At 43.6% G+C, this 118,200-nt stretch overlaps 2 protein-coding genes and 1 long non-coding RNA gene across 4 annotated transcripts; 2 read left to right on the plus strand and 1 right to left on the minus strand.

Moving 5' to 3' along the window:
• Positions 1-2,934: 2,934 nt before the first annotated feature.
• On the plus strand, positions 2,935-41,305 carry fbxo28 (F-box protein 28). Its single transcript, XM_043687397.2, has 5 exons — positions 2,935-3,180; positions 5,860-5,969; positions 29,363-29,501; positions 31,444-31,639; positions 37,873-41,305. The coding sequence occupies exons 1-5, from the start codon at positions 2,950-2,952 to the stop codon at positions 38,325-38,327; spliced, it is 1,131 nt and encodes a 376-aa protein (XP_043543332.1). The 5' UTR covers positions 2,935-2,949; the 3' UTR covers positions 38,328-41,305.
• LOC148151791 (uncharacterized) lies at positions 41,064-59,644 on the minus strand. Its single transcript, XR_015755015.1, has 2 exons — positions 59,516-59,644; positions 41,064-42,351 (listed from the first exon to the last, which is right to left on the minus strand). It is a non-coding gene; the product is annotated as an uncharacterized LOC148151791 (long non-coding RNA).
• An 8,191-nt stretch (positions 59,645-67,835) lies between these two features.
• Positions 67,836-111,794, plus strand: degs1 (delta(4)-desaturase, sphingolipid 1). 2 transcript variants are annotated; one of them, XM_043687398.2, is made up of 3 exons: positions 67,836-68,010; positions 105,294-106,036; positions 110,936-111,794. In XM_043687398.2, exons 1-3 carry the CDS (start codon positions 67,929-67,931, stop codon positions 111,077-111,079), a joined length of 969 nt encoding a protein of 322 aa, XP_043543333.2. In that variant the 5' UTR covers positions 67,836-67,928; the 3' UTR covers positions 111,080-111,794. The 2 variants fall into 2 exon arrangements, with proteins under 2 accessions (XP_043543333.2, XP_087840642.1); XM_087984516.1 differs by lacking the exon at positions 67,836-68,010 and adding an exon at positions 68,383-68,724.
• Positions 111,795-118,200: the final 6,406 nt, after the last annotated feature.

The following is a 118,200-nucleotide window of genomic DNA, read 5'->3' on the forward strand; positions in this document are numbered from 1 at the left end:
GAACGCGATGAGAAATTAGAAAGACCTATTGGTTATTTTTCCAGGAAATTGAATATTCATTAGCAGAAATATTCAATAGTTGAGAAGGCAACCTTGAGCTTGGTTTGGCGTTACACCATTTCAATGTTTATGTTACCAGTAATGTATCTGAGACATTCAAATACACTGATTATAACCCATTGAAGTTTGTGGAGTAATTTAAGGACAGAAATGCCAGACTGGTTAGATGAAACTTGTTGTTACAGCCATTCAATTTGAAAATTGTGTATGTGGCAGGACGAGAAAATGTGATTGCTGACACATTGTCAAGACTGGAAAGAGAAACAGAGGCATTAGGTGGCTGGAGTAAAAGAGACTGAACCAAAATATAGCAGTGCATGTTTTTAGTCAATGTAATGTATGTGAGTGTTATAGAGTATTAACAGTTTAAGATTAAAGGGTTTAAAAATGAAGTCATCTTTGGATATTGATTTTTTTTAAGAGGGAGATGTAATGATGCTGCTCTTTTAACAAGGTTATGTTGTCCTTCGCTTTTTTTCAGACAGGTTGTAAAATTAATTCTGAAAAGTCTGGCTTTCAATGGGTTTTACTGCCTATTTGATTATACCTAACAGATACTGCCTCACACATTTATGTTTTAAAAAAACTTGCAAAACAAAAGGGGAGTGGCCAGTTCTCCAAGCTCAGCCTTTCTCTGATTTGATCTGGTTTTCACTGAAAGCAGTCAGGCAGTTGAAAAGCTGTTAGACCCAAAGAAGGAGGTCCACACTGATCCTTCTCTCTCTCGGACATCTCTCCTATAAGACCCTGTTGTGATTTTACCTTTTGTGCCAAGGGGTGTTTATGAGGATTGTTACAAGTATTTGGAACAGCATCATTAAGTTGGGATAATCTGTTGGGGTTTCAGATCGGGTAAGTTATTTGGTATTCTGTTCTCTTTTGTTTGTCTTTCATTCAGTAATCTTGTAAATAAATTCTGATTTATTTAAAGCCAAGTGGTTTGACCAGAACATCCCTCCTGGAACACTTGCTTAAAACAACCAGGTAAGTTAGGGTCCAGGCTACTTTCTTGAAATGTTTTGAGGGGGTTTGGCCTGGTCCATAACAAATGCTAACTCTGATTTCTCGTCCTGGTTGCTGATAGGCCTGTTAAGCCTTTCCAGCAATTTCTATTTTTGTGTCTGATTTACAACATCTACAGTTTTTATTTTCCCAATTTCCTGGGTCTCTAAATTAATAGGCCAGCAAACGTAGCACTGGGCTATCACTCCCCCCCCTTGTTTTGGTGGATTATCCTTGCCCTAGAGGATTTTGGTTATTCTAGAAGGATGTCCCTGTACTAGAAGGCTGTCCCTATCTTGGAAACATCTTCCTGTTCTGGCAGGATCTCCCTAGTCTAGAAAGATCTCCCTATTCTATAAGGATCTCCCTGTCTCGGAAGGATTTCCCTGTTCTAAAAAGATGGCCCTGTTCTAGAAGGATCTCCATGTTCGAGAAAGGCCCCCATGTTCTAGAAGGATTGCCCCATTCTCCAAAGATCTCCCTGGTTGTAGAGGGATCTCTCTGTTCTAGAAGGATCTCCCTGTTCTAGATGGAGCGCCCTATTCTAGAAAGATCTCCCTGTTGTAGAAGGATCTCTCTGCTCAAAGATACCCCCCTGTTCTTGATGAATCTCCCTGTTATAGATGGAGCGCCCTATTCTAGAAAAATCTCCCTGTTGTAGAAGTATCCCTCTGTTCTAGAAATATCCCCTGTTCTAGATAGATCTCCCTGTTATAGATGGAGCGTCCTATTCTAGAAAGATCTCCCTGTTGTAGAAGTTTCTCTCTGTTCTAGAAATGCCCCCGTTCTCGATGGATCTCCCTGTTCTAAATGGAGTGCCCTATTCTAGAAAAATCTCCCTGTTGTAGAAGTATCCCTCTGTTCTAGAAATATCCCCTGTTCTAGATAGATCTCCCTGTTATAGATGGAGCGTCGTATTCTAGAAAGATCTCCCTGTTGTAGAAGTATCTCTCTGTTCTACAAATGCCCCCGTTCTCGATGGATCTCCCTGTTCTAGATGAAGTGCCCTATTCTAGAAAGACCTCCCTGTTGTAGAAGGATCTCTCTGTTCTAGAAATGCCCCCATTCTCGATGGATCTCCCTGTTCTAGATGGAGTGCCCTATTCTAGAAAGAAATCCCTGTTGTAGAAGGATCTCTCTGTTCTAGAAATGCCCCCGTTCTCAATGGATCTCCCTGTTCTAGATGGAGCGCCCTATTCTAGAAAGATCTCCCTGTTGTAGAAGGATCTCTCTGTTCTAGAAATGCCCCCGATCTCGATGGATCTCCCTGTTCTAGATGGAGCGCCCTATTCTAGAAAGATCTCCCTGTTGTAGAAGGATCTCTCTGTTCTAGAAATTCCCCCGTTCTTGATGGATCACCCTGTTCTAGATGGAGCGCCCTATTCTAGAAAGATCTTCCTGTTGTAGAAGGATCTCTCTGATCTAGAAATAACCCCATTCTCAATGGATCTCCCTGTTCTAGATGGAGCGCCCTATTCTAGAAAGATCTCCCTGTTGTAGAAGGATCTCTCTGTTCTAGAAATGCCCCCGTTCTCGATGGATCGCCCTGTTCTAGATGGAGCGCCTTATTCTAGAAAGATCTTCCTGTTGTAGAAGGATCTCTCTGATCTAGAAATAACCCCCACCCCCCCGTTCTAGAAAGATCTCCCTGTTCTAAATGGATCTCACTTCTGTAAGGATCTCTCAGTTCTAGAAGGATCGCCCTATTGCAGAAAGATCTCCCTGGTGTAGGAGGATCTCTGTTCCAGAAGAATTACTGTTCTCGCACCATCTCCCTGTTCTAGAAGGTTCCAATCGATCTCCCATTGGTCAATGTTCCCGTCGATCACGTGCGCAAGCGCTGCCGTTCGCACACGCGCGGACGTGTAAACGTCAGAGGGCGCGTGGATGCGTCACGTCCGGCCGGTTAAGATGGCGGATATGAGCGGAGCAGCCGCTGGGGCTGAAGCTGGGCCCGCCGCAGATCCTGGGCCCGAGCCTCTCACCGGCACAGAATTCAGCACAAATTCCGGGATAGAGCAACTGCATCAGAATAATCCCCTCCTTAACCTCCCGATCGTCGCCATCGACTCCATCCTCGGGTTAATGTCGTACGATGAGATCAGCGGCCTGAGAATGGTGAGCACAGACATCGAGCAAAATAACAGGGAAATAATGTCGGTCATTCCCGTATCAGGAAACTATCACGCAACTCCTTCCTGTCAAACAGCACCAGCAAAATAATACCGTTCAACTAACATCAGGCAAACAAATACACTCAATTATCATCAGTCAACTAAAGTCAGTCAGATAACTTCAACCAAATAACATCAGTCCACTATCATTAGTTAAATGCATCACCTGATCAAACATTGCTTCATGAAATGGGAATTATGCCAGGCAAATTTGCTGGAATTCATTGAAGAGGTAACAAGGATAAATAAAGGGGCAGCAGAGGATGTAATGAAATTTGGATTTTCAGAAAGTATTTGATATGCTACAATACATTAGGCCACTTAATATGATGAGCCCATAGTGTTGGGTGTAGTTATTAGGCCGGATAGAGGATTGGCAAAACTAATACACAGAGAATTGTAACAAGGAGTGCATTTTCATAATGACACACTGTAACTAGTGGAGTGCTATAATGACCAGTCCTGGAGCCATAATTGTTTACAACTTATATTAAAGACTTGGATGAGGACAGTGTATGTACTATAGAAATGCTTGTGGATGACACAAATAGGTGGAAAAGCAAGTTGTGAGAATGACAAAGACTCTGGAGATGATATAGACAGGTTAAGCAAGTGGGTAAAAATTTGACAGATGGAATATAATGTGGGATTATGTATTTGGCAGGTATGATAATTATTATTTAAATGGAGAAAGACTGCTGAAAGCTACAGAACAGAGGAATTTGAGAGTCCTCATTCATAAATCTCAAAACACTCGACCCAAGATCAATAGGCAAGGCAAATAGAATGTTGGCATTTATTTTAAAGGAAATAGTGTATAAAGGTAGGAAAGTTTTGCTAAAATTATACAAGGCACTAGTCAAACCACAGCTGGATTAGTGTAAACAGTTTTGGGTCTCCTATCTAATTAAAGAAAAATTGGTATTGAAGGCCATCCAGAGAAAGTTCACAGAGCTGATACTGGGAGGTACTTTCTTATCAGGAGAGGATGAGTAGGTTAGGCCTATACTTATTGGAATTTAGAAGCATGAGAGGTGACCTTTATTGAAACGTAGAAGATATTTATGGGATTTGACAAGATAGATATGGACAGATTGTTTTACCTTGCTGGGACAGTCAGGGACCAGAGACCAGAGTCTAAGAATAAGGCCTGTCTGTTTGAAACAGGTGAGGAGAAATTTCGTCTTTTCAAATGGTAGTGAATCTGTGGGATTCTTGACCACAGGGAATCCAGTGTTATGGCAGAAAAGTGGAGTTGAGAATGATCAGATAAACTATGGTCTCGTGGTTGGTGAAGGAGACCTGATGGCCTGAATGGCTTTACTTCTACTCTACACCTGTGGCCTTAAAGAGCATCAGTCAAACTATGTCAGTCAACTCCTATCAATCAAAAGCATCTGTCCACTTACATCAGTCAAACAGCATCAGTCATGTAATGAGTTAAACAATAAAAGTCAGATAACTTCAGTCAACTCATGTCAGTCATCTAAAGTCAGTCTACCAACTGGAGTCCACTAATCTCTTTCAAATAACATCAATCCGATAATGTCAGTCAGATAATGTCAGGTAACTCATATCAGCCACGTAACATCAGGCCTCCACTGGCTATCAAATAATATTAGCGAACTCCGAGTCATGCAGCACAGATGAGACCTAATCATATTTTTCCAGCACTTGGCACACACCCTTGAATGTTATTACACTTCGAGCGCTTTTCCAACTACTTTTTAAAGGAGTGAGATTTCCCACCTCTACTCTTAGGCAGTGCATTCTATATTCCCATCCAGTTCTGGGTGAAAAACATTTTCTCCAAGTCAGCTGTAAACATTCTGCTGTTTACCTTAAAATTATGTCTCCTCATTATTGACTCTTCAGTTAAGGGGAATAGCTGCTTCAAATCCACCCCGTGCCCATCATAATCTATATGCCTCAGTTAAGTCCTTTCTCGACCTTTCTTGTTCTGAAGAAAACAATCCAAGTCAATCCAGCATCTCTTCAAAGCTAAAATGCTCTATCCTAGGCACCATTCTCCGGTGGAATCAAATCTTTACTATAGTGATCTCGTAGAATGGCAGAGGAGACTTAAAGGGCTGAATGGTCTGGACCTGCTCCATATGTTCTGAACTAGCTTCAGTAAAGTAAGGTCAATCAATGAAATTTGCAATTGAATATCCATCAATCAATTAATATGAATTAATTAAAACTAAAAAACTAATAGCAATCACTTCAATTAATGTGTCATGAAATATCATTGTCAGTTAATGTCAATAAATTTCAAACAATGTCAGTCAATTCATGTTAAGCAATTATTATCAATCAATTAATACCAATATCAATCCATGAATATTAAACAATTAATGTCAATCCATGAACATCAGTGATGCTGAGGATCGGCAATGGGGCAGCAAGAAAGGGAAAAACACTCTGGAATGACACAAAGAGATTGGACTAATATGCTGGGAATCACAGAGAGCTGCCAATAAGTGACATTCCATGCATTTTGGGAGTGAAGATCATACCCTGAGATTTGGGCAAGCGTGGGGTATCTACTGCCTGTGTATTTTTTTAAAACTATCTGATGATGTTATCGGGAATCTGTCAGTTCCGTGCATCTTTTCTGCAGGTATGCAAACGGATGGATGCAGTTTGTCAGCGGATGCTGAACCAGGGCTTTCTGAAAGTCGAGCGGTATCACAGTTTGTGTCAGAAACAGGTTAAAGCGCAGCTACCACGGTGAGTAACTGGCAGTAAGAGTGGCATGGTGGTATAGTATTGTCTTCACAGCTTCTTAGTGTATTTGACTTCAGATTGTCATCTGGCATTAAATGTGAAAGGGAAGATGATCTCTGCTGATTATTGAAGTTTGTAGTGTAGGTTCACTCAGCTTGACCCTTGCATTTGTGGATTGTGCTATAATGGAGATTGCAAAAATTGGGTCTATATATTCTGGCATTTAGAAGAAATGTACAGAATTCTGGAGGGATTGCATGGTAGACATTGAATGGTTGTTCCTCCTGACTGGGAAATATAGAATACAGATGCACAGTCTCAAGCTAAACAACTGATCAATTACAGATAAGACTGAAGAATTTGTGAAGATCTTCAGTCAGAAGAGTCTTGTAAATGATCCATTTCAGCTTCCTCCTGAGGTCCCCAACATCATTCAGTCAGTTTGGTTCACTCTGTGAGATATGAAGAAAAGCTGAGAGCACTAGATACTGCAAAAGCTATGGCCATGACAGTATTCTGGGAATAGCACTGACTAAATGTGCTCCACAACTTGTTGCCTGTCAAGCTATTCCAATACAGCTATAACATTGGCATTTACCCAACAATGTGAAAAATTGCTCAGGTTATGTTAAGCTGCACATGCAATAACCTGCTCATTGTTGCTTGGTTCAAACACCAAGCAAAGCATTGAGTTCCAGAGGTGAGCGTGCTCGACATCATGACAGCATTTATCTGAGTGTGGCGTCAAGTAGCTCTAGCAAATCTAGAGGGAAAAAGGTTTCTGGTTGGGGTCAGATCTAGCACAAAAGAAAATGGTTGTAATTATTGGAGATCAGTCATGTCAGCTTTAGGACATCTCAGTTCCTAAGGGTAATGTCCTAGGTCCAACCAACTTCAGCGATTTCATCAATGACCTTCCTTCCATCATAAGGACGGAGGTGGGGATATTTGCAGATGATTGCATGATGTTCAGCATCATTCATGACTCCTCAGTTACTGAAGAAGTCCATGGACAAATGAAGCAAGATCTGGACGATATCCAGGCTTGGACTGACCAGTGGCATGTGACATTTGTATCACACAAGTGCCAGACAATGACGATCTCCAACAAAACTGAGTCTAATCATTGCCCCTTGGCGTTCGATGGCATTACCATTTCTGAATCTTCCACAATCATATCCTGTGAATTACTGTTGACCAGAAATGAAATTGGACCAATCATTTAAATTTTGAAACTACAAGAAGTTGAAGGCTAGGAACCCTGCAGTGAATAGTCTCCTCCTGTCTCACCAAAGGCTGTCCAGCATTTACATTGCACAAGTCAGAGGTATGATGAAAGTGAATCTTGAAGACTGTGTTGTCTGCCTTCTGCAAGAGTCAAGGGGCTGTTTGGGGCTGGGAGGAACTTTGTGTTGGAGGGGAGGGTTTCAATTGCCATCTTCCACGTCGGTACTAACCACATTGATGGAACTGGAAAGGAGGTTGTGCTGAAAGATTTTAAGCAGTTAGGAGCTAAACTAAAAAGCAAAATCTCCAAGATAATCTCAGGATTGCTACCTCAGCCAAGGACAAACTGACATCAAGGGTAAATAAAGTCAAGGAGTTAAATGAGTGGTGTGGCAGAAATGTGTTGTAGTTCATGGGGCGCTGACTGTAGTATCGGGATAGAATGGAGCTGGTCCACTGAGGCAGGCTTCACTTACACAATGCTTTGACCAGCATCTGAGCAAATTTGTGCGGCAGAGAAGGATTTAAACTAATTAGAAAGGGAAGGGTTGGGAATTGGGATTACTTAAGCTTACAAAGCAATAGACTATTGTGGTATTGCAAGATGACTATTTTGACAGTGATACCCAGAATGGGAAAGGGTGTACAAGTGCAAATGGAGTCAAAGGGAGAAAATGGTAAAAGAAAAAGGGAAATTTAAAGACTATCAAATGTGTGCAGGATTCAGAACAAAATAAATGAATTAATAGCACAGATCGTGATTAATGAGTATGCTCTCACAGCCATTTTGGTAACATGATTACAAGGAGATTGAAGATGGGAGCAAAGTATTCAGGATTTTGCAACTTTTTGGACAGGCAAGAAAGAAAGGGTGTTGGGTAGCATTGCTGGTGTGGGTTGGAAAATATGAAAGCAAGAAATGACCTAGGATTGGTTGATGAAGGTTTTAAAAGAAAACAAGCGGAAGAAGACACTGGTAGCAGTAGTTTATATGCTTCGTAACAGTTGGACAGAATAAATCAGAAGGTAATAAGGGCATGTAAAAGGTAATATGCTAATCATAGGTGACTTTAATCTTCACCTAAATTGGGAAAATCAAAATGTCATCAAGGAAGAATTGGGAGAGTGCATGCATGTCATTATAGAACGTAGAACATTACAGCGCAGTACAGGCCCTTCGGCCCTCAATGTTGCGCCGACCTGTCATACCAATCTGAAGCCCATCTACACTATTCCATGTACGTCCATATGCTTGTCCAATGACGACTTAAATGTACTTAAAGTTGGTGAATCTACTACCGTTGCAGGCAAAGCATTCAATACCCTTACTACTCTCTGAGTAAAGAAACTACCTCTGACATCTGTCCCACATCTATCACCCCTCACTTTAAAGCTATGCCCCCTCGTGCTCGCCATCACCATACTTGGAAAAAGGCTCTCCCTGTCCACCCTAGCTAACCCTCTGATTATCTTATATGTCTCTATTAAGTCACCTCTCAACCTTCTTCTCTCTACCGAAAACAGCCTCAAGTCCCTCAGCCTTTCCTCGTAAGACCTTCCCTCCATACCAGGCAACATCCTAGTAAATTTCCTCTGCACCCTTTCCAAAGCTTCCACATCCTCCTTATAATGCGGTGACAAGAACTGTACACAATACTCCAAGTATTGCGGTCGCACCAGAGTTTTGTACAGCTGTAGCATAACCTCATGGATCCGGAACTCAATTCCTCTATGAATAAAAGCTAAAACACTGTGTGCCTTCTTAACAACCCTGTCAACCTGGGTGGCAGCTTTCAAGGATCTGTGTACCTGGACACCGAGATCTCTCTGGTCATCTACACTACCAAGAATCTTACCATTAGCCCATTACTTTGCATTCCGGTTACTCCGACCAAAGTGAATCACTTCACACTTGTCCACATTAAACTCCATTTGCCACCTCTCAGCCCAGCTCTGCAGCTTATCTATGTCTCTCTGTAACCTACAACATCCTTCATCACTATCCACAACTCCACCGACCTTAGTGTCGTCTGCAAATTTACTAACCCACCCTTCTACGCCCTCATCCAGGTCGTTTATAAAAATGACGAACAGCAGTGTACCCAACACCAACCCTTGTGGTACACCACTAGTAACTGGACTCCAGGATGAACATTTCCCATCAACCACCACTCTCTGTTTCCTTTCAGCAAGCCAATTACTGATCCAAACTGCTATATCTCCCACAATCCCATTCTTCCGCATTTTGTACAATAGCCTACTGTGGGGAACCTTATCGAACGCCTTGTGTTTGGATCCAATCAGGGATCAGTCTATTTTGGATCAGGCAATGTGTATTGAGGCATATTTATTAAATTAAGTCAGAGGAAAAGAACTCCCAGAAAACAGTGTTCATAATATAGTAACGTTTAACATTTAGTTTGAGATGAGCAACTTGGGTTGGAAATGACGGTGCTTAACTTTAATGAAGGTGAGTTCATAAGGATGAGGACAGAGTTGCACTGGGAAAGAAGTTCAGCACTAAAGACGGTTTAGAAACAATGGCAAACATTTAAGTAAATAGTTCATTACTCACAGCAAAGATACACCTCCAGGTGAGAGAGAAGATTCTGAGAAGAGAATAAACTAACTATGGTTAATCAGGGAAATTATACATATTATGAAATAAAGAGAAAAAACATGCAACATGGCAGAGATTAAGGTAAACCAGAGGATTGGCAAAGGTTTAAAAGCTAACAAAAGATTATCAAGAGTAATGAAGGAGAAAATAAACAATGAGGGTAAACTGACAAGTAATTTAAGAACAAACAGTAAGAGCTTCTTCAAATATATAAAAGATAAGAGAGGCTATAGTGAACATAGTCACCTTAGAAATTGAGGCTGGGGAAATAAAGTGGGAATCCAGGAAATGGCAGAAGAGTTGAACAAATCCTTTGCATCAGTTGTCACAGTAAAGGACACAGCATTGCAAAAATGCTAAATAATTGAGGGGTCTGTCTTGTGGGTGGAAGAAAAAATAAATACAATAACTAACATCAGAGAGAAACTACTAGGGAAACTAAAGGGGCTAAAGGCCAATGAGACTTAAGACATAATGGATTGCATCTTAAGATTTTAAAGAAAATTGCTACTGAATTAGTGGATGTACTAGCAGTGATCTTACAAGAATCCTTAAAATCTGAAAAAGGTCTAGAGGATTGGAAAACATCCAATGTAACACACTCATTCAAAAAAAAGAGGGAGACAAAAAAAAACAACAGCAGACCAATTCGCTTAACATCTGATATTTGGAAAGGTTAATAAGGTGAGATCCCATGGGGTTTGTTAGCATGGATTGAGAATTGGCTACCTAGTAGAAGACAGAGTTAGTATAAAGGGGGCATTTTCAGGATAACTAGTGGAGTGCCATAGCGATTCGCGCCATAGCGATTAGTAATTATTTACCATGTGTATCAGTGATATGGATGATGGAATAGATGTACATGACACACAAATAGATGTGAAGGCAAGTATTGGTGATGACAGAGTTTACAGAGAGATATAGAGTTGACAATAACTTGGCAGATGGAAATTAATGTTCCTAACAGGATAGATGTGGAGAGCTTGTCTCCCATGTGGGAGAGTCTAGGACCAGAGAGCATGATGTCAAAGTAAGAAGTCCGCAATTGAAGACTGAAGAGGAATTTCTTATCTCAGAGAGTGGCGAGTTTGTGTTATACTTTACTACAGAGGGCTGTTGAGGCTGGCTCATTATGTATCTTCAAGTAAATTTAAGGCTGAAGCAGACATACTTTTGAGGACTGTGATGCGGTCAGCAGCTGAGTGCTCCTGGTGGAATCCAAACTGGGTGTCACTGAGCAGGTTATTGCTGAGCAGGTGCTGCTTGATACCACTGTTAATGACACCTTCTATCACTTCACTGATGATAGAGAGTAGGCTGTTGGGGTGATAATTGGCTTAGTTGGATTTGTTCTGCTTTTTGCGTACAGGACATACCTGGGCAACTTGCCACATTGTCAGGTAAATGCTAGAATTATAGCTGAACTTGAACAACTTGGCTAGGGGAGCGGCAAATCCTAGAGCAAAAGTCTTTGGTACTATTGTTGGAATGTTGTTAGGGCCCATAGCCTTTGCAGTGTCAGTATCTCCAAATGTTTGTTGATGTCAGTGAATGAAAATGACTGAAGACCCCTATGATGCTGGAGACCACTGGATGAGGCCAAGATGAATTATCCAATCAGTGCTTCTGGCTGACGATTGTTGCAAATCCTTCAGCCTTATCTTTCGCACTGATGTGCCAGGCTCTTCCATCATTGAGGATGGGATATGTGTGGAGTCGCCTTCTCCAGTGAGTTATTGAATTGTCCACTACCATTCACAGCTGAATGTGGCAAGACTGCGGAGTTTAGATCTGATTTGTTTGTTGTGGGATCACTTAGATCTGTCTGTCACTTTTGCTTATGTTGTTTGATGGCTTTACCTACCTCATTTTCAGTATGTATGGTACTGCTCTCAGGTTAAACCACCACCTGTCATCTCTCTGTAACAGAACAGCAGCCCTGTGGTCTGGTAGGACTATGGTGACTTTACCGTTTTGCTATAACCTATGTGTATTAACACACAGCACCTGTACTTTGCAGACAAAAGGAAAATACATGCACACAGCATCTGTTTCAAGTCAATGAAATAAATAACACCTATTCGCTGACTGTTTTCTCAGTGCAATGCCTTGACGAGTCACAATTCACCTGCCTGGTTTAACAAAATGTTTGTTATCTGTCAATCATAATTAACTGGTGCACTTTACATCGCAGCGCCTCTACCAGTTAGTCCACTGATTGGTCCCAATCAGTCAGCCTCTTCTATCATTCAGAATAAATATTGATTTTCCCTTAAATTAGTATTTTTGCAAATTACATTGATATGCAAGATGAAAAGTTTTAACAAGATGTTTCAGCAATACTTAGCTTCTGGGTTATCACACAGTTATTAGACTCTCAGATTGGAGATGATCTTTGCCTGGCACTTCTGTGGTGCAAATGTTACTTACCACACACCAGTCCAAGCCTGGATGTTGCTACATATGGAGTTGGGCAGCTTCAATATCTTAGAAATTGCAAATGGTGCTGAGCGTCCCCATCTCGTGGCCAGTACGGTGGCACAGTGGTTAGCACTGCTGCCTCACAGCGCCAGGGACCCGGGTTCAATTCCCGCCTCAGGCGACTGTCTATGTGGAGTTTGCACATTCTCCCCGTGTCTGCGTGGGTTTCCTCCGGGTGCTCCGGTTTCCTCCCACAGTCCAAAAATGTGCAGGTCAGGTGAATTGGCCATGCTAAATTGCCCGTAGTGTTAGGTGCAGGGGTAAATGTAGGGGAATGGGTCTGGGTGGGTTGCGCTTCGGCAGGTCGGTGTGGACTTGTTGGGCCAAAGGGCCTGTTTCCACACTGTAAATAATCTAATCTAAATTAGGTTTGTACAAATTGAAGATGTAGACACTTTCTTACCCAGTAAATGCATGCATTCACTCCAGGCAAGAGGATAGCTACCCAACAGGAAGAGGAGGTTAGGTATAAATGGATCATTTTCAAGTTGAGTGCAACTGGTGGAGAACCACAAAGATCAGTGCTGGGTCCTCAGTTACTTACAGTTTCTATCAATAACTTGTAAGAAAGGGCTGAATATATGGTAACTAGATTTGCAGATTTGCCAGTAAGTAAGTTAGCAAGAGGAGGTAAGCTGTTTAAGCATATAGACAGGTTAAGTGTGTTGGCAAAAATTTGTCAGATGAAGTATAAAGTTGGAAATTGTGAACATATCCACTTTGGCAGGGTGTCCTGGTATGTGAATCACATAAAGTCAATACGCCCGTACAGTACATAATTAGGAAGACAAATAAATATTGACGAGGGGAATGGAATAAAAAAGTAGGCATTTGCTGCATTTATAGAGGGTGTTGGTGAAACCATAGCTGGATCATAGTTTCTCTCCCTTTATTGAAAAAATATTTAATTACAGTCATTCAGAGCAAGTTTAAACCACTCATTCTTGGGGTGAGGTTAAACAGTTACAAACAAAAGCAAAATATAGTTGGAAATCTGAAAACAGAAAATTCTGAAGAAACTCAGCAGGTTTGGCAGCGTTTACAGCAGGAAAAAGAGAGCTGATATTTTGAGTCCAATATGACGATGTCAGAACTGGAAGGGGTTGGAGTCATTCCTGGCACGTAGGAAGTTGGTTATGTTTGTTGGAGGTCACTCACCTCTGCTCCAGGATATGTCTGCTGGAGTTCCTCAGGGCGGTGCCTTGGCCTAACCATCTTCAGCTGTTTCATAAATGACCTTCCCTTCATCATATGTTCTGAAGTGGCAATGTTCTCCAATGATTGCACACTGTTCAGCATCATTTGCAACTCTTCAGGTACTGAAGCATTGCATGTCTAAAGGCAACAAGATCTGGACAATCTCAAATAAGAGACAATCTCAACACAGCTCCTTGATATTCAGTGACACTGCCAATATTGAATTCTTACCATCATTGGGATTACTATTGACCAGAAACTCAACTGGACTTGCCATAAAATGCAGTGACTACAAGAACAGGCCAGAGACTAGGAATCTAGCAGGGAGTAACTCCCCTCCTGACTTCTCAAAGCCTGTCCACCATCAACCAGGCACATGTCAGACTGTGATAGAATACTGCTACTTTTTGATTTTATTTGATTTTATTGTCACATTTTACCTAAGCACAGTGAAAAGTTTTGATTTGTGTGCAGTACAGGTAGATCATACCATGCAAAGTGCATAAGGATAATAGAACAGAGCAAGGAATACAATGTTACAGCTGCAGAGAAGGCGCACAAACAGCAAGGTCAACATTAAATTTGAAATTTGAGAGGTCTGTTCAGAAGTCTAATAACAGGGAGGAAGTTGTTCTTGAATCTGCTGGTACTTGTGTTTAAACATTTGTATCTTCTGCCTGATGGGAGAGACTATAACTGGGGTGGAAGGGGTTGTTGATTATGTTGGCTGCCTTTCATTGTGAAATGAAATCCAATCCCGATAAATGAGAGATGATGCACTGGAATAGGACAAACAAATCCAAGGAATATATAATAAACTGTAGGACACTGGGAAGCACCAAGATTAGAGAGACCTTGGTGTGCATGTCCACCAGTCCCATAAGATAATGGGATGGTTTGATCAAAGTGGCTAAGAAGGCATATTGGTGAGGTATAGAGTATAAGAACAGGGAGGTTTTGCTGGAATTGTACAAAACTTTGGATCAGTAACAGCTAGAGTATTGTGTGTTTCTCTGGAATACATATTACAAGAGAGCTATGATAGCACTGGAGAGAGTGCAGAGGACATTTACCAGGATGTTGCCTGGGCTAGAGATCTTTAGTTATGAAGTGAGATTGGATAGATTGGCAATCTGAGTACTTACATCCATTGAAATCCTTTTCGTGTGTAATCATTATTATGTTGGAAGCAGGGAAGCCAATATGTTGCACAGCAGACTCTTTCAAACAATAATGCAATAATAAAAACCAAAAGAACTACGGATGCTAGAAATCGAAAGCAAAAACAGAAATTGCTGAAAAATCTCAGCAGGTCTGGCAGTATCTGTGGTGCGAAATCAGAGTTAACGTTTTAGGTCCAGTGACCTTTCCTCAGAACAGTGCAATGATGGTAGATAATTTCTTATTTTGTGTTGACTACCAGCGATAACTCCCCTACTCTTCTTTGAACAGTGTAACTCCTGCTGTCAATTGGAGAGGCCTCAGGCATACCCAGTCCATGCAGCAGCCAGTGGTACATGTGTAATCAATACCTTTCCACTTGGTGATGGGAGTTCAGATAGATATTGATTTCTGTTTCATGCATTTGGGAAAACATAATTTGCCCGCAATCATTTATTTCTAGTTCTGCATCTGTGATAGAATCTCAGTGGGATTTCATGAGTGCTATCTCCTTAAAATAGATCCAGTGTGTTAATCCTAGTTCACTAGGTAAATAATCCCACTGTCATTGTTTAGAGTTCTGCATTAGGTAACTCAATTTTTATCAATTTTTATCCAACCTCTTAGTCCGGGAACTCCGCACTGCCCGGTTCTACCTCCTTCCCAAGATCCACAAGTCTGACCACCACGGCTGACCCATTGTCTCAGCCTGCTCCTGCCCCACTGAATTCATCTCCACCTACCTTGATGCTGTCCTATCCCCCCTAGTCCAGGAACTCCCCACATACGTTCGAGACTCCATCCATGCCCTCCATCTCCTGCAAGACTTCAGTTTCCCTGGCCCCCAACGCCTCATCTTCACCATGGACATCCAATCCCTCTACACCTCCATCCGCCATGACCACAGCCTCCAAGCCGTTTTTTCCTTTCCCGACGTCCACTTCCACTGACACTCTCATTCGTTTGGCCAAATTGGTCCTCACCCTTAACAATTTCTCCTTCGAATCCTCCCACTTCTTCCAGACCAAAGGGATAGCCATGGGCACCCATATGGGCCCCAGCTATGCCTGTCTCTTTGTCGGCTATGTAGAACAGTCCATCTTCCGTAATTACACCGGCACCACTCCCCACCTCTTCCTCCGCTACAGTGATGACTGCATCAGCTCCACCTCGTGCTCCCGGAAGGAGGTTGAGCAGTTCATCAACTTCACAACACATTCCACCCCGACATTAAATTCACCGTGCCTTGGCAGCAGCTGCCCCAAGCTTCAGCGCATCCCTCAACACGTAGTCCTGGACCTCGGAATGAGCCAGTCTGCAACACTCAGTCGGGGTCAACTCCTTCAGCTGGAAGATCAACAGGTTTCGGACCACCCAGAGAGCGTCCTTCACCGAGTTGATGATCCTCCAGGCACAGTTGATGTTCGTCTCGGTGTGCGTCCCGGGGAACAGACCGTAGAGCATGGAGTCCTGCGTCACGGCGCTGCTCGGGATGAACCTCGGCAAACACCACTGCATTCCTGTCCAGACTTCTTCTGCGTAGGCACATTCCAGAAGGAGGTGTGTGACAGTCTCGTACCCCCCACAGCCGCTTTGAGGGCAGCGTGTGGTGTGGCTGAGAGTCCGGGCATACATAAAGGATCTCACAGGCAGAGCCCTTCTCACCACCAGCCAAGGCATGTCTTGGTGCTTGTTGGAAAGTTCTGGCGATGAGGCATTCTGCCAAATGGCTTTGACAGTCTGCTCAGGGAACTGCTCAATAGGATCCGCCCTCTCCTTTTCCCAAAGGGTCTCAAGGACACTACGTGCTGACCACTTCCTGATGGACTTGACAGATACAATTGTTTTACAAAATGGTTTCTTAGCAAGGAGGGCAAACTTTTGACCATAAAATGGTTTCCTGACACATTGTGCCAAAATCTCTTCAATGTTAGGCCTAGAATAATCTCCAAGCTAGGACCAGACTCCTGCTTTTTAAGCACTAAATCATTCTGTACCTGAGGCTGAGATGTTACTGTAAGGTTGCATTTAAACCAATTCATTAGTCTTTGAATTAAACATGCTCTCTTTTCAGGGTTGTGATTCAAATTCAAATAAGACGTAAGATCTGATTAGTTAGAGTTGACAGTGGGGCAGTCTGTAAGGTCTGTAGAGTAGTCTGCAGAAAAGCTTCATCAATATTACCTTTTACAGAGTTTGTATTTAATAACCGGTAATGGCTACTCAATATCATCATAAAGTCCCAAAATGCAATTAAATCCAATCCATAGCAGGTAAGCAGTAAGAGTTAATTTTCTACTGGCTTCAACAGTCTCAGCACTGAAAATGGCCTCTCTCTCTAGTGTCCTTTTGAACTCTCAAGTCAGGGTCTTGTAACAGCAAAGGTCTTTTTCTCTGTGCCTGTCCGGCTTGCAAGGGGTAATAAGATTCCACTGCAATCGACAGGATCTGACCGTCAATTACAAGACTTTTGATAGTACCAAGTTTCGCTTCAGGGTCAAAATCAAATACTGTCATTAATTTCATAAGGGAACAGCCGTGAATGTTATCACTTGGTATCCTGTTCACACAGATTCACTGATGTTAAGGCAAATGTTCTTAATTGCCTGAGGGCATCCTGTTTTCACTTGGTGAGCACAGATGTCCCTATCTTCTGCATTCTTTGTGCTCCCCCCAACTTTTTCTGAGCTTTCCTGTCTGTCTATTTTCTAGCACAGCAAATGTGTTCTATAATTCAGCATTACATTTTAGCCTAAATGTTAAAAGACAAGTTTTAAGGCTATAGGCTTTCTCATGACTATCCCTTATCAGACCTTGCCTTTCCAAATACATGTAAATCCTGTCCCTCAAGATTCCCTCCAACAACCTCAGAGAGAAATAAGGAAGAAGAGGATCAAATATGAAGGTAAGCTAGCCAGTAATATTAGAAATGATAGCAAAAGTTTCTTTCAATACTTAAGAAACAAATGAGAGGCAAAAGTAGAAATTGGGCCGCTCCAAATTGATGCAAGAAGACTAGTGATGGGAGATAAAAAATAACTGAAGAACTTAATAAATACTTTGTGTCAGTCTTCACAGGTGGAAGGCATGAGTAATATCCCAACAATTAAGGAGAGTCAAGGGGCAGAGTTGAGTATGGTAGCCATTACAAAAGAGAAAGTGCTAGAAAAGCTAAAAGGTCTAAAGCTTGATAAATCTCCTGACCCCGATGAGCTACATCCTAGTGTCCTGAGGGAGGTGACTGAAGAAATAGCAGAGGCGTTGGTTGTAATCTTTCAAAAATCACTGGAGTCAGGGAAAGTCCCAGATGATTGGAAAATCGCAGTTGTAACCCCTTTGTTCAAGAAAGGATCAAGACAAAAGATGGAAAACTATAGGCCGATTAGCCTAACTTCTGTTGTAGGTAAAATTCTAGAATCCATCGTTAAGAATGAGATTTCTAAATTCTTGGAAGTGCAGGGTCGCATTAAAACAAGTTAGCATGTATGTAGTAATGGGAGGTTGTGCCTGACAAGCCTGTTAGAGTTCTTTGAAGAGGTATCCAATAGGTTAGACCAGGGAAACCCAGTGGATGATATCTACCTAGACTTCCAAAAGGCCTTAGATAAAGTGCCTCACGGGAGGCTGCTGAGTAAGGTGAGGGCCCATGGTGTTCGAGGTGAGCTATTGGTATGGATTGAGGATTGGCTGTCTGACAGAAGGCAGAAAGTTGGGATGAAAGGTTCCTGTTTGGAATGGCAGCTAGTGACAAGTGGTGTCCCACAGGGTTCAGTGTTGAGGCTGCAGCAGTTCACTTTATCTATTAATGATCTGGATGAAGGGACTAGAGGCATTCTGGTGAAGTTAGCTGATGATACGAAGTTAGGCGGACAGGCAAGTAGTTCTGAGGAGGTGGGGAGGCTGCAGAAAGATTTAGATAGTTTATTAGAGTGGTTCAAGAAATGGCTGATGAAACTCAATGTGAGCAAGTATGAGGTCTTGCACTTTGGGAAAAAAAATACAGGCATGGATTATTTTCTAAATGGTGAGAAAATTCATAAAGCCAAAGTACAAAGGGATTTGGGAGTGCTAGTCCAGTATTTTCTAAGGTTGACTTGCAGGTTGAGTCCGTGGTTAAGAAAGCAAATGTAATGTTGTCATTTATCTCAAGGTTGGAATGTGAAAACAGCGATGTGCTACTGAGACTTTATAAAGTGCTGGTTAGGTCCCGTTAAGAATACTGTGTCCAGTTTTGGACTCCACACCTCAGGAAGAACATACTGGCACTGGAGCATGTCCAGTGGAGATTCACACAGATGATCCTTGGAATGGCAGGCCTAACATATGATGAATGGCTGAGGATCCTGGGATTATATTCATTAGAATTTAGAAAGTTGAGGAGAGAGCTAATAGAAACTTACAGGATAATGCATGGCTTAGAAAGGACGCTGGGGATTTGTTTCCGTCAGGCGGGGATACTAGGACCCGTGGGCACAGCCTTAGAATTAGAGGGGGTCAATTCAAAACTGAAATGAGGAGACATTTCTTCAGCCAGAGAGTGGTGGTCCTGTCGGATTCATTGCCACGGAGTGCAGTGGAGGCCGGGATGTTAAATGTCTTCATGGCAGAGGTTGATAAATTCTTAATCTCACAAGGAATTAAGGGCTACGGGGAGAGTTCAGGTAAGTGGCACTGAAATGCCCATCAGCCATGATTGAATGGCGGAGTGGACTTGATGGGCTAAATGGCCTTACTTCCACACCTCCATCTTATGATCTAATGAACCTGCCCACCACCGATGTCAGACTCACTGCTGAAAAGTTTCCTGGCTTTTCCTTACCACTTTTCTTTAAATAGTATGCTGAATATACATATATGTTCTGGAGCATTTTTCCCTGCCCTAGATGAACACAAAATATTTCATGAACTCTTCCTTTTCTTATTTTTATTTTTTTATTAGATTCCCTATAGTTTGGCAACAGGCCCTTCTGCCCAACCAGTCCACACCGACCCTCCAATGAGTAACCCACCCAGATCCATTTCCCTCTGACTAATGCACCGAGCACTATGGGCAATTTAGCATGGCCAATTCACCTGACCTGCACATCTTTGGATTGTGGGAGGAAACCGGAGCAGCCGGGGGAAACCCACGCAGACACTGGGAGAATGTGCAAACTCCACACAGACAGTCGCCTGAGGCTGGAATCGAACCTGGGATCTTGGCGCTGTGCGGCAGCAGTGGTAACCACTGAGTCACCATGCCGCCCCGTCTACTGAACAGGATGGTAAATGGGGAGAAGGATAAGTTGCATGAGGATATCAGACTCGTTAGCTAGGCAGAGCAGTGGTAAATGGAAATCAGCCCACAAAAGTGTGAGATAGTGCACTTGGGGGTACTAATAAGGCAAAGGATGACACTGAATAATAGGCCCCTGTAAGCTACAGAAGGTAGACTGTGGTCAAGAAGTCACAAGGGATACTTGTCTTTATTAACTAAGGCATAGAAAGCAGGTACAGGACAGTTATGTTGGAATAGTAGAAGATGCTGGTCAAGCCACAACTGGAGTAACTCTGGCCACACCACATTATGGGAAGGACTGCACTGGAGAGAGTGCTGAGGAGATGATGCTTCCTGGGCTAGAAAGTCTGAACCATGATGAAAGAATGGACGGGCTGGGGTGCCCCCGCCCAGCAAAGTTTGACAGGAGATCCAATAGAGGATGTAAGATTGAGGTGGAGAAGCAGGCATATTCTTCATTTGTAGAGGATTCAATATCCAGAGGGCATAATTTTAAGATGAGGTAGAGACTTAGAGGAGAGTTGAGAATTTTTCAACTTGGAAGTGGGTGAAGAGTCATAAATTCTCATAATAGCTAAATATTTAGAAATTTATTTGTGTCACCATAGCATCCAGAGCTGCAGGCCAAATGCCAGAAAAAGTGAATTGTGTAATCAGATTTTGAGCCAGTGTGGAGCTAACTGGCCAAATGACCTTTCTGTGTAAATATCAATGAGTCTACTTCTGTAACCTCTTCCAGTCCTACAAGCCTGAGATTTCCACACTCCTCCAGTTCTAGCCTCTTGTGAATCTCCAATTAAAGTCACTCAATCATTGACAGCCATGACTTAAGTAATTGAGTCCTCAGCCTTGAAATCACCTTGCTAAAATTCCTCCATCTTACTACCCTCTTCCTAACAACACTCCTTAAAGCCAGGGTCATGGCATGCCTGAGTATTACATCATGTAGCTTGGCATTAGACTGTGTCTGATGAAGCTTTTGAAGAGTCTTGGATCACTTTGCTAGGTTAAAATTACTAAGTGAGGAAAAGTTGTTGCTGATGACTCTGACCATCCCTGAATACAGGTCTGACTGACTTTTCAATGACTGTTTAATAATGTAAAACTTTCTTGATGAAAAAGATCCAAACTAAGTTAAAAAAGCATTAGTAATCAAGAGATGGCAGTGGAAAATAGATCTAGTTTTGAAAGCGTCTTTGGTGTCTGAAATTCCCAGCCAGAACTGTCTAGTCCCACTGGTGTCATGTGTATCAAGCTGCCTTGTGTCAAATATAATATTCGAGGCTGAACCATAACAGCATTTCCAGCATTTCTCAACACAAAGCATATTGCCACTCTCTGTGCTTTGTGAAAGAGTTGGAATAATTAAAATTTTGTTTGGCTTTATCAACAGCAAAATCGTAAGAAAATTAAAACCACTACTTAGTTTTGTAGCCCAAACTATCCAAAGCATCTGCATCATGGGGTTGCAGATATGGCGGGGAGGGAAGGGTTATGGGTGGGGAGAGGAGCAAAGTGGCGAGGTGGTGATAGGTAAACACAGGTAGGAGGTGCAATTTAGTAGGTCGATGGTAGCTGGAAGGGGGGTTTGGTCGGTGGAATGGAAGGGAGGAGGTGGGGCTGGAAAGGCAGCTGGGGAATGGGTGGAAAGGTTATTTGAAATTGGAGAACTCAATGTTGAGTTCTGAGGTGGTGGGCCAACAGGTTTTGCATGTTTTATGGTTGCAGGAGAAGATACCAGGGAGTTCGGGGGAGTGAAGGGGATGGAGAAGAGGGGTGTTGGTTAGAAGGGTGAAGCGAACCAAGGAGTGGTAAAGGTAATGGTCCTTGTGGAAGGTGGAGAGGGGAAGGAGATCTGGATGGTAGGGTCTCATGGAAGTTGGCAAAAGTGTTTGAGGATGATAATATTGGATATTATCTGGTGGGGTGGAAAGTGAGGACAAGGGGTCCCTGTCTTCATTATGTTTGGATGGGGCAGGGTTTAGAACTATGGAGCATGGAACATGGAGGGCGGTCTGGATAACGGGGGGGGGGGGGGGGGGGGGGGGGGGGGTAAGCACATTGTTTAAAATAGGTGGACATCTGGGATGCTTGGGAGTAGAATGCCTCCTCGTCCGAGCAGATGAGACTGAGAAATCTGGAAAATGGGATGGAGCTTTTGCCAGATATGAGCTAGGAGGAGGTGTCGTCCAGGTAGTTATAGGAATCTGTGGGTTTGTAGTAAATGTCAGTTCATAAACTCACCGGAGATGGAAATGGAGATGTCAAGTAAGGAGAGGGGGTTGTCTGAGATAGACCAAGTAAATGTAAGGGCAGGGTGGAAATTGTTGCCAAAGTTGATGAACTGCTCCAGTTCAGACTGGGTGCAGGATGCAGCACTAACGCAGTCATCGATGTAAAAGTGGAAGAGTTGGAGAACAATGCCTGTGTATGGACTGGAGAAAGTGAGGACTGCAGATGCTGGAGATCAGAGCCCTTCTTCAGGAATGGGCTTCAGGAAGGGTTTATGCCCGAAACGTCGATTCTCCTGTTCCTTGGATGCTGCCTGACCTGCTGCGCTTTTCCAGCAACACATTTTCAGCTCTGTGTATGGACTGAACAGGGACTGTTCGATGTAGCCTACAAAGAGGCAGGCATAGCTAGGGCCCCTGTGCGTGCCCATGGCCACCCCCTGGATTTGGAGAAAATGGGAAGAGTTGAAGAAAAAGTTATGGGTGAGGACTAATTCAGTAAGGCAGAGGAAAGTATTGGTGGAGGGGAACTGGATGGGCCTGTTGGAGAGGAAGAAACTGAACTGAAAATGTGTTGCTGGAAAAGCGCAGCAGGTCAGGCAGCATCCAAGGAGCAGGAGAATTGACGTTTTGGGCATGAACCCTTCTTCTCCAGCATCTGCAGTCCTCACTTTCTCCGAGGAAGAAACCGAAGTCTTGTAGGCTGTCCTTGTGGGAATAGATGTGTATAGGGCTGGGGAACTGGAAGTTTCCGAAGAGGTGGAGGGTGTGGTTGGTGTCCCAGATGTAGGTGGGAAGTGCCTGGACTAAGGGGAGAGAATGAAGTAGAGGTAGGAAGAATTTGGAGGAGCTCCTGCAGAGATATCTGGGGGCTGAGATAAATGGCCTCCAACAATCACACCAATCTTCCATTGTGCCAAATATGACTGCACCCTGTGGAGAGTTTTCCCTCTGTTGCCCATGATTCCAGTTTTGCTCAGGTTCCTTGATGTCAAGGGCAGTCACTGGAGTTTAGCTCTTTTAACCATAAACAGAACAACCTCGGGTATCTGAACATTGATTATCCAAATTTCAGATTATCCAAACAGGAACTCAAGGTCCCAATGCTTGTGCAAACCGTGTTATCCAAACAATCAATTATCCAAATATTTAATTATCTGAACAAAATCCTCCCCACCCATGTCATTCAGATAATCGAGGTTGCTCTGTAGTGTCAAAGGCTGAATGGAAATCAGAAGCCAATTCACCTTGAAGGAACCCAAACTGAGCATCAGTGACTAGGGTGTTGCTGAGTAATTGCCACTTGATAATGCTGTTGGTGATCCTTTTGACCGACTCCAATTTGTCTATTGGACCAACAGACCTACGTCAGATGCCATATCACTTGCCCTTCGCTCCTCCCTAGAACATCTCGACACCAAAAACAGCTGTGTAAGAATCCTACTCATTGACTACAGTTCAGCTTTCTTCACTATCATCCTCTCGAGACCGATTACAAAATATAGTAATCTCGGACTAAGCCCCACTCTCTGCGACTGGATCCTCAGTTTCCTGACCCACAGGCCACAATCAGTGAAGACTGGGGACAATATTTCATCCTTGCGTAACATTCACCACTGGAGCCGCCCAGGGTTGTGTACTCAGCCCCCTACTGTACACACTGTATACCCATGACTGCATCACCAAATACTAGACTAATGCCATTTACAAGTTCACTGATGACACCACTACAGTCGGTCGAATCTCAGAAGGCGATGAAACAGACTACAGACGGGAGGTGGAAGACTTGGAAACACGGTGCACTGAGAATAACCTAGCTCTCAATGCCAGCAAGATCAAGGAACTCATTATTGACTTTCAGCGGGATGTTACTCATGCCCCCTACACATTAACAGCACAGAAATGGACGAGTGGAGAATATCAAGCTCCTGGGAGTGGTCATCAACAACAAGCTTTCTTGGACTCTTCATGTGGACCCACTGGTAACAAAGGTCCAACAATGTCTCTTCTTCCTCAGGCAGCTGAGAAAAATTTGGCATGATGGCGAATACCCTTGCCAATTTTTATAGGTGTGCCATCAAGAGCATTCTGTCAGGATGTATCACTACCTGGAGAAAGTGAGATCTGCAGATGCTGGAGATCAGAGCTGAAAATGTGTTGCTGGAAAAGCGCAGCATGTCAGGCAGCATCCTAACCTGCAATCTTCTTCCTGACCTCTCCGCCCCCACCCCAGTCTGACCTATCACCCTCACCTTGACCTCTTTCCACCTATCGCATTTCCGACGCCCCTCCCCCAAGTCCCTCCTCCCTACCTTTTATCTTAGCCTGCTGGACACACTTTCCTCATTCCTGAAGAAGGGCTTATGCCCGAAACGTCGATTTTCCTGTTCCCTGGATGCTGCCTGACCGGCTGTGCTTTTCCAGCAACACATTTTCAGCTGTATCACTACCTGGTATGGCAATTGTACTAGTCAAGATCAGAGACAGTTACAGAGAGTGGTGAACTCGGTCCAGACAATCACAAAGGCCAACCTCCCATCTATAGAATCATCTACCAGGCCCGTTGTCCAGGAAAGGTCACCAGCATTCTCAGGAATTATCCCACCCTGGCAATGTTTTTCTACAACCTCTACCATCAGGGAGAAGGTACAGAAGTCTGAACACGTGCACTAGCTGGTTCCGTAACAGTTTCTACCCTACTGTTGTTAGAATACTGAATGGACTCTCAAACTCTGAGTATTCACCTATACCTGTGTTTTGGTTTTTGCCGCTGTTTACCTATTATTTACTTATCTACGCTATTTAACCAGGTGATCTGCCTGCATTGCTTACAAGACAAAGCTTTTCACTGTGCCTCTGTACACGTGACAATCAATTCAATTCTATTACTTTGCTGACGATCAAACAAGCTGATGGGCAGTAAATGACTTGTTGAATTTGTCCTGCTTTTTGTGCACATGCCTAAGAAATTTTCCACATTGTCAGGTTAATGCCAGCTGTACTGGAACAGCTTAGCTAGGAATGCGGCTAGTTCTGGAGTTCAAGTGTTCACTAGTTTTGTAGGAGTGTTGCAGTATCCATGACTTCAGCTATTTCTTGATATCACATGGAGTGAATCAAATTGACTGACTGAAACTGGGGGCATCCAGAGGGGGCTAAGATTGATCATCCACTTCAGTGCTTTTGGCTGAAGATTGTTGCTGCAAGTGCTTATGTCTTGTCTTTCACACAGATGTGTTACTCCCCCATAGTTGAGGGTAGGGATATGTGAGGAGCCTCTATCTGTTAGTTATTTAATTATCCACCACCATTCATGTCTGGAAATGATAGGACCACAGATTTCTGACCTGTTATTGAGAGTCACTTTGCCCTATTTTTTGCATGCTGATTCCACTGTTCTGCATGCAGGGAGTCCTGATTTATAGCTTCACTAGGTTGACACCTCATGGTGCTGTTTCTGACATACTCTCCTGTACTCATTGAATTAGGATTGACCAGCTGCCCTGTTGGTAATGGTGGAGTGGAGGCATATATTGGGCCAAACAGTTACAGCTTGTGATTGAATACAATTTTGCTATAGTCCCCATGGATGCCCGTAAGGACTGTGCGGTGGTCTCACCTACTATTAACTCATGTGTAGACATATCTGCAACAGGCAGATTGGTGAAGACAGTGTAAAATAAATTATTTCCCCCCCCCCCCCCCTTGTTCTTTCTCTTACCACCCACCACAGACTCTCTCTTGCAGCTGTGGCAAGCTCAGTCAACGTTACCAGGCCACTCAGAATACATTCTGTGCCCTCGATATGCACAGTACTTCCTCCAAGTATTGTTCAACAAGTTAGAGAGGGAAAGTTGGTAATCAGTCAGAGGTTCCCTTGCCCCTTGTTGATCTGATACCACGAGATTTCATTGCGTTTGCAATTAATGTTGAGAATGCAGGACCAATTCCTTCCCATATTTATACCACTTTATCTGTCCTGTCCAATACAATGGTAATGGTGGTGTCTGGGACTTGTGACCTACAGTATTTGTAGGACTAGTCCAGTTCCATTTCTGTTTAGTGGTAGCTCCCAGGAGCAAAAATAAAGTGCAGGAGAAATTCAGCAGATCTGGGAGCATCTGTAGGGAGAAACAGAGTCAACATGTTTGTGGTTACAGGTAAATGCTTTGTCAGAACTGAAAAGATGGTATGCTGATGACAGGGGTCTGGGCTGGCTTAGAGAGGTGGGAGGAATGCGTCTAACACATATATTGAGATGGTGGCCAGAGAGAGTGAAAGGTAAGGAAAGCAGACAACAGAAATGCTGATCGTAAACTGGGGAAGAGGTAAATACTAAATAAGTGATAACTGGAACTGTGAGTAGTTGAGAATGGGTTCACTGCGCTGGGAGCAATCAGTACAGAACAGAACCTGAGAGTAGGTAATGAACATGAAACTTGATATTCACACTCTGAAACTGTTAAACTCAGTGTTGACTCCTGAAGGCTCTGGGGTACCTAAGTAGAAGGTGAGGTATTGTTCTTCCAGTTTGATTTGAGCTTTGCTGGAGCATTGTACAAATGGTTGGAATGGGAGCACCATGGCTTGTTGAAGTGGCAGGCAGCTGAAAAATTAGGGTTATTTTTACAGATAGCGTGGAGGTGTTCAACAAAGCATTTACCTGTAACCACCAGTATGTTGATCATGGAGGATTCAGCAAAGGTAATGCATCAAATATCGAGAGCCAATATTTAGATTATCTTTGGAGTTGATCTTTGCCTGACACTTGTGTGATGCAAATGTCATTTGCCTCAACAGCCCAAACCTGTTGCATTTGGACATGGATTGCATCAGTATCTGAAAAGCTGGGAATGGTGATGTACATTGTGAAGTCCTCCGTGAACATTCCTGATTCTGACCTTCTATCTGGGGGAAGATCATTGATGAAGCAGCCAAAAATAGTTGGGTCCAGGACATGACCCTGAGGAATTCCTGCAGAGAGATCCTGGAGTTTAGTAAGGTGGACTTTGTAGTGTTGACAGGACTGTCTTGGTCCATATTATTTCCTGTGCCTAGGTCAATGCCAAGTGGTCCATCCTTATTTAATTCTTTGTTTAGACTTTATAATAGTATGATGGATCTAAGTGGCATTTTCAGGCCTTTTCAGAAGGCAATTAAGACTCAAACAAACATTTTGTGTCTAGAGTTACATTTAGGCTATACCAGATAAGGATAGCAGATCTCTTCCCTAAAGGACATGAAGGACATGGAAAGGAAAAATAGACAAAGTCTTTTCCCTGGGGTCGATGAGTCCAGAACTAGAGGGCATAGGTTTAGGGTGAGAGGGGAAAGATATAAAAGAGACCTAAGGGGCAACCTTTTCACGCAGAGGGTGGTACGTGTATGGAATGAGCTGCCAGAGGATGTGGTGGAGGCTGGTACAATTGCAACATTTAAGACACATTTGGATGGGTATATGAATAGGAAGGGTTTGGAGGGATATGGGCCAGGTGCTGGCAGATGGGACTAGATTGGGTTGGGATATCTGGTCGGCATGGACGGGTTGGACCAAAGGGTCTGTTTCCATGCTGTACATCTCTATGACATTATTGAACCAGCTGAGTTTTTATAGCTGTTGTCAATAGTTTCATGGTTGCCAGGAGGCTAACCTTTTCTCATTTCAGCATTTGTTGAATTCAAATTCACCATCTTCTATGGTGGGGCCTAACCAATGTCCTGAGAATGTTGGGCTGGGACTCTTTGGATTACCAGTCCAATGACATTATGCCACTGACTCTTCCCCACACAGTGAACATTGCACAATGTACACCATCATTCTCAGGTGATGAAGCAGCCCAGGCAAGATCCAGACTTGGGATGGAAGTGGCAAGTAACAGTCATGCTAGACAATAGAGAAAAAGAGAAACTAACTGACATCCCTTGACATTCAATGGCATTACCACTACTGAATCCTCCACTATCAACATACATGGCTTGGAAAGGGTGGACGCTAGGAAATTGTTTCCATTAGGCGAGGAGACTAGGACCCGTGGACACAGCCTTAGAATTAGAGGGGGTAAATTCAGAACAGAAATGCGGAGACATTTCTTCAACCAGAGAGTGGTGGGCCTGTGGAATTTATTGCCACAGAGTGCAGTGGAGGCCAGGACGCGAAATGTCTTCAAGGCAGAGATTGATAAATTCTTGATGTCACAAGGAATTAAGGGCTACGGGGAGAATGCGGGTAAGTGGAGTTGAAATGCCCATCAGCCATGATTGAATGGTGGAGTGGACTCGATGGGTTGAATAGCCTTACTTCCACTCCTATGTCTTATGGCCTTATGGGGTTACTGTTGACCAGGAGCTTAACTAGACCAGCCATATAAATACTGTGGCAACAAGAGCAGCTCCAAGACTGGCAATTTTACAGTGAGTAACTCTTCTCCTGACTGTTCGCAAGACATAATTTAGTGTAATTGAATAGTCCCCACTTGCTTGAATGAGTGTAACTCCCATTCAAGATGCATAATTCCATGCAGGACAAAGCAGCATCTAATTGATACCCCATCCATTACCTTCAATATTCCCTCCCTTTACCACCATCATTCAATGGCAACAGTGTATATCATTTATAAGATGTACTGCAGTAACTCATCAAAGCTGTTTTGACAGTACCTCCTAAACCCATAACATCTACCATCCAGAAGAATAAAAGCAGCAAATACACAGGTACCATCTGGAGTTTCTCCACCCAACCCCACACCATCCAGATTTGGAAATATATTGCTATTCTTTCAGTGTCACTTGGTCAAAATCCGGAAACACTCATGGGTGTATATACCCTGAGACCTGCAACAGTTCAAGGCGGCAGTTCACCACCACCTCTCAAGAGCAATTAGGAATGGGCAATGAATATGATCCCAGCCATCAATACCCACGTTCCACGAATAAATGTTTTTAATTTAACACAATGATGTAGTGGACATTATGTCAAGGTCAAATGCAACACCAAGGTTGCCAATGGCGTGGCTAAATCTTTGTTTTGGTAGGTGAGCTAGAGCTCAACAGCTAGAGGGAAAATAGTTGGGAGAACCTTTATCACAGCAAAGTGGGTGAAAAGCAGACTGTAATGATTAAGAATGCTGAGAATCTGGGCTCCCCACTGCATTGGAACTTAGGAAAACACTGCACGGTAAGGGTTAATTCTCTGTTCTTACAGGCGGGAGTCGGAGCGTAGGAATCATTCACTGGCACGTCATGCAGATATCCTGGCAGCAGTGGAGACCAGACTGTCCCTGCTCAACATGACCTTCATGAAATATGTGGACACCAATCTCTGCTGCTTCATCCCTGGCAAGGTGGGTCTGCGGAGATTTCTGGGAAGTAGGTGATTGAGATAACTTTCTGATCTGGGTGGTTTTGGAATCCAGCACTGTGTAGTGCACTGAGAATTTTGTGTTTTTGGTGGTTAAAAATTCAGGACGGATGGAAAAAAAATTACACTTATGGCACCTTGCACAGCCTCAGGATCATTTAAAGGCTTTTACAACCAATATCATATATCTGAATGTGGCCACTGTTATGATGTACACTTGACTATATTCATGTCATAATGCAGTCAAAACATCTCTATGTAACCTTGTGCAGTACCTGCCCTTGAGACTTTTAGATGTAGCAGTATAGAGAGAGCTCTATACTGTATCTAAACCCATGCTGTGCCTGTCTTGGGACTGTTTGTTAGGACTGTGTAGATGCATCTTTACTCTATATCCAACAGTGCTGTACTTGGGAACAGTGTCAAGGGAGCTTTACTTCCAGTTTACTTCAAGTTTAAATGAGTAAAGGAAGCTTTAATTTCAGTTTAAAAGTGGAGAGAGAGCTGTTCCATATTGTCCCTAAGCAGGGAGTCTTTGATGGAGACAGTACTGAGGGACAGTGAGAGCGGTATGGTGGCTCAGTGATTAGCACTGCTGCCTCACAGCGCCAGGGACCTGGGTTCGCTTCCAGCCTCAGGCGACTGTTTGTGTGAGTTTGCACATTCTCCTCGTGTCTGCATGGGTTTTCTCCGGGTGCTCCGGTTTCCTCTCACAATCCAAAGATGTGCAAGCCAGGTAAATTGGCCATACTAAATTGCCCATTGTGTTAGGTGCATTAGTCAGGGGTAAATATAAGGAAGGGGAATGGGTCTGGGTGGATTTCTGTTCAGAGGGTCGGTGTGGACTTGTTAGGCCGAAGAGTCTGTTTCCATACTGTAGAGTATTTATTTACTTTCTGTTTAAAACAGTAACGAGAGCTTTAATCTGTGTACCTAACACTGATTGTCCCTGTCCCAGGGATGTTTGATTGGGCTGCGTCGAGGTAACTTTACTTTCCATTTGCTTCTAGTTTAAAAGAGTAGACAAAGTTTTTAATCTGTTTCTAACTCTGTGCTACCCTTGTCATGGAAGTTTTTGATGGGGACAATGTCAAGGGAGACTTGCTTTCAGTTTAAAAGAGTAGAGGCATATTTACTGTGTGTAGTCCCATACTGTTCCTGTGCTTGGGGTGGGGGGGGGGGAGGGGGGGGGTTAGTAAGAGATTTGGGGACAGTGGCAAGGAGTCTTTACTTTCGCTTTTGAACTGTAGAGAGAGCTTTACTTTCTGTTGACATTTTTGTTTCAAAGAGTAGAGGAAGCTTTATTCTATGTCTAACTCTGTTCCTGTCCTGGGAGTTTTTGATGTGGCAGCATAGAGATGATTTGGAGATGCTGGTGTTGGACTGGTGTATACAAAGTTAAAAATCACACAACACCAGGTTATAGTCCAACAGGTTTACTTGGAAGCACTAGCTGTCACAACCACCTGATGAAGGAGCATCGCTCCGAAAGCTAGTGCTTCCAAATAAACCTGTTGGACTATAACCTGGTGTTGTGGTTTTTAACGCAGTATAGAGACAGCTTTACTCTGAATCTAATCTTGTGCTGTAACTGTCATGCAAGTGTTTGATCGGAACTTTATAGATGGATCTTTATTTATAATGTAATGTTCTCTATGTCCTCTGGAAATGTTTGATGGGACAGTATAGAAGGAATTTGACTCTTGTCACTAATCCATATTGTACTTTCCCTGGGAGTTCTGTAAGTGACCCTGTGCTGTACCTGTCATAGAGTCCTGGGAATGTTTGATGGGGATAGTGCAGAGGAAAGTTCCATATTGAACCCTGTCCTGGAGTCTTTGATGGCCTTGACAGTCTCTCTGTTGTTCACTTCCTTGCTGTTTGCTATTACCCTTATGCCTACTTTGTTGTTATCTGTTATACAGGTAATCGATGAGATTTATCGGGTTCTGAGGTATGTAAACTCCACCCGGTCACCTCAGAGAGCCCACGAGGTTCTGCAGGAGCTAAGGGACATCTCTTCCATGGCAATGGAGTACTTTGATGAGAAGATTGTGCCCATCCTGAAGAAGAAGCTCAGCATTTCAGACATGTCTGGTCGCCTGCTCGGAGTCCCACCAGGTACTTGCCCAAATGTTTACAAATGCTTCATTGTATAGGCTTGGAGCACTGGAAATCTGCCTTAGACAATGTTGAAAAATGTCCCCAGGATATGTGGTGTGCATAGTTGACTTGCAATGTTATACAAGTGTGAATATAGGCTATGTACATATGTACTTGCTACCTCCCTGAAGTCCCCATTATCATGGATGCCAGTCTTCAACGAATTTGATTCATTCTATGTGTTGTCAGTAAATGGCATTGGATTCAGAAAAGTCTAGGGGACATTCCAACAACAGTACTGAAAACTTGAGTGCCAGAATTAGCTGCATCCCTAACCAAGCTGTTCCAGTACAGCTACAACACTGGTATCTACACAATAAGCAGAAGATTGCACAGGTTTGTCTTGTATACACAATGTAGGACAAATGCAACCTGGTCATTACCACCCATTCAGTCTACTCTCGATCATCAGCAAAGTGATGAAAGGGGTTGTCAACAACCACGAATCCAGAAGCTCCTCGGATGCTGCCTGAACTGCTGTGCTCTTCCAGCACCACTAATCCAGATTCTGGTTTCCAGCATCTGCAGTCATTGTTTTTACCTCGTTGATTTTAACCCTACTGCGAATCCTCTTGCAAGGATACCTGCCTTGAAGAAGTTTTCCTCCTCTCTCTACAAGAATCTCAGGGAGTCCCTCTCCCACTGCAACTCCCAGGTCATTTCCTCTGCCCTGAAGCTCTTACTCTATGCTACTTTCTCCCCACCCCCACCCTCCTCTAGCTTATCTTTCCACGCTTCAGGCTCACTGCCTTTATTCCTGATGAAGGGCTTTTGCCCGAAACGTCGATTTCAAAGCTCCTTGGATGCTGCCTGAACTGCTGTGCTCTTCCAGCACCATTATTCCAGAATCTGGTTTCCAGCATCTGCAGTCATTGTTTTTACCTAGTGCTCTCAGCAACAGCCTGTTCAGTTTATGTTTTGCCAAGGCCACTCAGTTCCTTATGTCGTGTTCTTCGTTCAAATGTGGGTAAAAGCTGAACTCGAGAAGGCAGGTGAGGTCACAGTCACATTTGACTGAGACAGATGTCAAGGACCCCATAGCAAAACTGGAGTCAATGGAATTCATGGGGAAAATTCTCTTCTGGGTCACGTCTGACATGTAGTAAAATGGTTGTGGTTGCTGGAAGTCAGCCATCTCTGCTGTAGAACACCACTGCTGGAATTTCTGAGTGTTGTCCTAGGCTAACCATCTTCAGCTGCTTCATCAATGACCTTCCCTCCATCATAACATCAGAAGTGAGGATGTTCCCTGATGATTGTGCAATTGCTGGGGAAACTCTGCAGTCTGGCAGCTTCTTTCCAGAGTAAGCAGAGTCAATGTTTTGGATCCACTGACGATTCTTCAGAACTGAGTGTAGCTAAGACAAGGTGGTAAAAACAATGACTGCAGATGCTGGAAACCAGATTCTGGATCAGTGGTGCTGGAAGAGCAGCATCCGAGGACAGGCAAAATCGACGTTTCGGGCAAAAGCCCTTCATCAGGAATAAAGGCAGAGAGCCTGAAGCGTGGAGAGATAAGCTAGAGGAGGGTGGGGGTGGGGAGAGAGTGGCATAGAGTACAATAGGTCAGTGGGGAAGGAGATGAAGGTGATAGGTCAGGGAGGAGAGGGTGGAGTGGATAGGTGGAAAAGGAGCTGGGCAGGTCGGACAAGTCCGGACAGGTCAGGGGATCGAGTTGCTGGAGGTTAGAAGCTAGGATGAGGTGGGGGAAGGGGAAATGAGGAAACTGTTGAAATCCACATTGATGCCCTGGGGTTGAAGTGTTCCGAGGCGGAAGATGAGGCGTTCTTCCTCCAGGCGTCTGGTGGTGAGGGAGCGGCGGTGGAGGAGGCCCAGCACCTCCATATCCTCGGCAGAGTGGGAGGGGGAGTTGAAATGTTGAGCCAGTGGGCGATTTGGTTGATTGGTGCGGGTGTCTCGGAGATGTTCCCTAAAGCGCTCTGCTAGGAGGCGCCCAGTCTCCCCAATGTAGAGGAGACCGCATCGGGAGCAACGGATACAATAGATGATATTAGTGGATGTGCAGGTAAAACTTTGATGGATGTGGAAAGCTCCTTTGGGGCCTTGGATAGAGGTGAGGGAGGAGGTGTGGGCGCAAGGTGGTATATGCTGAAAATAGGTCGGGTAAAGGCGTAAGTGACAGATGCACTTGGAGTCTAGAGAGAGGGAAAGAGCGCAAGAACAGCAGTTTGACAGACAAGGGTGGAAAATGGTAAGTCAGAGGGGAAGAAAATAATAAGGGCCATTAGTAGATCAAAATGGATTGGCTGTGATGAAAACAGCCCATGTAATGACAGGGCTTGTGGTGTAAGTAAAGGACATGGAAGAAGGTGTTCAGGCCTTAAAATTATTGAACTCATGATTGAGTTCTGAAGGCTGCAGGATGCAAAAGCAGAAAGTGAGATGTTGCTCTTTCAGCTTGCTGGAGCACTGCAGCAGCCTGAGTCAGAAATGTTGGCCAGGGAACACGGTGGTGTTTTGAGTGACGAGCAAATAGAGGCTTAGTGTCATTTTTACAGACTGAATACAGATTTTCTGCAAAGCGGTCACCGAGTCTGCATTTCAACTCCCTATTGTAGAGGAGACCACATTGTGAGCACTGAGTATAGTAGAATAGATTGAGTTAAGTACAGGTAAATCGATACTCCAACTAGAAATGTGACTGGGGCCTTGATTGCTTGGGAAGGTATCATGCGCGATGGGGAGGTATTAGAAGTTCAGTGTGACAGTGTGTCCTGGTGGGAGCAGTTTCTGCAGGTGGTTGACAAGGGAGGGAGGGGAATGTTGTCAGGGGGTGACAGAAATGGCAGATGCTGCATGGTTTTCCTCTGGATGCTTCACTTTCCTCCCTCAGTCCAAAGATATATAGGTTAGGTGGATTAGCCATTGGAAATGCAGTGTTATGAGGCTAGGTTGTTGGGGGGGGTGAGTTTGTGTTGAATTGAATTCAGGTTATTCTCACGTACTCAAATGAATACACTGAAAAGTTTACATTTGCCGCCTTACACTGCCATTTAGGTACAAAGGTACCTAGTTACAGATACTTAAGATCAAATTCTTAGGAAACAAAAGAAATTAGAAAATAAATAAATTGTCCAGCATTATAAGTCAGAGGAATAAATTAGAAAAACAAAGTAGAAGAAAGCTCAGAGTATCAGTCTTTCCAACCAGGGAGACACCAACACCCCATTGCCACCTCCCTCCAACCCACCAACATAGGAGTTGGCCTTCTTTAGGCACCATTGCTGTTGGGCCCACTTCACTGACACTGCTGAATCCACAGTTGCCTGCAACCAAGAGCATGGGAAGGTTGGTACAGACTCAGTGGGTTGTTTGCACTGTAGGGATCCTATGACCTGAAGAAAGGGTTGTGGGAAGGGACTCAAATAGGACTGGAACAAAGAATCTTCTGTGAACCCCTCAAAGAGTCAGGCATAATGAAAGTCCGTGCAGCCCTAACGCTACACCTTTGATATAAAGAGAATGAGAGGAGTTAAAGAAGTTTCTCAAAGTGAGAATGAGCTCAGCCAGGCAGAGGAGGGTGGTGGTGGTGGATGGGGTCGGTTCAGGTCTTTGTTCAAGGAAGAAGCAGACTATTCTGATTGGTGCTGGACATGTGAAGGGATTGCATCTTCATAGTAAAGAGGAGGTGGGATCAGCCCGCAAGCTAGAAATTCTGAAATTGATGTAAAGCATCAGAGTAATCACAGATGTAAATGGGAATGGGCTGGACAAGGGGAGAAAAAATCGAGTCAAGGTAAGATGAGCTGAGTTCCAGTGAATAGGAGCAGGCAGAAACAATGGATCTGCCTGGGCTGTCCTGTTTGTGGATCGTGGGAAGAAGTAGAAACTGCCTGAATGGAGTTGGGGAACTATGAACTGGGAGGCTGTGCTGGGGAAGAGATGAGATGAGGCTGGTGACAGTCGTAGACACAGTGGCCTGATGTTCGATGTTGGGGTTGTGGTTCACAGGGCTGATGCTCAGTCTCTGTAATGTAGAGATCAGTACACCAGACAAAAGCACCACTCTTATTGTCAGGCTTGATTAAAAAGTCAGGATTGTATCTGAGAGCACAGAGTGTAGTCAATTCAGAGGGAGATGGGTTCAATTGAGCAACGGGAGCAGAGAAATTAAGATAATCAATGTAATGTTGACAGTTCTCAATGAATCGTTGAGTGCAGATAAAAGGCCAAAGGGAGCGACCAAGTGGAGGAAGAGTGTAGGAGGCAGGTGAAAGGGTCTTACAGATGGAGAGAGGACTCCTGCCCAAGAAATGGACATGAGGGTGAGGGTGAAGGTGACGGAAGAAGAGTTCAAATTCATGTTGTGCCCAAAATTCATTGTTGTAAGCACTTCTGACCTTACGATGGAGGAAAGGTTCATATTGTGACAACTCAGATACTGAAGCTGTGAACACCGCCAGCAAAACAGAATCCAATCATCATCTCAGTACATTGAATAATTTACTGTTGCTGAGTTCCTTATTTAGGAACATGCTAGGGGGTTGCAGTTAACCAGAAACTGAACTGAACTGAACTGAACCAGCAGTTCATAAATATTGTGGCTACAAGAAGTGACTGACTTGACTCATAGCTGCAAAGCCTATCTCCCATCTGTAAGGCAGAAGTTAGGACTCTGATGGACTAATGTCCCCTTATGTTGAATGAGTGAAGGTCTAACAACACTCAAGCTCAATACCATCCATGACAAAGCAGCCTTTTGATCATACCCTTCCACCAGCTTCCATATTCATACTCTTTATCATCAGCACAATGGCAGCAGTGTCTTCAAAATGACTGCAGTAAATCCGCAGACAGGTTCTTCAGACAGCAGCTTCCAAACCCATATCTCTACTGCTTAGAAAGAGAAGGTCAACAGATGCATGTGAACACTACCAACTGCAAGTTCTCCTCCAAGGCACATACCATCCAGATTTCAAACCTATTGGCATTGCTAGATCAAAACCTGGAACTCCTTCCAGTACTGTGGTTGCATCTATCATCCAAGCACTGCAGTAGTTAAAGAAGGCAGCTCACCGTTACTTCCTTAATTTGCAATAAAATACTGACCTAGCCAGCAATGCTCACATTCATGAAAGAATGAAAAATGCACAGACACACATGCATGTATGTATGAATGTGCAAAAATATAGCAACCTGTACACACACACACTCTACACCTGTTGCTACTGACATGGGTTGAATGGAGATCGGCCTACGCTTATCCACTGACAGATATATGCAACATAAATGCAAAGTACCCACAATCGTCCCATAATCTCCTCCAGACAGAACCTCTTTGTTCCTTTTATTTAATTCCTGTTTGCATCATTGGAAAGACCAGCATGTGTTGCCCATCCCTAATTACTGTTGAAAAGATAACAATGAGCTACCTTGAACCAGGGCAGTCCTTAGTGATATTGTACCATCTCGTACAACTGAGACACTTCAGAAACTGTCGATAGTCAACCAAATTACTGTACCCCTGGATTCACATATCTAGGCCAGATAATGAAATGGCTGATTTCCGTTCCAAATGAACATCAGTATACTAGTTGGGTCTTTTTGACAATCCAGTAGTCTCTTAATCTTTGTTATAGTTATAGAATTATGTAGTGCAGAAAGAGGCCATTGGCCCATCAAATCTGCATTGACCCTCCGAAGAGCATCCCACCTAGACCCGCCTCTACCCTATCCCTATAACCTGGCATTTCCCATGGCTAATCCACCTCGCCTGCATATCACTGGACATTGTGGGGCAAATTAGCATGGCCAGTCCAACTAACCTGCACATCTTTGGACTGTGGAAGGAAACCAGAGCACCTGGTAGAAATCCATGCAGACACAGGAGAACATGCAAATTCAACCTAGACAGTAATTGATTCGTTTTTCATTTCAGTTTTATTATTTGGATTTGGACTGTTGCAGTGCAATTGAAATACAATCTGCAGAGCATTAGCCCAGTGCTCAGGATTACTACCCCATTAACAACAAACTCCCCGGGTGGGCCATCGATACTGTTTTACCTGTGCCTTTGAAATGAAACATGTTCAACACATGCACCTAGCTGGGGTTCCAGAGGATTGATCATGGAATTGCGCCTTTTGGAGGTAGAGTGAAAGAAACAAAGCAACCTAAGGTATGGATTGAGTTTTTAAACAGTGTTTTGTTGCTTTTTTTTTCGTATGCAGTGCCTGGGCCATCCACCACACTAACAGCAGTGCAGCTCTTCTCTAAACAGAATCCTGCCCGGCAAGAGCTCTGCAAACTCCAGCAGCAGATGAAAGCACAGGGACTGAACGTGACGGCTACCAGGCGTGAGGTCTCAGAGTTCCGGGTCAAATTCCAGGAGCAGCTCAAACAACTCCAGGACCAGGATCAGAAAATCCTAGAGCAGAACCAGATCATCAGTGAGCAGAATGCCCGGCTGGCTGAACTGGACCGAAAGCTGGCTGAGCATGCCCTTAAACACCAACAGAACGAGCAGAAGATCAAAGACCTGCAGGAGCTTCTGGAACGAGTCATTGAGAGCCGGGCTGCTGCTGATCAAGCCACTACCGGGCAAAGCAAACGCAAGAAGGCATCACCAGAGGGCACTGCCTCAGACTTACCCACCCGTGCCAAGCGCCTTCGGAGCAGGAAATGAGCTGGAGGTTGCAAGAGGGAGATCTTATTGTTCTTGTGTCACTCATAATGGTAATAGGTATTTGTGTGCTTCTGCGCCAAGTTACACTGTATATACGGTGCAGGATGACACAGGTTAGGAGAACAGACAAGGTATTGGGATGGCAACAGGCTCCAGTCATAAGATTGGGCAGAGTTAGTAGCCCTGGGGAGGGAGGCGATGGAAAGCACTACGTTGGGAGCTGACCAGAGCAGAGCTGAATTAATCTCTGCTCTTTTCCCCAGTACTGGATGACTGAATCAATTAAACTCCCCGGGTGGGCCATCTGACAAAGGTGGAACAAGTGGTAATCCAGCTTAAACAATACAGACTATTCTTATTGAAGAATTGTATGTGTTCAGTTTGCTGGTCTTGGGTAGGGCAACAAAACTGTAGGCCTGAGTGTCAGCATCTCCCTTCCCAGGGTGTAAGGTAGTTCCTTCTGCTGGTCAGTTGATCAGCTCCCCCAGAAATATTTGTTTATGCACTAAGTTTGGAGTGGATCTGGCTCACTTCTGATGTCCCAATGGCCAAATGGCCTGCTGCCATCTTGAAGACTATCCTCACCAGAGTTAAAGCATTCAGGATAAGAGGGCAGCCTACCTGTGACAGTTTGTTGAATGTGGGCACTATGACCCAGCATATGTTTTCTTCTAATTATCCTATGAGTGTGGGTTTCAGAGTTATGATTTACTCTCTATCCCCACACTGTTCAAAATAGGTCAGGTTGAAGGGTAACAACAGGTTGGATTCTGTACGTTTTTGCAGAGAGCTTGGGTCATTAAAGCTTAGGGCCCAGAATTCCTGTGGCTTTGTTCTTTTGAATACTGAAGGAAGATTGGAATAAGGAGAGAACTTTATCCCCAAAACAAACTTATATCAGACAAGCTGCTGTTGTAGCAGAGGCATAATCGAGTGAGGACATTGTGAATTACCCACATCTAACTGCTCCCATGATGCTGGATAGATGGCCTATTCATTTGATCGGTGGGTTTGGGGTCTCCCAACACATCGGCAACACCAGGGAGTACAGCAATCTGTCATCCTAACTGTTCACTCAGTAATACTAGCAGTACAATTTTCTCCTAAGTACTGTGCCAGTATAACCTGGGAGGTAGGGCCTGATCCCAGTATTGGTAAGGAAGGGTAGATCAAATGCTGATTCGTTTATTGATTCTGATAGGACTTTTACTCAGAATAAATTAGCATGGCATTGTAAAAGTAAACAAGTAACCTAGTAAGTGTCAGGGTCTTTTACCTCACTGCTGTGCATAGCCAGCTCTTGTTTGTATCTCATGAACAATGTGAAGTGCATGATTAGGAATAACACACTATCTAAAAAACTAAATTTATCTCCTCACTGAAAATAGCGCATCCAGGGGGTACCAATGTCATTAGTCAGCCCCAGCCCGAGGCAGTGTCACTCAAAGTGATTCTGCTCATGCTGCTCCTGAGGAGCTGTCACTCAAAGTAATGCTACTGTTCATCTCGCGGCAGCTTTACCAATTACAAATTTTAGCCTCTATTCAGTCATATCCTGCCACTTCCATTATCCACCACAGCCCTCTCCAGGAAGGGATTGATGACAATGCCAAGTACTAGACTGCTAGGATTTCATACTTCTTTCTGCTCCCCCACCCAAAAAAAAACCCTCTGGCTCCACACTACAGTTGTAACACAAACATTGTGTGGCCTCTTAAAGGAGATGGTATTGATGCCTAGGTTTTAGGACACTGTAAGGTTCTTCAGAAAGTTGTCAGCATTTTGAAACCAATCCTCGATCGTTCCTTTTGATCTGGTGTTCCTGTCACAGGCAGCTGCTTTTCTCTTCCTTGTCACTTCTACACTAATGGAGCTTTCAGCTTCAATGATTGCAATACTGATTTTCTCCTGGCAGTCTTCTCCCAAGATCTATCTCCAGTCCTCTTTGCCGTGTCTGAGCTCCTTTCCCTCAGTGTTTATGAAAAAGTGGGGGGGTAGGATTAATGCCTACTTGAATTTGAGCCTGTTCCATTTCCCTCCCTGCTTTGTGTGTGTGTGTGTGTGCCTTTGATCTGTTTTTCACCGGTTGCCCCATCACAAGCTTGGAATTTGAGGTGTCCTTAGTCTGACTCTTGCATGGTAGCCATCAGACTTTGCAGAATTCTTTTGATACACTGGGACCCTTAACAACCTCCTGTGCACCAACGGGAATCTGCTTACTGGGAGGTGAATACAACACTGCTGTGAGCCAAAAACTGAAAGAAGAATCAAGCCTTAATGCGGCAGTCAGTGCAGGGCTGGACTCTGGTTCTGAGAGGTCTCTAAAGATTCTTCACGCCATATTGAGGATTCTAAGGAGCAATTGTATTCCTGCCTATTGTGTTGTTACAGGACCTGGTTTACAGACACATAACCCCCAAACCATGTGCAAACTCACCGACAGACTGTTGAGCTGGAATTATAACCTGTTGAAGGATACTAACTGGTTTGACAAATTTGAGTAAGTCAATTTGGGTTGGGCTTAGGGCAACTATAGTTGGCCTCAGTTCCTTTGGCTGGGAAAGAAAATATTGGTCAGTTAATTCTAGCAATCTCTGGGGAAGAATATCTACTGGCAGACAATGTCGTGCTTGGCTGTGGTACCAACCAGTTGATCATTCTGCAGAAAAAGAATGACCTTTCAGTGTCTGTGGGCATGTACCCCAGCATGGAAATTACTTTACAGGAGAACAGAAAAATAAAATAAATGTTTATTGTGAGTTCTTATTTTTAAGTTCAACAAGAATGAATGGCCAAATGCACCAAAAGTTAAATAATGGAATGATGTCAGCACCTTTAAGGTGTTCTTTAAGTTGTATAAAAGGACATTGAATACTCCACGGGTTAAACATGTCTTGCTTTACAAAATAAGAAAATATACATTTCTGTTATTTGAAATGTTTCCAACGCTGATTAAATATATCCTGGATGTCCAGTAAGGGCTGTTTCTTAAGTTGAGACTGTACTGACTGTTTTAACAATCATTCTTTGATTGGGGGGAGGGAGGAGCAGTTTGTTAAACAAGGTTTATTTAAAAAGAAACTTTCCATTCCTGCTGTTGTAAAGGCTTAGCCCTTACCTGTTCTTTTACATTTGTAACCAGCTCACTGCTTCATTCATCAGGGGATGCGCTCTGGTATGGAACCATGGTAACACTACTGTCAGACCACTGTGGTGCTGGTTCTTCAGGTTTCTTTGGAAGATGCGCTGACTTGAGAGACATCAGATTTATACACAGGATCTCAACTGAACATAAGAAATAGCTCACCTGAACATCCAAATCAACTTAATTTCCCTGTCAAGCTCATATCCCATTTTACTCTGAGTAGTCAGTTTTTTCAGGTGTGGGGATGGCAGGGAGTTCATGAACTGAGCATCCATAGTCTTCTGATGGAGAGAGTTCAAACATTGATAAGCTTGATCCTCTCAGTACCAAACACCCATCACCTCTAACCTGAGACTTGTTCTGGTTCTCAACTCCAGCCAGCAGAGATGGGTTTCTTTTAGTATTTGCTATGTCAAACGTTTAATGAGATGACTTGTCATTCACCTAGAGAATATTGGCCTGTTCTACTTAATGTCCTCATACATTCATTATGTCATTTTTGTAGTTGTCATTATTCAATAACTCTTATTTGTATAGCGCCTTTATGGAACATTGAAGTTAGGGTTATACCCAAAACATCAACTTCTCAACCTCTTGATGCTACCTGGCTCCTTGTGTTCTTTCAGACTTCTGCTTGTACAGAACATTGAAGGCATACCACAGGAGCCACATGAGATATGAGGACATGTGACAAAAACTTGTTAGGCTACATGGAGCATCTTAAAGGGGGCAAGAGAAATGGAGTTGGAGGAACTTCCAGCATTTCAAGCATTGCCAGAATTTGGGAAACATAGTTATTGCAGATGATTGCAGAGATAGGACTGAGGCCATTGAAGGTTTTAAAAATGTGGATGGAGTTGAAAGCAAATCATTCAGTACCTGTGGAGGGAAAAACAAGAATTAATGCTTCAGACCAGGACCTTTCATCAGAACTAGTAAAAGTTGAAATGTTATAGGTGGAAAAGGAGAAAGTTATTTTTTTAGATTACTTACAGTGTGGAAACAGGCCCTTCGGCCCAACAGGTCCACACCAACTCTCCGAAGAGCAACCCACCCAGACCCATTCCTCTACATTTACTCCTTCACCTAACACTACAGGCAATTTAGCATGGTCAATTCATCTAACCTGCACATTTTTGGACTGTGGGAGGAAACCAGAGCACCCAGAGGAAACCCACGCAGACACAGGGAGAACGTGCAAACTCCACACAGACAGTTGCCTGAGGTGGGAATTGAACCCGGGCCTCTGGTGCTGTGAAGCAGCAGTGCTAACTACTGTGCCACCATGTGTGGTAGGGCAGAACACAGGAGCTATTGAATGATAAAAGAACTAGTGATGCAGAGCCGAAGGAGTAATCGGTGAAGTAGAAAAATGAGAAATCCCAAAGAAGTGTGAATAAAAAAGCAAGAAAAACAAGATTAAGGCCAATAGATGCAAAGACTAACAAAATTACAAGTAGATCATTCAGCATCATTGGTAAACTCAGTCTTGACTACGCAAGGCAATCAAATGCCTAATTGAAAGATGATGTACTGTTCATCATTCTTGTATTGCAGTTTCATTGGAACACTGAAATAGGCTGAGGTCATAAATATCAGCATGAGGAGGGGACCATATGATTTCATGGTGTTATCATGCTGGGGGTGATGGAAGGGCAGAGAATGATCCTTTGAATATGGAGGCTGGTGATGTGGAAGGTGAGGGCAAGGGAAATATTATTTTGGTCTGAGAAGGGGTAAAAACAGAAGTACAGAAATTGGATCAGTGATTGTCAGAGACCCTATCAACCACACTCAAACTTCATTTGGTTGAGTCAAAAGGAAAACGTCAGGAATGCTGGCATGGATGGTAGCATCATCAGAACAGATCTGATGGAGTAACTGGACAAACACAATGGATTCCTTGCAGGATGTAAACAGGTATAGTTGTGGTACGTAATGAGAGTCAGTGGGTTCTTAAAGATTAGTTTTTGATAGTTAAATGCCAGATATGGAGACAATCAAGAAAGGGAAGGGAGCTGCTGGCGATAGGCCATCTAAAGGTGAGGGGAGCAAATTGGAAGTCCAAGTTGATGTTTTACAGTTCAGGGCAAGGGCAGGAAATGGTAATATTACAGTCATCAGTGTGCTGGAGAAAAATAGAGGGATATCGATTAGTACAGGGAGTAGGAATTTGTCACAAATCCTACAAAGAGCCAGGCATAGACAGAACACACATGGTTTCCCATAGCAATACTATTTGGAGAAAGTGAAGTGAGTTGAATGAAAGAAGGAATGTTCCTGAGAAAGTGTTCATTGAGGATTGATTGAATCTCTCTTTCAGCAAGAAGCAGATAGCACTTGGTTTTGATGGATGATGTAAGTGAAGAGAAACTGAATGTTCAGAGTTTAAGGGAGATTATTAGGGCCAGGAAACTAAAAGTGGCAGAAAGAAGTTTGGGTACAGATGGGGAGAGATAGGACAAGGAGAGAAAAAAATACAATAAAGTAGGAAGAAATAAGTTCAGTGAGACAGGAAATGTCTGAGATAATGAATCTACCAGGATAATCCTGTTGTGGAGGTGAAAACACGCTGTTTGAGGTTGAGTTACGAAAGATGGGAAACAGGCATGAAGCTCAGTGATGGGGTCATGGTGCAGGGTGAGGGAGATTGGAAAAAGTGTCAGAGAAATCTTTTCTCAGGTTCTGGTAGGTAGTGATGATTTTCTTCCTTATATTAATGGGATATGGATATGTTGGAGGTGACTCATTCTGAACCACTGCAGAGTGTGTAGGTTGAGGTGTAGGAACACACACAGTTCGGTTAGGAAAGAATCACCGAGGGGCAATGAAGGAACAGCGATACAGTACAAAGTCAGGATGGTGTGTGGTTTGATGGGGAATTTATAGGTTATTGTAATCCCTTGCATCTGCTGTCCTGTCCCATGTGGTTGAGGTTATAGGATATTTTTGGAAGATGCTTTGGTGTGTTTACTACAGTGCATTTTATAGATAGTAGCTGCATTTGTGTCAGTAGTGAATCGGGTGTTAATCAGGTGGATTGCTTTTTGTTGAATGGTGTCAAACTGAAATGTTGGTAGAATTGCACTCATCTATGCAAGGACAAAGTATTCCATCACATTCCTGATTTGTGCCTTGTAGATGGTAGACAGGAGGTGAGTTAGCACAATTTCCAGCTTTTGATCTGCTTATAAGACAAAAGAGAGAAGTAGGCTATTCAGCCCATCAAATCTGCTTGGCCATTCAATGAGACAATAGATGATATAATTCTCAAATCCACCTTCCTACCTTTTCCCTTTTATTCCCTTAATGATTAAAAATCTGTCTTTCTCTGCCTTGAATTTGCCTCAACAGACTTCTGTAATAAAGACTTGCACGGATTCAAAACCCTTAGAGAAGAAATTCCTCTGTTTTAAGTATGACCCCTTATTCTGAGATTACAGCCTTTGAACCACAGAATCCCTGTGGCGTAGAAAGAAACCATTCGGTCCACATCGATTCTCTGAAGACCATCCCGCCCAGCACCAGGCATCTACTCTATCCCCACATTTGCCACGGCTAATCCACATGGCCTACACATTTCAGGACACTAAGGACAATTTAGTATGGCCAATTCATCTCACTTGCAAATCTTCAAACTGTGGGAGGAAACCAAAGCACCCATAGAAATCCATGCAGACAAGGGGAGAATGTGCAAACTCCACACAGTCACCCAAGGCTGGGCTTCAACCTGGGTCCTTGGCACTGAGGCAGCAATGCTAACCATTGTGCCACCCAAGACTCTCCAGAGGATAACCAGCTTTTCCACAACTACCTTGCCAATTCCCTATGCATCTTGTATGTTTTAGTAAGATTCCCTCTTGTTCTTCTATATTCAAACAAGTCCAGGCCTAATATACTCAACCCTCTCCTCAGAGGACAGTCTGTCCACATTTGGTATCAGCCTAGGGAACCTTCTCTGGACTGTGTCGAGTACCAGTATATTCCATAGATAAGATCAAAACTATTCACTATTCCAGCTGTGGTCTGACTAGTGTCTTGCACACAGTTTTAGCAAAACCTTACTAATTCTTTATTCCATTCCCTTGGAAACAAAGGCTAACATTCCATTGGTCTTCCCTATTATTTTGCTGTACTTCGATGCCAGCTTTTTGTGATTGATGGACAAGGAATCCCATTCTCTATATTCTATAACTTGCAGTTTTTCCCCCATTTGAAGTTTTCAGCTTCTCTTCCTGCCAAAATACATTACCTCAAATTTCCCCACATATTTCACGTGTCAAGTTATTGTAGCCATGTTTTTATGACTGGTCGAGTTCAGTTTCTAGACCTTCATCCACAACCATCCTCCTTTGTGCTAGCTATGGAGAGATTTCCCCCAGTTCCCTTTTATTCCAATTTTGCCAGAGCTCCTTTATGTCAAGGGCAGTGACACTCAGCTCTGTAGTTCAGCTGTTCTGTCCATGTTTAAACCAAGGCAGTAACTAGGTCAGGAGCTGAATGGGCCTGATGAAACCCAAACATCAATGAATATATTCTTCCTTTGCAAGTGCCACTTGTTAGACAGATAGGATGGTAGTGGTCAACATTGGACTTGTTCTACTTTTTTTGTGCAGAGAACGTGTCTAGGCAATTTTCTCAGCTAATTCTGGAGCACCAATGATTAGCCTTGCTGCTTCACAGTGCCAGGAACACTGGTTCTATGTGAAGTTTGCATGTTCTCCCTGTGACTGCGTGGGTTTCCTCCCTCAGTCCAAAGATTTACAGAATAGATAGATTGACATGGTAAACTGTCCATAGTATTGAGGGATGTTAAGGCCAGGTCAATTAGCTAGGGTTACAGGGATGAATCTGGGTGGGATGCTCTTTGGAGGGTCAATGTGGACTCAGACCAAAGATTTCTGATGAAGGGCTTATACCAGAAACATCAATACTCCTGCTCCTCGGATGCTGCCTGATCTGTGCTTTCCCAGCAACGCACTCAACTCCAGCTGAATGGCCTGCTTCTACACTGTAGGGATTCTAAAAGAAAGTTTTTAGTAATATTGCCAGAAATGTTCTCGGTGTTTGTAACCTTTGCAGTATTGATTGTCTCTGTCATTGTTGATATAATGTGGAGGGAATCAATTTTGTTGAAGACTGGCATCTGTGCACTTTGACAGGAAGAACAGAGGAACTGGATATTATTTAAATGGATAAAAACTGCAGAAAACAGCACAGAAGATTTGGGAATGGATTATTCACAAACGGCTAGCATACTGACTCAGCAGGTTATTGGGAAGGCAAATGGAACGTTGCCTTATATTTCAAAAGGGAATAGAGTATATAAATAGGGTGATCTTGCTGAAACTATAGATATCACTAGTTAGACCATACATGGAATACTGTGAATAGTTTTGGTCCCCTTATCTAAAGAAACATATTGGAATTGAGATTGACCAGAGAAGGTTCACGGCTGATGTAAAGGATGGAGGGCTCGTCTCTTGAAAGGTTGAGTAGGTCATGTGTCTACTCACTGGAATTGAGCAGAATGAGAGGCAACCTTATTGAAACAAACAAAATTTGGGGAGGGGGCTTGCCTGGGTAGATGCAGGTAAATTGTTTCTCCTTCTGGGAGAGTCTAGCATCAGAGCACATAATCTCAGAATACAGGGTCACACATTTAAGACACAGATGAGGATTTTTTTTCCCTCAATTTTGAATTTGTAGAATTCTTTACCACAGGTCTGTCAAAGCTGTGTTGTTATGTATATGTAAGGCTGAGACAGTTTTAATAAAAGATTATGAGAAAAAAGTAGGAAAGTGGAGTTGAGGATTATCAAATCAACCATGATTTTCTTGAGTAACAGAATAGATTCAGTGGGCTGAATGGTGGACATCTGCTCCCACATCATCTTGTCTGTGATGCTGGGGACCTCTGGAAGACGCCAAGAAGGACAGCAACATAGAAAATAGAAATAGGAGTAAGCCATTTGGCCTATTGAGTCCACTTCATTTAACCCAAATGTGGCTGAACCTCTATCTCAATACCATATTTACTCCACTGTCCCCACACCCCTTGACGCCTTTGTAGAAATCTGTTACATTTCTATCTGTATTCAGTGATTTGACTTCCACAGCCTTCTGTGGTAGAGGATTCCACATGTTAATCATCCAGAGTGAAAAAAACTCTCATCTCAGAACAAAATGACCTACATTGTATCCTGAGACTATGACCTCTTGTTCTAGAGTCCCCAGGCCAAGGGAAACATCATATACTCAACATCTATAATGAAGACCTTTTCATTTCAAATATATACTTTATTCATAAATATATATATATAGAACAGTAGAGCACAGTACAAGCCCTTCGGCCCTTGATGTGCTGACCTTTTATCCTACTCTAAGATCAAACTAACCTACATACCCTTCAATTTACTCTCATTCATGTACCTACCCAAGAATCACTTAAATGTCCCTAGTGTCTGACTCTATTACCACGGCTGGCAGTGCATTCCACACACCCACCACTCTGTGTAAAGAACCAACCTCTGACATCCTCCCTAAACATTCTTCCAAGTACCCTAAAATTATGCCCCCTCGTGATAGCCATTGCTGTCCTGGGAAAAAGTCTATCTATGCCTCTCATCAGCTTGTAATCTCTATCAAGTCCCATCGCATTCTTTTTGCTCCAATGAGAAAAGCCCTAACTCCCTCATAAGACATGCCCTCCAGTCCAGGCAGCATCCTGGTAAATCTCCTCTGCATCCTCTCTGAAGCTTCCACATCCCTCCTATAATGAGGTGACCAGAAGTGAACACAATATTCTAAGTGTGGTCTAACCAGGGCTCTATAGAGCTGCAACAAAACGTCACGGCTCTTAAACTCAATCCTCTGCTAATGAAAGCTAACACACCTTACACCTTTTTAACAATCCTATCAACTTGGGTGGCAACTTTGAGGGATCCTGCACACTGCCAAAAATCCTTCCTTAACCCAGTATTCCGAACTCAAATTCAACCTTCCAAAATGAATCACATTACACTTTTCCAGGTTGAACTCCATCTGCCACTTATCAGCCCAGTTCTGCATTCTGTCAATGTCCCATTGACAACAGCCCTCCACACTATCCACAACACCACCAACCTTCATGTCATCAGAAAACTTACTAATCCACCCTTCCACTTCATCCAAGTCATTTATAAAAATTGCAAAGAGAGAGGTCCAAGAACAGATCCCTGCAGAACACCAATGGTCACCAAGCTCCAGGCTAAATATTCTCCATCTACCACCACCCTCTGTCTTCTATGGGCAAGCCAATTCAAAGTCAAATTTCCCTGTATCCCATGTCTCCTTACTTTCTGAATGAGCCTACCATGGGGAACCTTATCAAAACGCCTTGCTAAAATCCATGTATACCACATCCACAGCTCTACCTTCATAAATGCGTTTTGTCACATCCTCAAAGGATTCAATAAGGTTTGTGAGGCTTCTCAAAGCCGTGCTGACTATCTCTAATCAAATTATGGTTTTCCAAGTAATCATATCACCCATCTCTCAGAATCCTCTCCAATAATTTAGCCACCACACATGTAAGACTGACTGGTCTGTAATTCCCAGGATTATCCCTGTTCCCTTTCTTAATCAGGGAAATAACACTTGCCACCCTCTAATCATCTGGCACTACTCCAGTGGACAGTGAGGATGCAAAGATCATCACCAAAGGCACAGCAATCTCTTCCCTCACTTCCTGTAGTAATCTTGGGTATATCCCGTCTGACCCAGGAGACTTATCGATCCTTACGTTTTTCCAAATTTTCAACACATCTTCCTTCCTAACAGCAACCTGTTCAAATATATCAGCCTGTTTTCGCTGTCCTCACAAATGACAAGGTCTCTCTCACCAGTGAATACTGAAGAAAAGTATTCATTAAGGACCTCCCCATATCCTCTGAATCCAGGCACAGGTTTCCTGCACTATCTCTAATCAGTCCTACCCTCACTCTGGCCATCCTCTTGCTCCTCACAAGTGTAGAATGCCTTAGATTTTTTGTTAATCCTACTCTCTAAAGCTTTTTGATGCCCCCTTCTAGCTCTTCTAAGTCCATTCTTCAGTTTCTTCCTGGCTACGTTTTACCTCTCTACATCCCTGAATGATCCTGTCAGTGGGACAAACCTGTCCAGCACTATCAGCAAGTTAGCAGGTTTTGAGAAGATTTGCAGTTCAGGTCGAGGTTCTGATTGAAAGTAGAGTTGAGGATTATCAGATTAGTTATGATCTCACTATATGGCAGAGCAATCTAAACGAGCCAAATGGCTACTTGTGCTTCTTCACTTTCTTACCAGGTTTCATTTCACAAAAAGAATATCAATTGTCATCAACAAACATCCTTTAACCATGCAAAAAATTATTGACTCCTACAATGCAATTTCAAACTATATCCCCTTTAAATCCAAACATCACACATTTATTCACAGACAGGACAGACAAGCCAGGCAGCTCTATAGAAGTATCATGGGTGGACAACACAAGCGAAAAAGAACAATATCTGTGGATTAAGAGTCCAAAATAAAAGGGTTGCATCAGGTGACTTTCTCAGAGTTCACCACAGAGCAATAGAAATTCAATTCAGTTCACTCCACTCAAGTCAGTAGCTAGTCAGTTGGACCTAGGACTTTGCTTGAGTTAGAATTTCTTCTCTTAGTAGTCTTCACCTGTTTTTCCTTTCAGAGGGTGAAAAAGAGCAGACCTTTCTTTGCTTGCAGGTTTACTGCAGGTTTAGTTTCAACTACCTTTCTCATTCTGTGATGCATTGCTCTTGAAAAATCCAAAAGAATGTTGCAAAGCAACTTTTAAACCCAAAGGCATGTGGTGCCAACTTTTCTCACAAAAGTAACCAAGAAGTGACCATCACACAGTTCCATCTTTGATTTTTGAGTTGAGTTGGTGCAATATCAGTAGATATTCAAGACCAAAACTGCACCCAATATTCCAAGGGGTAGTCTTACCAAAGTCCAATACAATTAGAGCAAGACCTACTTACCTATTCTGGTATTTCAATTGCCTTGCTGTAAAGGCTACCATGCCTTTGGCTTCCCAACTGATTGCTGTATTTACGTACAAACTTTGTGTTTCCTGTACAAGTAGACCATATCCTCCGAACATTAACATTTACAAATTTTACCTTTTTTAACATTTTATACTGCTTTTCAATTCTTACTATCAACGTGGATAACCTAATTCTTCATCACATTATATTCCATCTGCTACCCTATTGTCCACTCATTTGACCTGCCTTTATTTCTGCAGTCTTCTTGTTCTCTTTACAGTTTACGTTCCCACCTAGTGATGTATCATCAGCAAATCGAAGCGGTGGAAATTCATCTGAAACGTATAGTAATTTAACAAATTCAACAAATCCAACGTGCTCAACTTTGCTAGGAAATTTTAGAGGGAAGTTAAGAGTACCAGTTGGTTCTGCTATAACGTGTGTTTCTTCAACATGAATTGGCTATAACACGATTGAAGAATTTAGACCATTATTTGTAGAACGTAAGCTTTCCTTACCAGTATTGGCTATAACACAGTTCCAGTCCCATTGGTGCTGCTGTTACACAATTTTCTTATAAAATGGGATCGCATGGGAACTATCGCGTTATATCAGAACAGATTGTATGCATATTGAAATGATCTGGAGTCACAAGTAGGCAGGGTATAGAGCAAGTTTCTTCCTTTAATGGACATTAGTGAACCAGTTGGGTGTTTATGATACTGTAGCAGCTTATGGTGATTTTACTGATAATAGCATTTTATTTCCAAAATTCCAAAACTGAATTCAGATTTCTGAACTGAATTAAAACTCCCGTTCTCTGGTGTTGCTGCCAGACCAGTAATTCAGTGTATAATTGTACCAATTAGAAACAGTGATATAGACATGCTTATAGGGAAACTGGATAGGTTCATTAGGGAGAACAGAATATCAGGACACAGATGAAGTAGAGAGAGTGTACAGCTGTTAAACAGTGCTATTGAGCAGAATGGTTTCTGCCCAAGTAAATAATGTCTAAACTTAATGTAATTATGAGATGATAGCATTATGGTAAATTTTAAGGACAGAAAATTCAATTTTCCAACAGATGCCTCCTCATAGAAGCTTTGGCTTTATGCTCATGACAACAAGGGTCTTGCATACTGGAATAAAGATCAAAAGGAGCCAGTGTGTCATCACCAAGCACCTGTAGGATATTTTTATTGATTCTAAGGAACAGAAGAACTAGGATCAGGAGTAGGCAATTCACCCCCTCGAGCCTGCTCCATTCAACACTATCACGGCTGATCTCATCTCAGCCTCAACTCCACTTTCCTACACATTCTCCATAACCTTTCAACCCATTACTAATTAAAAATCTGTCTAACTTCCTGCTTAAATTTATTCAATTTCCCAGCATACACCACACTCTAGTGTAGTGTAGTGAATTCAACAGAATGATGAAACTTCGAGAGGAAATAATTTCTTCTCCTCTATTCTGTAAACTACTATTCTTATTCTAAAACTATGACATTTTATTCTCGATTGCCTCACAAGAGAAAACATCTCTGTGCGTCTACTTTATCAATCCCCTTCTGCATCTTCAGGGTGGCACAGAAGCTAGCACTGATGCCTTACAGCAGCATGGACCTGGGTTTGATTTCAAATTTACTTAACTGTGTGGAGTTTCTCCCTGTGTCTGCATGGGTTTCCACCAGTTGCTCCAGTTTCCTCCCAGTGTCCAAAGATGTGCAGGTTAGGTGGATTGGCCATGGTAAATTGCCCAATAGTGTCTACGGATGTGTAGGCTAGGTGGATTAGCCATGGTAAATGTGGGGTTGTGATGATAGGGTAGGGGAGTGAGTAAGTAAGTTTGGGTGGGATGTTCTTTGGAAGGACAAATGGCCTCTTATTGGCACTGTATGGATTCTATGTTTCTATCTAAGGATTCTGGGTAATCCAAGATGGAGGACAAGAAAAATTTCTGGCTGTAACAGCTGCTCCTTTTTTGAGGTGTTGGAGGTGATTTCCTTGAATTCCAGGAGCAGCAATTACTGTTTTATATGCTGTTGCATTTTTTTTCCTCCAAAGTTCAAAAACAAAATCAAAACAACAGCACTTTCAAAAAGGGAGAAGACAGACAAAGGAAGCACATGGTTAGGTCAGTGCAGGAGAGAGAGAGAAAGAAACCCACATTGCTAACTGACAGTTAGCAGTTACTGCCTTTGCTGTTGAATTCATGTATCGCTGAACAACCTTTTCCCTTTCTATTTCGTTGGTTCCAATGTGAACAATGACCTCCTGCTGGACCCTCTCCCCCTTGAGAATCTTATGCACCCTCGCTGAGAGATCCTTGATCTTGGCACCAGGAAAGCAACACACCATTCTGATTTTTCGCTGTTGGCCATAGAAACGTCTGGCAAAATTAAAAACCAGTGAAATTCACAACTGATCTTGGAGGAAACTGTTGGGAGAGGTCATAGCACAGAAACAGATCCGTGGATGTTTTAAGCGTGGCCTTAAAATAAGTCTGCAGTAGTGAGTAGTGTGGGTTTTTTCTTGATTATATGTTTTGTTGAGCTATGACTCTTGATTAAACTTAAAATATAAGCCATAAGTATTAATTGAACCTGGATTAGTGTTCTGTAGAGGAATAAGACAGTGCTATTTTCTGGGTCTGTAGATTGAAAGAAGCAAAAATGGGCTTTAGTAGAGCAATTTGCACTTCTTGTCGGATATGGGAGTTTAGGGAGAGTTTACCGGTTACGAGTTTACAGAGGATTATATCTGCAATAAATGCCGTTGGTTGCAAATCCTATCAGATAGAATGGAGCGGTTGGAGAGGCAGTTAGAGGCAATGAAGAATTTACAAGAGCAAGGGGATGTGATGGATGGCAGTTATGGGGGGGCGGGAGTCTCAGTCTCAGATTTAGTCACATAGATGGGTTAACTCCAGGAAAGATAAGTGAGGTAGGCAGGTAGTGCAGGAGTCTTCTGTGGCTATATCCATTTCAAACAAGTATGCTGTTTTGGAAAATGTAGGAGGTGATGGATTCTCAGGGGAACATAGCACAAACAGCCAAGTTTCTGGTATTCAGACTGGCTATAATGTAATGAGAGATACGTCGGGTTCCAAGTGATCTTAGTCCAAGGTAGAGACAGACGTTTCTATGGCCAACAGCGAAAAATCAGAATGGTGTGTTGCTTTCCTGGTGCCAAGATCAAGGATCTCTCAGCGAGGGTGCATAAGATTCTCAAGGGGGAGAGGGTCCAGCAGGAGGTCATTGTTCACATTGGAACCAACGAAATAGAAAGGGAAAAGGTTGAGATTCTGAAGGGAGATTACAGAGTTAGGCAGGAATTTAAAAAGAGGTCCTCAAGAGGAGAAATATCTGAATTACTCCTGGTGCTACAAGGTTGTGAGGGCAGGAATAAGAGGACAGAGCAGATGAATATATGGCTGAGGAGATGGTGTATGGGAGAAGGATTCACATTTTTGGATCATTGGAAGCTGTTTTCAGGTAGAAGTGACCTGTACAAGAAGGACGGATTGCACCTAAATTGGAAGGGGTCTAATATACTGGCAAGGAGATTTGCTAGAGCTTCTCGGGAGGATTTAAATTAGTAAGGTGGGGGGGAGGGGACCCAGGCAGATAATGAGGAAAGATTTCAATCTGACACTGGTACAGTTGAGAACAAAGTGAGTCAAACAGTCAGGACAGGCAGGGACAAAGCAGATAACAAGGTAGGACTGATAAATTAAACTGCATTTAATTCAATGCAAGAGGCCTAACAGGGAAGGCAGATGAAGTCAGGGCATGGTTAGGAACATGGGACTGGGATATCATTGCAATTACAGAAACATGGCTGAGGGGTGGACAGGACTGGCAGCTTAATGTTTCAGGATACAAATGCTACAGGAAGGATAGAAAGGGAGACAAGACAGGAGGGGGCGTGGCACTTTTGATAAGGGATAGCATTACAGCTGCACTGAGGGAGGATATTCCCAAGGAGATTATTTGAGTGGAACTGAGAAATAAGAAAGGGATGATCACCTTATTGGGATTGTATTATAGACCCCCTAATAGTCAGAGGGAAATGTGGAGTCAGTGTGGAGAAACAAATTTGTAAGGAGATCTCAGTTATCTATAAGAATAATAGGGTGATTATGGTAGGGGATTTTAACTTTCCAAACATAGACTGGGACTGCCATAATGCTAAGGGTTTAGATGGAGAGGAATTTGTTAAGTGTGTACAAGAAAACTTTCTGATTCAGTATGTGGATGTACCTACTACAGAAAGTGCAAACCTGACCTACTGTTGGGAATTAAGGCAGGGCAGGTGACTGAGGTGTCAGTGGGGGAACACTTTGGGGCCAGCGACCACAATTCTATTAGTTTTAAAATAGTGATGGAAAAGGATAGACCAGATCTAAAAGTTGAAGTTCTAAACAGGAGGAAGGCCAATTTTGAAGGTATTAGGCAAGAATTTTCAAAAGCTGATTGGGCGCAGATGTTCACAGGTAAAGGAATGGCTGGAAAATGGGAAGACTTCAGAAATGAGATAACGAGAGTCCATAGATTTCTATCAGGGTGAAAGGAAAGGCTTGTAGGTATGGGGAATGCTGACTGACTAAAGAAATTGAGGTTTTAGTTAAGAAAAAGAAGGAAGCATATGTCAGGTATAGACAGGATAGATCAAGTGAATCCTTAGAAGAGTATAAAGGCAGTAGGAGTTTACTTAAGAGAGAAATCAGGAGGGCAAAAATGGGACATGAGATAGTTTTGGCAAATAGAGTATTTGTAAAAACCCTATGGATTCTCCCTAAGGACAAAAAGGGTAACTAGGGAGAGACTGGGGCCCCTCAAAGATCAGCAAGGTGACCTTTTTGGAGGTGTTGTAAACAGCGAAGAGGGTTACCTCAGATTACAACAGGATCTGGACCAGATGGGCTAATGGGCTAAGAAGTGGCAGATGGAGTTTAATTGCGATAAATGCGAGGTGCTGCACTTTGGGAAAGCAAATCTTAGCAGGACTTATACACCTAATGGTAGGGTCCTAGGGAGTGTTGCTGAACAAAGAGACCTTGGAATGCAGGTTCATAATTCCTTGAAAGTGGAGACGCAGGTAGATAGGATAGTGAAGAAGGCGTTTGGTTTGCTTTCCTTTATTGGTCAGAGTATTGAGTACAGGAGTTGGGAGGTCATGTTGCGGCTGTACAGGACATTGGTTAGGCCACTGTTGGAATATTGCATGCAATTCTGGTCTCCTTCCTATTGGAAAGATGTTGTGAAACTTGAAAGGGTTCAGAAATGATTTACAAGGATGTTGCCAGGGTTGGAGGATTTGAGCTACAGGGAGAGGCTGAACAGGCTGGGGCTGTTTTCCCTGGAGCGTCGGAGGCTGAGGGATGATCTTATGGAGGTTTACAAAATTATGAGGGACATGATAGGATAAACAGGCAAAGTCTTTTCCCTGGGATCGGGGAGTCCAGAACTAGAGGGCATAGGTTTAGGGTGAGAGGGGAAAGATATAAAAGAGACCTAAGGGGCAACCTTTTCACGCAGAGGGTGGTATGTTTATGGAATAAGCTGCCAGAGGATGTGGTGGAGGCTGATACAATTGCAACATTTAAAAGGCATTTGGATGGGTATATGAATAGGAAGGGTTTGGAGGAATATGGGCCGGGTGATGGCAGATGGGACTAGATTGGGTTGGGATATCTGGTTGGCATGGACAGGTTGGACCGAAGGGTCTGTTTCCATGCTGTACATCTCTATGACTCTTTGTATGGAGCTACAGGAGATGGTGGAGATACAAAATGAGTAGTTTGTATCAGTATTTACTGTGGAAAAGGACATGGAAGATATAGAATGTAGGGAAATAGATGGTGACATCTTGAAAAATGTCCATATTACAAAGGAGGAAGTGCTGGATGTCTCGAAACGCATAAAAGTGGATAAATCTCCAGGGCTTGATCAGGTGTACCCTAAAACTATGTGGGAAGCTAGGGAAGTGATTGCTGGGCCTCTTGCTGAGATTTTTGTATCATCGATCGACACAGGTGAGGTGCCAGAAGACTGGAGGTTGGCTAATGTGGTGCCACTGTTACAAAAGGTGGTAAGCAGAAGCCAGGCAACTATAGACCAGTAAGCCTGACGTCGGTGGTGAGCAAGTTGTTGGAGGGAATCCTTACAGACAGGACATACATGTATTTGGAAAGGCAAGATCTGATTAGGGATAGTCAACATGGTTTTGTGCATGGGGAACCATGTCTCACAAACTTGACTGAGCTTTTTGAAGGGTAAAGTAAAGGATTAATGAGGGCAGAACGGTGGATGTGATCTATAAAAACTTCAGTAAGGCATCCGACAATGTTCCCAATGGGAGGCTGGTTAGCAAGGTTAGAGGTTAGAGGTTTAGTGTGAGAGGGAAAAGATATATAAAAGAAGAGACCTAAGGGGCAAAGTTTTCACACAGAGGGTGGTACATATATGGATGGGTAGCCAGAGGAAGTGGTGGAGGCTGGTACAATTGCAACATTTAAAAGGCATCTGGATGAGTATATGAATAGGAAGGGTTTGGAGGGATATGGGCCAGGTGCTGGCAGGTGGGACTAGGTTGGGTTGGGATTTCTGGTCGGCATGGACGAGTTGGATCGAAGGGTCTGTTTCTGTGCTGTACATCTCTATTACTCTATGACTCTATAACTCAAATTATATCTCCTGTCTTTTTTTTTAACTTCAGAGAATATGGGTCTAAACTGCTCAATCTCTTCATAAGACAAACCTCTCATCTCTGGAACCAATCTAGTGAAGCTTCACTGAACTGCCTGAAAATGCAATAGCATCCCTCCTCAAAGGAACCAAACCAATGCTCCAGATGCATTTGCACCAATGCCTTCTACAATTGCAACAAGTTTTCCATACTTTTATATTTTATTCCTTTAGCTATAAATGCCAAAATTCCATTTGCATTCTTTATTTCCCGCTGTACCAGCACACGAGCTTTCTGTGGTTCATGCATGAGATCTGTTTGTCAGTTTTATCACAAGATGGTGCAGTTAATTGCCTTGAACTTTGTCTGACATTCAACTCATTACAACATGGGGAGGAATGATTGATTCACAACAAATATTTGTTTCTTTTTAGTCCACAACAATCACACCTTAGATAAAACATAATCAACTAGATTAAAATGAAAGAGCCAAACTACAGGGTCTTTTTGCATGCAACAGGCAATTATTACTTACTAACCCCAAGAAAAATAATCAAAAGACAATATCACATACAAGTGGAGTCATAGAGATGTACATTACAGAACCTTTGGTCTAACTCGTCCATGCCGACCAGATATCCCAACCCAATCTAGTCCTACTTCCAGCACCCGGCCCATATCCCTCCAAACGCCTTCTATTCATATACCCATCCAGATGACTTTTAAATGTTGCAATTGTACTAGCGTCCACCACATCCTCTGGCAGCTCATTCCATACATGTACCACCCTCTGCGTGAAAAGGTTGCCCCTTAGGTCTCTTTTATATCTTTCCCCTATGCCCTCTAGTTCTGGACTCCCCCAACCCAGGGAAAAGACTTTGTCTACTTACCCTTTCAAGTTTCACAACATCCTTCCAATTAGGAAGGAGACCAGAACTGCACACAATATCCCAAAAGTGGCCTAACCAATATCCTGTACAGCCACAACATGACCTTCCAATTCCTGTACTCAATTCTCTGACTAATAAAGGAAAGCATACCAAACATCTTCTTCACTATCCTATCTACCTGTGACTCCACTTTCAGTGAGTGGTGAACCTGCACTTCCAGGTCTCTTCATTCAGCAACACTCCCTAGGACTTTATCATTAAGTGTTTAAATCCTGCTAAGGTTTGCTTTCCCAAAATGCAAAATATCTAAATTAAACTCCATCTGCCACTTCTCAGCCCATCTGGTCAAGATCCTGTTGTAATCAGAGGTAGCCTTCTTTGCTGTCCACTCCACCTCCAATTTTAGTGTCATCTACAAACTAACTAAGTAACTAAGTAATACATTTTTTTTAAAAGTGTCTGGTAAATGCAGAAATAGACTAATTTTGTGACAAAGGTCATTCGAGTCTTTCACGTTTTTTGATATTAAACCTGGGGAAAACTCTTTAATTGTTGACACATACCTTGCAGCAATAACTAATTTTGTAGCTCTTGAGTTCTCAAACGAATGTTGCTTGTCCCAAGTTTTCACCAGACATTGACTTAAAGGTTGAGAGAAATAGTGAGGGGGTAATGTCCTTGCAAACATTAGTTTATGTGTCTTTCTCTCTTTGCTAATGAAAAGTTATCTGAGAAACAGTTCCTTTGTGGATTCTGATGTGTGACACCATCAATTCTTTTCAGTGAGATGATCTGCAAGTAACTTTCACTCGAATGTGCACCTTCCAAATGGGAATCAGTCAGGAGTTACAAATCTGAGATTCAGTGCCTTTATAATGATGTTCATTTCAGTTCAGACTCATCCAGACTGATTATTTCACAATGGTTAGGTGGTCAAGCAAATAGCTGTTCCAGTACCACTACAATACTGGCATCTACCCAACAATGTGAAAAATTGCCCAGATGTGTCATGTGCACAAAAAGCAGGACAAATCCAAAAGTGACAATTACAGCCCCATCAATCTAATCTCAATCACCAGCAAAGGAACGGAAGAGGGCCCATGTTACAAATGGCATTATTTCACTGTCACTGGATCAAAGATCTTAACTTCCTCCCTAATCGTACCAACGTTGAACCCGAATCATAAGGAATGCAGCAGTTCAATAAGACAGCTTACTATCACCTTTTCTGGGCAATTAGGGGTGGGCAATAACAGCTAACCTAATAGTGACACCCACATCCCATGAATTAATGTTTTAGAAACCCTATTTTAGGTCAATGTCTGTCCTCTTTTAAAATGTCACTTTTGGAAAGCTCTCAAGTATTAATATTAAACGATAGAAGTTAAATCTCAATCGTCCCATGTTAACCATGATTGTAACACTTACCACGATGAAGAATGGATACAAAACAGGGAAGAGAACAAGCTCCACAACAGACACTGATGGTGATGGCCATTTGGGCATACCAGTGAGTTAAACACAGAATTATCCACTGGGAAAACCAAAAATTAGAACTAAGTCACACAACTAAACTGTAAAATCAGGTTTATGTAATTTTAAATAGGAGTGACATACAGTATAAAATAACTATACAAATATTGTACAAAAACACACACACATGCTGCATTCACTCTCTGTCTGAACTTGTGTTTGAAAACTGCCTTGGAACTACAAACTGGACTTGTTTCCACGGCTGCAGCACATTCCAAGGTCTTAACTCTTTACTGCCCAATTTCAAAATCAATGTTCTGGATGCATACATTTTTCCAAATATAGTTTCAGAGAGCGGAGTGTGTGGTAATCCAAGGTTTTCTGCTTTACATCCTGTACATCACTCCTATTTAAAACTACATCAACCTGATTTTACAGTTTAGATGTGTGACTTGGTTCTAATCCTTTGTTTTTCCAGTGAATAATTTTGTGTTTAACTCTTTGGTGTGCCCCAAATGGCCACCATCATCGGTGTCTGCTGTGGAGTTTGTTCTCTTCCCTTTCTCCTTTGTCCTGGGATTGGGTTTTCCCAAAAATAGTTTCACTTCCATGGAACATTATTGCCATTGGATAGTTGTTCAGCTTCTGCCATAATCATCTGTAGTGGAAGTAAAAAGGTAAAAACAATTACTGCAGAGGCTGGAAACCAGATTCTGGATCAGTGGTGCTGGAAGAGCACAGCAGTTCAGGCAGCATCCGAGGACAGGCAAAATCGACGTTTCGGGCAAAAGCCCTTCATCAGGAATAAAGGCAGAGAGCCTGAAGCGTGGAGAGATAAGCTAGAGGAGGGTGGGGGTGGGGAGAGAGTGGCATAGAGTACAATAGGTGAGTGGGGAAGGAGATGAAGGTGATAGGTCAGGGAGGAGAGGGTGGAGTGGATAGGTGGAAAAGGAGCTGGGCAGGTCGGACAAGTCCGGACAGGTCAAGGGGACAGTGCGGAGCTGCAAGTTTGAAACTAGGATGAGGTGGGGGAAGGGGAAATAAGGAAACTGTTGAAGTCCACATTGATGCCCTGGGGTTGAAGTGTTCCGAGGCGGAAGATGAGGCGTTCTTCCTCCACGCGTCTGGTGGTGAGGGGGCGGCGGTGGAGGAGGCCCAGCACCTCCATATCCTCGGCAGAGTGGGAGGGGGAGTTGAAATGTTGAGCCACTGGGCGATTTGGTTGATTGGTGCGGGTGTCTCGGAGATGTTCCCTAAAGCGCTCTGCTAGGAGGCGCCCAGTCTCCCCAATGTAGAGGAGACCGCATCGGGAGCAACGGATACAATAGATGATATTAGTGGATGTGCAGGTAAAACTGATGGATGTGGAAAGCTCCTTTGGGGCCTTGGATAGAGGTGAGGGAGGAGGTGTGGGCGCAGGTTTTACAGTTCCTGCGGTGGCAGGGGAAAGTGCCAGGATGGGAGGGTGGGTCGTGGGGGACGTGGACCTGACCAGGTAGTCACGGAGGGAACGGTCTTTGCGGAAGGCGGAGAGGGGTGGGGAGGGAAATATATCCCTGGTGGTGGGGTCTGTTTGGAGGGGCGGAAATGTCGGCGGATGATTTGGTTTATGCGAAGGTTGGTAGGATGGAAGGTGAGCACCAGGGGCGTTCTGTCCTTGTTGCGGTTGGAGGGGTTGGGTCTGAGGGCGGAGGTGCGGGATGTGGATGAGATGCGTTGGAGGGCATCCTTAACCACATGGGAAGGGAAATTGCGGTCTCTAAAGAAGGAGACCATCTGGTGTGTTCTATGGTGGAACCGCTCCTCCTGGGAGCAGATACGGCGGAGGCGGAGGAATTGGGAATACGGGATGGCATTTTTGCAAGAGGTAGGGTGGGAAGAGGTGTAATCCAGGTAGCTGTGGCAGTCGGTGGGTTTGTAGAAGATGTCAGTGTCAAGTCGGTCGTCACTGATTGTAGAAGATGTCAGTGTCAAGTCGGTCTGTAGAAGATGTCAGTGTCAAGTCGGTCTGTAGAAGATGTGACGACCGACTTGACACTGACATCTTCTACAAACCCACCGACTGCCACAGCTACCTGGATTACACCTCTTCCCACCCTACCTCTTGCAAAAATGCCATCCCGTATTCCCAATTCCTCCGCCTCTGCCGTATCTGCTCCCAGGAGGAGCAGTTCCACCATAGAACACACCAGATGGCCTCCTTCTTTAGAGACCGCAATTTCCCTTCCCACGTGGTTAAAGATGCCCTCCAACGCATCTCATCCACATCCCGCACCTCCGCCCTCAGACTCAACCCCTCCAACCGCAACAAGGACAGAACGCCCCTGGTGCTCACCTTCCATCCTACCAACCTTCGCATAAACCAAATCATCCGCCGACATTTCCGCCACCTCCAAACAGACCCCACCACCAGGGATATATTTCCCTCCCCACCCCTCTCCGCCTTCCGCAAAGACCGTGACTACCTGGTCAGGTCCACGCCCCCCTACGACCCACCCTCCCATCCTGGCACTTTCCCCTGCCACCGCAGGAACTGTAAAACCTGCGCCCACACCTCCTCCCTCACCTCTATCCAAGGCCCCAAAGGAGCTTTCCACATCCATCAAAGTTTTACCTGCACATCCACTAATATCATCTATTGTATCCGTTGCTCCCGATGCGGTCTCCTCTACATTGGGGAGACTGGGCGCCTCCTAGCAGAGCGCTTTAGGGAACATCTCCGAGACACCCGCACCAATCAACCAAATCGCCCAGTGGCTCAACATTTCAACTCCCCCTCCCACTCTGCCGAGGATATGGAGGTGCTGGGCCTCCTCCACCGCCGCTCCCTCACCACCAGACGCCTGGAGGAAGAACGCCTCATCTTCCGCCTCGGAACACTCCAGGGCATCAATGTGGACTTCAACAGTTTCCTCATTTCCCCTTCCCCCACCTCATCCTAGTTTCAAACTTGCAGCTCCGCACTGTCCCCTTGACCTGTCCGGACTTGTCCGACCTGCCCAGCTCCTTTTCCACCTATCCACTCCACCCTCTCCTCCCTGACCTATCACCTTCATCTCCTTCCCCACTGACCTATTGTACTCTATGCCACTCTCTCCCCACCCCCACCCTCCTCTAGCTTATCTCTCCACGCTTCAGGCTCTCTGCCTTTATTCCTGATGAAGGGCTTTTGCCCGAAACGTCGATTTTGCCTGTAGTGGAAGTAGGCCATTCAGCCCATTGAGTTTGATCATTCATTCACTTAAGTAATGCTGATCTGATAGTTCCTCAACTCCATTTTCCTGCCTTATCCCTTAATGCTTAGTTTCCTAACTGATTGAAAATATCTCAACCTTAAATATATTTAATAATCCAATCTTGGCAAGAATTTCACAAATTCACTACCCTCAGAGAACAAACTCCTCCTCATTACTGTCCTGGGTGACCCCTTACTCTGAGATTATACCCTCTAGTTGCAGAAGTCCACACAGGTAGAAACAACCTTTCTGTATCTACCCTGTCAAATCCCCTTAGATCTGAAGAAGAGTCATAGAGTCATAGGGATGTACAGCATGGAAACAGACTCTTCGGTCCAACTCATCCATGCTGACCAGATATCCTAACCTAATCTACTCTCATTTTCCAGCACTTGACGCATGTTCCTCTAAACCCTTCCAATTCATATCCCCATCCAGATGTCTTTTAAATGTTGTAATTGTACGAGCCTCCACTAATTCCTCTAGCAGCTCATTCTATACACCATCCTCTATGTGAAAATGTTGCCCCTTAGGTCCTTTAAATTTTTCCCCTCCCACCCTAAACTTATGCTGTCTAGTTCTGGACTCCCCTGCCCCAGGGGATCTTGTCTATTTACCCTATCCACGTCCCTTAAGATTTTATAAACCGCTATAAGTCACCCCTCAGCCTCTGATGCTCCAGGGAAAACAGCCCCAGCCTATTCAACCTCTCCCCATAGCTCAAATCGTCCAACCCTGAAAACATCCTTGTAAATCTTTTCTGAACCCTTTCAAATTTCACAACATTCTTCTAATAGGAGGGAGACTAGAATTGCACACAATATTCCAAAAGTGGCCTAACCAATATCCTGTACAGCCACAACATGACCTCCTAACTCCTATACTCAATGCTCTGTCCAATAAAGGAAAGCATACCAAACGCCTTCTTCACTATTATATTACCTGTGACTCTACTTTCAAGGAGCTATGAACCTGCACTCCAAGGTCTCTTTGTTCAGCAACACTCCCCAGGACCTTACCATTAAGTGTATAAGTCCTGCTCTGATTTGCCTTTCCAAAATGCAGCACCTCACATTTATCTAAACCAAACTCCAACTGCTACTCCTCAGCCCACTGGCTCATTTCATTAAGATCCCTCTGTAGTCTGAGGTAACATTCTTCACCATACCTCCAATTTTGGTGTCATCTGCAAACATACTGACTGCACCTCCTATGTTCATCAGACCAGACTCAAAATGTTAACTCTGTTTCATTCAATGCTGTTTCACTGATGCTGCCAGACCTGCCATGTTTCTCCAGCATTCCGTGCTTGTTTCTGATTTCAGACATCCACAATATTTTGCTTTAAGTACCCTAAGAATCTTATATTTAAACAAGATTGCCTCTCATTCTGCTAAACTCCAATGAGTACAAGTCCAAACTATTCAAACTCCCATCATAAAACAACCCCTCCAAATCTGGAACTAACCAACTGAACCTTCTCTGAACTGCCTCCAGTGCCAATATCTGTCTGAGATAAGGGGATCAAAACTGCTCACAGTGTTCCAGCTATGGTCAGACTAGTGCCTTGTATACTTTAAGCAAGACCTGCCTACTTGTATATTCCAATGGCTTTGAAATAAAGGCCAATGGTCTATTTGCCTTCCCATTGCCTGCTGAACTTGCATGCCAGCTTTTATGATTTATGCACGAGAGCCTCAATCTCACTGCATTGCAGTTTTCTGCAGTCTTTCCCCAATTAAATAACATTCAGCTCTTATACTCCCCCTTCCAAAATGCATAAGCTCACTTTTCTCCACATTATATTCCATCTGTCAGGTTTCTGCCTATTCACTTAACCTGTCTATATCCCCTTGTAGACATGTGTCATCCACATTGCCATCACATCTACTTTTGTGCAAAATTGACAATAGAACATTTATTTGCTTGCCTCATTCAAGTCATTAATATATATATTATAAATAACCATGGCCCCATCATTAAACCCAATGGCAATCCACAAGTTACAGGTTACCATGCTGAAAATGTCCCTTTTATCCCAGCTCACTGTCTTCTGTTAGTTGGCTAATGCTTTATCCATGCCAATATTAGTCCCAACATCACGTGTGCTCTTATCTTATTAAGGTGCAGTTAATTATCAAATACCTTTGGAAATCCAAATACATTACATGTATTGGTTCCCCTATATCTATCTTGCTTGTTACCACCTCAGAATTCTAATAAATTTGTCAGGCATGGTTTTGAATTCATGATTCCAGCTAACTCTGCTCGTTTACATTAAGTTTTTCTAAATACTCTGTTATTACATCCTTTATAATAGATTCCAACAGTTTCCCTGTGACAGATGCTAGGCTAATTGGCTTTTAGTTACCTGTTTTTTCTCTCCCTCCTCCTGGGCAGTTTTTCAATCCTCTTGGGCATTCCCAGACTTTAATAATTCTTGGAAGATTACTATAGTACATTCAATATCTCTGTAGCTACTTCCTTTAATATACTAGAATACAACCCATCAGGCCAAGAGAAACTTTAGATTTGGTTCCCTTATATAAGGAAAAATAGCATTCGATCAGACACAGTTCAGAGAAGGTTCACTAGGATGATCCCTGTATGGAGGGATTGTCTTATGAGCAAAGGCTAATCAAGTTGGGACTCTACTCACTGATGTTTACAGGAATGGAACGTGATCTCACGAAACTTACTGGATTTTACAGGGTAAATGCTGAGAGGATATTTCCGTTCATGGGAGCAGTGAGGACTCGTGGGCAGTCTCAGAATAAAATGGTGCCAATTTAAACTAAGGTGAGGAGAAACTTCTTCTCTTAGAGGATTGAGAGTCATAGAATCACAGAGATGTACAGCATGGAAACAGACCCTTCGATCCAACCCGTCTATGCCGACCAGATACCCCAACCCCTAGTCCCACCTGCCAGCACCCGGCCCATATCCCTCCAAACCCTTCCTATTCATATACCTATCCAAACGCCTCTTAAACGTTACAATTGTACCAGTCTCCACTACTTCCTCTGGCAGCTCATTCCATACCCGTACCACCATCTGTGTGAAAAGGTTGCCCCTTAGGTCTCTTTTATATCTTTCCCTTCTCATCCTAAATCTATGCCCTCTAGTTCTGGACTCCCCAACCCCAGGGAAAAGGCATTGCCTCTTTACCCTATCCATGCCCCTGATAATTTTGTAAACCTCTATACAGTCACCCCTTAGCCTCCGATGATCCGAAGAGGGTTACCTCAGGACTTATTCCCGAAACGTCGATTCTCCTGTTCCTTTGATGCTGCCTAACCTGCTGCGCTTTTCCAGCAACACATTTTTAAGCTACCTCAGATTAAAACCGGATCTTGACCAGCTGGGCCAATGGGCTGAGAAGTGGCAGATGGCAAGATTCTAGGGAGTGTTGCTGATGAAGAGACCTTGGAGTGCAGGTTCATAACTCCTTGAAAGTGGAGTCACAGGTAGATAGGATAGTGAAGAAGGCACTTGGTATGCTTTCCTTTATTGGTCAGAGTATTGAGTACAGGAGTTGGGAGGTCATGTTGCATCCGTACAGGACATTGATTAGGCCACTGTTGGAATATTGCATGCAATTCTGGTCTCCATCCTATTGGAAAGATGTTGTGAACTTGAAAGGGTTCAGAAAAGATTTACAAGGATGTTGCCAGGGTTGGAGGATTTGAGTTATAGGGAGAGGCTGAACAAAAAGTCGCAGCACAGTAAAGGCCTTTAGTCCATTGTGTTTTGTTATGACACGGGGTAAACCCTCCTGCTTAATTTAACACCAGCAACACAGCAAAGAGTTATCCCATGCAGTAATCTGTAAAAATTCAAATGGTCAAGAACTATTTAAAATAAAAATTAACAACTTTATTTCTTTAAGTAAAATAGAGAATAATTAACTAACAACTACTCAGAAGTCCTCTAACCTATCTTTTACATTCCCTTCTATAATACTAGGCCAATAAAACTCCCAATTAAGATTTACAAAACAAAACTTCTTATCTCGAAACCAGGCAGCTTTTGGTTCTTCTATTTGGATCTTACTGTATCTTCTTCTCCTCTTCTCAAGAATCTCTGCCTCACAGGTTACTAATCAAAAAAGGTTCTTTTAAGAGAGCTATTTTTCAAGCAGTCTGTTACACATTGGGGCTTGGCAATTCTCCTCTCAACTGTTCAATTTTCCCTGGTCTTATACCCCCCCAAAGCATCCAATTGTGTAATTTTAAGATGGTAAATATACTAAATTCAAACTGGATTGGAGTTTAGTATTTTTAGGAGTATAATTTAAACTGATTGACCGGATTCAAATTTGTTTTTGCCTCCAGGCAATGAGCTAATCGAATTGTTTGACCAAGTGTTACATTGTTACCTCATTGAGAACACTTGGCGCTGTGTCCAGTAGTTCTGCTGCTTTTAACTCTCTTAAAGTACACCCACATCTTCATTACAATTTGCAGGGCTGATTAAATTGATCCATTCCAATTCCATTGTCCAGCACCTGCTTTACAGGTTACATTGCTTCAGGTGCAGATGCAGGTTCCTTTTCACTAAACAGGGCAACAACTTGTAGACACAGTGGGAGTGAGAGGCTGCCAAGCGGATCACGTGATCTATCTTTCTTGGCCAAAAATGCCCCAAACGCAGAACAGCCTCAGGTCATAGATCAACCTCAGAATTACCTCTTATCCATTCCCGAACAGACTCCAAGCGGCGATCGCAGTTGTATACAGTGAAAGCTGCTTATACAGAGAGAGGTTAATTCCTGGCGAGGATCAATTCTGCCATTGACCACTGTCCAGGCATGGTGACATCATCAGGCCCACTGAAAATTCGCCAAAAGGCGAAGTACTTGCGCGTGGTTGATCTCCTCTTTTATTATAAAAAAGACTTAAAAGTGCGGAATGAGCACGGGAAAGTGTTTCCAAGGGAAAATCTTGGATCGGTTAATTAACAATTTGACGACAGCGATGGGCGGTACCAATTGCCGGTTTTAAAACGGCGGCTGGGGTGGGTGGGTAGGAGAGTGGCGTTGATCTGCGGCTGCGTGTTGGCTAAAGCGGACGTGCTAGGGAGGAGGCTAACGGTCGCTGCTCGAACCGGTCCGGCACGTTCCACTGGTAACCATGGGCAACCGGGTGGCCCGCGAGGACTTCGAGTGGGTTTATACCGATCAACCCCACACCGACCGCAGGAAGGCCATCCTCGGTAAGAGAGGGGGGGGTGAGGACGGCGGAAAGAACGGACGGTAATCCTCTACCGCCTTCTGGTGGTAGTGGCTGGGCCCTGACTTCTACCGGATCATTGCGCCGTGACTCACCGTCGAGCTTTTCATCTAACGGTGCCCGGCCGCCTGACGTTGACGGCCAGATTGAAGAAAGTTTATTTTTCCCCCATTTTCCTCCCCGCCCTCCAATATCACCCAACAGGATTTAATAACTAGCCCCGCCCCCCCAATCCTGTCCAACACGTCTAATAACTAACGTCCCGGGACTACAATCAGTTCAGGAGGCGTTTTCTCTGTCCTGTTTCTAATAATTAAGACCGAATTAACCCCTGGCATTTCCCAGTCCACCGCCGGAGTGGGTATTGACCGATTCACGGAAGTGAGGACTGGGTTATCCAGCCTGGGACTTCACCCTCACTGCGGTTGAAAACGGCTGTATTTCCTTCAGTCCAGTCGCACTGTCCCGGGGCGGCCGTCTGGAGTTGGCTTCTGACTGAAAACAGGAAAATAGTTTCTCAACATGACTGTGATGGTGGATAGTGCCACTGGGCCGGCACGGTGGCTGACTAGTGCTACTGATTATCAGCTCCGGGGACCCGGGTTCGATTCCAGCCTCGGGCGACTCAGTGTGGAATTTGCACATTCTCCCTGTGTCTGCCTGGGTCTCTTCCAGTTTCCGTTCATGTGCTGGTTAGGTGAGACTGGCAATGCTAAATTTCCCGTACTATGCAGGAATGTATCGGCTAGATGAATTAGTCATAGGAATTGTGGGGGCCTACAGGGATCGGGCAGGGGGGGTGAGTCTGGGCGCGATGCCGTTCGAAGGGCCGAATAGTCCGCTTCCACAATCTAGAGATTGTGATTCTGTGGCCTCTTCAAGGGGTACGCGCTTTCCCCCTGAATTTCCTTTGTATCGCACCTTAGTGCAGCCGTAGTCCCCAGTAGCGACCAGGGCTTAGCGCTCAGACTTGTGCCTACCCTGATCCCGATGTCTTCAACTAGTAACGGATGTGGATCATGTTGGAGAGGAGAGCCTACAAATACCTAACGGGGAGGTCTTGACGCAGAATAAAAGCCCCTCGAGATCGCTTTTGCCCTGTCGAAGACACTTGGTCCAAGGTATGCTGCTGATCGCTGCAATAACTCTTAGTTTTCCGCCTTGCCGAACCTCCGGACCGTTATCTTGGCTTGAAGGCGGCCGGACCACCGCCCAGTTAATTGGAGAAAAACACTTCGCTTCCGCTCCAATTTTTTTTGCCAGCGGTTCGCCCAAGTCATATTTCCCGTAGAATTAATGCGCAGCTTCTGTAAAAGCCTTAATTGTAGGTGGTTAATATTTCACATGTAAAATACTTTAATTGTGCGTCAAGAGCCCTCTATAATTGGGCTTTGATACTATTACCTACAAGTGTAGGCAGCCCGGCCCTTCGAATCTGCTCTGCTTATCCGCAAGATTATGACTGACTTTTATTTTAGTCTAAACTCTCGTTCTTTCGTACTTTACTAATTTCCTTCCTTCAAACTGAAAGATTAAGGAAGTGTTTAACTATTCAGGCTGCTAGTTTTGAGGGAGACTTCAATTGAGTTCTAATAGATAGTGGAAAACTGCCGATTGTGGAAAAGGAAGCTTCAGCTGAGCTGAAAGCAACACGTCTTGGCAGGACAAGAGCCATGCTCTAGAATTACTGAACTGAGTCCCTTTGTTGTTTTCAACACTGCCTACCCATTCTGTCTTCCACTCAGCTCCCTGTCACTTGTATGGCTTTTCTTTTGTTCTTGTTTATTACAATAATCCCCTTTAATGTTTACCCCTTTCACCTGTCTCTAGCAATCAGTAACTAGTCCTGGGGTTCAACCCTTTTCTCCCATGTCATCTTCAGCAGAAATCACTCCAACTGCTATCAGTTCTGAGTCACCATGCTTAAACATCAACTCTGCTTCCTGCCCACAGATGCTGCCAGAGCAGGGTTTTGCCAGCAATTCTTTGTATCAGATCTCTACCTTCAGAAGTCCTATTAAGTTAAAGCATTGTGTCCAGCATAATTGATGAAACAAAACTGCTGATGCTGGAAGTCTAAAACAGACTGGTGGAAAAACCCAGCAGGTATTGCAGCATCTGGAGGAAAAAAATCAGCACTTTGGGCCCAGTGACTCTCCTTCAGAACCTTGTTCTATAGCTAGTGTCTCTTATGATGCATAATTAAGTACAGAAACTTGGTCATGCTTTCATAATCTGGATATGAAAGTCAAAAAATTAGCCAATAGTCATAGATGTACAGCATGGAAACAGACCCTTTGGTCCAACCCATCCATGCTGACCAGATATCCCAACCCAATCTAGTCCCACCTGCCAGCACCTGGCCCATATCCCTCCAAACCCTTCCTATTCATATACCCATCCAAATACCTCTGAAATGTTGCAATTGTACCAGCCTCCACCACTTCCTCTGGCAGCTCATTCCATACCCATACCACCCTCTGTGGAAAAAGTTGCCCCATAGATTTCTTATCTTCCCCTCTCACCCTAAACCTATGCCCTCTAGTTCTGGACTCCCTGATCCCAGGGAAAAGTCTTTGCCTATTTACCCTAGCCATGCCCCTCATAATTTTGTAAACCTCTAAGGTCACCCCTCAGCCTCTGATCCAGGAAAAACAGCCTCTCCCTATAGCTCAAATCCTCCAACCCTGGCAACATCCTTGTAAATCTTTTCTGAACTCTTTAACTTGGCACTCAAGCCCCTGATTTCTAGTGCTGTCACCCATGTGGTATGCCAGTGAAATGCTATGAAGTGGTCATTCGGCCAACCCAAATGGCTGGCTGAATCCTCAGCTGCATTTTCCAGTTTCTCAAGACCTTGCCTTGCCAATTAAATCTGATATTGTTAATATACTTAACAGGCCACCCTTCTGGGAGGGGAATTTCTCCATCAATCTTTTAAATATGATTTTCCTCAGATGCTCTCCAGCTGTCCTACAAGATGTAACTACCTCAATCTGCACTGGCAAGCTCCCTTTAAAAAGATGGCATGCAAGGCTGCTCTTATCATTGACCCCAACCTAGTGAATTAGGGCAGCATGGTTCAGTGGTTAGTACTGTTTCCCCTCAATGCCAGGATCCAGGCTTATTCCAGCCTTTTGATTGGAGTTTGCACATTCTCTCAATGTCTGTAGGTTTCCTCCACAGGTTAGGTGGAATGACTGTGGTGAATGCAGTGTTATGGGGATAAGGTGTTGGGAGGGAATGGGATGCTTTTGAGGGTTGATGCAAATGCAGTGGGCTGAGTGGCTGTCTTTGCAGGATTCTGTCACACTCAGTCTGTCCATACCTAATGTTAACCTAGTGATTCTCCTCTCAACTACTTCAATGCCTGTATGCCACTCTTTGGATAAGGGTGCCAAAACTTGTTATAGCATTCTAGTTGTGGTCTGACTATTGCCTCCTATGCTTTTATAGGAAGACCTCTACTTTTATACTACATCCCCTTGAAATAAAGGCTAGCATTTCATTTGCCTTCCCTATTGCCCACTGAACTTTTTAGCTTTGTGATTCATAGATGAGGATTCTTATTTCCTCAGCACAGTCTTCTACATCTACATATATTCAACTATTGTTCCTGCTGCACAATCTTACAATTTACCCAGGTTATATTCCACTCAATTGGTCATGTTTATCCTGTAATTCCTGTTCGGGCAATTTTGTGGGAGTGCAAGTTTAAAGTTATCTGCCTTCTAGAAGTGAGCATAGTTGCCTGTGATCAACTGAACTAAAGACAGGTATTGGTGGTGAATTTATAATTCATGTGCCATGCAAGGGTTAAGGTAGAAATGAAGTCCAGTTAGGAATCTTGAGTTAGCCATTTGACTTCTTTCTGTACTTTAACCTTGCTAACATTGTGCTGCATTCATCTCTAATGTGTGCACTTCAGATTGTGTAATGCTGTGGTGTGTGAATGTGTATATTGGCAGTCCTCCATCATTATATGTACATCTAATTTATGATTTATTTTAACTTGTTACTCCTTTGGAGTAAGGAACTAGTTGAATACTAAATCCAGTTGCCATTAGTGAAATGGAAACCTGACTGCAGGGTCCTTCAGCCATAGTCTTAACCCATTTTAATAAGTTGATAGTGTAATGTTTTAATATTGCAGAATGTCTTCTGTGGAGAAATAGAATGACAAGCCTTTCCATAAGTATAGCTGTTGTGGTCAGATTGTTAATACCATTCAAACTTTATCTAATAACCTACAAATTGCTTGTACTGTAATCTGAAGTGGAGTAGCTGTGATTTGCAGGGAGCAAGTCAAAGGTTAGTGACTTTTAAGGCATTTTGTTTCTGCTGAAAGTTGTTATATAAATGTAATTCTCATGCCACCTGAGTTAGAGGGGAACAGTTGAGAAGCTTGTATGACTTGTCATTTCCACTGGCATCAGTGATTGCAGTCCTGTCTGTATTCGTGTATGTGCAGGCCAACAGCTGTTAAAATGACTTCTGTCCCTCTTGTATAACTCAAAGCTCTGTTGGATTGTCTTCACTGTTGAATTATACCCCCACCCCATCAGCAACAAACTTTTGTCTACCCACCTCCATGACCAGTGCTCCTCAAACAGTCCCCTGGCCTCTCAATCTCCTCGGATGCCATGTGGCTGATGCAGCTGCCACCCCCACGCTGATTGTCACTTCTGCCCTTATCACCCATTCCTGAAGAAGGGCTTATGCCTGAAATGTTGATTCTCCTGTTCCTTGGATGCTGCCTGACCTGTACTTTTCCAGCAACACATTTTCAGCTCTGCCCCTATTATGGCCACTCCCACAACCACTTCCACCCCTCACAATTCCTCATGCATCACTTCTGCCCTTAACATCATTGCTGATGCCACATGCTCAGTGATTTCTGTCACCCCTACTGCCGTGGTCACCACCACTTCTGCCCCCACCAGTGCCACTCACCTGCATTCTGCTAACATACCCCCCATAGACTCCACTGTCACTATCCCCACCCCCAGAACCCCGAGGGGAACACTACCCCTGCTCATGACTCCATCCCCATTTACCCCCCCCACCATCACACCCACTCCAGTTACAGATTCCGCCCCCACTCCCAGCTCTACACCCACACCAGATCCCAGCCCTGCTGAGTTTTCACCCCCCCTTCCTTACCCCCCCAACCTCCCCCTCAGAGGATAAATGATCACTCCTCAGCAAAGGACTCACTCTTCATCCCCCTCTGTCCACGCATCAATGAATTTAATACATGCTGTGATGTCGAACAATTCTTCCGTCGCCTCCACCTCCGAGCTAACTTTCACAATCTGGATTCCCGCCGACCTTCTGAGGACGCCTTCGCCCACCTCCAACACACTGCATCCACCTGGACACCCCGTGCTGGCCTAGTACCTGCCCTCGACCTCTTCATTTCCAACTGCCGCCGGGACATTAACCGCCTCAACCTGTCTACCTCCCTCCCCCACTCCAACCTCTCCTCCTCACAACGTGCAGCCCTCCAATCCCAGCCTCCATCAAGCCAGCAGATAAAGGGGGCACAGTGGTAGTTTGGCACACTGACCTCTACACCGCTGAAGCCAAATGCCAACTCAAGAACACTTCTTCCGACTGCCCCCTTGACCATGACCACACCCACCCACCTCCATCACCAAACCATCTCCCAAACCATACAGAACCTCATCACCTCAGGAGCCCCCACCCACAGCTTCCAACCTCAGTCTGGGAACCCCGCACTGCCCGGTTCTACCTCCTTCCCAAGATCCACAAGTCTGACCACCCTGGCCGACCCATTGTCTCAGCATGCTCCTGCCCCACTGAACTCATCTCTACCTATCTCAACACTGTCCTATTTCTTCCCCCCCCCCCCCCCCCCCCCAGTCCAGTAACTCCCCACATACGTTCAAGACACCCATGCCCTCCACCTCCAAGACTTCTGTTTCCCTGGCCCCCAACGCCTCATCTTCACCATGGATATCCAATCCCTCTACACCTCCATCTACCATGACCAGGGCCTCCAAGCCCTCCATTTTTTTTTTTCCCTCTCCAGACGTCCCCAATAGTACCCTTCCACCGACACTCATTCGTTTGGCTGAACTGGTCCTCACCCTTAACAATTTCTCCTTTGAATCCTCCCACTTCCTCCAGACCAAAGGGGTAGCCATGAGCACATATGGGCCCTAGCTATGCCTGTCTCTTTGTTGGCTACGTAGAGCAGTTGATCTTCCATAATTACACTGGCACCACTCCCCACCTCTTCCTCCGCTACATTGATGACTGCATTAGTGCCACCTCGTGCTCCTGCAAGGAGGTTGAGCAATTCATCAACTTCACCAACACATTCCACCCTGACCTTAAATTTACCTGGACCATCTCTGACACCTCCCTCCCCTTCCTGGGCCTCTCCGTCTCCATTAATGACGACCGACTTGACACTGACATTTTTACAAACCCACCAACTCCCACAGCTACCTGGATTACACCTCTTCCCACCCTACCTCTTGCAAAAATGCCATCCTGTATTCCCAATTCCTTCACCTCTGCTGTATCTCCTCTCAGGAGGACCAGTTCCACCAGATGGCCTCCTTCTTTAGAGACCACAATTTCCCTTCCCACGTGGTTAAAGATGCCCTCCAACGCATCTCGTCCACATCCCACACCTCTGCCCTCAGACCCCACCCTTCCAACCATAACAAGGACAGAATGCCCCTGGTGCTCACCTTCCACCCAACCAACCTTCGCGTAAACCAAATCATCCGTCGACATTTCCGCCACCTCCAAAAAGACCCCACCCCCAGGGATCTATTTCCCTCCCCACCCCTTTCCGCCTTCCGCAAAGACCGTTCCCTCCGTGACTACCTGGTCAGGTCCACGACCCCCTACAACCCACCCTCCATCCTGGCACTTTACCCTGCCACCGCAGGAACTGTAAAACCTGCGCCCATACCTCCTCCCTCCCCTAAAGGAGCCTTCCACATCCATCAAAGTTTTACTTGCACATCCACTAATCATTTATTGTATCCATTGCTCCCGATGCAGTCTCCTCTACATTGGGGAGACCTGGAGGAAGAATACTTCATCATCTGCCTCAGAACACTTCAACCCCAGGGCATCAATGTGGACTTCAACAGTTTCCTCATTTCCCCTTTTCCCCCACCTCACCCTAGTTCCAAACTTCCAGCTCAGCACTGTCCCCATGACTTGTCTGGACGTCCTACCTGCCTACTCCTTTTCCACCTATCCACTCCACCCTCCTCCCTGACCTATCACCTTCATCCCCTCCCCCACTCACCCATTGTACTCTATGCCACTTTCTCCCCACCCCTACCCTCCTCTAGCTCATCTCTCCACGCTTCAGGCTCACTGCCTTTATTCCTGATGAAGGGCTTTTGCCCAAAACGTCGATTTCAAAGCTCCTTGGATGCTGCCTGAACTGCTGTGCTCTTCCAGCACCACTAATCCAGAATCTGATTTCCAGCATCTGCAGTCATTGTTTTTACCATCTAATCTTGTCATTTAGGCTTCCTTAAGAGCTATTACCCCAGCTCTACACTTACACTGGAAGCCTTACCTGCTGGTAGCCTAAGCATAATGGGTTTCTCAAATTGAAGTATTAGTCTTCTGTCCAGCTCCTATCTTGAAACAATTTGGTATTGTAGCAATTTTGTAAACTAATCCTCCAATCTCAACCTTATCCTCAACCCACCAATACTGCTTCCATCTACCACCATACTTATTTCAGTACACTAATACTAAAATCATGGTAGGTAATTTTTTTCTAACTTGCCCTAGCAAACTGTACTTGCGAATCAACTTTGGTCTCTTGATTGCACCAGTGTCAAGAGTTTGCTCCTTCCTTGCCTCCCTGATATTCCCACAGCTACCTGGACTACACCTCCTCCCATCCTGCCCCCTGTAAAAACGCCATCCCATTCTCCCAATTCCTTCGTCTCCGCCGCATCTGCTCCCAGGAGGACCAGTTCAAAATACGTACAACACAGATGGCCTCCTTCTTCAAGGACCGCAATTTCCCCCCCGACGTGGTCGACGGTGCCCTCCACCGCATCTCCTCCACTTCCTGCTCCTCCGCCCTTGAGCCCCGCCCCTCCAACCGCCACCAGGACAGAACCCCACTGGTCCTCACCTACCACCCCACCAATCTCCATGTACAGCGCATCATCCGCCGTCACTTCCGCCACCTCCAAACAGACCCCAGCACCAAGGATATATTTCCCTCCCCTCCCCTATCAGCTTTCCGTAGAGACCACTCCCTCCGTGACTCCCTTGTCAGATCCACACCCCCCACCGACCCAACCTCCACTCCCGGCACCTTCCCTTGCAACCGCAGGAGGTGCAACACTTGCGCCCACACCTCCCCCCTCACTTCTCTCCAAGGCCCCAAAGGAAACTTCCATATCCGCCACAGATTCACCTGCACCTCCACCCACATCATCTACTGCAGTCGGTGTGGCCCCCTCTATATTGGGGAGACAGGCCGCCTACTTGCGGAGCGATTCAGAGAGCACCTCTGGGCCACCCGGACGAACCAACCCAACCACCCTGTAGCACAGCATTTCAACTCCCCCTCCCACTCCACCGAGGATATGCAGGTCATTGGACTCATCCACCGCCAAACCACAACGCGACGGTCGGAGGAGGACCGTCTTATCTTCCGACTGGGAACCCTCCAACCACAGGGGATGAACTTGGACTTCACCAGTTTCTTCATCCCCCCCTCCCCCCACCTTGTCTCAGCTGAATCCCTCCAGCCCGGCACCGCCTTCCTGACCTGCAGTCGTCTTCTTGACCTCTCCGCCTCCATCCTACTCCGACCTATCACCCTCACCTTGACCTCTTTCCACCTATCACATTTCCAACGCCCCTCCTCCAAGTCCCTCCTCCCTACCTTTTATCTTCTCCTGCTGAACACTCTCTCTGCTCATTCCTGAAGAAGGGCCTGTGCCCGAAACGTCGAATCTCCTGTTCCCTGGATGCTGCCTGACCTGCTGTGCTGTTCCAGCAATAAAGTTTCAACTTTGATCTCCAGCATCTGCAGACCTCACTTTCTCCTCCCTGATATTCCAGGCTTGAGCCACATTCTTCAGAGTTTGTCATCTAAGTCTCCAGTCATGTTAATTTTACTTAATCTTTAGATTAGATTACTTGGTATGGAAACAGGCCCTTCGGCCCAACAAGTCCACACCGAAGTGCAATCCACCCAGACTCATTCCCCTACACTTAACCCCTGCCCCTAACACTATGGGCAATTTAGCATAGCCAATTCACCTAACCTGCACATTTTTGGACTCTGGGAGGAATCCGTAGCACCTGGAGGAAACCCGCGCAGGCACTGGGAGAATGTGGGCAACTCAAGTTAGTAACCGGAGGTGGGAATTGAACCTGGGTCTCTGGTGCTGTGAGGCAGCAGTGCTTGCCACTGTGCTGCCCATAAAGTTCCTTGGAATGCTGTTACATTCTAACAAATGGTGACTGAGTCAGCAGAATCACAGGTTTTGCTGTGACTTGAATGGATAAAAACACCACTATTTCCAATACTACGGACTTGTAAAAACAAGCACTTGTCCAGACTAGTTGAATTTTTCCATTCTTTAAATATTTTTGTATGTTAGCAGTTACCACAATGTTAACTTTTTGTTCTAAAGTTAAAATTCAGGCCTCTAAGCATTGTTGTAAGACTTGCAGAATTGAGGCTTACAATAATATCTTGGTTAACTGATCTACTGCTTTCATTGTCGACCAATAAGTTGATAACACTGGATAAATTGGCTTTAACACAATTGAAGAATTCAGGCCATTATTTACAAAGTGTAAAGAAGTTCACAATATTGGCTATGATGTGATTCTGGCCCCATTAGTTTAAATATGTGCAGCTATTGCATGATTTTTTTTTTAAAGCAAGATTTATGAAGAACACGTGTTATCAGATACCTCCATATTAAATGCTGCTTTGTGGTCAAAGGGGAAGATGGACCATTTGGCTCCTGTTTGTACTGACTGACCTCTGGTAGTCCTCTAGTGTTTGATCTATTGCCATTGTGGGTGTTGGGCCAAGTTGCCTTTTAAAGATGGAATGTTTATACCACCCCACTTTCCCAGATGGAAAATTACTCCCATTCACCTCATCCTCTGACAATTACTTCTATGCCCTCAGCTATAGCTTCAAACTTATTTTCCTTCATGAACAATTAATTATATCTGTTTTGTAAGCCACTTAGCCTTGAAAGACTGGTGACTAATTCTCCTTTCCTAACGTCTGTTCCCTCAGTGTAAACGTCATGCCTTAGATGAGCAGTGGTGTTTTTAACTGATTTTATAGCTAACCAGTTCTCAAACAACTGCTCTAGTGGTATTAAAAGCATTGGGTAGCTTAGTAATGGCTGTGTAACAACTGACTTGTTGAATGCTGCACTAAGTGGCTGGAAAATCATCTGGAGTTCACTTTCCTATGGAGGACCATCTCCAGACTGTAGTTACATGTAAACCAACTACTAGAGCAGTAAATATTCCCATGTGAAGTGGAGATCACAGCAGGTCAGACAGCATCAGTGGAGAGAAAGAAAGTTCATGTTTCAAGTATGGATGACTCTTCATTCAGAGCTGAAGTGTGGAGGGGGGCAGCACTTGCTCTAGAATTTAAGCAGTAATCAGTTTAGGGTGCTAGAGCAGAAATGTTCCTTCAGATTAAGTATGGGAATGGCAGGAGATACCACTCCTTTGCCAGACTTGGAAGGACAGTAACTAGGATGAGGCAGGAGAGAGAATGTCCATGTGTCCTCAGCATGCTGCAGTAGTCCACTGAATGATGACAAACTGGAGGAATGACCTCACCTGTTAAGACTAGGCACTTCAAAGCATTCTGGACTAATACCGAGTTCAACACCTTCAATTTGTGAACCACTTCTTGGTTCTGTGCTTCCCTCTCCCCTCCACCTCCTTACCCCCACTTTCCCCATACCCAGTGTCCATCCTTTTGAAGTACATAAAATACAAAAGCACTGTACAGGCCCTTCAGCCCTGGTTCCAAAAGTTAGGCTTCAGATTGTTGTGCTATCTATCCTACACTATTCCATTTTCATCATACATTTATCCAATGACTATTTAAAATACCTTTAAAATTGGTGAGTCTATTATTGTTGCAGGCAGTGCATTCCATGCCCCTACTGAGTAAAGAAACTGCCTCTGACATCTGTCCTACACACCCCTCCATTATAGTTGTCCCCCTCATGCTAGCCATCACCATCTGAGGAAAAAGGTTCTCTTTTTCCACCCTATCTAACCCTCTTGTATGCCCCAATTAAGTCACCTCTACTTTCTCTCTAACAAAAACAGCTTCCAGTCCCTCAGCCTTTCCTCCATAAGACCTTCCCTTCCATACTGGGCAACATTCCAGTAAATCTCCTCTGAACCTTTTCCAAAGCCTCCAAATACTATAATGCAGTGACCAAAACAGTACATAATACTCCAAATGTGGCCACGTCAGCTTTGTACAGCTGCAGCATTACCTCACGGTTCCAAAACTTGATCCCTATATCAATAACACTGTGCTTTAACAATCCTATCAACCTGGGTGGCAACTTTCAGGGATCTATATACATGGGCAAAGATCTCTCTGCTCACAATACTACCAAGAATCTAACCACTAGCCCAGTACTCTGCATTTCTGTTGCTCCTTCCAAAGTGAATCACCACACTTTTCTGCATTAGACTCCATTTGCCACCCCTCTGCAGCTTATCTATGTCCCTCTGTAACCTACAACACCCATCGGCACTATCCACAACTCTAACGATCTTGGTGTCATCTGCAAACTTACTCACCCATGTCACTTATAAAAATGACAGTAGACCCAAAACAGATTTTTGTGGTGCACTGTTCATAACTGAACTCCAGAATGAACACTTTTCCATCAGCCACTACCCTCCATCTTCTTTCAGTTAGCTAACTTCTGATCCAAACCACTATTACCCTTAATCCCATGCAAAACCCTACTGTGGGGAACCTTATCAAATGCCTTACTGAAATCCATGTACACCACATCAACTGCTTTATCCTAATTCACCATCTCAGACCTTGGAGTTTTGAGGGGCATGATCTACCCTAAACAAAACCATGTTGACTATCCCTAATCAACTTATTACAGATTATTCTAAATACTATCTCTTAACCCTTTCCCAACATTTTATCCACATCCAAAGTAAGGCTCACTGTCCTATAATTAACAGGGTTGCCTATTCTCTTTCTTGGGAACAACATTTGCTATTCTCCAGTCTTCTGGCACTCATCATGTAGTTGAAGACAAAGATCAAAGCCAAAGGCTCTGCAATCTCCTCCTTGGCTTCCAGAGAATCCTATGATAAATCCCATCAGGCCTAGTGGACTTGTCAATTTTCACACTTTCCAGAATTGCTAGCACCACCTCTACGTGAGCTTCAATCCCATGTAATCTGGTAGCCTTTATCTCATTATTCTCCTTGACGACAATCTTTCTTTTTCCAGTATGAATACTGAGGGAAAAGTATTCATTTAGCACTTCCCCTATCTCCTCAGATTCCATGCACAACTTCCCACTACTATCCTTGATTGTCCCTAATCTGACTTGTCAGTTTTCCTGATTTATACTTGTGGAAAACTTTAGGGTTTTCTTGATCCAACTGCCAATGACTTAAGTCCTCTCTTTTAGCTGTCTTTAGGTCTTTCCTGGCCAACTTGTAATTCAAGCACTGTAACCGTCTTCATGTCTCATCCTAACATAAGCCATCTTCTTTCTCTTGACAAGAGATTCAATTTTTTTTAGTAAAACACAGCTCCCTCACACTCAACTACTTCCTCCCTACCTGACAGGTACATACTTATCAAGGGTATGCAGTAGCTGTTCCAAGAATAAGCTCCACACTTCAATTGTGCCTCGTTTTGTTTCCTTTCCCACCCTAGGCATCCTAAACCTTGCCTAATCCATCATAACTGCCTTTCCTCCAGGAATAACTCTTGTCCTCCATGTTATACCTATCCCTTTCCAAAACAAAAGTAAATAAAACTGCATTGTGTAGTTATCACCAAAGTGCTCATGACCTCCCAATCTAACACTTGGCCTGGTTTACTACCCAGTACTAATGCCAATGTGGCCTCTCCCCTTGTTGGCCTGTCTTCATACAGTCAAGAAACAATCCTGCACATGGGACAAAAACTGACCCATCAAAAGTACTCTAACTTTCCAAATATTGACTTGAAATACTATAGTTCAAATTGTGCAAAACTACCCTGCTACTTTCACTCCTATCCAGAATCATCTTTGCTATCCTTTCCTCTATACATCTCAAACTATAGAGGTCTAGAGAAAAATCTCATCAGGATGATCTTGTTTCTAACTCAGCAGATGAGTCTTCAAACATCCTTTTTGCCACAGTAATACTGTCATTGACTAACAATGCCACACCTCCCTCTTTTTAAACCATATTCTCTGCTCTGACTTAAGCAGCTAAATCATGGAACCTGTAACAACCATTCCTCTGCTCTAGCAATGTCTAAAATGGCCACAAAATTGCAATCCCAGGTACTAACCCATGCTGCAAGTCCACCTGCCTATTCCAGATGCTCCTAGTGTTGAAGTAGACACTTTAAACCACCTTCCTGTTTGCTGGTAAACTCCTGTGACCTTAACCTCATTTCTGACCTTGCTACACTCAACCTCCTGGACACAAACTACAGTCTGTTCCAGTTGGAGACCATCCTGTTTGTAGAGGTCCCACCTACATCCAGAATGAGCCCCAATTACCCAGATATCTAAAACCCTCCCTCCTGCACTATCCCTGTACCACTTTTCCCTCTCCCCATATTCTCACCTGATTAGCACATGGCACAGGCAGCAAACCAGAGATGACAACTGTTTGTTCTAGCACTAAACTTTCACTGTAGCTCCCTGCATTTCCACCTTAAATCCCCATCTCTTTTCCTATGTGGACCACACTTGGGGTTGTTTCTTGACCCTTCTCCTTTTCCCCCCCCCCCCCTCCTAAAAACACTATCAGAGACATCACAAACCTTTGCATTTAGGAGGCAACACATCAACTGAGTCTCTCTCATTCCCACAGCCTCTTATCTGTGCCCCTAACTGGAGTCCCCAATGACTAATGTTCTGCTCCTCTTCCCCTTTCCTTCTGAGCAACAGGACAGACGGTGGCAAGAGACACCATTGTTCTGCCATTCTCATATTCTGATCACTTAAAGTATCAGCATCTTTTCTGCAGCCCATTACACTCCCAACCCCCAAGCATTAGCAAAAATGTCCCCACCACACCTCCCTTCAGTTCTGCAGAGCCATCTAGACTAATATTAGCTTGCTGTCTCTCAGTGCATGCTGCCTGACCTGTTGTGATCTCCAGCACTTGTTGCTTTCATTGCACATTCCACTATTTGCAGTGACTTGTTTACACAATTACTGTTTCTGCTCCTTAAACTACCTATTTAAGGCTAGTGCATGGACCTTTTGCAACAAGGACTCTTAAGAGGTTTGGAAGAATCTTGATACAAAGAATTCTCCTGTTGTGCCCCATGGATTACTGTGCTTTGGTGTCCTGTGGGTGCAAAGACCAAGTTTCTACCTTGGCATGGCTTGATTCCAATGTAATTCAGCAGTAATCACCATACAATTAGCTACTTGGTTAAGTGCTTAAAAAACATTTGTCTAGTACAGATCATCAATGTAACACTTTGGCTTGGAAAGATATTTGGGACTGGCTTTTAACTAGATCTAATTGGCATTTGACTGTTTTGATGTCCTCTCTTACTAAGTATATAGCAACTTGAATTGCTCAGTACTAAGATTTTAGTTTTAATGCAAAGTATTTTTTAAACTGGGAGATGGGCAGGAAGCCACTACCTGCTTAGATTTACTCATCCCTAAATTGTTCCTATTAAGTACTCTTATACAGCACTGTTTACCAGTTTAAGGAAAAGTCCAATGTCTATTCCTGAGCTTTATTACATTCTGCCATAGCTTCATTTTGAAGCTTTGATTAACCTTTTGTGGTTAACAGCTCTTGCCTAACTGAATTCAGAGCACTTTCAAAATGCCACCTCCATAAGGGGTTTTTTAATCTTGCATTTCAGGACTAGAAATCTTTTTTGCTTTCTGGAGTTTGATTATTTAATGCAGAAACTTTCATGTTAAACCTATACCTGAAGTGTTATAACCAGGATCTGATTTAACTAAGCTAGTAACTTGAGGCCCAGGTTACTGCTGTAGGGACTTTGTGCATATACCCTACTATGGTAGAATGTAAACTAAACCTGGACTGCAAAGGGAGTCTCATTTAATGGAGCTGTAAAACCACTCTCCTCTAAGGAGAAAGTCAGCCTGGTTTGCATAGACCTTGGTACATGTGGTTAAGTCTGCTGAAATGCTAAGATTAGATTGTCTAGTGTGAAAACAGGCCCTTCAGCCCAACCAGTCCACACTGACCCTCTGAAGAGTAACCCACCCAGACCCTGACTAATGTACCTAACTATGGGCAATTTAGCACAGCCAATTCACCTAACCCCCACATCTTTGGACTGTGGGAGGAAACCAGTGCAGACACTGGGAAAATGTGCAAACTCCACACAATCAAACCTGGGACCCTGCTGCTGTGAAAGTGCTAACAACTTGGGGCAGCACAGTGGCTGAGTGAAGTTCCTCCGTTTGAGTGTTTGGGCGATGGGCAACAGATACTGACCTTACCTAAGACTAACATCAAGGATTTAAAGTAATCTTTAATGGCCACTTCCTGTCACTTCTATAGATCACCCACAGTGTATAACACTGTCCCTGTCCCAGGAATGTTTGATTGGGCTGTGTCAAGGTAACTTTCCATTTACTTATAGTTTAAAAGAATAGATGAAGTTTTAATCTGTTTCCAACTCTGTGCTACCCCTGACATGGAAGTTTTTTTTGGTGGGGACAACATCAAGGGAAGCTTGCTTTCAGTTTGAGTGGAGGCAGAGTTACTGTGTAGTCCTGTGCTGTTCCTGTCCTGGGGGGGGGTTTAAGAGACTTGGGGACAGTGGCAAGGAATTTTTACTTTTAAACTGTAGAGAGCAATAAACAGCTTGAGTAGCAACTTAAATTGAGGTGCCAGCCTCTAGCACAAATGTGTGCAATACCATCTAACAGTGCTTTTCTTAGGGAGGTTTGCTTGCTGGAATAAACTCATTTTCTTTCAATAGTAACTTGTGACTGACGGGGGAAAGCTGTTCAACTCATTCCCACAAAACAGCCTTTGTGTGGTATAGCTGCTCTCTGCCATTACAAGTATGCAATCTGAATACACTCCTTTTCTTGCTAGGCAAGTTGATAGCTATATCACAGCAACCATCTTTGAGCAAAAAAGCTGCATAACTAAAACATTGCCAAAGCAATGATTTCTCTTGGTTTAGAGGATCTGGTGTAGCCCACAGCTTTCTGAACTTCCTTCACTAACCATTGACCTCCTGGTCTGCAACTAATTTGCTACTTAAGGTAGAAAATGTCTGTGTCCAAATCATCTGGTTCAGATTTGTCCAAAATGATATCTCACTTACTTGGCCTGCTTGTGATTACAAACCCACAATGTGGCTGACTCCACTGCACTCTGAACTGGCCTGACAAATATATCAAACTAGCTTTCTAAAAGGAATGTAACCATCTAGTATCAACCAGACACCAGAAACTGCCAGTCTTTCTCCAGCATTTAGGAAAGCAACAAAATTGGAGTTGCCTGTAGATTTAGCAGAGCAACTGCTTAAGTCATGTGCACAGTTGAAGGTAAGTCTGTCAGATTTCACCACTGTCAAGGCTAACCTGACTGCTTTGTACTAAAAGGAAATTTCCTGGGAGCTATAAACATTGACTGTAGATTTTTAAAAAAAAACTAATAGGGTCAGGATGTCATTGGCACATCTGGCTAGATACAGCCAGAAACCTGATTACTACTAACAACTAGTATTGATCATAGCTTGATCACCAGTTCTTGTGGGCATGAAGTCTTACTTTCACAGAGGACGCCCTTCATGTTAGACCCTGGTATCTTTGAACAGATCTAACACTGTCAGATATACAGCACAGAAACAGACCATTTGGTCCAACTCGTCCATGCTGACCAGATATCTGAACCCAATCTAGTCCCACCTCCAACACCTGGCCCATATCCCTCAACTCTTTCTATCCATATACCTATCCAAATGCCTCTGAAATGTTGCAATTGTACCAGCCTCCACCACTTCCTCTGGCAGTTCATTCCATACACATACCACCCTCTATGGAAAAAGTTGCCCCTTAGGTCTCTTTTATATATCTTTCCCCTCTCACCCTAAACCTATGCCTCTAGCTCTAGACTCCCCCACCTCAGAAAAGACTTGTCTATTTATCCTATCCATGCCTCTCATTTTTATAAACCTCTAAGGTCACCTTCGCTTCTGACACTCCAGGGAAAACAGCCCTAGCCTATTCAATGTCTCCTATAGCTCAAATCCTCCAACCCTGGCAACATGCTTCAGAATCTTTTCTGAACCCTTTCAAGTTTCACAACATCTTCAAGTAAGGAGACCAGATTTGCATGCAGTCTTCCAACTGTGGCCTAATGTCCTGTACAGCTGCAACATGACCTCCCAACTCCTGTACTCAGTACTCTGACCAGTAAGGCATTTGGTAAACTTTTTTCTTTCACTATCCTGTGGCTCAACTTTCGAGGAGCTATGAACCTGCACTCCAAGGTCTTTAAGGACAAAAGAGTAACTAGGGAGAGAATAGGGCCCCTCAAAGATCAGCAAGGCACCCCTTTCTGTGGAGCCACAAAATGGGGGAGATACTAGTGTTTTGCATCAGTATTTAATGTGGAAAAGGACATAAAAGATAGAATGTAGGGAAATAGATGGTGACATCTTGAAGAAAAATCTCATTACAGAAGAGGTGCTGGATGTCTTAACACACTAAATTTGATTAAATCCCCAGGACCTGATCAGGTGTACCCTAGAACTGTGGGAAGTTGGGGAAGTGATTGGGTCTCTTGCTAAGATTTTGTATCATAAGTCAGTGAGGTGTCAGAAGACTGGAGATTGGCTAACAGGATGCCACAATTTAAAGGTGGTAAGGACAAGTCTGGGAACTATAGACCAAACACTGATTTCAGTGGTGGGCAAGTTGTTGGAGGCAATCCTGAGGGACAGGATGTACATGTATTTAGAAAGGAAAGAACTGATTAGGATAGTCAACATGGCTGTGTGGATGGGAAATCATATCTTTCAAACTTGATTGAGGTTTTTTGAAGAAGAGGATTGAGGGCAGAGCAGATGTGATCTAATTGACTTCAGTAAGGTGTTTGAGCTTCCCCATGGGAGACTGGTTAGCAAGGTTAGATCTCATGGAATACAGGGAGAATTAGCCATTTGGATACAGAACTGGCTTGAAGGTAGATGTGGTAGTGGAGGGTTGTTTTTCAGACTGGAGGACTGTGACCAGTGGAGTGCCACAAGGATTGGTGCTAGGTCCACTACTTCATTTAGGTAAATGATTTTGATGTGAGCATGAGTCTAGTAAGTTTGCAAATGACTCCAAAATTAGAGCTGTAGTGGACAGTGAAGATTAACACCAATTATAACAGGATCTTCAACAGATGGGCCGGTGGGCTGAGTGGCAGAAAGGAGTTCAATTCAGATAATGAGGTGCTGCATTTTGGAAAGCAAATCTTAGCAGGACTTAATGGTAAGGTCCTAGGGAGCCTTCCGATATGAATTGGGGTAGGGTACTATCATCTAGTTAGAGACCAATCTAGCAAAAAAGGCTGGATGGTACTCTCTCTACCCTAGACTAAGTTCCTCCATGTCACCATCTTCAGCTGTGTTGACCATGACCTTCCATAAAGTTAGAAGCTGGGATGTTTGACTACATTCAGGTATTCACTGTTCATGCCAAAACAATCTGTTTTTCTGTGACCTTTTGAACAACATTTGCAGGCTGAATAGCAAGTGTACTTGTGATGCAACTAATATCTATTGATATTGTGGTACTGCCATGGCAGTGGTTGTCACAATCTTGACTGATAATTTAATGTAGCCTCTTTGGATGGTTGGGCTAGGAATTCCACATAGTAACTGACCACCTGACTTCCCAATGCCTAGCAACAAGACCAGCTAAGTGATTGATTTGAATACTCTGCTTACCTGGATGTGGAAAGGATAAGTTTGCAGATGCCAAAGTTGGCCATATGGCTGACCAGTGAAGAAGTTCTTGCAAGTAGATTAGTGGCAGATTAATCCCCAGCTCTGAAATAGGGTTATGCACTTCTACAAGGAGCAAAACACAGTACTTCATGAAAGACAAGATGCTAGGAATCTTGGGAACAGGAATGCATCCAAAAGTGGCAGGGTGGGGCAATTATATTTGCCAAGGCTTGCCTTTCACTTGTGGCATTGATTGATTATTAGAGTGGGGATATCATTGTACAGGACTTTGGGTAGGCCACAGGTGGAGTGCTGTGTGCAGTTCAAGATCTAAGATGTGTGCTACATTTGAGAACTTCTATGAAAACATGAGCTTACCCAGCGCCTCGGGCAGAGGGGCAAGGATGCGATTAGTAGAAAATGCTTTATTTCCCCCTATTTTAAAAAGGGCCAGTAGTAAGAGGGCATAATTTGAGGTAGATTTAAGAAACCTCATTCTCTGCAGTGGGTGGTTGCAGGAGGTATTATCTAGAATCACTGCTTGGGAGAGTAGTTGAGGCAGGAAATTCAGACCTGTGAAGTACTTGGATGAACAATTGGGAGGGGGGGGCAGGCAATGGGGAGAGATGGCATTTATTCCTTCACCAGGATAAGGGTGATACTGGCTAGGTCAGCATTTGCCCATCCCTAATTGTACAAAGAGCAGTTGAGTCAGCCACATTGCTGGAGTGACATGTGGGTCAGACTAGTTGACAATGGCAGATTCCACCCTGTCCCCCTTTTTTTTTCACCCCCAACACAAGTGAACCAGAAGTTTATCTGAAACAAGATTCATGGTTGTCATTAGATTGCATACATTTCAGATTTTATTGAATTAAAGTTGCACCATATGTCATGGTGGGATTGGAATCTGGGTCTCAGGATTAACAGTCCAGTGCTTATACCATGAGGCCACTATTCAAGGCATGGTAGCAGATGTATGGGAAACACCATCTGCAAGTTGCCTTCAGTCCAGCAAAGGAATAAATCAAAATTACAGACTAGTCTTAACTTTGGGCAGCTGGGAGCTCTCTGGAAACAATATTATAAAACGAAGTAACTTTGGTACTTTTTAAAATCCTGGGTTGCTTGAGGAAAGCCAGAATGACTTTTAAAGTTCCTCTTAGGAAGTTTACTACAAGGGATAAATTTTTTTAGTGTAATGCTTCTGATATGTGGTATTTCAGAAGATGGTAGCATGTAAAAGTTTGTCTGGAATAAGTGACAGCTGCATGAATTCATTGGCTGAGCCTTTTTAGGCTGCAGGGTTGTGTAGTGGATTGTGGGGGGTTTTCTGGTCTAATTTTTATGCACCTTGAAGTAGGTGACATCTCTCAATGCAGAGATGGGGGGGGGGGGGTGCGCATTCTGTTGAAAACTGAGATGTGAATGTAACTGAATACCCTTCCCAAAAGTTATCTGGGTAAATGGGAACCAGTTAGCTGACATATTGCCATTTGATGTTATGCCCAATCTAAGGTCAGTCAAATGTAGATGTTGAGTTACTGTCCCCTCAGTCACTCAAGTGAGTTACTGGCCTACATGTGGGCTTCCTCATAGAGGTGGAGTGCTGTGTGCAGTTAAAAGGGGAAATAAAGCACTTTCTACTAATCGCATCCTTGCCCCTCTGCCCAAGAGGCTGGGTAAGCTCATGTTTTCATAGAAGTTCTCAAATGTAGCACACATCTTAGATCTTGAACTGCACACAGCACTCCACCTCTGTATGTGGAGGAAGCCCACATGTAGGCCAGTAACTCACTTGAGTGACTGAGGGGACAGTAACTCAACATTTTAACAGGGTGTGAGTGCAAGAATAAAGTTCTTGTATTGAACGAGACATAATCAGGACTCACCTGGAGTGAAACTTCAATTTTGGACTCAACACAGTTGATGGTGGGGTGGGGGAAGAAATAGCAAGCCAAGGGGAATGCAGAGGTGGGTCATGAAAATGGCACTAGTTTAGATTCCAGCAGCTGGTTTAGGCAATGGCTCCAATAATTCCTACACTAACAATTTTTATCCTAACTTTCCTGCTTTTTAATTTTATAGGTATTTTTGATTTTTTAACACTATTACAAAGTAATACAAACAAGTAAAACACTACTATTAAATAAAAGAAATAATAACCAAAACACGAGGAAAAACTCAGCTAACTGCTAATCTATCCTCCAAACAACCAAAGCCTAAAATAAGATATCTTGCATTACTAGTAAGAAATAACAATTAGTGAAGTACCTACTCAAAATAGATTAATGTAAAATTGTCATAAAACCCATATTCATAAGGTTCTTCCCCCCCCCCCCCCCCCCCAAGCCAGAACCACTACCACAGTTCAACTAAAGCCCTTGACAATATGGCTGGTTGAAATGTCTATATAGTTCAGAAAGGGTTGCCATATTTTAGAATAATTCTGTTTTTTGGTGCACCATATTTGTGAGGAAGTAGAGGGATATATTCCATAACTAACCTGTGCTAGTCTTGGAGGGTCCTCAGCTGCCCAATTGACTAAGATATATTTTTCTTTGCACAGAAAGAGATGGAGAATAGTTTCCTCCTGTGCACATCCAGGGAGGGCAGATTTGAAAAGCCCAGGAGAAGACACTGGACCCAATCCAATCAGTTCCCAAGATTTCTTGTCAAAGCATTTGCTACTGTCCCAGTATTTGTGGATCTTGTGACATGTCCATAAACCGTACTTGAGTGCCCACTTCTATTTTACATTGGGGATGTTCCTACCCTAAATTTTGCCAGTTGTTTCAGTGCTATATGAGCCCTATGGAGTATCTTTAATTGAATAGCTTGAGTCAATACAAATAGAGATCTTTCTGGCATTTCCCAGATGTCCTACCACATTTCTGAAGGGATTTCTAAAACCTGGAACCAGGAATTGGTGTTAAACAGTCATTCCATGTCTTTCAATACCTCATTATGTAATGTGATAGAGTACTGACCAAAGCTGGACCCATTGCCCATAGCACTCTTCTCTCCCTATCTGATTTGTAGGGATTGTTTAATATGGTCATCTTTTGTATATAATTGTGGAAATAATGGAAAAGGTCTCCATTAGGGAGTCTAAACTTCTGGTGCAGCTGCTCAAAAGCTATCATCTCTCCATTGAACAGGTCACTTAAGCAAGAGACACCTCTGGACCTCCAGGTTTTAAATGTAGCATCTGTCAGCCCTGGCTGAACTCCATGCTCCCATAAGAGGTTTTTGTAAGTTACCCTCATCTTGCTGCATTATCCTCCAGGCTTTAATTGTATTTAATACAATAGGTTTTTTACAATAGTCCATAATAGCTCTCACCTTATCCATAAATAAAAGATTGAGGGGACACTTTGCTTGGGAGGTCTTGATGTCTAAACAAATTGATTGTGGGTCATAAGAGACCCAATCAGCTACATAGCCTAACAGAGCTCAACTGATACCACCTCCAGTCTGGAAAATCCAATCCTCCCTTGTGGCAGGTGCAGCTTTTCTAATTTGAGAAAGGGCTGTTTATGATCCCAAATAAAGGAACCAAGCCAGCCGTGTAGTTTATATAACGCCAGTCTCGGTAACATCAAAGGGAGCATTTTCATAGGATATAAGAGAAGGCAGAATATTAACTTTAACTAGAGCTACTCTGCCTAACCAGGATATTGGGAGATCTTTCCAGCATTGAAGGTCCTACCTTATTTTCTCTAGGTACATAAAATTGGCTTTATACAGCTGACCAAATACTGGGGTGATTAAAAATAAGTACAGAAAACCCTCCAGTGACCACAAAGGGAAAACCAGATCCATCTGATAAATTGGATATACTAATGAGACCACCCAATGGCATGGCCTCAGATTTCATAAATTGATTTTATAGCCTGAACATACTAAATAGATTAATTACTTGAATTAAGTGGAACACAGATATCAAAGGATTACTTGGAGGACATCCACTGCATAGTGACTTTGTTGACCTAAACCAATCCTCTGATCCACTGTTAGACTTGGTTTGTATGGCTTCTGCTAGTAGTTCCATTATTAGTGTGAATAATGGTGAGAAGACATCCCTGATGACAGCCCCTACACACACTAAAGCTATCTGAACCTGAACAATTGGTAATCACAGCTGCTTTGGGGTGGTTGTATAATAGAGACCCACTTGGAAATACCTTTCTAGTGTGTTTTTTTAAAAAAAAAAAAAATTCAACCCAATCAAATATCATCTCTGCATCCAAGGAGACAAATCTCTAGTATTCTTGCCTGTTGACAGGCTTGTATCATAATTAAGACCCTTCTAATGTTAGATGATCCATGGCCCTTGATAAACCCCATCTGGTCCACTTTTATGATATATGGCAAGACCCTCTCCGATCTTAATCCTAACATTTTAATCCTAACACTTTATCCTTGCTAAATATAGATTTTATTGGTCTGTATGATCAATCTTGAGGTCTTTAATAATGAGAAATATTTGCTTCTCTCATCGGAGGCAGCCCTGACTAATTATGTCTAAGTGGACCAGTCAGTTCTCCTATGAATTCCTTTATAAAATTCAACCTGGAATCAGTCTGGTCCAGGTGCTTTGCCACTCTGAAGCTGTCTAATTGCATTGAGTACTACCTGGGTTGCCAGGGGAGCATTCAGGATCAACACCTGCTCAGGTTACATCCAGAAAGGCCAAGTTTTTAGAGGAACTCCATCTTCTTAGTTCTATCAGTCCTGCGATTTATACAGTTCAAAATAGGACTAAAAGCTGTAGTGATCCTTTTACAATCACAAGTCAGAGTACCAGCACTTTCCCTAATGGACATAGCTTGAGGAGCCTTTTTTCCTAGCAAGATACACTAGGTATCTGCCAGGCTTGTTGCCATATTCATATAATCTCTGCTTTGTGAATACTTCCCTCTTTGTTTGGGTAAGTGCAGTTTTCAGGGCTGTTATCCTTTGTAGCTTAGTAATAGAGGGCCTATCAACATAAGCTGTCTCAGGCTTCAAGCAAGCCTTGAGCAGGCATTGTCCTCCCTCCGCCTTTTCTGGATCGCAGAATGAGATGATCAAACCCCGTGCATAAGCCTTAATGGTCTCCCACATCAGTGGGTTACTGGCTGTACCTGAATTTATTTCCAAAAAGGCTTTGAATTCTTGAGAAAAATATTTTAAGTTTGCTGTCCTTGAGAAGGAATCCATATGTCAGTGTCAGGGGCCTGTCCTATTATCCCTAGTCTTAACTTCAGTGTATACTGCAGCATGATCAGAGATTGCTATATTACCTATTTTGCAGGACAATATGGAATTCAAAAGGGTTGAGGGAGCAAAAATCAATTTTAGTACAACACTTATGTGGGTTAGAGTAGAAGGTAGTCTCTCCCTAGGGGTGAAGACACCTCCACATCTACTAGCCCTAGCTTGTTGTTCAGATCTGCTGATTATCTGGATCTGAGATATACCCATAGTACTCTTGGGTATCCTATCTGTCTGAGTCCATAATACAATTAAAATCTCCTCCTTTAATTGTATGGCAGGGCCCCAAAAGCCATTACTTGTAGAATGCTTCTGTTACAAATTTGAAGGTGTCAGGGGGCAGTAAAATTCAAAATCCCATACTCCTCTCCATATATTGGGGCATTGATCAGTATATACTGTCTAGATTAATCTTATCTGGTTTAAGATTTTAAAAGGAAGATCCTTCCAAATGAGAATGACTACTCCCTACTCTTTGAGCTAAAACATGAAGAAAAAGGCCTGGTCAAATCCACCCTGTTGTAACTTAAGTGCTTTGTCAAGTAGATGTCTCCTGTAAAAGAGCTATATCAACCCCTTGAGGCTTGATGATATCTTCCTTTTGGTGAATTACTCCCCTTGACATTCCAGGTGCACCACCTAAGCAAATGGCTCACCATGATCGTCCAGGCAGGCCTGAGACCCCCACCCAAAACATCCTGAGTAAAGACCAGGGAAAAATTTCCAAAAGCAAAAATTCTTAAGACACTAACACCAATACAATTTAAACTATATATTCCTAAATTTAAAAAAAAACACATTTTGAAAGATGTACCCCTTGCTCCTGGGGGCATAACTACCTATCAATAACCCCACCACAACCTCTCCTAACTAGTGCCCTGCCTTGGCCCAGGCATTATAAAATAGAGTAGACAAATTAGTGTTCTATAAACCAAAGTTGAGTGAGTGACCCCCCCCCCCCCACCAATACTGAGATGTATTTAGCAAGCAAATACAAAATATAAATCTACAAAGTTTTACATTCCTAGCAATTATTAGAAAACTATGACAGAAGGGAACCTGCTCTTAAAAAATTATCACCCCCCCCCCCCCCCCCCCAACATAAGCCACATGGCCTTTTTTTTTTAAAAAGACTTCACCGTGAATAAAATACCTCCCTGCTTCTCTCTTCTCCACCACCACCACCCCCCCGAGAAGGTTTTGAACAAAGGATGGAGAAGGAAAGTAAAATTCATATCCATATGGTTTGAATCTTAGTCCAAAAATTCTTTAGCCTTCTCCAGTGATCCAAAGTTGTATACAGATCCTTCATGTTTGAAGCACAGCATTGCTGGGTAACACAAGGAATATTGGATATTTTAGGTCTCTTGGGTGCTTTTCACCTCATCGAATGCCCTCCTCTTGTGGACCACAGCTGGGGAAAAAAAATCCTGGAACCCTTGTGCATCACAGCCTGTGGATCCTTCCCCAAACTCTGGAGGCTTTCAGGAGCATCTGCTTCTCTTCATAGCATTGGAGCTGGAACAGAACCAGGTGGGGGCCAACCTAGGCCTGCATATTGCAACCCAGTGGGCCCACTCCACCCATACATGGCCTGATCCCAACTCTAGCTTTAATATTTGAGGGAGCCATTGCTCCAAAAACACTGCAAGCTGGCCTTCCCCTTCCCATTCAGGAAGGCCCAGCAACCAAATATTTTATTGACCCCCCCCCCCCCCCCCCATTATCAAGGTCATCAATGTGCTCTTCCAAGGTCCAGACTCACTGCCCAAGAGCCCAACCCACAGTTGATTTTTGGCAGCAGCTTCTGAAGTCGCAGCCTTCTGCTCTGCCCCTCCACATTCAAGTTTTTCAATCTGTCATGCTTCTGTAGCATGACTGAGAACAACTCCCACCTGGTCCTGGATTTTTTGATTGAAGGCATCAATCCTCTCCTGCAGCTTGTTGATCAGGCTCACCTCTTCGGGTAAGTCCCCCAAGGTGGACGTCTCTGCTGGTGGGGGAGGGGTCCCTGCCTATTGCAAACTTTGGGAACTTTTGCCCTTAGTCATTTTAAGAACAACACCAACCTCATCAACTTTGAAGTAAAATGACTAAGTATGCTGGGCAAAAGCTACTTTAAAAGAATTAAAAGGTGTGGTGAAGGCAGGTGCCCCACTTTGCCTGAGTCTTAGGCAGAGCACTAAAGACTCAGACTTGCTGGGTTGCTGTCATCTTGAATCTCCCTAACTTTCCAAATATTCAAACAATGCACATTTCTAACCTCCCTGACCTATCACCTTCAACCCCTCCCCCGCTCACCTATTGTACTCTATGCTACTTTCTCTCCACCCCCCACCCTCCTCTATCTCTCCACCCTTCAGGCACTCTGCCTTCCTTCCTGATGAAGGGCTTTTTGCCCGAAACGTTGATTTTTACTGCTCCTCAGATGCTGCCCAAATTGCTGTGCTTTTCCAGCACCTCTAATCCAGAATTAAGTAGCATTGTCTTTTCAAGCACCTGAAAAAACAAATTACATCCATTTTCTTCCCTTTATCTATACTTTGTTAGACCTCCAAGAATCCTAGTAAATTTTTCAAACATGATTTTGCCCTCTAATTCAGAAGTGTGGGCCAGTTAAATTTGCTATGATAAATGCAGGGTTATGAGGTGGGATTTTCATCAGAAGGTTGGTGCAGATTTGGTCACCAAATGGCCACCTCTGCACAGTAGTGATTCTGACTAATTGTATTTATTTCCTGTCTCGCTACTTCCCCCTCCTCCCCTTGAGAGGATGAGGCTGTGGAATTAATTAACAATGTTTTACTTTAGCTCCTCAGCTAGAATCTGTTTGTCTTAGCTGGTTTGAACACTAATCCTTCTGTTCACTTGGTTTCTATTCCTGCCCTTGCAGTCATCTGGCCTCATGGAATGTGTACCACTTTTAATTTGAACTGTATTTTACAGGTAATACTGTAAGTTGTGATAACTTAGTTTGATTTGGAAAGGATCATAATGTAATCACCACAGTCAAAATGGGTTTTAATGCACTTGAAAATTATGCTCACTTTGTATAATAGCTCTCTATCTTCCCAAATGTACTGTTCCATTGCTGGTGGCTTTGCCACCTGTAACAAACCAGCTTAATAGCTTTTCACAAGGGAATTTTCAACACTTTTTTTACTGTGCCAGCAAACAATCCCATGTTGGGTTTTGAGCTTCCTGTTGTCAAACAAACATGCCAGGGAAGCAAAAGGTTTCTTTAATTGAGTAGATCTCCTGTCCTTTTTTATATAAATGAACTGCTTTAATGTTACTGTTACTCAAATCAAACTATTGACCAGGTTGTCAAAGCTAAAATATTATAAAGTTCAGTCCCTGATTATAACAGTAGTCTGGTAAATATTTTAACCTAAATTTGTAAGCCAATTTTTTCCTCACTGAAACTGGAACACCCTTAAGCCCTTGCATTATTGTGCAGACACAAACATTTCTAGGAGGGTTATGTACTAAGTTCACATTGCAACAGTTCATAAGAGGTGACCTCAACAAATCCTATCTTTTCTCTATTTCCAGGTTCTTTGCACCAGATATGGGGCAGTAGGCACTATCTGGTTACAGGCAACAGCGGTGTTACACTCCCACCAATAAGTCTTTCTTGGATGAGAATATACCTGGTTAGTAAGTTTGCAGATGACATTGTTGCTAGAGTGGACAGTGAAGAATGTTCTAAGATCACAAAATATTGATCAGGTCAATGGGCAGAAGTGGCAGATGACATTTGATTTGGATAAATAGACTTTGCATTTTGGTAAGACTAACAAGGGCAGAACTTTAACAGTTAATGGTAGTGCCCTGGGGCGTGTTGTGGAACAAATCTAGGGATTCAGGAACAATTGTCTACATCACATGTGGACAAATGGTTACAGCGTTCAGCAAACTTTGCTCACTCTATTTGAATATAGGATTTGAAACAGTTGAGGTTGTACATGACACCTGATGGATCCACCTCTTGATTAGTGTGCTGCTCTAACCAACCTGTTAGGAAGGCTATTTAAACCAGAGTTTTGAAGAAATTTACCAGGTATGTTGCCAGGAATGGAGGGTTTGAGTTAGAGGTTGGGACTTTTCCTACTGGTGTAGGACATTGTGGGTGACTTGGTACAGCTGAATAGTAAGGGTCTTTTCCCTTGGGAGTTCAAAACCAGGGCAGATTTTAAGTAGGAGAGACATTAAAAGTAATGAAGGGCATCTTTGGGTATATTGTGTGCAATTAACTTTCAGAGGAAGTGAGATGTAGGTACAATTACATTTCAAAGACTTTTTTTGGATAAGCATGCAAGGCTTGGAGGCTTAGGCCAAATATAAGCAAGTGGGGATGGTTTGACTGAAGTCTATTTCCAGTGTATTCCTCTCGAGGGAAAAACCAAGGTTTCCTACTCTTATTGCAAGCATAAATGTAGTCATGCTCCAGTCTGTTACCATACTACTGACTGTCCACAATTAGTCCTGATTGCACAAACCACTTGGCAAGCTTACTTTTTTTTTGGGTCCACTCATTAAACGAAATCCTGCATGAGATTTTGCGTACTACCAACAATGGGTGTAAAGGTCTAGCACCCTCCACCCTCAACTGAGGTTTTCTAGAGTCCACTTTGAAACCTTCTTGGAAAGTTGGGCCACTTTGGATAAATTTATTGCAGCCATTTAACTGTCCTGGCTAGTTATGGGTTAACTTTAGACTCTGAAGTAATCAGTTGATGACATACTAACTGTGCAACAAATTAAACTGGCTGCTCTCGCATCTGCAATATCTATTTTATTTTGATTTAACAGCATTGTAATAGATGGATTATCTATCTTCAACCTGTGCCAGTGATTGTTGCCTACTGAGTGTTTATCCCTGGGAGGTGGGGGGGTGTCATCAAGTAATTCACTGATTTTTTTATGTTCTGAATCCTTGATCTTTATTTATCCAGTCCCTGATGAAGCATAAATTTTGCTTTTTAAAACTTAATCAGACTAGTATTGTTGAGTGGGAGGTAAGAGGCTTAAGAGTTTTAAATAGCTGCCAGTTATGTCTCTAGACTTAAAGCTGTTAATGTTTAACTTTAGTAACTTTTGGGATAGTTTTGTCGCTCAAATTTTAAGATTATAGCACAGTGCATCTTGTGTTACTGGTTTAAATTAGCAGAGGGGCTTACCCCAGTTGTAACATGTTAGGTTTTATTGATAGAAGGGTTGAGTTTCAAGTCATGAGGTCATGCTGCAGCTGTTCAAAACTCTGCAGCCACATTTGGAATATTGCTTACAGTTCTGGTCACTGCCATAGAGGGAGGATATGGAAGGTTTGGAAAGGGTTCAGAGGTGACTTGTTGAATGTTGCCTGGTATGGAGGAAAGGCTGAGGTGAGGGACTTGAGGCTCTTTTTGTAAAAGGTTGAGAGGTGACTTGAGACATCTAAGATAATAGTCAGCTAGGGTGGATAGTGAGAGCCTTTTCATCAGATGGTGATGGCTAGCACAAGGGGACATATCTGATCACACCTAAATTTAAAGCTATGGGATAGATGTCAGAAGTAGTTTCTTTGCTCAATAGTAGGGCTGTGGAAAGCACTGCCTGCAACAGTAGTAGATTCTCCAACTTTAGGGCATTTAAATGGTCATTTGGATTAACATCCATGAAAACAATGATGTAGGTTAGGTGGGCTTCAGATAAGTTTCACAGATCAGCACAACATCAAAGGCCAAATGGCTTGTACTGCAGTGTTCTGGTTAAAACTGGCAAATCTGTTGCAGATGTACAGCATGGAAACAATCCTTCAGTTCAACTTGTCTATGTTAACTAGATATCCTAAACTAATCTAGTCCCATTTTGCCCTCTAGGAACCCTATCCCTCTAAACCCTTCCTATTCATGTACCTATCCAGATGACTTTTTAAAATGCTGGAATTGTACCAGCCGCCTCCACTTTGGCAGCTCATTCCATACACACACCACCCTCTGCATTCCCTTGGGTAATTTTTTTTTTGTAAATCTTTCCTCCCCCTAAACCTATGCCTTTTAGTTTTGGACTTGCACCCTCCATGCAAGTCTGTTTACCCTATCTATGCCCCTCAGGTTTTATAAACATCTAAGATCACCCCTCCACTTCTGAGACCCCAGGGAAAACAACCCCAGCCTATTCAGGCTCTCCCTGTAGCTCAAATAGTCTGATCCTTGTCTTTTTTATTTTAGTTTTTTTGATCCCTTTCAAGCTTCAACATCCTTCTAATAGCAGGGAGACCAGGATTGTACATCGGCCACTTTTTTGGCCCAACCAACATCTTGTACAGCAGCAACATGACTTCCACTCCTATACACAATACACTGTTTATTATACTTTCCTTTATTTGTCATTTCTAGCTACCTGCAACTCCACAGCAGGGCAGCACAGTGGCTCAGTGATCAGCACTGCTGTCTCAGCAATAGGGACCCAGGTTCAATTCCAGCCTCTGGTGACTCCGTGTGCAAACTCCAAGCTGACATTCTCCCCATGTCTGCATGGGTTTCCTCAGTCCAAAGATATGGAATCCACTGCCAGGAGAAGTGGTGGAAGCAAGTAGAATTGCAACGTCTAAAAGGCATCTGGCTGGGTATATGAATAGGAAGGGTTTGGAGGGATATGGGCCGGGTGGGATGAGATTGGGTTGGCATCTCCACAGCACAGATGGGTTGGACCAAAGTGTTTGTGTTGTACATCTGACTCTGTGCAGGTTCGGTGAATTAGCCAAGCCAAATTGCCTATAGGTTCTGGGATGTGTAGGTTAGCTGCATTAGTCAGGGGTATATGGGAGCAGGTGTCATAGGGTTGCTCTTCAGAGGGTCAGTGTGGACTTGTTGGGCTGAAAGGCCTGTTTCCACAGCTGTAGGAATGCTAATTCCACTTTCAAGGAACTATGGACCTTTTGTTCAGTAACACTCCCCAGGACATTTTAAGTGTGAATTCTGCCAAGAGTTGTCTTTTCAAAATGCAGCATTTCATTTATCTAAAATTAAACTCCATCCTCTGCTCTGTCTATTGGCCCATCTGATCAAGATCCCATTGTATTGAGATTGCCTTCACTGTCATACACTTACAATTTTGGTATCACATGCAAACTAACTGTACTTCCTATGTTCACATCCTAATCCTTTATAAATGATGAGGCAGTGGACCCACAGATCCTTGTGGCACTCCACTGGTCACAGGCCTCCAGCTTGAAAAGGAATCCTTCACCACTCTGTCTTGATGAAGGGCTTTTGCACAAAACATCTATCCTGCTCCTTGGATGCTGTGCTTTTCCAGCACCACTACTCCAGAATCTGGTTTCCAGCATCTGCAGTAATTGTTTTTACCCTGTCTTCTACCTTTTTTTAAGCCCCTTCTGTACCCAAATGGTGGTTCTTCCTGTATTCCATGTGGTCTAACCTTGCTAACCAGTCTGAGGAACCTTATGTCAATTATGTTCACTGCTCTGCCTTCAATATCTCAACTTCAAAAAAAGTTAGACAATTTCCCAAGCGCACAGTCATGTTAACTATCCCTATTCAGTCCTTGCCTTTTCCAAATGAAATCCTGTCCTTCAGGATTCCCTCCAACTTGCCCACCACTCAGGTTCCCTGGCTTTTCCTTGCCACATTTCTTAAATAGTGGCACCACATTAGCCAACCTCCAGTCTTCTGTCACCTCATCTGGTGACTGTAGATAATCCAAATGTGTCAGCAAGATGCCCAGCAATCGCTTCCCAGAGTTCTAGGGTACATCTGATTATTAGGTCCTAGGGATTAGTCCACTCTTTTTGCATTTTAAAACATCCAGCACCACCACCTCTAATGGTGACATTTTTCAAGATGTCAAATCTGTTTCCCCACATTCTATAATCTTCCATGTCCTTCTCCACAGTAAACACCTCAAAGTCCTGACTGCATACATTCTGCAGTCTGAAAGGTAGTTGCAGCTGGGATGGTGGATTCACAGGTTATAGTTTCAAACTTTCACTAGAAAGGTTCCCGTGGATTTGAAACATAACACCTTCTTCTACAAAAAAGGCAAAATGTTGAAAAGGTAAACTAAGAGAAATTCAGCAGGAAATTGTTAGAATCAATTGGAAGTAAAACACTTTCTGATCAGTTAGCATGGTCTTATGAAAAGTAATCATTTGATTAATGTTGGTTCTTTGTCCATGCTGCTTGTGACATCTTCATTTGGAAATCTATAGATGCAGTATGCCTGGATTTCCAGACAAGCCATAGGATTAGGGTAATTCTGTTGAACAGATGTTTTTCAGACTGGAGGCCTGTGACCAGTGGAGTGCCACAAGGATTGGTGCTGGATCCTCTACTTTTTTGTTGTCATGATTTGGATGTGAGCATAAGGGGTACAGTTAATAAGTTTGCAGATGACACCAAAATTGGAGGTGTAGTGGACAGCGAAGAGGGTTACCTCAGATTACAACAGGATCTGGACCAGATGGGCCAATGGGCTAAGTGGCAGATGGAGTTTAATTCCGATAAATGAGGTGCTGCATTTTGGGAAAGCAAATCTTAGCAGGACTTGTACACTTAATGGTAAGGTCCTAGGGAGTGTTGCTGAACAAAGAGACCTTGGAGTGCAGGTTCATAGCTCCTTGAAAGTGGAGTCACAGGTAGATAGGATAGTGAAGAAGGCGTTTAGTATGTTTTCCTTTATTGGTCAGTATTGAGTACAGGAGTTGGGAGGTCATGTTGTGACTGTACAAGACATTGGTTAGGCCACTGTTGGAATATTGTGTGCAATTCAGGTCTCCTTTCTATCAGGAAGATGTTGTGAAACTTGAAAAGGTTCAGAAAAGATTTGAGGATGTTGCCAGGATTTGAGCTATAGGGAGAGGCTGAACAGGCTGGGACGGTTTTAACATAGAACATAGAAGAATACAGCGCAGTACAGGCCCTTGGCCCTCTGTTGTGCCGATCCAAGCCCACCTAACCTATACTAACCCACTATCCTCCATATACCTATCCAATGCCCACTTAAATGCCCATAAAGAGGGAGAGTCCACCACTGCTACTGGCAGGGCATTCCATGAACTTACGACTCGGAGTGAAGAACCTACCCCTAACTTCAGTCCTATATCTACCCCCCCTTAATTTAAAGCTATGCCCCCTGTAATACCCGACTCCATACGCGGGAAAAGGTTCACACTGTCAACCCTATCTAACCCCCTAATCATCTTGTACACCTCAATCAAGTCACCCCTAAACCTTCTTTTCTCTAATGAAAACAGCCCCAAGTGTCTCAGTCTTTCCTCATACGATCTTCCTTCCATACCAGGCAACATCCTGGTAAACCACCTCTGCACCCGTTCCAGTGCCTCCACATCCTGGCGACCAAAACTGCACACAATATTCCAGATGCGGCCGCACCAGAGTCTTATACAACTGCATCATGACCTCAGGACTCCGGAACTCAATTCCTCTACCAATAAAAGCCAGTACGCCATATGCCTTCCTCACTGCACTATTTACCTGGGTGGCAACTTTCAGAGATCTATGTACATGGACACCAAGATCCCTCTGCTCATCCACACTACCAAGTATCCGACCATTAGCCCAGTACCCCATCTTTTTGTTATTCTTCCCAAAGTGAATCACCTCACACTTAGCTACATTGAATTCCATTTGCCACCTTTCTGCCCAGCTGTGCAGCTTCTCTATATCCTGCTGTAACCTGCCACATCCTTCCTCACTGTCAACAACTCCTCCGACTTTCGTATCATCCGCAAACTTGCTCACCCAACCTTCTAACCCCTCTTCCCGGTCATTTATAAAAATGACAAACAGCAATGGTCCCAAAACAGATCCTTGCGGAACACCGCTAGTGACAGCACTCCAAGATGAACCTTTGCCATCAACTACTACCCTCTGTCTTCTTCCATCCAGCCAATTCCTAATCCAAACCTCCAACTCACCCTCAATGCCATACCTCCGTATTTTTTGAAGTAGCCTACCATGGGGAACCTTATCAAATGCCTTACTAAAATCCATATATACCACATCTACTGCTTTCCCCTCATCAACCTCCTTCGTCACCTTTTCAAAGAATTCAATAAGGTTTGTGAGGCACGACCTGCCCTTCACAAAACCATGCTGACTATCCTTGATCACATTATTCCTATCCAGATGTGCATAAATCCTATCCCTTACAATTCTCTCTAAGACTTTGCCCACAATAGAAGTGAGACTCACTGGCCTATAGTTACTAGGGTTATCCCTACACCACATTTGCTATCCCCCAGTCTTCTGGCACTACTCCTGTAGACAGAGGACATAAAAATCAAGGCCAAGATAAAAATCTTGGAGTGTCGGAGGCTGAGGGGTGACCATATAGAGGCTTACAAAATTAAGGGGCATGGATAGGGTAAATTGGCAAAGTCTTTTCCCTGGGATCAGGAAGTCCAGAACTAGAGGGCATAGATTTGGGTTAGGAGAAAGATCTAAAAGGGACCTGAGGGCAACCTTTTCACTCAGGGTGGTACAGCTCTGGAATGAGCTGCCAGAGGAAGTGGTGGAGGCTGGTCCAATTGCACCATTTAAGTCATTTGGATGGGTATATGAATAGGAAGGGTTTGGCAGGATATGGGCCAGATGCTGGTCGGTGGGACTAGATTGGGTTGGGATATCTGGTGAGCATAGACTGGTTGGACCCAAGGGTCTGTTTCCATGCTGTACATCTGACTCTAGCTAAATCAACAAAGCTGAGTTGGGATAAATGGATCTCCAGTTGGTAAGATGTAGCTATTGGGATACCAGAGTTCATTCAGATCTACAGCATGGTACCTGCCCAGGTTTCACAATTAAACTAATCCCATTTGCCTGCACTTTGTCCATATCCCTTCATACCTATCCCATCCATATATATACATCTGCCACACTGGCAGCCCTTCAATTCTTTCCCCCCTCTAGCTCTGACTCCTTTAAAATCTATATGTTAATGATCTGGGGATAGAAACCAGATACAGATACCAGACACTAAAATAAGAAAGTAAAGAACAATAAAGTGGCTATGGATAGGTAAGTTGAATAAATCAAAATTTGACAATTTAATATTAGGTTATTCATTTCCTTTAAAAGGCTAATATAACTGACTTTGGTTTTTTGCTAAGGGAATAGACTGTAAAAGTAGAGAACCTTGTATCTTTACAAGGCATTTAGTGAGGCCATATCAGGAATATAGTTTACAATTTTGGTCACCTTGAGGGATGTCTTTGCATTGGAGGCAATTCAGGAGATTCACTGATCCTGGAGATGAGTTTGTTCTCAAGAACCATTTTGGCTTGTGGAGCTCCAAAGAATGAGCATATAATCAAAGTATAGATGCTAAAAGGGATTTACGAAGATGCAGAAAGGATTTTTCTTGGACAGTCTGGAACAAGGCTCATCCTTTTTAATTTGCTGCGTCTCTTTCTATAACAAGAGGAATTCTTTCAAAGGATCATGAATGTGAAATGCACTACTCAAGTGTAGTGGATGCTGGGACACTGAATAAATTGAAGGAAAAGGTTTTTAAATGGTCAAGGGGTTAGTGGGCAGAAAAGTGGAGGCCAAAAGATGTGCCACGATTTTGAATGGTGGCCTAGGCTTGGCTGAATAGTCATCTGTTGTGTAACACCTAGAGTAGAATGCTTATTCAAAGGTTCTTGGATGACTCTAAGCTTTGAGTGGAAACTTAGAGTAGAATAGCCAAGTTGCAGCTCTTTTGGTCCAAATAGTACAGCCCAGCTGTACCAGCTGACTGCCGTCAACAATGTTGAGGCTGCGAGGAGAAAGACTTGAGACCTAAGGGACAACTTTTTCCGAGGGTGGGGTGAATGGAATGAGCTGCCTGAGGAAGTGGTGGAAGCTGGTATAATTGCAGCCTTAAACATCTGGATGGGTATATGAATAGGAAGGATTTAGAGGGAAATGGGCCAAGTGCTGGAAAATGGGACTAGATTCAGTTAGGATATATGGTCTGCATGCATGAGTTGGACTGGAGGGTGCATTTGTGCTGTACATCTGACTCTTGAACCCTGATCTGGTAGCTTCTATGGAGACAAACAGTTAATAGTCTAGACTCTCTCTAGAGGATTTGTGAAGAAGACCTAGTAGACTCTACATAATTGTTTCCTTTCTATGATGCTGCCAGACCTGCTAAGTTTCTTCTAAACAAATGCTCCCTTCCAGAATCTGATACTTTGCCTCTTAGTCTAGCTGACTGCAACCTGGCTCTTCTAGTTGCATTTCAGATTTGGGTTAATGGTTTTCATGGCTTTTTTTTCTTGGATCAGTGTGGCAACTAACTTTGATTTCTCAAACAACTTAATTTGTCTTTCCTTTCAACATCAAATACTGCATCGCAGTTTTTAAGTTCAGCAAGTATCAGACTGGTGGTTAAGGAAATAGTTTCTAATGTGTAGTGGAAATCCCATTTGTTTTCCTGAGGGATTTTTTTCTTGCAAGATAAGTGTCAATCCTTGTACATTCTCAAGGTGAAGGAAAGAAATGGAGTCTCCCACTAATTAATTTTGCATTTAATACCTATTGTGCAATACTGGATTCCTTGGCTAATTGCAGAATCATAAGAGCAGGAGGAAGCAATTTGGCCCTTTTTTTTGTTTTGAGCATCTATGTCTAGTCACTCACCCAACTGCTATGTCTAGTCACTTCTGAATGCATGCAATGTTTTTGCATTAAATACTTCCTATGGTAAGTACCTCACTTAGACAATTTTAAGAAGTCACCACAAAATGGAAGATGGATTTGAAATTGACTGACAATTCATTCTTTGTCTTTCAGCTAAATACCCTGAGATTAAGTTGCTGATGGGCCCAGATCCCAACCTAAAATGGATCGTCTCAATGATGGTAGCAATTCAGCTTTTGGCCTTTTACCTTGTGAAGGACTTAGACTGGAAATGGGTGATTTTCTGGGCCTATGTGTTTGGTGGATGCGTCAACCATTCCATAACACTAGCTATCCATGAAATTTCTCACAATGCTGCCTTTGGAAACAAGCATGCCCTGTTGAACCGTTACTTTGGCATGTTTGCAAACCTCCCTGTTGGTCTACCATATTCAATCTCCTTCAAGAGGTATCACATGGATCATCACCGCTACATGGGTGGAGATGGTATTGATGTGGACATTCCCACTGACTTTGAGGGATGGTTTTTTTGCACCAGATTCCGGAAGCTGTTTTGGGTCATCTTGCAGCCACTCTTCTATGCTATTCGCCCACTCTGCATCAACCCCAAACCCATCACTTACCTGGAAATCACCAATCTGATTGTTCAGCTAACCTTTAACCTGCTGGTTTATTATTTTTTGGGAGTAAAATCCATTGTGTACATGCTATCAGGATCTCTCCTTGGTATGGGTCTGCATCCTATCTCTGGGCACTTCATTGCTGAACATTATATGTTTTTGAAAGGTCATGAAACCTACTCCTACTATGGGCCCCTTAATATGATCACCTTCAATGTAGGATATCACAATGAACACCATGACTTCCCCAGTGTTCCAGGGTGTCGGCTTCCTCAAGTGAGTATGTTTAAACTTTTTTAAAACCCAGATCTGACCTTCCCTTTAGGGAAGTTCTGTAGTTTAAAGGTTTAATTGGAAAAAGCCTCAGCATTCTGTTTAAATGCTTTTTTGATTTTGTTTTGCTTCTGATGAGCAAGCAGTCTGGTTCCTAGTAAACTTTGGAGTCATGATTTTATGCAAAGAATATTCCTTGTTCAGCAAGTCCACTTTGCAATCAACACAACTGTTCCAATCTATTAGAGCACTATTAAAGTTGCAGCTTTGCTCCAAACTGACCCAGTCTTCACACTGGTATTGTTCTGGAAGTTTTCTGATAGTTAAAACATACTGCATTTTTAAAATATGTTTGAGACCAGGTGAGCCTTGTCTGTTGTAGGAAAAGGGTTTTGGAAAGAATAGGAGTATTTGTCACCTAGCAAGCAACAATTTGGAGATGGGGCAACATTGTTTTGTCAAGGGCAGGTTATGTGTCTCAAACCTGAGTTTTGTTTAGGTGTTTTTTTTTGAGAAGGTGACTGAGGATGAAGGTAGGGCCATTGATTTGGTGTACATTGACTTCAGTCAAGCCTTTAAAAGTTCCACATGGTAGACTGGAGAAGATGCAGAGGCATGGGATTGAGGGTGATGTCGCAGTTTGGATTAGAAACTTTTTTTTGTAAGAAGACAGTGGTAGTTATGGGAAATGTTCAGCCCAGATTCCATTAGTGGTGTGCCACAAGGATCTGTTTTGGGACCAATAATTGTCACTTTTTAAATATCAATGACTTGGACACAGGCATAGGTGGATGGGTTAGTAAATTTGCAGATGACACTAAAACAAGTGCTGGACAGTGGACGAATGTTGCAGGGGGACTTGGATAAACTGCAGAATTGGGCTGAGGTGACAAAGGGAATTCAATGCAGATAAATGAGGTGGTTTACTTTGGGAAGAATAACAAGAAGGCAGAATACTGGGTCAATAGAAAGATTCTTGGTAGTGTGGATGTGCAGAGGGATCATGGTGTCCATGTACATAAACTGCTGGAAGTTGCCACCAGGCTGATAGTGCCATTAAGGCATATGGTGTTGAGTTCCAGAGCTGTGATGTCATGCTGCAGCTATACAAAATAGTGTGGTCTCACTTGGAATATTGTGTACAGTTCTAGTCACCCCATCACATGTAGGATGTGGAAGCACTGGAAAGGTGCAGAGGAGATTTGCCAGCACATTGCCTGTTCTGGAGGGAAGGTCTTAAAGGTTGAGGGACTTGAGTCTGTTCTCATTGGAGAGAAGCCAGGTATCAGGATTTAGTGAAGACCTATCGGGATTAAATAGGGTGGATAGTTTCATCCCTTGGGATGATTACCTCAGCTTTTGAGGGGTGATGGATTTAAGCCAGATGTCAGACAGGTTCTTTACTCTGGCAGACAGGGCATTCCATGCCCTTACCACAATGTAGTTAACACAGCCACATTAGGAGCATTTAAACAGTCGCTCCTTGGATGAGCTTATGGATGATGGAATAGTGTGGGGGGGCTTAAATTAGTTCACAGGTCAGCACAACATGGAGGGCCTGTTCTGTTCTAATAATTGCTGGAAGTTTAGATGTGGCTAATGAAAGGATGCTACCCCTTTCCGTATCAGCCATTGTAGGAAGAACACGAGTTGGATATCTCCGATCAATATTGTTCTCTAATTGGGAGTTGAAACTGGTATTTCTCAGCTGAGTCAGATGTATAGCACTGAAACAGACCTTTTTTTTTAGTCCAACGTCCATGCTGACCAGATATCTTTAATCTAGTCCCACTTCCCAACACTTGGCCCATATCCCCCTCAACCCTTCCTATTCATATACCCACCCAGATGCCTTTTTTATAATGCTGTAATTGTACCACTACTTCCTCTGGCAGCTCATTCCACTCATACACCACCCTCTGGAAAAAATTGCCCTGTAAGGTCCCTTTTAAATTCTGGAGCACAGGGCTTTAGTATTAGGATATCCAATCCCTCTACACCTCCATCCGCCATGACCAGGGCCTCCAAGCCCTCCGTTTTTTCCTCTCCAGACGTTCCCAACAGTACCCCTCCACCGACACTCTCATTCGTTTGGCCGAACTGGTCCTCACCCTTAACAATTTCTCCTTTGAATCCTCCCACTTCCTCCAGACCAAAGGGGTAGCCATGGGCACACGTATGGGCCCCAGCTATGCCTGTCTCTTTGTTGGCTACGTAGAGCAGTTGATCTTCTGTAATTACACCGGCACCACTCCCCACCTCTTCCTCCGCTACATTGATGACTGCATTGGCGCCACCTCGTGCTCCCGCGAGGAGGTTGAGCAATTCATCAACTTCACCAACACATTCCACCCTGACCTTAAATTTACCTGGACCATCTCTGACACCTCCCTCCCCTTCCTGGACCTCTCCATCTCCATCAGTGACGACCAACTTGACACTGACATTTTCTACAAACCCACCGACTCCCACAGCTACCTGGATTACACCTCTTCCCACCCTACCTCTTGCAAAAATGCCATCCCGTATTCCCAATTCCTCCGCCTCCGCCGTATCTGCTCCCAGGAGGAGCGGTTCCACCATAGAACACACCAGATGGCCTCCTTCTTTAGAGACCGCAATTTCCCTTCCCACGTGGTTAAAGATGCCCTCCAACGCATCTCATCCACATCCCGCACCTCCGCCCTCAGACCCAACCCCTCCAACCGCAACAAGGACAGAACGCCCCTGGTGCTCACCTTCCACCCTACCAACCTTCGCATAAACCAAATCATCCGCCGACATTTCCGCCACCTCCAAACAGACCCCACCACCAGGGATATATTTCCCTCCCCACCCCTCTCCGCCTTCCGCAAAGACCGTTCCCTCCGTGACTACCTGGTCAGGTCCACGCCCCCCTACGACCCACCCTCCCATCCTGGCACTTTCCCCTGCCACCGCAGGAACTGTAAAACCTGCGCCCACACCTCCTCCCTCACCTCCATCCAAGGCCCCAAAGGAACTTTCCACATCCATCAAAGTTTTACCTGCACATCCACTAATATCATCTATTGTATCCGTTGCTCCCGATGCGGTCTCCTCTACATTGGGGAGACTGGGCGCCTCCTAGCAGAGCGCTTTAGGGAACATCTCCGAGACACCCGCACCAATCAACCACATCGCCCAGTGGCTCAACATGTCAACTCCCCCTCCCACTCTGCCGAGGATATGGAGGTGCTGGGCCTCCTCCACCGCCGCTCCCTCACCACCAGACGCCTGGAGGAAGAACGCCTCATCTTCCGCCTCGGAACACTTCAACCCCAGGGCATCAATGTGGATTTTAACAGTTTCCTCATTTCCCCTTCCCCCACCTCATCCTAGCTTCTAACCTCCAGAAACTCGATCCCCTGACCTGTCCGGACTTGTCCGACCTGCCCAGCTCCTTTTCCACCTATCCACTCCACCCTCTCCTCCCTGACCTATCACCTTCATCTCCTTCCCCACTGACCTATTGTACTCTATGCCACTCTCTCCCACCCCCACCCTCCTCTAGCTTATCTCTCCACGCTTCAGGCTCTCTGCCTTTATTCCTGATGAAGGGCTTTTGCCCGAAACGTCGATTTTGCCTGTCCTCGGATGCTGCCTGAATTGCTGTGCTCTTCCAGCACCACTGATCCAGAATCGAGTATTATCAATGTTATCAGGGTCCACAGACTTGGCAGTATCCAATGCCTCAAACTGTTTGGAGTGAATCTATTTGGCTGAAGACTGGTTTCTGTACTAGGAAGACAAGATTGATATTGATCATCCCTGTTGCACTTCGGCTGAAGGTTTTGTGGCAAATGTTTCAGCCTTGTCTTTCACAATGTACTCGGCAGTCAACACTCCCGATATTCTGGAGCTGCCACCTTGATTAATTGCCCTGTTTGACTGGATGTCAGCACTGCAGAACTGAGTTCTCATCTGTTGGCAGTGGGATTGCTTGCTCTATCACTTCTGTTTGACAGAAGTAGTCCTGCTTAGTAACTTCAGGTTGACACAATCTTTTGATGTGCTGTATAATGGGCTTCACTTTGATTTAACAGCACAAGTGTTGATTAGTCATTAACCCACTTCTGAGATGAGATTTAACCTGGGCCTCCCTAATCATGGATGCTGCCTCTCCTCCAGAGGAGATTATAATGGAGTGATTCTGGCTTTAAATTTGTTAGCAGCTGCAACTAAACCCTAAAAGTTGAGTAACCACTCCTGATATTTGTTTTAACCATTTCAAAAGTTGATGCACTCACTTCCACTCCATCTGTTGGTGCAGGACTTGCAGGTTTGACCTAAGCTGATTTTTGGTTCAATTCATACACTTAATACTAGACTCAGATTTTAGTTAAACTTCATTTATTGGCTGTACTTGTACCTGTCTAATCCCTATCTCCCCTGTGTACTGATTAGCAGTATATGCTTGTTTTAATCAATGTTATCTCCTTGGAATGTTCAATACTGCCAAACAGTATTGCACTTGAGGTTTGCATTTTCCATCATAGGATTACTGCAGGGTAAACAGTAGCTGCTTCGAAACAGTGACTCTTCAAAATGGAATTTTATTCACAAGAGGAATAAAGTAGAGAATCATGTGCAGTCTTTTTTTTAAAGCCAAAATTTTAGTGTGGAAATGTCAGTCTGCTAATGTTGGTATTTGCATCCCATCCTCATGAATTCAGGAGCTGTATCCTCTCCACTTCAAAGGAGATGGACATGTGCCACTTTCTGCTGGCTTTTTTTTTTGCCAGATACCTTCAAGGAGAGCAATGATGCCAGTATTCTGGCTAATACTGTTGCTTCAAAAAGTGGTTATTCTCACCAAGTATTGCATTCTACATTTTTAGTACTGCACTTCATTGTTTATATAACTGTCTTGGTACTCCTTAGGTGAAGAAAATTGCTGCTGATTATTATGACAACTTGCCACAATATTCATCCTGGGTGAAAGTGCTGTATGACTTCATCATGGATGATACCATCAGCCCCTACTCTCGGATTAAGAGGAGTGTGAAAGATGCCAAACAAGACTAAAATGGATCTGAGAACTGACGCAATAAGCTAGCTTGCCTGCTAGAATAATTGATGCTTTTGTACAGATCTCTTATTTTAAGAACAATGTATTGTTTTCTACAAACTGTGCACTAGCAAAAATTCTAACGTGGTTTGTCTGCTTGTTCTACCCTTTTTACTCAAAGTTCAAATAAAGCTAAAACTTGTTTCATTTGAGGGTATGAAACATTTTATAACTGCTTACACTTTTGCTTCTGAACTGATTTTTCACTCTTTCTTTTTTGCTCTCACTCTTCCCTCCTCTCCCAGTACCAGAACTTTCAGTGTGATGGGAGGCAGAAACGTTCATGTCAGGTTCTGATTTGCAAGTGCCTAACCAAGAGATCAGGGTGGGTCTGTATTGGTAAGCTTCCTTTTAGAAGTGACAGCTTCCTGATCTTGCAGGAGATGGCTTATAGGATTTGTCAGTATTAAACTGTAGTTCAGCCCAATTGAAATGAGGGCCCTATTGCCTAACCAGCTCACTGTCATTACTAAATTAACCTGTTTTAACTGCTACGGACTCTCTCTCTCCCCCTCTCTCTTTCCCCCTCTCTCTCTCTTTTTGCATTTGAGGATCAGTTCTAGCTTAAACTTTTTAAGCAAAAGATTACTTGTGTATTGTGAAGCTATCTGTTTACCATTGTCAAATTGTTCAACATTGTGCAGTTAATAAAGATTTGAAATGTGAAACTTCTGTGCAGTCTGGATCCATATTTGTTAAATTTGCTTCAGTTTGTGTTCCTTAACACCACACCATATTTTTCAAATCCTTGATTTTATTTTAAAAAATCTTGGGTCTGCTGTAATCCCTCCTTAATAGGAAAGGAGTTCATAAGGATACAGGAGTAGAGTTAGGCTATTAGCCCAGAATCTGATCTGCCATTTGATCAGGCTGATCTGCTCCTCATTCCCATTTTCTTGCTGCCTTCCCCATATCCCTTCAACTCATTGACAGATTTTTAAAAACTGGTACTCCTCCCCTCTGCATCCACTGCATTTTAGGGTAGCCAGTTCCACTGATTCAACCCTTTGGGAGTAGTAGTTTCTCAATGGTCTTAAAATTGCTACCCCTTAGACTTTCTCAAGAGGAGGCATCAGCTCCATCTTTATCCATACATCTCTCTTCTTGAATACCTCAATTTGATCTCAAATTCTAGAGTTTAGGCCTAAACTGGTCAATCCCTCTATCCTAAACCCTTCAGCTCTGGGATCAATCTAGAGAAGCTCCTCTGAACTACCTCCAGTGCCATTACCTCCTTCCACAAATAAGGGGACCAAAACTGCGCACTACTACAGGTTGCAACAATACATTCTTCTTGGCTAAAGAGCCAACATTCAATTTGCTTATCTGCTGTACTTGCATGCTAGCTTTGACTCCGGAACAAGTGCACCTAGACCCCTCTGCACCAGAGCACCCTGAAGTCTCTCCACATTAAGGTAATAGATCATATTTCTGGTTTTGTTTTTTACTCCATGTATTGAGAAATACAAAGATAATGTTAAACTCCACTGGCCATGTTTGGCCTACTCTCTCATAACCTATTTACATCAATTTGTAAAGTTCTTGTTTCCTGTCACTTACCATCCTATTTTGCTTTCTCCAAATTTGGCTATAGAGCTTCCTATCCCTGCATACAAGTCATTAACTTAGATTGTCTGGGGGGTCCTTAGCCCCCAACTATTTAATTAACCTCTAATCTTCTTCTTTTGAACTGGATCCTTTTTTGTCTACCCTTCAAATTTTAGTCTGCATAAAACAATTACAGTACATTGTCAGAGTCTGACAAACCAATTTAAAGTTGGAATGTACAGCTATTTTTGAAAAGCCTGGTGCACTGTACATCAGTGTGCAGGGGTGTAACTCCAGAAGAATTGGCTAAGCACATGGCTTCTTAGCTATGAACTTGTATACAAAGGAATATACAGTCTAGTTAAATCTTGATGTACACTTACAGTAACACCACTTTGTCTTTGCATATGGAGAACAAAACAAACTTTGGACTTTGCAACTAGAGTGTCAACAAACCCAGAAGTGCAAACAGCATCTTGCATAATCAAGGAACATGTATTTGATGCCCCTTTGTACTTGACAGGTAGACCTTTTTTAATGGACTTTGCCCAGTGTACCGTTGCAGGAACTGCCTAAGCTTTACTGCAACCCTCAGCACGTTATCCTGCACCTTGTGTGCCAGCTTGCAACTCCTGGCTGAGGTTAACTCTTTACAGTGGCAGACCAAAAAGCATCTTTCACCAAGTTGATTTGTCTTCTGGGTGCAGTCAACATTTGTCTCCATGAGCTGTCCCTGGGATGCACAATATTGATGCTCCTTCATGCCCTGATGTGACATTCTCTTCTCCCCTCTGGCCACTCCAGGACCAGTATGCATGAAGGATCTTGAGTATACCCATTCTTTCCACCAGCCAAGCTTAATGGAAAGGTCTGCTGATGAGGCAGTTGGTAGAATGCCCCTCAGCCAGCTCGGAGATCAACCTTTTCCATCTCTCTCTTTCCCCACCCCCAACAGGGTCTTGGACACTACATGCTGACCACTGCCTGATGGACTTATCAAGTGTTTTCTTTTACCCATTTTTTTTTCCCATAAGGGACAGATGATACAGAACAGTCCAACTCCTTGGACTGTTTGTTTATACTAATTTCCTGCTTACCATGTTTTTAAAAACGATTGCTGTACACCTCCACAGTTCTAAACCAAAGGCTTTTTAAATTAGGTGGGTGTGGTCTCACTGTCTGGACCTTGCACTGTAAAGTCACATTTTCCAGATCTTGAGCACCAACTTGTGCTTGTTTCCAGATGCCAAGAGTGGTTCTGGTTTCTTGCACCCAGAATGGAGCATGCTGAGGAGTGCAGAGTTGTGGTATAGGGCCAGGGTTATGGAGAAAAGGCTGTTTTAGTCATCGCACTGAAAATGGCCCTTTTGTCCAACTGACTAAGTCTCTCAAACTAAACTAGTCCAATTTATCTGCATTCGGCTCATCTTCCTAAACCTTTCCTGAATATGTCCAAATGTCTTAGACAGTTACAATATTTAATTCTTCCTCTGCCAGGTCCCTTTTAAATCTTTCTCTTCTATATTAAAACTCTATATCCTGGGGAAGACCTCGTGCTATTCACCTTTTTATCCATATCATCAGACCACCTTCAAGTTTGTCTGCCCCCTTCTAGGCTGCGGGGGGAAGAATCCCAGTCTCTCCCTAATTCAAGCCCTCCAATACCAATCACATCCTGGTAAATAGTCTCTGCATCCTCTCCAATTTTAATATGCTTCCTATAGCAGGGTGACCAGTAATTACATTGTGCAGCAAACTCCAGGATAATTATGTATTCCCCCACCCCCCCTTATTTAACCTCGGCACCACTTTCAAGCCATTGCCACTCTACCCAACTTCCCCTTACCTGCCTTACCACCAACCTGCTCCCACACACTTACCTTTTCTAGCTTCTCAATGTCTTTTGGGACTTCTTAAACCCCCAGACTGTAATCTTAGTTTAATAAAAAAAGGGGCACAGCTTGGCCTCAAGTTCATTTGAAAATGTACTGGAAGACTCTGGTTACTTGTTTCTCAAGTAGCCCAGCATGAAGCATAAATGACAAATTTGGATTGCTGGGCAGAGTAAGTGGAAAAGGAGTAGCAATCCAGTTCGGAATAGAGGGGAATAAACCTAACTCTGGAAGAACATACTCTTTGAATGACAGCATTCAAACCTCTAATGAACAGCTGGGGACCAACTAGCTTCTGTTGAGGCAGTTTGAAGCTAGTGAGGTATTTAATTGCACTCCTAATTTGTGCCTTTTCTCAGCCCTGCTATTCAAAATTGTAAGTTAAAGAACACATTCCCTATTACCTGTCATTTCAAACCAGATTGATGTCACAGACTTGAACAATTAGAACTTTGAGTAGTTAGAATCGCTTTGTAAACTGTTGCTGTAATTTCCGAGAGAAAGTGAGGGCTGCAGATGCTGGAGATCAGAGCTGAAAATGTGTTGCTGGAAAAGCACAGCAGGTCAGGCAGCATCCAAGGAACAGGAGAATCGACGTTTCGGGCATAAGCCTGAAGAAGGGCTTATGCCCGAAACGTCGATTCTCCTGTTCCTTGGATGCTGCCTGACCTGCTGCCCTTTTCCAGCAACACATTTTCAGCTGTTGCTGTAATTTTGCCAGTTAAAGTTCTAAACCTATGGAAAATAAAGAACATGAAAGTATGGGAAGGGTTAAAGCATGAAAACCACTGGCAGTCTGTGGAAGGCAGGATGGGATAACCATCGTGGAACATTCTTACACCAATTAGCAGAGTAAGGTTAAGGCTGAAAGGTCACTATGGCATGATGAGAGAACACAAGTAATAAAGCAAGTTTCTCTGTTAAGTGTTATTATGACAGGATTGGGACTGTAAATATTGGGGACATGACATTTAACATATCTAATAGTTAGTAGAGTCAGCTTGAGACAGGAGACTATTGTAATAGTTGGAATAGCTAAATATCTATCATGATAGGTTAGTCTGCAATGGAAGATCACTAGCAGAAGTGATGATAAATATCTAATCATGACATTAGGAAAATATCAAGTAGGGTCTGGAATGAAAGACCACTGTAGCAGAGTTAGTAATAAATTTCCAAACGTGACATTAGAAAAACATTAAGTAGAATGTACAAGTAAAGAGATAATGGGAACTAACATCACTGGTTTATTGTGTAGCTAGAGTGAGGTACTTAGCTTATCAGCATTTCCAACTATATTAATCAAACAGAAAAATAATAAAAAAATATAAAAATACACAGACCCTGAGGTTCAGGGGCATTTGAGAATCTGCTTTCTCATTGTCAAGGTTTTTTGTTTGCAAATAAAAGACCTCCTCCTTGAAGAACTCTCTGCATCTCCTGGTGGTTCTCTATATTTTCTCCACAACAACCCCCATCCAGCTAAAGATGGTTATGGACAGTGGGAAATACTGGAACAATAGTTAAATGGTTCCTGCCCAATATCTGCTGAGAATCTTTTGGCTTGTAAGAAGCTGCTACTTTTCTATTCTCATAATGCATTCGTCCGTCTCAGCCTCATTAAGCCTTAGTGGTGGCATGCAAGAACATGTATCACAACTTGTTACACGTCCTGCTGTGAGGTATAAATGACTGATCAAAGCTAGTATTCTCAAGGATTCTGACTGGATTACCTCCAACAGAAACTCTACCACTGTGTCTCTTCATCTTGAACAGGCTAGTGAAGAGCCAGTTTACCTCATTACCCACAGCTGTCTATTAGCCAGAACTCCCATCCATGATGAACTTCCAGATGATGTCAACAGAGTTCATAATCATCACGAGAGATCTTCCCTCTAGGCTGCATTACGCTGTGGCATTTACTTGAGACTCTTGGTGCAATCTCCCAAATCAGACTCTTGTGGACACCTTTCCCATGTGTCAGGTTGCTGACTACCTTATGAAAGCCACATCTGAATGCAGCTTATCATATGCCTTTATCTGGGCAATATACAGTACAGGCTGCCCCAGTTCATTTGTGCCCTCATAGTGCAATCTCAGCCCCATTCAGGAAATCAAGACACAACAAAAACAGGGACCATTGTAAAAGTCAATCTCCCACACCTTATCACAATTTGAAATGTAACCTAGAAAGCACGATGTCTCTAAAAGCTACTTCTATAACTTGTACCCTGCTCCTTTAGGCTAGGATGTGGAGGTGCCGGAGGTGAAGTGATGCACTTCACCTGACCAAAGAGCAGTGCTCTGCAAACCTGTGGTTTCAAATAGACCTGTTGATCTACAGGAGAAAGTGAGGATTGCAGATGCTGGAGATCAGAGTCGAGTGTGCGGTGCTGGAAAAGCGTAGCAAGTCAAGCAGCATCCAAGGAGCAGGATTCTTGATGAAGGGCTCTTGCCTGACCTGCTGTGCTTTTCCAGCAACACTCTAAGCTAGCCCCGGAGGGTTCATGAGCTGAGTGCAGAAGACAGACAGGTTTGCCTTCTACCAGTTCCTTTTGGTTTCCTGTTAATGAGTGGTTGACTCTTAACTGCGCTCTGGACAATAAATACTGGCTTTAGTCAAAGATGTCCACACCCCTTTAGTGAATAAAAGAAATCCAACTGCTCAGCAATGAAAGCCTTTCGTTTGGCTTGAGTCCTTAGTTCAAGTAAACAGTAGATCAGAGATATTGATTACTGGAGCTAGCTCTGATTCCCAGATAATACAGAGACATCCATCCAGCTGGTTCATTTGAGGGTTAGGTTCCAGTCATGCACAGGCATATTGAAGAAAGGAGCATTACTTTCTTGCAAGCCTATCGATGACTGACAAAGTCTGTGGCAAAAAGAAACCAAATATTAAGATTGTTGCTAAGCAACCTTCAGACAGGACATCTTGTAAAAAGTCTGTTTGCCGAGCAATTAAGGCCATAAAGATAATCATCTTTTAAACACTTTATGGTATATGTCTTTTTCCCAGCAAACAAATTATAATTTGACTCAACATTTTTCAGAGAAATCACATGGTAAGCAAAAAACAGCCCAAGAATTGTTCAAAGCCTTCAGTTTTCAATTCAAATCACATGCTGGAGGTGAGGAATACAAGCAGAGTTAAAGGAGATTTTCCAACAGTCTGGAAGAAGTTGATGGTTTTATGAGCCCTTGGCTGCCATTCCATTTCTCCACAATAGAGGATAGGCACTCTGAGGTCATCACAGACACCGAATAAACAACTGGGAATCACAGTGAACCAGAGAATCACTGAGGAAGGAGCACTAGGCAATGGGCACCAAACAGCCCCAAGAGGAAATGACAGAGAAAACCTGACCTTGATCCCTCCAGAAGGAGGAAGGAGGAAGAAGAGGAAGGAGGAAGAAGAGGAAGGAGGAAGAAGAGGAAGGAGGAAGAAGAGGAAGGAGGAAGAAGAGGAAGGAGGAAGAAGAGGAAGGAGGAAGAAGGAGGAGAAGAAGAAGGGGAAGAAGGAGAAGGGGAAGAAGGCGAAGGGGAAGAAGGCGAAGGGGAAGAAGGCGAAGGGGAAGAAGGAGAAGGGGAAGAAGGAGAAGGGGAAGAAGGAGAAGGGGAAGAAGGAGAAGGGGAAG

The sequence above is a fragment of the Chiloscyllium plagiosum genome, unplaced genomic scaffold (assembly GCF_037043375.1).
Source record: "Chiloscyllium plagiosum isolate Xiang-an unplaced genomic scaffold, Cpla_swu_hap1 HiC_scaffold_3, whole genome shotgun sequence".
Lineage (NCBI taxonomy): Eukaryota > Metazoa > Chordata > Chondrichthyes > Orectolobiformes > Hemiscylliidae > Chiloscyllium > Chiloscyllium plagiosum.

Excerpts from the sequence above, each read along its gene's own strand:
- fbxo28 (XM_043687397.2), top strand. The coding sequence starts at position 2,950 with ATGCGTCACGTCCGGCCGGTTAAGATGGCGGATATGAGCGGAGCAGCC. Across the intron at positions 3,181-5,859 it reads AGATCAGCGGCCTGAGAATG|GTATGCAAACGGATGGATGC; the intron begins GTGAGCACAGAC and ends TCTTTTCTGCAG. Across the intron at positions 29,502-31,443 it reads GCTGCTTCATCCCTGGCAAG|GTAATCGATGAGATTTATCG; the intron begins GTGGGTCTGCGG and ends TCTGTTATACAG.
- degs1 (XM_087984516.1), top strand. The coding sequence starts at position 68,550 with ATGACTGTGATGGTGGATAGTGCCACTGGGCCGGCACGGTGGCTGACT. Across the intron at positions 68,725-105,293 it reads TCCGTTCATGTGCTGGTTAG|CTAAATACCCTGAGATTAAG; the intron begins GTGAGACTGGCA and ends TTTGTCTTTCAG. Across the intron at positions 106,037-110,935 it reads CAGGGTGTCGGCTTCCTCAA|GTGAAGAAAATTGCTGCTGA; the intron begins GTGAGTATGTTT and ends GGTACTCCTTAG.